The following is a 144,179-nucleotide window of genomic DNA, read 5'->3' as shown; positions in this document are numbered from 1 at the left end:
ACGTTTCAGACTAACACTCAGAAGGTCAAGGACACATCGCCTCGTACAGTGACATCCAATCCGATTAAGAAACGATCACTTACAGCTGTTTACTAGAACACCTGACGGGGAAATTCAACCAGATTATATTACCCAATGTGCAACTGTATTTCCATCAAGGTGTCTCTGATCTTGTATGTAATCACTGTGTCAAGGACACCATTTACTCACATAACGAACAACCCCAATATATCTACTTTCAATCACTGACCGCGCATACCAATGATAATAGTGAGTGCGTGTACTCAATGCAAAGTGCCTGTTATATGCAAGTCTTCATTGCGCTAATGTGGCCCCACAAGGAATAATTATAAGATGACGTACTACTATTAATCAGGGGCGATATTCATAAAACTACTTAAGTCAGAAAAAAACTTAAGTTTTTGAAAAAACTACTTTCTTCACTCTTTCTGACTTAAGTTTTGTGATTTTACTTAAGTCATATTCATAAAGCAGCTAAAGCTTAAGTTTTGGCGATTTCTGACTCAAATCTTAAGATTGGGCAGAGGTAGGTCAGTAAACAACATGGCTGCCGTAGCGTCGTTCGTTTCACCAAAGAAGGCAATCTCGTTGAATACAGTAATGAAGAACTAATTCGGCGATACCCTCTTGAGTACTAGTAATTCTTCTTTTCTTTGCATATTCTTCCACTTTTTTCGATTTCTTCTTTGGTCCTTTTCCCTGAGACCGCAGCATTTAGGCTGTCAGTTCTACTCTGAAAATGATTTGTTCTACTAAACTCACATTCATTTTACAACCCCATATTATAATATTTATGACATTTCATAACAGTGAATCATCAACAAAAACAATTAAATAAGTTTTTGAAAATCACTGAACCAAGACCGACAGAAATTAAAGGTAACAAGTGATAAAGCAATTCAGTTTAATCATCGTTCATTTAATAGGTTACTGTTAGGTTACTTTTACAGCAGCAAGTAATAAATGACTCGGGTGAAGTGTAAATGACTATAGTTTTTACAAATGACTTAGCATGGTCACATGGTCAGGGATCTGTGAACACATTTATCTTTACGTTCTCAACATAATTTTAAAAAGAAAGGATATATTTTGTTAGGAAGACTTTAGAGACTTAACAAAAACCCTCTATCCTCTTCATCACAATCTTTACACAAAGAGAGTCTGATATATTAATGGAACAACAACATCTTACATGGAATGATATTGTTCATTATTTTAAACTGAAAAAGACATTATAAATTAGTGCTGCCAGGATGATGGGGTTTGTCTATATCACAGTATGATATTTTCACTTGTATTAAGTCTGTGCAGTGGTAATGTTTATCATGTCAACACGTTAATGCATTTTTTTAACCAAAACAAAAAATCCGAAGAGACATAACATTAACATATCATATAGATCTATACTTCAATATTCATAAAAAATATATTTTTACTAACACTTCTCAAATGCATTTAATTGGTGCCCGTGAAGTGCTATACAAAGGAGTGATATTGAAGGTTTGTACAACGTTCGGTACATATTAACACAAACAATTAATAATTAAGTAAATAATTGTTCTCCGGCCAACACTAATTCAAAGTTCTTATTCACATTGAATGCACTCACCTGCCACGCCTCCCGAGTCCATGTTTGTTTGCCGAGGTCAAACCTGGCCCGAATTTTCCCGCTATCACAATCTTCCTTTGCTTCACAAATTCTGATAACTGCAAACAATCGTTAGGTTTTCTTTTCTTTGCACTGTGCGTGTCAGTTTCTGCCATTTTGGCGACAGTATTGTTGTCTGCAATACGATGACAGAGGGGAATCCCCGCTTGACGTCACTTTATATTTTCTTGCATTAAAGAGTTCCACCCGAAGTTTTCCTTCGCTGGTATTTCCCATTAGCAACGATGCGTACGCACATCTGTCAAGAACTTACGTTTATGACCGACCTAACCTCCGACTAAGCTAAGTGTTTGACTAAGTCACTTTATGAATACGAACTTAAGTTTCTGACTTAGCTAAATCAATTTTTTTTTTAAAAATTAAAAAAAACAAAACAAAAAAACTTAAGACAAAACTTAAGAAAAATCCTAAACTTACTCCGATTACTCCGATAATGATTACTATGCACTTCCATGATGACTATAATATGGAAGGTGGTTTGTATGTATGTAGGTAGGTGTGTATTCGATACAAACTGCCTGTTACATGTAAGTGTGCCTAGACCTACCGCGGTCCCACATGGAATAGTTACATGATGATATACTACTAATAATCACATATTGACGATGATGACGGCGACTTGGCAGCTGGTGTGTATGTATGCATGTATGTATTCTATAAGTGCCTACTGTATGTAATATTTATCTCTTGGAAATAAAAACTTCAAGGAAAATAAATAGTGAGTGCGTGAGTATCAGCTTTCCAGCAATGTCCCGGCGGGGAAACCAGAAATAGGCATCACACATTGTACTGAGGTGGGGTATCGAACCCAAGTTTTAGGCGTGACGAGCCAACGGTTCTTCCAGAAGGCTTGCCCAGCGCCCACCGCCCACCGCCCACCGCCCGCAATGTGTATGCACATTACATGATCCATCATTGTACATGCGCCAGTGCTCTCACGAATGTCGGTCACGGTCGGACTGAGGATACAGCTGAACGATGGACGTGCTCTTGCCCTGAATGCGGGGCACATTCCTGAAAGTAGTCTGTCATACAGACCCTGAAGTATATATATCCAAGAAAGCCCATGCAAGTCTAGAAAATGTGGCAAGTCTAGATTTCCAGAGTTTCAGAGTCTCTGAAAATGAAACAAAAGGTTTCGGGGCTCCTTTTCAAAATATTAGATTCTCTCTTTGTTTTTGTTTTTTAATTATGGACTTTTTTTCAGTAAAATATGTTCAGTTCAGAAACTAGTTGTTAGCCTATACTGGAAGCAGGAGGAAAGTTAGTCTGTTTCACGATCTATGGACCACATTATTTTCCCTTCTGCCGAGTTTTCCCGGCAATGCTGAAGCTCTAAATGAAGTAAGTCTGGATCTCTCCAAGTTCAGGAATCTCCCACCTCGCTCGGCACTTTCTCCAATTTAAATGGGTGTATTTGTTACTATAAATTTTTTTCATATTATCAGGGAGTAAGCGTTAGTCTTGGGGAAAGTCGGCGATTTCAGACAGAAAATGCTGACGTCACAACTGACAGCATGTCCCCAACAGGGGACTTTCTACACAGCTAACCTAATGAAGCTGTCACTAGTTTGGATGAAAAACAGGGTCACGGTCACTGCCAAATTAATATTGTATGAACAGCTCACCGAATTAGCTGTCACTTACAATAAAACATGAAACAATATTGACCTTGACCGTGTGTCATCAACGGGTAACATGGCGACAAATGTCGACGAACACGCCAGTGGGATGAATATTTCCTGGCATGCATACCTTGAAGTCTCATAATTTCTCACACAGTGATTTGACAAAGTTGCACCCATAAGGCCACATCAAAAGAAAATTCTTGTTTCTTATCACTTTTTCACCCAAAAATGTAATTTTTTACACTTTAGCTTGTTTCGTTTTATTATCCCAAGCTGGCCCCCACAGTAGATATCATGTACAGATATTTATGTGAGATCAAGCGGTATATCTACAGACCAGTGAAGGTCCCGTGGTAGAATAGGCCTTCAGCAACCCATGCTTGCCATAAAAGGCGACTATGCTGTTGATCACTGGATTGTCTGGTTCAGACTCGATTATTTACATACCGCCGCCATATAGTTGGAATATTGCTGAGTGCGGCGTAAAACTAAACTAACTCACTCACTCACGGTATATCTACCACAACTGAACTGTCATAATGCCATTACTTACATCATCTGTTAATGTCAATGCTTTGACGTCACTCAGAACACAGCTGACAATGCTGAGACGTCACAACGTTGATGATCTCAGAATGCTATGATGTCACTAAGCCGATGACGTCACAATGCTATGGCCCCACTGAGATCACTGATTAAGAAGCCTAATGGAAGTTTTGCGTTCAGATAAATTGGTACTTTTACTAATAACTGATGAATGATTTTGTGTCATAAATAAAATTTCACACTTGAGTCTTCTGATATCAAACAGCAACATTTGTTGATTAAAGTTTAAAATATCCCCGGCAAGCCGCATATATTTGTCATTGTAATCAACTCATGTTGATACATACATATACATGCATATTAACATTTGTATAGCGCCGATATCCAGTTGAGCTGCTCAAGGAGCTCTGTTGTTCCCCAATCATTGGATGTCCACCACAAGTGCACATCATATTTTCAAACTCAACTCCCTGGGGATCATACAACTCTTGCAGCCTACTAGGCACACCTAGCTAATGTGGCTTTCCCATCATAACGAGGTACCCATTCACAGCTGGGTGGACTGGGCCACACAGTCACAGTACTTCGTTCGAGGTTACTGCACGCTGCTGTACCCCCAACTAGGTGCTGGCATGTATTCACGTCGCCACTATCATATACCAGCGGATTCGTGGGTTCTTGTAAATGCACAAGGTTGTGTACTGTGTACTAGGGGTTGAGACAACACTGAAAGAGTCTGAACACAAAGTTGACACCAAGGTTTCTACACCCGGCCGCAGGTGGGCTCCATCTCTGCATCTCCTAGCTTACTGGAAACTAGCCTGGCGCTTTAGACAGCTTGTCCAATGCGAAATACTGGATATCAGAATCAGTAAGTGAATTTTGTTTTACGTCGCTTTTAGCAATATTCCAGCAATATCATGCGAGGCTACCCCACTGCCCACACTTGGCCGAGATTCTCTATTTATATCCCAAACCACCTGATTTCTGTGAAAATTTACATCTTTTCTCCAACTGAACATCAAAACTTAGAAGTGTGTACAATTCATGCACACTTTGTGAGTCAAAGCTAGATCTCTAGTGTAAACAATCTTAGGGTCGGGCGGTGATGAGTGAGTGAGTTTAGTTTTCCGCCGCACTCAGCAATATTCCAGCTATATGGTGGCGGTCTGTAAATAATCGAGTTTGGACCAGACGATCCAGTGATCAACAACATGAGCATCGATCTGCACAAATGGAAACCGATGACATGTGTCAAAACAAGTCAGTGAGCCTGAGCACCCGATCCCGTCAGTTGCCTCTTACGACAAGCATAGTCGCCTTTTATGGCAAGCATGGGTTTCTGAAGGCCTCTTCTACCCTGAATCATCACGTGTAGCGGTAATGAGAAACAAGAATACTTGTATATATAGTCTAACGTATACTTGTATTTTTAAAAAATGCAGTTTTGAGATCGAAAGCTTTAAAAAAACACTTCCGTTAACATTGAAATACGTAATGAACATAAGGGGCAGATACGGCTTTATGAAAAAGGGGGTGGAAGGGTGCACACAACTGAAAAAGGGGGACTATATATGCTTTGAGAGGCATTGAGAAGTTGTGGCAGTAAGGAAGGATAACAATGTATGGATGCACGGGGTCTTCCCACTTACCCAACTCCTATTTTGTCAGTACAAGAAATCACTGGAGTGTGATTATCACCTTTAATCCCTTATTTTGGTCCTTTTGGAATAGTATCCGTTGGCAAATTTGATAAAATTTCAGCTTCTTTTGACTCAGTGTTTATCTATATTTATTAATTATATAAATACAAATTATCAAGTTATACAGTTATACAAGTTATCACGTTTTCCAACTCAAAACAGCATCAACATCATATGAAGTCATATAACATGGTCTTCAATATTTCACAGCAATAACACTAATATCCAGTTACATTTGATACTCAGTCAATGTACGACATTCGACTTCAGTCAACAGGCACTTCAGGCACTTCTTGTACCTTTCCATGGCATGTTTGAGTTCAGCATATCTTCTCTTCCTTGGTGGAGGTCCGGCACCCTGGCGTGTTCCTTCTTTCAAAGTCCATGGCCTTATAAACGTCGGGGTGGCGTTCTGCAAACACATCACTCACTTTGCGATGCCACCCCTCTACGTTATTTGAATGTTGTCCTTGTACGTTCGGGTCTGAAATGGTTAATATACATTAACACGGCTGTGATGCTGGGTTGATAACGGAACCTTCACCGAAACGTCGCTCTCACAGCAAGAGTGGCAATCAAAGAAATAAAGAAGTTGTTCATCCACATGTTGTTATCCTTCCAGGAATTGATCTGGCAATGTAGAACATTCTACAGTATAGTCAGTTTGTGGTTTTGCCGTGATGGCTGGATCACGGAAGAGTGTGATAGTGTCTGAAGAACCACCTTCTCCTTCCGGTCCGCATATAGATCTTACCCTATCTCAGTGACGTGTTTCTAAACGCAATTCTTGACCCTTCTTAACCCCCTTTAACAAAATATTGAAATATGGGAAATATCACAAACTTCTATGGGATTATAGCATGTATTGGGGAACCGTTATCCTGAGCTAAAGTTCAGGTGTTGCAAGTCGCCCAGCAGATATATAGTGGACGTACCAGATAGATAGAAGGTTCGAATCCCGTCTCGATCTGATTATGCTTGTAGGTTTGCCAGCACCATGCCTGAGTTTCGCCAAGGTAGTAAATCTGTATCACTTCGGTCCATCAAATACGTTTCTTCACAATCCTTTATGATTTGTTATATCAATAGCATGAGAGACATCTCAATTTGGTAGCCCAAACTCAGAACGAGACTAAATTTAAGATGGCGCCAAAAATCCCCAAAGTTTGAAAAATGTCAATTCCAAGCTTTTATCATACCACAAAGTAGTTGGACATGACAACAAGGGAGGTAAAATATTTAATTAATGTCAAGTGGCGTGTTTTGATAACTTTAAATAATATTTTCCTGATTTTGTCAAAACTGTAAGTTTACATGAAGAATACTTAGAATACAGTATAGGCTACAATGCGATCATTGTCCTTGTATAATCGCCTGTGTGTGACACAAGTTTGGTGGAACACATCTCTGTAATTACATAATCACTATTTCGTTATCATGGTATATCATTGCATACATTTGCGCTTTCGTGCAACAAATGCCAGACTGAAAGAGAAGTGTAAATAATGGAAAGATAAATGGCGATACTTTTTCAAAATCCAAACCAATATTTTAATAAAGCATCTGCCCATCCACCCCATCCCCCATCCCAACCCCGCCTACCATTCACTAGGTTTTCAGCACGATGGAAAAAATCCTTCGACTCATCATAAAAGGACCTCTTAAAAGGACCAAAACAGAACAAAAATCACCAAAATAGGAAAATAAACTTCCTAAACTGCATCCATATCCTCTAAAACCGAAATAAACGCTCTGTAACGGAAAGCTAATCGTTTGAAATGGAAACAAAACTCGCTTATCAGCTAAAACAGCGCCCGAGAACGGTCGCTGAACGCACTAAACGGCAGTCATAGCATCAAAAAAACCGGCATAAATATCGTCGAAGATGGCGGCGAGGAGAGACGAACAGGCCTTGGTCAAAGATGTTTGTCGTCACCATGAGTCTAATCTTGAAAATTAGTGGACTGAGTTTGCACTCGTTCACTGTATGGTTAAAGTCCAAATGACAGTTCGATATGCAATGCACAGATAGCGATCGACGTTGTAAACCGCCAAAGTAGATTAACGTTGAATGTGACGCTATGAATACTGTATTTACTTTTGTTTACAAAACTGAAGAGAAACAGTAGCACAACAACAAAGTACGAAACCTATTCGGTCGAACGAGGGACCAAATTGTGCAGAATCGCAAGGTACTGAGAGGTATGAACATAGGTTTGAAGCTTAATACAATAACAGGTTGGTTACATCCTGATATCATTTTTTCAAGATTAGACTCATGGTGGCGGAAAACATTATTGACCAAAGCCTGTTTTCATTTCAAACAATTGATTTTCCGTTGTAGAGCGTTTGTTTCGGTTTTAGAGGATACTGTTGCAATTTTGGAGTTTGGTAGTTTGGTAGGCCTGAATTTCAATACCGAGAGTTTGGCCGCCACCACCATCTTCATTCCCCTTGTCCGCCTCCAAAACCTCTGAAGGGATAGACTACTCCTTTCCTCCACGTGGGCCTGGTTCTGTAAAGGAGGGTTCCTTTGTTGCACACGACGATGAATGATGGCTCAGATATGCTCCAAAGGGTTAAGATCGGGACATATGTCAGGGGTTGCGTTCGTGCGTTCGTGTGTGTGTGTGTGTGTGTGTGTGTGTGTGTGTGTGTGTGTGCGTGCGTGTGCGTGTGTGTGTGTGTTCGGGATAAAACCAGAATATAGAGCACAGTTGTCCTCCCACGCACGGCAAAATCACCAGTTTTACTAAGTCAAATAACAACATTATAACTCAGTCTGAACAAAATCTCCCATCTACTGTACGTATGAAAAAACTTAAGAAAATATCAATTCATGAATACTATGAGTAGTTTACTAGTCACATTTCGTTTCCAATAAAACAACCTTGTGCCTCTTGATGAATTATTTCTTCAGTAATGTATTCAGCGTTCTAAGATTTCAGTTTTTGCAAATTCTTTACGATTCATTGCCAGCGATGATGTAATGATTGGGACTAACTATATTTCTTGTTTTGTAAGAACACGTTGCTCATGAACATTACTCGGTGGTAAATCTCTCTCTGACGGAATCTAGCGGTCACCCTTAGCTGACCTGGTTGACACATGTCATCGTATCACAATTGCGTAGATCGATGTTCATGATGTTGATCACTGGATCGTTTGGTACAGACTCGATTGGTTACAGATCGGAGTCATATACCTGAAATATTACTGAAAGAGGCGTAAAACGTAATTCCTTCACTCACGAGTAATGTGTACTATGTAATATCTTCAACTGTTTATTAGCCAGTCAGGGATAAGTAGTGATGTATCTTTGATCTTATGTTAACTTGTCGAAATTACCTATCTTTAATTGTAATTGAAGGCCTTAACAGTCGTTCCAAGTTCAGGGTATCCGAGTTAGCGAGACTTGAGTGCGAGGTGTAACTGTCTTTACTTCACTGACTGACTGACTGACTGACTCATTCACTCACTCACTCATTCATTATTCTGAGGAAATGTGATAGAATCCCGCTCACAAGGACTATGGCAATTCTGGCAACGGGCCAGGTATGATGGCGCTCAGCTGGGAGTGATATATCCCACAGCTGTTGACAACAGGTAGACAGAGCGCTACGTACCTCCTTCACAGACAATGCTAGGGGTAATTAGACACCACATGCACTGCCAGACAGCGCCTGAGGAGGCCGGACTACAATACTTTGAAGATATATATGAGATCATATTACACCTTTGTCAACGTGAGGAGATATTGTCGTCCCGGGAATGCTAAATGTATGAAATGTTACCCAGTCTGATTGTGCAGGCCTATACATGCATGTCGAGTGCTTGATTGACGTCACGTGAGGCCGAGAGACAATCCACCGTTCTCTTGGTTGTTTACCTGTCTGGTGTAAACGTACCAGAGACTGCAGTAGGAGTGGTTCGAGCCTACCAAGATCGTCAAGGGACATAACTTTTTCCGGGAAGTTTGCATTGTAGAAAGACAAGGCACCCAGGAACGTTCCAACATATGATCAGGGCCCCCGATAGCCCAGCGGGGCAGGGGGCAGCTACCCCCTAGAATTCTTTTACAGATTATTTTTGTGCATCAAAGTATTGTTTATAACGCTCGTTTAAGTGTTATATACCATCACTACAGTCCACCTCAATGTTAATGCCATCTGACATGATTGCGGACATCTGACAGATGGTCAGTACCAGAATGATACACTTGTTGTACATATAGTTGCACATCCACTGGTAAATAAAATAAGGAACCCAGGGCAATGACATAGACAATCAGGGACCCTATAAACCGAAGGGATATTGCGCAATACCTAATGATAATTAACTAACAAAAGACTTAGGTAAGGATTGCATTCACTCCGCGTGACTCCAAAATACTGAACAAAAAACAAAAAAAAAACCCTGAAGATATCCAGTCTAAGTAAACTTATCCTCAGTACTTTTCGTTACACTCCACTACTGAGTCTAACAAAACCTTATGGGAGGTCGCGTCAGGTAACCTTTGAGATTGACCAATCAGAACACAGCTTACCAAATCGCGAAAGTGCACATTCGCACATACCTTTTGAACTTTTTATCTCGAAAAGGTTCGTACCCGAACGAATGCTGTTTAACGTACGAACGCTTCCGGGTGATGCACACGGCGTACGTACAACCATTACAACGGTGAGTAAACAGTCGCTGAAAATAGTGTTTTTGGCAATATTCAAGGATGTCATCTTAGGATGAAATATTAGCTAATGGTAACCATGTCAACAGAAACCCCAAAGCGTATATACTGCAGGTCAAATAACTGTGTTATATGCGGATTTCTGTTTGTGGAGAGATCTGTTTCAGTGACCTGAATATTTTGAAAGTTCCCCCCGATCTCTAGTAGCCGTTGTCTGATTGGACGGCCATTGGTCTCTCAACGGTTACCTGACGCGACCTTCTACTAGGTTTTGTTAGATAAGAGACCACATAATCTGTTATATGGTCTCTGGGTAGACTCAGTGGTGGAGTGTAACGAAATACACTGAGACTAAGTTTACTTTGACTGGGAGATATCATTCATATGATATAAATTTTTAAGGTTCTGGACTGTCTGCTGACTTTAATAATACAGCTAGCGTATACATGTATACTTAAACTGAACAAAGTAGCTGTTTTGCGTATATACACTTATGTCTATACGTAGTTAAAAAGTTCAGTTCTGAATATTGTGCACAGATGCAATTATTTTTACCGGAAGAAACGTTTTTAAGAAACGTGAAAAGAAATTGGTCAACCGTAGCAGGACAAAAATACTATTTCATACAACACTGGACATTACATAAATGTGGAAAATTTTATCTTCAGAAAACAGGAAATTGCTTCTAAGAAGCAATTCACGGGGAGCATGCCCCCGGACCTCCCGAGATCCCCGGCCTCGAACGTCAATAGTGCCCTATCTATGGCATTTACTTAAAAGACAAATTAATTACACTAGCAAAGAAAACTCCCTTACATATTAGGACAGAACATGGAGATTTAGAACTGAAAAACATCGGCTTTACTTGTTCTACTTCCTGCTTATGTTATCCGTTTTACCACGTGTCTCGGTTATCCGTTTTACCACGTGTCTCGGTTATCCGTTTTACCATGTGCATGTGCTACCCGTGTCATCATGTGCGTGTGATAACTGTCATGTTCTGGTATTTCGCGAGGTGCTTGTGGTATCAGTTTTACCATGTGCTTGTGTTACCCGTGTCACCATGTGCTTGTGACATTCTGTTCTGCCCTGCGTTTCGCGAGGTGCTTGTGTTACTGCACATACCACTGAAATGTTTGCATTTTCCATACGAAATGAGAAGGAGCACCAGTGACTTGGGCGATTCAGAGCCTGCGAGAAATCTACATTTGCTTCATTTAGGACTTTAACATTGCAAAAGGGTTTGGCGGTAGGTTCAAAATAAATTATCTCTGAATATACTTAATTTTGATTGTAACAAATAAACCCACTTTAACTGAAAAGGAGCCCCAGGGCAATGAGAGATTCTAGACTTGCTTCATTCCGGGCTTAACACTGCTGCGAGGGCTTGGCAGTAGGGAATATAAAATGGTTTGGGGTGTGTGAGACAGACACGGGTCATTAATGTGTTTCACGGACTGTGATACAGACGAGGGACGCTGTCGTGGTTCAGGGACTGTGAGATATATACACTTACATAATGATACAGTTAGTGTATATCAGAGTCACGTGATCTCACGTGAGAGATCATGTCGTTCAATAATAACATATAGACATTACTGACACCGGGGTCTAATGTCATAAGATCTTCCGTGCTGATATTACAATACCAACTTGAGATACTGTTACAGTAATTAGCATCATAATAGGCTAAAGGTGGCGTAAACTCACAATTACTGTTATAAACTCGCCAGTGTTATATGTACTGGTGAGCCTGGTCACGTCTGTTACCAGGTCGTCGTCTTATAGGAGGGACATTGTCAACGGTGGCGTTAAATACTCGCCTACTCACTCACTCACTCACTCACTCACTCGCTCGCTCACTTGCTCACTCGCTCACTTCTAACAAATAAAACCACACACTCAAGGCGGTTATAGTACATGCAGCCAGTCACTGTCTTAAAGAAAGTCACACCTTAAATGTCCTTCAGCGCCTGTCGTGCAGAAGGGGAATGGAAATGACCTGATGAATCACGAAGAGCAGTAAAAGAACAGAAAAAAAACAACAAAAGAGGAATTAAGATTCGACATTTTTTATTTTAAATTTCAAAGTGAGGTTTGCCACGACAGCCTAATTAAACACCAGCTCACTTCAAATATTCAAGGAAAAAGAGCTACGCGAATCACAAAGCGAGGAAAGAACAACAGTCAGTTTTGAGGGGTTTTTTGTCTGTTTTTTACTCTTGAGCATAGGTTCCCCGGGGAACTAATCAACGTACATTGATGCTGATTTCAACAGCTGTTGACGTAGTGCCCGGATGTACTTTGTGTGGACGACCTCTACAGCAGTACATGGGAGACTGTGCTCAGTACTGCCATCAACACGGGTCCTCTGCAGCAGTACATGGGAGTCTGTGCTCAATGCTGCCATCAACACGGGTCCTCTGCAGTAGTACATGGGAGACTGTGCTCAATACTGCCATCAACACGTGCATACTGCAGCAGTATACCCGTGCTGAGACTGTGCTCAATATTGCAATCAGTACGGGTATACTACAGCAGTACATGGGCGTCTTTGCTCAATACTGCCATCAACACGGGTCCTCTGCAGCAGTACATGGGAGACTGTGCTCAGTGCTGCCATCAACACGGTTTCTCTGCAGCAGTACATGGGAGACTGTGCTTAGTTCACCGAGTGTTCACTGTTTACAGGTGGGATTAAATAGGGTTTAATCTCTGCTCTACTTCTATCTCGTGCAAACTCGTAGATGTTCATGCATGCCGTCTCTAGACAGGAGCAAAATAAGCCCTTGGGTGTTGATGTACTAAGGGCTGAAAGTTGGAAGTCCAGCAAGTTCAGCGTCTTTCAGTTTCTCCTGGGTTGTAAATAGTAGACGTTGGCCATGTAGATCGCCATGGATGTGCTAAATCTGATGATTAGGATGAGGAAATGTGCCGCAAAACACTGTACAATCGATGCTCAAGATTTCCGTTGGTGGTGAATATCAGTTGTTTGTATATATTTTATTCAATGCTAAAAAGGATTGGGCACAAATTACGTAGCCTATCACCGCCCACTTCCATCATAAACATGGACAATAATGAATGGACGTAATTAGTGGACATAATAATATTACATCATTCACTAATCGAAGCGCTTACTTCGCACAATGTGTTTATATACACATAAGTAAAGATATATGTATTTTCATTAACAGTGTTTGCGAGCAGGGTTGCCTTAAAGATATATATCAATGTCCAAGTGAACATTTGATAGGTCAAAGTCTTGCTCCAGATCAAACAACAGCTGACAAATGTTGCAGATTTTAAAAAGAAATGGCTTGCATCTTCCACTAGAGCACCACAAGTGCGTGCTTTACTCTGAAAAATTGACACCGGCGAAAGAATTACATGAATGTCTGAACTTTTTGTGTTAGTATATTTGTCTTTCTTTCACCAAGTAGAAAATATTTAGGAACTTTGTCTTTTTTCAGATTGTTTTGATTTAAACTGTGGTGATGAATTAGTACATTTTGTTGTGGATGAGAGAGAGCATGAACTTGCAGAATCATAAAGACATAAATTCGTGAATGTCAGTAATTCTGTCCCACAGTCCCTGAACCATATTAATTTCCCTGCAACCTAGACTCCTGACTCCTTTGTGTTGTGTGTGTGTGTGTGTGCGTGACCAGATTTTGGATCAGACTCAGACACTTATGCTAATGGACACTTATGCTAATGGACTCGTGTAGAATAGTGCTAGAACTTATTTTCAGTAACCCATGTTTGTCGCAAGAGGCGACTAGCGGGATCGGGTGGTCAGACTCGTTGACTTGCTTCACTGCTTCACACATGTCATCGGTTCCCAATTGTGCGTAGATCGATGCTCATGATGTTCATCACTAGATTGTCTGGTCCAGGCTCGATTAATTAAAGACAGCCGCCATATAACTGGTGTATTGCAGAGGGTGGTGTAAAACTAAATTCACTCACTCAAACCAGAGACCATATAATAGATCTTTAATTATAGGGTCTCAGCTCACATATATTTACATACACATCGAGATGTGACCTTACCCGCCATCACTACTTCCCAAGTGACTCAGAGGTAAAAGCAAGAGCCACACAAAAAATGACAACCATAAAACGAATTAAATCAACAGCTTGCAAATACAGGCAGACAGCAGGGATTAATTGCAACAATTCCTGTTCTCATATTGCTTTGTTTCGTTGAAATTCATTAACTACCGTCTGCATCTCACTCCTGTCCCGACATGTTGGATTTCGGCAGACGACAGCAAAGATGTAATCTATTCAGAGTCGCCCATCTCGGAAACTTCTGACTGCGCGGGACAATAATCGATGCCTATACTACATGGAAACTGCCTGTTGGATCCAGGTGAAGTGCACTGCGAGGAGCGAGAACAGGCCCGGAGAGCGCGCGCGCGCTCACGTCTGCCGAGGGTAGGGTTCCGTTTCATATAGGCGTCTCGGTTACTGCCCAGCTTTTTCACAGAGGTACCTTTGAGCATAGAAATATCAGTAATTATTTAACTGATGGAAATGTTTTGTCAGGGTCACTTGGAAGGCCGGATTCAGGTCTGTGTTTAATCTTTATTTCAGCAATTTATTATCCCGCCTTTCGCCAAAGACATAATCTCCCGCGATTTGTTTTGCTTTTAGCTAATGTGCACAGTAGGTTTTACATCTAGATTATCATAAACTGAAGTGAAGTCCCATTACGGAGCGACATCCAGTCGACGTTGTGCGATGCCTATCCATGAAAGTCCAGCGCCAGAGCCGAGATATAGCAAAACAAGATGGCCGCCCACGTGCACAGGTCGACCACATGGCATCTCTCGCTATCCGACACTGTCCTTTTCGTCACTCCAATTAAGATATCTCCATCACGACTGTGTATCAGTTTTCAGAATGACAGCTATGCGGAGGCTCACTGCCACTCAAGCCAAGTCAGTACGACTTCATAGGGGTAGACAGTCTACCAGTCCTTGAACCACATTATTTTCCCTTCTGCCAAGCCCTTCCTACAATGCTTATGTCCTAAATGAAGCAAGTCTAGATTTCACCAGGTTCTGTAACTTTGGTCTCCGTGGGGCTCCATTTTTATATTATCTAGGGTATACCAGGGGCGGCTGTCGGTTCCTTTTCCAGAACGAGGCAGCACATTACTAAGTACATGTGGGGCAGTACACGCGTGTAAAGTTCTTTGAGAGTCAAATAGAAGTACACGGAACCGCAAAAACTCGTCACTCCCATTGTGAAATTGGTAATCAGATCACATATAAATAACATCTATAATAATTGTCGGAAAGATTTCAAAATTGACATGTTTGATCATCAATACTTAAAGACGAGTTTCAGACGATTACAAGTCAAAATGACGACAGGTGTCGCGACAGTGCGACCCGTAAGTCAATATAACGTGTATGGCCTCCTTGTGCGTTGACAACAGCGTTGCATCGTCTGTACATGGAGTGGATGAGACGGCTGATGAATGCCATAGGAACTTGTACCCTGACCAGCGTTCGAAATAACAGCCGGTCCGGAGGCCCAGCGCTGGTTGTTAATGTATCGGTCCGGCAGTTTCAAATATGTGCAGGTCCTTATGGCCTTCAATAAATTATCTGTCAATTATTTTTTCACCATTTTTTTTTTATTAACTTCCGGGAATCATCCACGATCCATCATGTTACGATAACTTACAATTCAATTCCTGGTATTTCTGCGGTTTTGCGTAGGATTGTCGACACCAGTTTAACAAATAAAAAATGTCTGTCATAGGTTTCGCTTGATTTTGTAGAGTGACACTGTGTACAATGTAGTCTATTTTGTTGGCCTACAGATTTCATTCAGGGCCCGCGGGTAGCAGCAGGTCCTGATGACCAACTGGTAAATTATAGTGTTGCAAACACTGGCCAAGACTCGGTGGCACACCTGAGAGAGGTCAGCTGCAGTTGTCCATCTTGGTCGCACATCATTGAGCCTCCACCGAATCTCATCGCACAAGTGTTCTATCGGGTTTAAGTCTGGACTGAGGACAGACCATTAATTGAAGAGTTTGTATGCAGTGTTGACGGAGAAAGTCTCTAGCTGCTCTGGCAGTGTGGGCACCCTCGTCCTGGTGGGAGACCGGGTTTCCATGACGACCAAAATGTGGCTCGACGAAGGGTCTCAGCGCTTGATCAATGTAGCGGGTAGAAATTACACCATTTTCTCTACCAGAATCAATATTCTTGGACACCATATGATGTAGTTTGTGACTGAGAGCAATGGCACACCACACCTTTATGCTCGGACCTCTCCACGAGTATCTTTCCAGGACACAAGCATCTGCAAAACGCTCCCCGCCACACTCTCACTCTCCAATCAGCTGTTGGGACGCAATATCGGCCTTCGTCGGAGAAGACCACAGTTCTCTACTCCCGGTGACGCCAATTCCGATGTGTGATCCACTGGAGACGATGATTGCCAATAGTTGTCTGTGCAGTTACCGTAGCCCTAGCAAAACGATATTGCAGGTGATGAAGGACAATCTTCCGATTTTGCCTCAACGTTGTCACAGGCGTTCTTAGACTGCGAGGACGGTCGACTGTGTCTCCAGTGGCTTGGACTCATTGCTGCAGGCGGTATATTGTTCGAACATGAACAGAAAAATGATTTGCAACATGAGTTCCAGTTTGGCCCGCATTCAGTCCTCCTGAAGTATTGTTGGAACATGAGCAGGAAACTGATTTGCAACATGGCTTTCAGTCTGGCCAGCATTCAGTCCTCCTGAAGTATTGTTTGAACATGAGCAGGAAAATGATTTGCAACATGTCTTCCAGTTTGGCCCGCATTCAGTCCTCCTGAAGTATTGTTGGAACATGAGCAGGAAAATGATTTGCAGCATGTCTTTCAGTCTGGCCCGCATTCAGTCCTCCTGAAGTATTGTTGGAACATGAGCAGGAAACTGATTTGCAGCATGTCTTTCAGTCTGACCCGCATTCAGTCCTCCTGAAGTATTGTTGGAACATGAGCAGGAAAATGATTTGCAACATGTCTTCCAGTTTGGCCCGCATTCAGTCCTCCTGAAGTATTGTTGGAACATGAGCAGGAAACTGATTTGCAGCATGTCTTTCAGTCTGGCCCGCATTCAGTCCTCCTGAAGTATTGTTGGAACATGAGCAGGAAACTGATTTGCAACATGGCTTTCAGTCTGGCCAGCATTCAGTCCTCCTGAAGTATTGTTGGAACATGAGCAGGAAACTGATTTGCAGCATGTCTTTCAGTCTGACCCGCATTCAGGCCTCCTGAAGTATTGTTGGAACATGAGCAGGAAACTGATTTGCAGCATGTCTTTCAGTCTGGCCAGCATTCAGTCCTCCTGAAGTATTGTTTGAACGTGAGCAGGAAAATGATTTGCAGCACGTCCTTCATTCTGGCCAGCATTCAGTTTTCCTACAGCTTGGTCCCCCTGTTCTCATGATAATCGTTGCATGTCGCGTAATGAATGAATCGGTGCATGTTCGGTGGCTTTTCTTGTAGGTATGACACGTCGGGACACGCACGTGTATTGTCATTTTCACTAAAACACTCGTCCCGTCATTACTTTAGTAACTGCGTTTTGACGACTTCAAAAACAGAATCTGAGACCAAATTTTCTTGAACATTGGCTGCGAACCAGGTCTAGCTAACATATACAAAGTTAAAAAAGTCATTAGAATTAAAATGAAACATACTAGTATCTGGCAAAATGTTTGGTAGAGCGTCGTTTCTTTTGCGGTTCAGTATATTAGGACTAATTGCGGCTATGATATATGGACGGACAACTTAACTTTTGTAAATACAGAAGTAAGCATGTAATATATGGGTGAAAAAGGTCTGTAAACACAGAGGTAAGGATAAGATACATCTGTGAACAACTTCAGTAAATACAGAAGTAAGGATTATAAGATAAATGGGTGAAGAAAGATCTGTAAGTACAGAAGCAGAGATAAGGTATACGCATGAACAACATCCGTACACAGAAGTAAAGATCAACATCTGTGTTTACAGAAGCTGTTCATCCATATATACTTTCCTTACTAAGCAAACGAACGCAGGAAACTTCTGAATTTGAAGCGATTTTGTGATTCTACTTTCAGATAGATGCTGCCAGATAGATACTGTCAGGTAGATACTGTCAGGTAGATACTGCCAGATCCTGTTTCGGTGTGAGGAATATGGACGTTTTGAGTTTCTGATACTGTATTCTGATTTTGTTTTGGATACTAAAAAATCCTGACATCCTCGAACACATTTATGGTTACCATGCCAACAACCAACTCTCCAGCTTCATTAGCATGGTGAGGCACTAGTCCAGACTTAAAGTGGTTTTATAGTGCTTGCTCACGTGGATCCATGCCGCAGTAAAGCAGGAATACCCACTCAGACACATTATAATGACTCCGAGCCGACCAGATCTTGTTGTACCGTCGCGCTCCAGGCAGGGCTCAACAAGTACCATATTTTAAGGTCTTTTTGTATGACCCGGCTGGGGATGGAACCGAGGACCTTCCGCTCTAACCGCTACATCACGGAAGCGGCCTCACTACCATGGAATTGAACAGGTCTGTACACTGACCTGGGACAGGGATATATCAGACGCCTAAAGTGCCCAAATTTGCTGGGCAGTGTAACAGAAACGTAGATCGAACCCCAGAATTAATCGCATTGTGTTTACAACTTCAAGGTCAAGGACAAATATGTTAATCCAATCAGACGATCCTGACTCGAAAAGGAACATAACTCTAGGCGCCGTAGATCACTTTTACATATGTTTTGTCTGGTTGTTGTGTAACGCCACACTGAACAATATTCCAGCTACATGGCAACGGTCGGTGAATAATCGGAACTGGACCACAGAAGCCAGTGATCAACAGTATGAGCATCGATCCACGTAACTGAGATACGATGACATGTATGAACCTAGTCCACGAGTCTGACCACCCATCCAATCTTGTTAGCCGTTTTATTAAGACAAGCATGGGTTATTGAAGACCTATGCTAACCCGGGATCTTCACGGGTCTCTTTTAAATATGTAATTTTGCTACTGGAGTTGCTTGTACGTCTTGTTATGAGTCTAGGGCCTCCGTCGGGAAGTATACATGCCACCGGACACCCAGACATCACATGCTAGCAGCTGTAACTACTCCGAGGACCGTGTTTTGGTCTATTTTAATCTTTAAGGAGAATGTTAATACAAGGTCGACTATGCCCTCGAGTAGACAGCTGAGAGTGACACCTTAACCTGCTGGATGGGACGAGGTCGATTGTTGACAGGATGAATGGCAAGGCCAGCAGATCTCTAGACCTCATATTTTACTATAAGTATGCATTTGTGCTGTAATGGACATGCTATTTGCAATGTGATACGACGAAGAGCATCAGAATTAAGTCGCAAAATGAGCACGAATATTTTTCAGACAGTTGTGGTGGGTTGGCTTGTTGTAAAATGCTGCACTCAGAATTATTCCAGCTATACGGAAATTCGAAAGAAATTCCACTCTGGACTAGACAATCCAGTGTCGATCTACGCAACTGGGATACGATGGCGTGTGCCAAACAATCAACCCAGTTTGTTATTTGTCCAAGACATAACCGGATCTTCACTGGGTTTCTGAAGACCAGTTCTAACCCCATCTTCATGGTTACCGATAACTGTGCATGGCATCAATGAAACATGCGGATTATTTCCGCTTTGAAATGCTTGCCATCATCTTACTGCGGAAGGAAGGTGATGTTTGACGTGGTGGATCATGGACCGCCCAAGGGAAGTAACTCTGTATCTCGAAATGCGGCGCCATGATGCCCCATGTCCCCTGGCGGTTTGCACTGAGAGCGAGTTTCTGAATGTCCCGTAGCAACAGGAATGAACCCCTATATATTTCAGTTCAAATACATTCTGAAATGGTCGTAGTTAGTTGACTGACGCGGAGTTTAGTTTTTCGCACTCAGCAATATGGCGGGAATTCCTCAATAATCCAATAATCGGCAATCTGAACATATCGATATCCATGTCAAAGCAAGCATCCTGTTAGGTCACAGTTAGTTATTAGTCTTATTATTAGTCTTATTATTAGTCTTATTCCAACGCTCGGTGAACAGAGGCAATTTTGAACTCACTAGGGTGAGATCACATGGGGCAGGACTGAAGTCAAGCTGCCAGTCACCCATCCGAGCACTGTCCGCGCCATCGTTGCTTAACTGATTGTGACCTGGGCTTTATGCACTGGACACACCCCGATACGATGGCCCGTGTTAAGCCAACGAGCTTGACTACCCAACCCTGTTAGTTAGTCGTCTCTTACGAGAGAGCTATCAGAACACTGTCCGCGCCACCGTCACCTGATTGTGACCTGATGTTTATGCACAGGACCACACGCCACCACGATACGATGTCTCGTGTTAACCAAGTCAGCGAGCTTGACCACCCGACACTGTTAATCGCCTCTTACGATAGGAAAGGTCACCCATCCGAGCACTGTCCGCGCCCAACGTTGCTTAATTTCACCAGATTGTGAGCAGAGCTTCATGCACAGTACCACACGGCCACCACGAGAGCAGCTTGACCACCCGACGCTGTTAGTCGTCTCTTACGACAGGAAAGGTCACCCGCTTGACCACCCGACGCTGTTAGTCGTCTCTTACGACAGGAAAGGTCACCCATCCGAGCACTGTCCGCGCCCAACGTTGCTTAACTTCACCAGATTGTGACCAGAGCTTTATGCACAGGACCACACGCCACCACGAGAGCAGCTTGACCACCCGACGCTGATAGTCGTCTCTTACGACAGGAAAGGTCACCCATCCGAGCACTGTCCGCGCCCAACGTTGCTTAACTTCACCAGATTGTGACCAGAGCTTTATGCACAGGACCACACGCCACCACGAGAGCAGCTTGACCACCCGACGCTGATAGTCGTCTCTTACGACAGGAAAGGTCACCCATCCGAGCACTGTCCGCGCCCAACGTTGCTTAACTTCACCAGATTGTGACCAGAGCTTTATGCACAGGACCACACGCCACCACGAGAGCAGCTTGACCACCCGACGCTGTTAGTCGTCTCTTACGATAGGAAGGCTCAGTAGCTTTGTGGTTAAAGCGTGGTGAAACTCATTTCCGGTGTCCGTCGCCTTGATCTGAAGCGCGCAACCAGCCAGGTCTTTCGTGTATGCCCGATGGGCTCCAAAGCTTTATATTTAGGAAGTACTGACACCTCGTCCAACCTTTCAGAAACAATCATGTGTAAGCCCGGGCTTTTATGCATAATAGTAGCTACGCTCCTGGATATTGCTGGAGTGCATATTGCTAAAAGCGGCGTAAAAACATACTGATTCAATTACAAGCATGGGTAGCTGAAGACCAGTTCTAACCCCAATCTTCACTGAGTACGACAAGCTGATAAAGATTTTTGTGTTTGGGGTTTTTTGGCCTTGATTCCGCAGTGTATCGGCGACAGTTTGAGATATGTTTTTTTTTATCACGTTGGTCTCACTTTCAGTTTAAAATGAGCGAGTTATAGTTTTACGCCGCCCTCAGCAATATCCCAGCAATATAACGGCGGGCACAGCTACGTTTTGGTGTAAAGTTTTGTTCAGAATTCGTCAGTTTTCACTGAATTTCTTCATTTATTGAACTCAGGATAATAATCTTTTCAACGTAACGAATTTGTTTTACAATACACCAGTTCATGTGTAAACAGTAGCTTTACATAGTGTGGGTTATCTTGAAAGAAAGTCTAAACTTTTGTTAGGTGGTATATGATACACGGGACAATGGTGAAGGATCTCCTTCCGGCTCACGTGCCATATAGAATGACGGTATATATCACGCTAAAGATGAGGCTCGTACAACGTGTGGCCTTCCATTACTGACAGTTGTAATGGCAAGTCTTATCAGTCACCATCTGATATGAAATTAAATGGCTGCTATTTGTCCAGATGAGGGAATAAAAACCAAGCTGCCGACCCCCGCACCCGGCGACCCTCGTCGCCTCTAGTGTTGATGAATCAGCTGTCGCCATGCTGTAGACGTTCTGTCTCTCGGCGTGTCATAACGACCATCTCCGGGACCTTGTTGTTTTTACCCTAGTCTTAATAACCCCACCTAAGCCTTTTTATCCACAATATCGCCTCGTTGGCGTTGCTCTATAATGACTACAACCGTTACCCAGGGGAGGTAATTAATCCCAAGGGAGACAATCAACTGGTGATTAATTTATAGCCCACGAGATAGTGTCATTGTAACGCACATACAGCCTACAAGCAAAATTGGTTTCGAAACTGATGAATAAAAGAAATTAAAGGGTGTTGGATAAAAGATATTAAAGGCGCCCCTCCCTCCCCCACTCTCTCTCTCACTTTGCGTCTTCTGTCTGTCTGTGCATCTTTGCCTGTCTCTGTGTCACTTTCTTTCTCTTTCTGTCTTTTTCTCTCTGTGTACATCTGTACCTCTCCCCCTCCCTGCGTCCCGTCTGTATCTCCCTTCCGAGTCCCTGCGTCTCATTCTTTTTTCTCTCTTTCTCTGCGGCTCTCTGTCTGTACCTGTCTTTCTCTCTCTCTTCCTCCCTCCGTGCTTCTCTTTCTCTCTCTTTCTCTCTCTGCGTCTCTTTCTCTGTCTGCGGTTCTCTCTGTCACTACCTGTCTTTCTGTCTCTCTTCCCCCGTGTCTTTTCTCTCTCTTTCCCTCTCTCTCTGCGTCCTTTCTCTCACACCCTCTCTGTATGTGTGTCACTCTCTGTCTCTATCTCTGAGCGCCTCTCTATCTGTAACCACCCCCCACCCCACCCCCTCTTTGAATAGTATACAGAAAAGTGTAATTCTTTGAAAACCATCGTAAACAAATAACTCATGCTGGCGCCTGTCACTGCCTATGATCATATCTTCTTCTCTAACAAACAACTGAAAGTAATTGAAAATATTTCAAATGACAATTTAAGTTGTTTATTTTAAAAATAAGAAAAACAAAACAAAATAAAAAACAACGAAAAAACCAACAACAACATTGTCACAGTGTCTCTTATTTCCATTCCTGCTATAGTATTAAGAGAAAGATAGTTGTATTTGGGGGCTGAGAACGAAAACACCATGAGACAGTTTCACAAACTATAATTCGAGCTGTCGAGACAGCACTGGAATAAGATCACATTGCAAATGTTTAATTAATATGAGTAATTATTTAAATCTTGTTAACAAACGTTGCCTGGACGGTGGTAAGTTGAGAACGTAGTCACCGCTCGAGCTGGATAAGCTGCAGTCCCCTTAGACCGTATAATCTAGTCAGCTGCATTAACAGGTTCTTGAGTCGCCGGTCTATGTTGACTGGCGCCCCGTCCCGCTTGCGTATTCTCTTTGATCTACAATTAACATTATGTTATCTGTAGAGCTGTGAAATTGGGCCCCAACCACAAATTTTGCAGACGTAGCGGCATTGCAGGATCATTTGACGTTCTTTGATGAATATTTGATGACCGGCGCGAAGTGGCTGATGTGCAGTGACGTTGTGGAGGAACATGCTTCAAGCGGGAATTCAACTTCTGGCTGTTTCTGTTGCTAACTGAAGACTGAAATTTGCTTTTAAAAAATAATTACACGCTACTTGATATATCAACGATTTATTTTCGTAAGTGGACTTTTCTATAGAGTTTACAGTAGGGAGTGTGATGGGCGTTCTATAATTGGTTGAAATATCGCTTTCTATGTACTAAACATACTACGATTACCCAATGGAAATAACAATCCAAGACAAGGTACTTTTATAACAAGGTCACACTAACATGCCCACACATTTGGGTACAGAACACAGGGTGCCGTTGTACTCCCTTGCCTAAAAGACTGAAGGTAGTCTAGCTTAGCGCAAAGGTGACAGTAACTCCCAAACCGCAACATAGACTGAAGGTAGTCTAGCTCAGTGCAAAGGTGACCGTAACTCCCATGGCTTACCAAAGATAGTCTAAGCGCTATAATGTGACCGTAACTTCCATACCTTAACACTGACTGAAAGTTGTCTAAGCGCTATAAGGTGACCGTAACCCCCATACCTTAACACTGACTGAAGGTAGTCTAAGCGCTATAAGGTGACCGTAACTCCCATACCTTAACACTGACTGAAGGTAGTCTAAGCGCTATAAGGTGACCGTAACCCACATACCTTAACATTGGCTGAAGGTAGTCTAAGCGCTATAAGGTGACCGTAACCCACATACCTTAACACTGACTGAAGGTAGTCTAAGCGCTATAAGGTGACCGTAACCCACATCCCTTAACACTGACTGAAAGTTGTCTAAGCGCTATAAGGTGACCGTAACCCCCATACCTTAACACTGACTGAAGGTAGTCTAAGCGCTATAAGGTGACTGTAACCCCCATACCTTAACATTGACTGAAGGTAGTCTAAGCGCTATAAGGTGACCGTAACCCACATACCTTAACACTGACTGAAAGTTGTCTAAGCGCTATAAGGTGACCGTAACCCACATACCTTAACATTGACTGAAGGTAGTCTAAGCGCTATAAGGTGACCGCAACCCACATACCTTAACATTGACTGAAGGTAGTCTAAGCGCTATAAGGTGACCGTAACCCACATACCTTAACATTGACTGAAGGTAGTCTAAGCTCTATAAGGTGACCGTAACCCCCATACCTTAACATTGACTGAAGGTAGTCTAAGCGCTATAAGGTGACCGCAACCCCCATACATTAACATTGACTGAAGGTAGTCTAAGCTCTATAAGGTGACCGTAACCCCCATACCTTAACACTGACTGAAGGTAGTCTAAGCGCTATAAGGTGACCGTAACTTCCATACCTTAACATTGACTGAAGGTAGTCTAAGCGCTATAAGGTGACCGTAGCCCACATACCTTAACATTGACTGAAGGTAGTCTAAGCGCTATAAGGTGACAGTAACCCACATACCTTACCATTGACTGAAGGTAGTCTAAGCGCTATAATGTGACAGTAACCCACATACCTTAACATTGACTGAAGGTAGTCTAAGCGCTGTAAGGTGACCGTAACCCCCATACCTTAACATTGACTGAAGGTAGTCTAAGCGCTATAAGGTGACCGTAACTTCCATACCTTAACATTGACTGAAGGTAGTTTAAGCGCTATAATGTGACCGTAACCCACATACCTTACCATTGACTGAAGGTAGTCTAAGCGCTATAAGGTGACCGTAACCCACATACCTTAACATTGACTGAAGGTAGTCTAAGCGCTATAAGGTGACCGTAACCCCCATACCTTAACATTGACTGAAGGTAGTCTAAGCGCTATAAGGTGACCGTAACTCACATACCTTAACATTGACTGAAGGTAGTCTAAGCGCTATAAGGTGACCGTAACTCACATACCTTAACATTGACTGAAGGTAGTCTAAGCGCTATAAGGTGACCGTAGCCCACATACCTTAACACTGACTGAAAGTAGTCTAAGCGCTATAAGGTGACCGTAACCCCCATACCTTAACATTGACTGAAGGTAGTCTAAGCGCTATAAGGTGACCGTAACCCCCATACCTTAACATTGACTGAAGGTAGTCTAAGCGCTATAAGGTGACCGTAACCCACATACCTTAACATTGACTGAAGGTAGTCTAAGCTCTATAAGGTGACCGTAACCCCCATACCTTAACATTGACTGAAGGTAGTCTAAGCGCTATAAGGTGACCGTAACCCCCATACATTAACATTGACTGAAGGTAGTCTAAGCGCTATAAGGTGACCGTAACTTCCATACCTTAACATTGACTGAAGGTAGTCTAAGCGCTATAAGGTGACCGTAGCCCACATACCTTAACATTGACTGAAGGTAGTCTAAGCGCTATAAGGTGACAGTAACCCACATACCTTAACATTGACTGAAGGTAGTCTAAGCGCTATAAGGTGACAGTAACCCACATACCTTAACATTGACTGAAGGTAGTCTAAGCGCTGTAAGGTGACCGTAACCCCCATACCTTAACATTGACTGAAGGTAGTCTAAGCGCTATAAGGTGACAGTAACTTCCATACCTTAACATTGACTGAAGGTAGTTTAAGCGCTATAATGTGACCGTAACCCACATACCTTACCATTGACTGAAGGTAGTCTAAGCGCTATAAGGTGACCGTAACCCACATACCTTAACATTGACTGAAGGTAGTCTAAGCGCTATAAGGTGACCGTAACCCCCATACCTTAACATTGACTGAAGGTAGTCTAAGCGCTATAAGGTGACCGTAACTCACATACCTTAACATTGACTGAAGGTAGTCTAAGCGCTATAAGGTGACCGTAACTCACATACCTTAACATTGACTGAAGGTAGTCTAAGCGCTATAAGGTGACCGTAGCCCACATACCTTAACACTGACTGAAAGTAGTCTAAGCGCTATAAGGTGACCGTAACCCCCATACCTTAACATTGACTGAAGGTAGTCTAAGCGCTATAAGGTGACCGTAACCCCCATACCTTAACATTGACTGAAGGTAGTCTAAGCGCTATAAGGTGACCGTAACTCCCATACCTTAACATTGACTGAAGGTAGTCTAAGCGCTATAAGGTGACCGTAGCTCACATACCTTAACATTGACTGAAAGTTGTGTAAGCGCGTTAAGGTGACCGTAACTCCTGCCTTAACCTGAGACCTAAGAAGGTGACCGTAACTCCAATGCTTTGAAATACACTGAAGTCAGTCTTGCTTTAACATACACTGGAGGCAGTCTTGCTTTAACATACACTGGAGGCAGTCTTGCTTTAACATGCACTGAAGGCAGTCTTGCTTTAACATACACTGGAGGCAGTCTTAACGCTAAGGTTGTTTGTACAACGGGTTACAGGTGACTCGTCAGGTGAAGCGACGCTGGCGGTGACGAGCAGATGGATGGGGACCGTCGTCGACGACGTCACTTCTAATTGTTTCTTGTACTACACAAGTGATGTCTTTTCAGGCAAGTGACATCGAAATATGACTGTGAGCTACTTCTGTTCGCTTTCATTAACAGTACCTAAGTTGACGTACAAAAGAAACTACACACCTGTTTTTCACCACATCTTCCCAAAATAACGGCTTTGTAAGATACAGGTCACACATCGTGTTCGTGTTGACTAAATGCCACAGACATCAAACATCATCATAAAAAAAAATTACATGCGAATTGTTAAGAGAGTACACTGTAGTTGCCTCAGAACCTTTTAACCGTCTGAATACACATCATATCTTTCATATTCGTTTGGTTGGTCTGCTGTTTAAGTCGAACTCAGCAATGTTACAGTTATGTGGCTGTGGCCTGTAAATATTTAAGTTTGACAAATCCAATGTTCTACGTAACAGGGATACGATGACGTGTGTCAACCAAGTCAGAGAGCCTAACTAGAGACTGGTGCCAGTCTTAGTAAAGTCGGGACTGTTTACCGACACTTCTAGAAACATTACTGAGAATAGAAAACGCATTGATAAATGTATGTTCAAAGGCTGCGGGCGAACCCCCAGCACGTTGTTGATGAGAATGGCGACACAGTACGTGTGGGTCTGAGACGTCCCGACCCGGGCAGACTCGAAACACATGCAGAAACCATCGGACAATTGACCTTGGAAATACGTCTCGCAAGAGATAAACTGCATATGATCTTTTTTGTGTGAATTACATACATACTAATGTTTGTTCCATAGAAGTATTGTCATATGTTTCAGGTATTGTATTTACAGGACTTTAGAATTCTTCTCTGTAATTAGAAAGACTGGCTTTGGATTGTGTATCTGATACTGAACTTGAACACAACTATAGATGGGGCAAGAAATGGGCCAACGTCGGTCTTGGTGTTGGTGAACTTTAGGAGAGTTTAAATTTTGAAAATCCGTTAATTTCAACTTGGGCGAGTGTGAATTCTGGCACAGGTAAGACATAACTATACAAAAGTTCTATTTGAACAACCACGCATTAAACTTTCCCTGAAGTATACCTCTAAACTACGTTCAAGTCTAGAGCATACAATTTATTGTCCAGCACTCTCTTTGAAAACCCTTTTCTTTACCTGCCATGTATCGAAGGCATTTTGGGACATGGTTTACAGGAATATTCATATATACCCTGAGTTACGTGAATTACATATATCTCTAATTACATGTAATGACATTGCCAAAAGAAATGAAATCAAAGCAGCTTGACCATTGTCATCATGGTTGCGAACACATGAGTCATTGGCTGCCTGTAATCAAAGTTAGACAAAGGCCGGTTGTCCTGTGGAGCATGGCATTGTGGATGAGGTGCGGGGTACTGCAGGCTGACCAGACACTTATCGCAAACTCGACACGTGACAGTCTGATAAAGGATTCGACCATGGACCGTCTTATCCCAGAATACATCCTAGTACTAGTTGTAACATCATGTAGTTATGTATGCTGAAGCATGAATAAGGTGTTGCGGACACATGCACTGATGGACTACTGTGTGGGACGAAGCAGTTATCCTTTCTACACAGCCCTGGACACACGGAATCTGTAGTTAAAATTGATCTCGATATCGAACTCGCTGACTACGGAAGCCAAACAATGGATCTTTCTCTCATCAAACTCAAAATGTTGCGTTCCGGGTATAACACCCAGAGTTACCAGTTCCTCTGTCTCTGATCCAAGACTAGCTTCTCCAGAATTGCATTTTCACTGCTGAGACCATTTGGTCAACATACATGGTCTTGCCTTCAGGAATTTGGTCACTTCGATTCACCCCGTTACCCTGGACATTTTAGAACTCTGCAACGATCTGTCCACTGACCAATATGAAATGACATCGCCCTCTGCTGGCTACCGGGTCACGTAGGCATTACAGCTAATACAAAAGCGAATGCTGAATCGAAATCAGCTCTTGACAAACCGTCATCTACACTACTGATCCTTACAGTGATTTCAAACCCATTAACGAAACTTACACTCAGGACGTCATAAACTTCACGAACTGAAACCAGCAATCTGTTATACCTACTTTGGTTGTGAGTCAAGACATGATGGGGTCTTTGTACATCGATGCACATGTATCTCATGGCTATACGGACGGAGATGGACACCCTAAGTGTGTCTCTTACGATTTACGATGAAGTGTAGACCATCAGGCACATTTTGCTTGACTGTGTTGAATTTTCAGCTACGAGCTCACGTTATGAAGCATTTAATTTGAAAGATATGTTTTCCCGCGTCAACGTCATCTCATTGTAAACTATTTGAGGGAGACTGACATGCTTGGTTGTTGTTATTTGGTTATAAGACATTTTCTGTTTTTTTTATAATAATGTAATGAATAATGTATTTTAAAACACAAAAGTTTGTACTTAAAATGAGTGCGCTTTATGGCAGAAATAATGTCGACAGCTCAACTAAACTCTTGAAAACCTGAAGAAATTCAAGAACCCAGTCTCCAACAAAACCAGTTTAGTAGTTATCAACCCTTGTTTAATTTTCCCTTATGCTTTATTTTTGTGCTTTCGTGGGTTTAACGCTTGTCATGTGAATGCTGAAGGATGGGGTTAAGAACTTAGTGTATCAGCATGGCGTTGTGGAGAAACCGGTCGTCAGATCCAGACTTCTGTGTGAGGGCTATCTCTGTATACGGCCTGTAATCCACCAGGACCCAGAACCCCGTCTCGTCACATCCCTGGCTCCAGGTTTAACCAGCTCCTATCGTATGGCAATCAACATACATAACTTAATAAGTTCTGTCCAGTTTCAAGTCTCTCCCTCAACCAGAATGAACAGCTTTAAGCAAAATCGTCCCATCTGAATCTAACAGGCGCCATTTTCAATGGAAACAGGCGATTGGAAATGAAAGGGCTTCGGTTCTCGCTATGAATGAATAATACAACTATTATTAGCATTACTCGGTGCATAATGAACCTTTGTGACTCGGCAAGATCTAATTAACCAAGAGTATTAGTGGTCTTTAAAGCACGTGGGGGACTGACCACTTGTAGTCGCCCCTCCATCGTCCTGTCGCCCGGGCCCGTGCCAGGCCTGTCTAACAAATCCTTCATTATAAATGGCGTGTTAGACCGCCTACCGCGGGAGGAGGTCGATTGTTTATGTGCGGGTTTTGGCACTGGTTGCGTTGTGGAGCTCCATTTTTTTCAGGAATAATAAGTTTGTTTCTATTTCAAAGAACGCAGTAAGGAGTTGTAGGTATTCCATTTCACTGGTGATTTTAGAAGGGGAAGGTCATCATTTCGCCGTGGGTTCTGAAACAAAAAGGGCTGCAGTTTGATTATTAGCAATTTGATACACTACGAGGCAATGGCTAGCGTAACTGGTAAACAATTGCTTATTTGTTAGTGTTACTACTACTACTACTACTGCTGCTGCTGCTGCTACTGCTACTTGCTCTAAACTGTGGGTGAGTGAGTGAGTTTAGTTTTTCACCGCGTTTATCAATATTCCAGCAACATCGCGACGGGAACAGAAATTGACTTCACATGTTGTATCCATGTGGGGAATCGAACCCGATGCCAACAATGGGTTGGGTGTCTTAGTTTCAGGGTCTATATTACAGATTGCCAAGGGGTGGTGACGTTGAGCTACGGGATTCTGAAACCGTGCAACTGGATAACATCACACTCAAGCAGGGCGATCCACAAAGTTAAAGCGGTATCTCAATTCATCAATAAAACGTACTGGGGGCCAGTCCTGGTCAGTTTATTTGACGTGCTTTCCAGCCAAATCCAAATCCTGCCTGTGATGTTTGGTCTGTGTGGGTGTAATTGTATGCCCTCCGTGACTGCACGGGAGTCAGCCTTACGGAGCCGACTGTGCGCTATTGCATGCCCTCTGTGACTGCATGGGGGTCAGCCTTACGGAGCCGACTGTGCGCTATTGCATGCCCTCTGTGATTGCATGAGCGTCAGCCTTACGGAGCCGACTGTGCGCTATTGCATGCCCTCTGTGACTGCACGGGGACCAACCTTACGGAGCCGACTGAGCGCTGTGTGAGTAGAATCGTAACCACCAGTGGCGTTCCCAAAGCCATTTCTGGTTGTGGTAAGCGCTGGTTACATGACGTTTTGCTCGATTCAGGCGAAATCTGTCTTCCCGATGTATAGGGCAGTGGGGATGCCCGGTGGTTAAAGCGTCATCAAGACTCGGGTTCGATCCCCCACATGTGTACAATGTCAGAAGCACATTTCTAGTGTCCATTTGATATTGTTGAAATTTTGCTTAAAGAGGCGTTAAAACAAACTTCACGATGTGATGACCGCTGTCCAAGAAGAAGAAGAAGAAGAAGAAGAAGAAGAAGAAGAAGAAGAAGAAGAAGAAGAAGTTTATGCTCATAAACTACATGAAGTGTCACAGAGAACGTACAGATTGTTTATAGTGTGAACGGTATAAATTTATACATGGGGACAATTAAAGTGAGTGAAGTTAGTTTTACGCCGCACTGAGCAATATTCCAGTCATCTGGCGGCGGTCTGTAAATAATCGAACCGATGACATGTGTCTACCAAGTCAGCTAGTCTGACCACCCGATCCCGTTAGTCGCCTCTTACGACATGCATAGTCGCCTGTTATGCCAAGCGTGGGTTGCCGAAGGCCTATTCTACCCCGGGACCTTCACGAGTCCTTGGTCACTGAGTATATAAAATTTGGATAGTAACAAATAAACCCATTTCAATAGAAAGGAGCCCCAGTGAGTTGGGGGATTCATGGGGAAATCTAGGCTTGCATCATTTAGGGCTTTAGGACTGCAGCGAGAGCTAGGCAGTGGAGAAACAATTTGGTTCAAGGACCGTGAGACAAACTAGGAGAGCGGTTCAGGGACTGTGAGACCGTATAATCACGTGGCTACAAACTGGCAGCGGATCATCTGTCAGTTTGCTATGAGTTGCTACAGGTCACAAATACTTTACATAGGACACATCTACACGTCTTTTTCCCTTTCAGTTCGTTTCATATTCAAACAGCGTTGCATGTGGACATGTTGTCTGTGTGTCTATGTCACTCCATAGAACCACGATACACTTCATTATGATTTCCTCGCAGCAGGCGTGAAAACCATTAGCAGAAAGAAATCAAGAAAGTTTCCTCTGAATTTAATCCTAACCAAAAGCCTGTTGTCGCTTCATTGAACGGAGCAACTCCAACGGCAGCGGGCAGCAGCATCTCGTCTGCGGACCAAACAAGGTCGGGTTATGGGTTAATGCGGGCAACAATAAATACGTGTGTTAAAACGTGACTAACACAGAACGGCTCGTTCAAACGGAACAATGTTCTGACCGCTCGTGTTTAGTGGCGCGGGAAAACAAAAAGGGCGCCCCCTTTCGGCTACATGGCGACGGACTTACGTTGAGCACGTGCAGTGTACAATTACGAGGCTCCAGATCGCATTAAGTTTGACTGAAATATTTTGTGTTTATCCAGAAATGAGCAATAAGCCATACTTCATATGATGCTATTACCAGTACGTCTGCGGTCGGAGACTTGGATGTTGAGGGCAATAATTTAGTCTTCGCGGAGCTGATGTGCGCGGTGTTGAGCTGGCTTGTCATTCGGGCGAGAGATCGCGGCAACATCTCACGGTAACGGACGAGAAATTAGCAATTTAAAGAAATGTGTCTACACTAAGTACACAAATGGCTTCCTCGATTGCCCCCTCTTTCACAGGCCGTGTGGTTTGGGGGAATACATGAATAGACCAACGACACACATCGAGACTTGGGGTCGGCACAAAACGAGAGTTTGTTAAATCATAGCTTGCAGATTATACTCAAGATGGTGATATTTAACACTGTGTTTCAGATTAAACGCCATCAAAGGAAGTCTCACTAATGAATGATCGCAAGCCATTGAGCTCTCTGCTGGCTATTCGAGGACAGAGTTACAGCATCTGGTTGCTATACAGGCGAGCGACGCCACGGGGACGATTTGGCGTCGCTCTGTTGGGTCGTTTGTCTGATTGGTAACGTAACCCAATAATTTGTACGGAGTAAGAGCTCGAGGTTAAGAAGTGACCATTGCCCAGTAATGACCCTCTGCTGCACCTCTGTCTGCCTGTTTTCAAGGTCACAGAGAGTATAGACCCGATACTTCCTGTACATCTTCAAAGTAAAAGGTGGCCACTAGTATTTAGGTGCTGGGGCTATGGTAATTCACATTCTTTAGTGCAGTGTTGAGGTCGACTTTACGAGTCCCCGATAAAAAATCTTTATGTCCGCTTTTTGAAATAGATTGTGGTAGGATCAGTTTCGATCGTAAGACATTGGTGACTTTATATTTTGTAAACGGGAGCCTGTGGCCCATTCATTTTAGCAGCCACAGATCGCTGTGAAGAGTTGCGTCCTTTGGGCATGACAAATCTACAGATGTGGATTCCAGTTCGACTCTGTTCCCAGGTTTGTAAGCACAAGAAATATTTTCGCGCTTTGGAATAATGTTGTAAATGTTTAAGGCCTGCATTACTTTGGGGCGTTTCTAACACATCAGAGCGGTGAGGTAGCTTAGTGTTTAAAGCGTTCACACGTGTCACTGAAGACCCGGGTTCGATTCCCCACATTTGGTTCAATGTTTGATATTGCTGCAATGTTTGCTAATAGCTACGTAAAACTAAACTCACTCACTCCTAACACGTCAAGTGAACACGCTGTGATGTAACTGAAGTATGTTCCAACGTGACTTTAACTCAGAGTTACTATTCCGTAAAGTAAGGATTAGTTCCAATGTCCTAGGCTTGATCGACGTATGTGGTGACGATTGAGTGTGTGCGTGAGTGTGTGGGGGTGGGGGTGGTGGTGGGGTGGGGTGGGGTGGGGTGGGGGGATGAGGTATAGGAGGCCTGAATTATCCATCATGTTCAGATACCAGGTACTTATGGTGGACACATTGGAATATTCCACGTGTGGGGCGAATGGTTCGAAGACCCAGGTTCCATTCCGATACAGCGTATTGAACCCATTCCTGGTATCCTATGCCGTGATGTTGCAGGAATATGGCTTAATGTGGCGTAAATCATACTCTCTCACTCCAGCGTGTGACCTGAAGGATAAGGTACCATCGTACACTAACGGCGTGGGCCCTTCTTTCATCATATAACCTCAGTTCCTCACTGGGTACTTTAAGACTGTTGTGGCGTAAAACAACATACGTTTACACTCTGAAACCACACGTGACATTGGGATTCTCTTTGAAATGACGTGATGCCTGTTCTTAAGGATTTTTACTAGCTTCCTGTTGAAGCGAGAGTTAACTTTACAGTTCTATATATGCTGTACAAATGTCGAAATGACATTGAACCATCGTATATCTGTAATATGCTGGTAGACTACATCCATATATGGACTTTTCGATGTCAGTATCTGAATCATCTGAATATATGAAATCAATAAACTGTGGCCAGAAGTCATTACGTCACGCAGCTCAACTATGGAAAAAACTTCCTCTGGACATCAAACTTTCATCTTCATTAACTGCATTCAAATCAAAACTCAAAACTCAGCTATTTTCAGACTATTATTCATAGACGTTAATTACTGCTGTTATTCGTAGTGTCTATTTCACTATTTGATTACGTTTACATTCTCTCTCATTCTTCCCTCGGTGCTTTGTAAATTCTTCTCATTATCATTATTGACCCGTGAAGGTCTGGGTTAGAATAGGCCTTCAGCAACCCACGCTTGGCATAAAAGGCGGCTATGCTTGTCGTCAGAGGCAACTAACGGGATCGGGTGGTCAGGCTGGCTGACTTAGTTGACACATGTCGTCGTTTCCCAGTTGCGCAGATCGATGTTCATGCTTTTGATCACTGGATTGTCTGGTCCAGACTAGATTATTCACAGACCGCCGCCATATAGCTGGAAGATTGCTGAGTGCGGCGTAAAACTGAACTCACTCACTGATATCATTATTATTAAATGATGGTTGAATTTCCAACTTGATACACAGATGATGCTGAATTATTTAAGACCATAGTGCTAAGACTAGTTCCACCAAACTGACGAACTCGTTCAAGCGGTTTTTGTGTTTCGGACGGACCAGATGAACTTCTTCCAAATGTTCATATGCTTCGATGACCTGAAGAAGAACCTGTTTTAACGGTGTAGTTGGCTTGCTGTATGTCCATTTATGGTCATGTGTAAAGATTCAGTGTGATCTCAGATCAAATTAAGTTTCTCCCGAGGCCCATTCACCCCGGCCGATGATGACATGTCTGTGGGTGCACATTCATGGCTGGTGTTCCATCTAACCCGAACACCATGAGTGATATTGTATTGAACATAACCATAGATCACTGCTGAAGTCTTCGTCGGAGTAACATATGGCCGGGGAGGTGTAGACAAATAATCGTCTGCTCTCGAGTCAACGGCGTCAGCGAATGTAGTTCCCGGTCACTGAGGTGTGATTAGGCCTCGTTAAAACGTCATCGTTGGAGAGTTATTTGCCCATCAATGCGAACAACGGTGCGTATTGATCTCACTCATCTGCAGCGCCATCTACAATCGATAGCCACTTCTAAAGGTAAACTATCGTCGAGGGTAACTATGTTTTGTCGCGTATGTATTTCCGACCCGACACAGTGTCTGGCCCGGCACGTGCTGTTGACGCCGACTGATTATCCCCCGACATAGCGTTAATCTGGGGTCAATTATTGCAATGTTATACATCCAATTGTCTTCTTGAAGAATGGAACAGCCGGCAATTTGGCTTTATTATCAAAATGTTCTTGCATGTCGAGAACAATGAAGAAACAAATCCCCCTGGAGACAGGACGGGGGAACTAAATAGCGTCTACGGCGGGGACAGCGACGTCAAACCACTCAGCAACATGGGCGGCACATCACTCAATCCCTGAACCCGCACAAACACTCTCTGTTTCTCGAATAGATCTCGTTCTTTCACGTTCATACGTGACACGCAATCTCGTCGGTCAGAATTCATAAAGGATTGTTCTCCCATTTAATATGGCCTATTTCACAGTCCGACATCAGGCAATAAAACCTGGAGTCAGATAGGAACTGGTGATTGCCGACTCCTGAGGAATGTTTTTTATTGGTTAACACGCGTGAATCGAACCTGCTTTATCAAACTATGTTCAGTAATTCCTGGCTCCACTGAAGAGGGGGCTGGAGGAGATGGTTGCAGCAAAACTAGTCTGTCTCACGGTCCCTGAACCATATCATTTTCCCTACCGCCTAGCCCTCCCCGCGGTGCTAAAGCTCTAAATGATGCAAGCCTAGATTTCCCCAGGTTCTGAATCTCTGGTATACCTTGGGCTCCTTTTCAATTTAAATGGGTTTGTTTTTACAATCAAAATTCTATATTCAGAGACAAAGCGTATGTCTATAGTAAAACGTGTACGGAGTGAAAGGTACATATCAGGGAATATAACCCATGCCAATAAGTAACACACGGTGTGTGAGAGCGTGTACGTAGATTATTGACAGAATATAAAACCCTAGAGATTATCGACTACATATCCTGAGGATGGAAAGTTAAGCACCGTCAGAAGTTTATAACCTCCCACGCCAATAACACTGAATTAATGCACTGGAATGTCTGCCTGAAGAAGGTCTATCTTCACCTCACATCAGATATGATCAATTACTGTCAAACCTGATTGTTGATCGGAGTCACACTGCCCCCGATGATGAATAACTAACGTTCTTCAAAATGCGAATGCAAGTACAATGTGGTCCGGTTTAGAACGTTAGTCGGTTTAAAAGAGGCACCCAACACATCTGAATTGGATCGTGTCGCCAGGTTTGAAGATTTGCGAGGCATCGTACCCAAAGAGAGTGAGATGATCACATTATCATCGCTTTGACTGCTGCAGGCCGTTGGATACTCGACAACACTTGACTGTGTTGTTAAATATAAATACACTATTCATGACAGCTACATATTAGTCAGTGTCTAAGTTCAGTCAATTTCTGAAATAACTGACACAGACAATACTACACGAGGTATGTTTACATGCGTATTGTAAGAAAAGAATAGAACATTGTTTTGCATTACGTCACACTGTATTGGCGTCACTTCGCCATTTTAGTCTGTCATCTTGGTAATGCACGTCAGTAGTCATCACTTCGTACAGCCTTCTACAGAAACGGGTTGTAGCACCCCGTTTCCTGGTTTGCAGCTAGTTGCTTCACTCGGCTAACATCACTGGTGGAAATATTACGTTTATTTTTTTCAACAGATATAATGTCTCAGTTCGACTCACAATTAAACAACGACAAGACTTCGTTCGAAATCTTTACATTTTCACAATGAATATAAGTTGTAGAATGGTATGTTATGAATGAAAAAGTGACGTAATTGAAGGGTCCTCAGTTATCCAGTCAAATAGTTAGAATGTCATGTCAGGCCGTTACACACACAGGACATAGGTCAACGAGATACGACAACCGTGTGGCGTACGAGATTAGTATGCATCAGCTACACATAAGTTGACCACGTGGTAAACAAATATCTATATTACTCGCCCGCGGAAGATACTGCAGTGTAATATTTGTACAGCAGTATTACACTGCTAGATGCATGACGTCATAACGCTTCACAGTTATGAAGTCACAATGCTACTGCCGCTGTAAGAATGGTACAAGACCTTGCTGGACTCGAGAAAAGCAGAGTCATCACACTGTAGGCAATTTCGCAGCAGTTTCAATCAATTTATGATGGGGAGTAATAAACAGAATACAGTAACTGAACTCGCTTCCGTGAAATGCCACTTTTATTTAGGATCAAACTCGCTTTCGCTCGTTTGATACCAAATCATTAACTCGTTTAATAAAAATGGTATTACAAGGAAGGTCGTTGAGAATCCTCTGTTTATTACTTGCCCGTGGAAGATACTGCAGTGTAATACTTAACGGCAATATTACAGTTGTGTAATACCACTAGTCATAGAACGTCATAATGGATCACAACTATGACGTCACAATGCTATTACAGTTGTTGCAGTAGTGTCAGACCTTGCTTGATTCACGGAGTCATCACACTGCAGGCAATACTGCCGCCGTCTCTGTCAATGCATGTTGGAGAGTAATAAACAGAATACTAAACTCGCTTCTGTGAAATACCATTATTTTATTAAACTCGTGAAATATTTAGTATTTAGTACCGAATCATTAACTCGTTCTACAAAAATGGTATTGATCGTATAGTATCCAACACCCCCCACCCCCACCCCACTCCTCTCTTGATGTGTAATGTCAGTCATATCTAGCTTTCAACAACGATGGCACATATGGTAGCAGAACTACTGGAAAGACGGGAACCAGGATCCGAGGTTCCTGGGTCCGAACTTGTGTGCCTGCGAGTGCATATGTTAAAACACCGGAAATTATTGAATGAGAGAGTGAGTTCAGTTTTTCATGTGCGACGTAAAACTAAACGCACTCACTCACCAAACTGCAGATCCTGGCTCCCTCTTTTCTTACTACGTCTGCTACCTTATGCGTCATCATTCGGACGACCATCATGCTAATCAATAACAAAGTATGTTTCCGTAAGTCGTAAAATACTTTCAAAATCAAGCATTATGAACTAAAATGTTATGAACTTAAAAAAACATCGCCTTCTACGAATTGATTACCCACTGCATATGACAATATCGATCACCACGTTGAAGAACAAACTGCCAAAAACAATAATTGGTGATTAATCATTTCCGCCTTGGCACTTTCCAATGCCTCTACTGAATTAAAGTTATCAATCTTTAATTTCTGTCAAGCTTAAACATATGTTTGATACTATAAAGAATGGGCTAATGTACGCGATCCTTTAATATATTTTTCCTTAATAACATATTAATGAATATTTAAGAAGATCGCCATCGAAGAGTCGCCACCATATTGTTCTCTTATTCCAAGAAAAGTCATCTCTCGTCGACCTGGTGACTGCAGGTATAACTATTGCTGTTTGATCTCTAGTCGTGGTAGCGTCATTAATTGACTGCCGTATCTCTCCTTACTGCGATGCCCATCTGTGGCCCGATCATAATAGGTTTCATTCCTCTCAGCTTTCCACAACTAATCAACATTTTCAATAACTCGGCGACAGGAATCTTCCTACCTGTTAACGGCTACGACGGAGCAGACGACATCAAACAAACACGCGCCCTCCCGCGGATTAATAGCATTTGCACATGGCACGTGCACACCTGACGTCACGGCATGTCTACACTTCCTGTCGACTTGTCGTCTGCTTGGCGCGACAAAATCTCCTGCCGTCGTTCTGTTGACAGTTGGGGGCCTATCATCAATAATCATAGATATAACGATGTATATCCAGGTTACCTTCAAAGAGAAATTTATGTCCGCCCTTAATATGTATGTTATCACGACATGGCTTAGCTAATCGACATGAAATATGTATTGCAGTTCCCTGGCGCACGGTTTTTACTTTTGGCCCAGACCATGGGTTTTTATGTCAGCTTCTATGTAAAGTTAGAAGCGATACTGACCACCAATTAGTCCTCAGGTGTAGAGCTGACATTGCCCGGGGGATTAATCACGGGATCGGATAGTAATTAGTGAGACTGATATCCTCAAATTAAAATAGATTCAATCAGCCATGTCTACAAGAACGCGCCATACTCCAGGGCATTGTTTGTTATATGGCTCCACGATCTGTCCTCCACGTAATCAGCCCGAGAATTAACTTGATATGGCGAGCTTATTACGAGCGGGGCTCATTGAGCCAACAAGACGGTAGCTTCTCAAATATTGACGGTTACAGATATTTGTTCTGCTTGAGAAGTATCAAGATGCTGCTATAACAGTTTAGTGTGTTGATGTGAGGGGAGAGGCGATAGAACATTAAACGAAATTTCAATTAAAAATGCACCAAAGACAGACTTTAGTAGCTATGACTCTCCTCGCAGCGAAAGACGGTTCACACGCTATTAGGAATGTTTCGTTTTACAACTATAAGGACCCCAGACTCTTACTTTAAAGAGATAGCAGATGACCTTTGCATTCGACAGAAAAAAGTTGTAAGAAATCGCGGTGGTTTAGAAACATCAATAATCTAATAGTGTAGTGTGACGGGGTTTACCTCGCCACGACGGGAGGCACCAAAGGGAGTGAGTGAGTGAGTTAGTATGGTTTACACAGCCTTCAGCAATATTCCAGCAACATCACGGTAGGGGGCACCAGAAATGGGCTCGACACATTGTACTCATGTGGGGAATCGAACCTGGGTGTTCGGTAAGAGAAGTCAAGGCATTAACCACTTGAAACTAATCTGGCATCAATCCACAATGTAGGGCATTCTAACACATCTATTACATTTCACAATCATATGAAGGAGAGTACACATTGACGTCTACCACACTTAACCGTCGTATCAAGGAGAGTACACCTTGACGTCTACCACACTTAACCATCGTATCAAGGAGTGTACACCTTGATTTCTACCACCCATAATCATCGTATCAAGGAGAGTACACATTGACGTCTACCACACTTAACCATCGTATCAAGGAGTGTACACCTTGATTTCTACCACACTTAACCATCGTATCAAAGAATCGAGGAGAGTACACCTTGACGTCTACCACACTTAACCGTCGTATCAAGGAGAGTACACCTTGACGTCTACCACACTTAACCATCGTATCAAGGAGAGTACACCTTGACGTCTACCACACTTAACCATCGTATCAAGGAGAGTACACCTTGACGTCTACCACTCTTAACCATCGCATCAAGAGGAGTAATCCTTGACATTGACCACATTTAACCATGGTATCAAGGAAAGTACACCTTGACGTCTACCATACTTAACCATCGCATCAAGCTATCAAGGAGAGTACACCTTGACGTCTACCACATTTAACCATCGCATCAAGCTATCAAGGAGAGTACACCTTGACGTCTACCACACTTAACCATCGCATCAAGCTATCAAGGAGAGTACACCTTGACGTCTACCACATTTAACCATCGCATCAAGCTATCAAGGAGAGTACACCTTGACGTCTACCACACTTAACCATCGCATCAAGCTATCAAGGAGAGTACACCTTGACGTCTACCACACTTAACCGTCGTATCAAGGAGAGTACACCTTGACGTCTACCACACTTAACCATCGTATCAAGGAGAGTACACCTTGACGTCTACCACTCTTAACCATCGCATCAAGAGGAGTAATCCTTGACATTGACCACATTTAACCATGGTATCAAGGAAAGTACACCTTGACGTCTACCATACTTAACCATCGCATCAAGCTATCAAGGAGAGTACACCTTGACGTCTACCACATTTAACCATCGCATCAAGCTATCAAGGAGAGTACACCTTGACGTCTACCATACTTAACCATCGCATCAAGCTATCAAGGAGAGTACACCTTGACGTCTACCACACTTAACCATCGCATCAAGCTATCAAGGAGAGTACACCTTGACGTCTACCACACTTAACCGTCGTATCAAGGAGAGTACACCTTGACGTCTACCACACTTAACCATCGTATCAAGGAGAGTACACCTTGACGTCTACCACTCTTAACCATCGCATCAAGAGGAGTAATCCTTGACATTGACCACATTTAACCATGGTATCAAGGAAAGTACACCTTGACGTCTACCACTCTTAACCATCGCATCAAGAGGAGTAATCCTTGACATTGACCACATTTAACCATCGTATCAAGGAGAGTACACCTTGACGTCTACCACTCTTAACCATCGCATCAAGAGGAGTAATCCTTGACATTGACCACATTTAACCATGGTATCAAGGAGAGTACACCTTGACGTCTACCATACTTAACCATCGCATCAAGCTATCAAGGAGAGTACACCTTGACGTCTGCCACACTTAACCATCGCATCAAGCTATCAAGGAGAGTACACCTTGACGTCTACCACATTTAACCATCGCATCAAGCTATCAAGGAGAGTACATCTTGACGTCTACCACATTTAACCATCGTATCAAAGAAATCAAGGAGAGTACACCTTGACGTCTACCACACTTAACCAACGCATCAAGCTATCAAGGAGAGTACACCTTGACGTCTACCACACTTAATCATCGTATCGAAAGTACACCTTGACATCGACCACATCAAGGAGAGTACACCCTCACATCTACCACACTAAACCACCATATCAACGAGAGAACATCTTGACATTCATCACAACGTCAAGAGAATACACTTGAGCACTAGATACAGCGCCATTTGGAAATGTGTAAGCAGGTAACCAAACGTAAGCTTCCATCACGGAGAAGCGCACCTTGGTCTTGGACTCGACGCGCCAGCGCTTCGACCACTAAGCTACCCTGTTTTCTTATAGTAAGTACAGGAATCCTGAACGTGTAAACATAAAGGCCGAACAACGTCCGCAACTAAAACAACTTTTGGACATGTTTCCTCGTATAGTAGATTTACTTAAACTTGTGAAGTGCGACTGAAAAAAGTGAAGAAAAAAACAATAAAAACCCCACAAACACTCATAGTTGTGTTTGACCCATGAAAATCTGTGTTAGAACTGATCCTCAGTAGTCCATACTTGTTTTAAGAGGCGAAAAACTGGATTTTGCAGACCTCCGCCATATAAATGTAGTTCTAATATTGCTGAGAACGTCTTATGACTATATTCGCCATTCTCATTTGTGTTCGTAAACAACATAATCATGCAGTTAGGAACGGAATATTGTACTGGTTTCGTTCGCTCTACAGAAACTATTGCTCATGTCACTCTCAGTGCATTCACAATGAGAAAACCACTGCATGAACACCAAGACGTTATCAACCATTGTTTTCGGCTTGACGAATCAAAAGGGAGGTAACTCCAGCCGGCTACGGGTAACGATCTGACCGTCAATCAGCCGACAGGGGATTATCGTGTCAGTTTTGCTGTCGTCTGCTCGTCCTGCTTGGTTCTCACTTCACACCCTCTGTATGAGATTGTCGAGTTATCTCTAGGCATCGGACTGGCGTTAGACGTCCTCAGGTCGAGCCCTGTATCTCAACAGTCACTCAAGTAGCCATATCAGCAAGGAGGGCAGGTGACAGGATCGGGCAGATGAATATTCACGAGGTCACATTATATCTGATGAAAGGTCAATCGGTAAGGTGTTGCGAGTTTGTGATGATGTTGATATCTGTCATTTCCTTTGAAATATGATCACGATTAAATCGGACCTGCTGTTGATGTTATGAAAATAGGCGTTTTGTGCGTAGACGACCGACCTCTGAAGTCCATTTGAGTCAAAACTCCACAATGATTTGCACCCAAAACCCAAAAACAAATAATCGCAAATGACTCAAACTAACGCCAAAATAAACAGGAAAAAACAAACCAACTGTGCAGAATTTTGTTATAATTTTTGTCAACAAAATATAAAAGTTCTGTAACAAACCATCATTATTTTCATTCGATATCAGCTACTACTGTCGTCTGTTATACAGACGATGATACCACTATATCTAAGAAAGCCATGCAAGATCATGTGGCAAGTCTAGATTTCCACAGTTTCTAAAATGAAGAAAGTCTCAAGGCTTCTTTTCATGACATTTAATTATTTTTATTATGAACCATTGCTTTTTGTTTGTTTGTTTGTTTGTTTTGTTTTGTTTGTTTTTTGTGAAATGTCTTCATTTCAGAGACAAGTTGTTAGTCTTCTATTGCTGATCATGCGTGATGATATGTTTGCACCGCACTCAGGCACGTGACAGGTACACAAAGAATTGTGCATAAAGAATTGCGAGAGTGACACCCATGAGTCCAAAAAAACGTCTGGACAAATATTTTCTCGTAAATAACTAACATAGATCACTACTTGTGATGGTTGATGAGCGGGATAAAACGAGTGTGAGTGAAAGAGGTGCCACTGGTTCTTGGTCAGGAACCCGGCAATATTCCAGCTATATGACGGCGGCCTGTAAATAATCCAGTCTGGGTCAGACAATCCACTGTTCAACGGCATGAGCATCAACCCTGATCAGGAACCCGGCAATATTCCAGCTATATATGACGGCGGCCTGTAAATAATAGAGTCTGGGTCAGACAATCCACTGTTCAACGGCGTGAGCATCAATTGTGGTCAGGAACCCGGCAATATTCCAGCTATATGACGGCGGTCTGTAAATAATCCAGTCTGGATCAGACAATCCACTGATCAACGGCGTGAGCATCAATTGTGGTCAGGAACTCGATATTCCAATATTCCAGCTATATGGTGGCGATCTGTAAACAAACCAGTCTGGACCAGTCAATCCATTGATCAACAGCATGAGCATCAATCTACGCAAGCGGAATGCGATGATATCACTGTGTCAACCAGCCAGGATTCCCACCTGATTACGACAAGCATGGAATACTGCCGAGTACTGCGATAAACAACACGCCAACAAAGCAATCCTCTGGCAAGGAAATAACAATCCCATGGCCTATGCCGCAGAACTAGGTACTAGTTCCTTGCATTAAGGTGTGTAAGGCCGACTTCCACCAGTGCGGTACGAAAGAGGACACGGGCTGCTTGTCTGCCCTCCAATCAGAAACGTCTGGTGTGGTGCAGGCTCAGGGAATTTGAGCACATGGCGTAGGGTCTGATCGGTATCGTCTATGTTCCCGACGTTATACGACCCTGTCACGTACGGAGACATCGTAACCAGCAGATGACCCATGAAGATGAAATATGTTTTGGTGGCTACGAAATGCTGTGGTGTCTGTATGACAGCATTAATGATCTAACCTTACTACTCGGGACACTCGGAAATTACTGTATACCGCCGTCGTGCCACATTTTCATAACCACCCCATTGAATGTGGTCCCATATTCATGAAAGACAACGTCTGACCTCACCGTCGTCAAGCCGTCACCGCCCATTTACAGAACTATCGAAGTATTACTCTGACCCGCAACGCGCCCAGATATAAGCCCCATAGAACATGTTTGGGACATCCTGGGCAAGCTAGTCATCCTCACCCTGTTCAAAATTTGAAGGGACTGACACAGCCGCTCCACGGGTAATGGCAGAGTGAGTGAGTGAGTGAGTGAATGAGCTGGGGTTTACACCACATTTAGCAATGTTCCAGCAATATCACGGCGGGGGACACCAGAAATGGTGTTCACACTTTGCACCCATGTACTCGAACCCGGGTCTTCGGCGTGACGATCGAACGTTTTAACCTCTAGACTGCCCCACCGCTCCATTGATGTCAGAGGATTTTGATGCTGTAAATTCGAGGCTTTATTGCCAATATGAGGAGGAAACTGGCAGGTGGTATCCATGCGTGGGCTGGCTTTACCAGGTACTGATGTAATCGCCTGTAGTGGTTTATACAGTTACAACTGTCACTGTTTGAGCACTGCGTCGCAGTTAGATTGGTGGAGTCATGGTGACCCTACTTTACGGTCACCATACGGTTTTTATGAATTCCTCCCAGAATGCAAGTAAACAGTAATCAAATTTCCATTTCCGTTGTATTTAGTTGAATCGAGTAAAATATGCTACAGTTACCGAAGCATTCACAACAACATGAAGATTTTCTTACCTATCATATAAATAAACCATCGCAATATTACGCAAACATCTGTCACCGCAAACAATGTAATGTTAGCAAAGGGTGTCAGCAATACACTTACCTGATATATACCTCTTGCAGCAAAGCTAAAGTAGTGACGGTCTAACAAGAGTCATTAGAGTCGACTTTGTGTGCAGACTCCTTCAGTATTGTCATAACCCTTAGTGTACAATACACAACCCATAGTGTACAGTACACAATCCTGTGCACTTTGAAGAACCCACGAATCCGTTGGTAGATGACCAGATGGTGGCCACATAAATACATGCTATCGCCTGGCTGCAGGTATAGAAACGTGCTGTAAACTTGGATAAAGTACTGTGACTGTCTGTCCCAGTCCACCCAGTAGGCAATGGGTACCTCGTATGGAAGAGTTGTATGGGGAGTTGATATTGACATCCAGGCACGGAGCATGTGCTAGTTGCGTGGATATGTGCACTATATAAATACCCTAGAATAATCAAAGACACATTGCCTTATGACGTATTAAATATTCTGTTATCTATTGTAAGCTTCCAGCCAATGAATGGTAAACTGATAAAATGCCATCATTTCTCTCATACAAACATATAAATTGAATAATTACTATACCTTAACATTGAAGAGCGATTCATTATAAGTGATCTAAAGCTGATTAAATGATAAAACAATCCATTTAATATCTTTATTATACTTTCAGAAGAAAACTGTATCTCAGTATGTACGTGTGAATACATCGATTGTTAACCCACATCCTTAATCCATATAAGAATGTTATCGGATGGATTTTTCACATACTGGTAGGATCACGGATAATCTACAACAGGGATAGGTCACTCCCTTGCTTTCTTTACCATTTGTACTAATTAACGTGTGCCTCATCATGCTCCAACGCACATGGTGACTTGGCTTGTTCCCCAGCGCAACTTGCGCAAAGTTGCGTTTAACAGAACTTTAGCCAGTTTATTGTATCAGTCGGAATTTTACAATGAATGATTGAATGAATTATAGTAAGAATTAAGAGCAAGAATAAATTGTGAATGAATTAAAGAATAAGAATAAAAGAAAGAAGTACATATGTGAATGAGTGAAAGAATAAATGATACACCACGGCCTTCCCTCCCAAAATATGTTAAAGAATGCAGAAGTATCGCGAGAACACATATGTTAACACCAGCTGTCCTTTTTTAAGAATCTACTTTGAGACATTTTGTTTACATTAATGATTACTTCAGACATACTTATATATATACTGCATGTGTTGAATGGCATAGGCATTAACTAAATGTTAAATGTGTAAAACTGTCACAAAGCATTGTAAACACATTTCCAGTTTTGTCAAATAATCAGATCAACAAGAGAGAAAGAACAAGCCTCAAGGCATATTTTTCACACACATCAAATACACCCTAACATTTTTGTAGATTATGAAACTATCACTATTGCTTGCAAACACGTGTCACCTGATAGTATATTCCCTCATAAGAATTTAAGGTGTATGAAAAAGATGTTTTTGAAGTAATAACTAGGAACACTAAAATAGTCGTGTAGTATTTATTTCAATGGCGGATCAGAACAGATCGGCGATATATCATATTTTTCACACTCCTCAAATACACCCTAACAATTTTTAAAGTCTTAAAACTGTCACTATTACTTGCAAATACATTTCAAGTAAAGGCATATCTCCGTTCTGAAAATTAAACGAATGTGTGAAAGAAGTTTTTATCGGCACAAATAGTCTATCTTCGCGGTGAATCGAGAATGGAAGCCAGTGAGCTATAACGTACTGACTTGAAACTTAACAACAAATTTGCTGTCCCAATACTGACACTAATAACAATTATTTGACTTAAACTGAAGTGACAAAATAGTTAACGTATCTTCTAGGTATAGGTTTTCAGTTGTTACAACACTCAGCGAATGTAATCAGCTGTTGAAAATACACCGCGCTCAATCTTAAAAACTAAGCTGCCGCCATATTGGATACACTGGTTACGTGACGACCCGCGACATACTTTAAGGGGTTTTTCGAGGAGTTTCATCCAACCTCTATATAGTCTCCCTGGTAGGCTGCACTCAAATGCAAGCCGAGTGTCATTTAAAGAAAATAACACTTATGACTAATGAGTATTCTTTAAAAATCAATCACTCTGCATTTTGGCATTTCAAAAGGGATTAAAAGAAACAGCCTTATATTTACCTTTACTCCTGAAACAGATTGTATAAAGTATATTAACGTTTGTGTCTGAATTATGGAAGACAGTCGTACTTGAGAAAGGTTGACTGTAGCCCATCTTGTAAACCGTCACCTCGAAAGTATTTTACGTGCTCTTCTTTCCTTCGGATTTTCTGAGGCTGTCGTGTCTTCTTTCTAAGCCCGTTAGGAGAGGTAATATTGCAACGGGTATCGTTTGAACAGCTTATACCGTTAATTAATACAGTGTAGTCCTCGCGACGACCCTCGAAAACAAACATCGTAATTTATCATGGACACCCTACCACCCTATCATACCGTGATACCGAAGGTTAGGCAGTGTAACAAACATTAGTGGCACTGTGTAATACCATCATGGTTTAACGTCGTTTGGTATAATGTTTGGGAGGATGCAGTGATGAACCTCCCGTTTCCAGGACAACATTCTATCCACTAAACCAGATAGGCTCAAACGTGGACTGTGTGAGTTTCAGCGCTATGCGAAACAACTCAGACACGTATTGTGACAGAAATAGTTACGCTTTTTGGTGCCATATTTACATTTAACAAAAGGTGTGAGGTTTACCACGGACTACAATTAGGGGATTTAAAGTAATAGACTCGATGTGTCAAAATCCACTACATCTGTGCTGTAGAGAGTGAGTATAGTTTAACGCCGCTAAAAAGCGACATTCCAGCAATATTATGGCCGGGGACACCAAAAATGAACTTCACACATCTGTGCTGTAGTGAGTGAATATGGTTTTACTCCGCTTTTATCAATATTCCAGCAATATCACAACGGGGACACCAGAAATGGACTTCAAACATCTGCAGGAAAGGATGGAGATGGTGAAGTTTCTTCAGAAACAATCCTCTGGCAGTGAAAGCATCCATGGTATATTTCATATATTTCATACTGGAAAATAATACATTCATAGCGTGGATAGACAGAGCATCGTAATTTATATTTTCCATCACATCTGAAAACCAACTGTGCTCATTTGCTTGATATGTGCAACAATGACACCATCAGGTGTGAGAAAGAGAGGGTTAAGGGTTGGTTACAGGGCATTCATCCAGTCTGGTACAGCCACAGCAGATGCTGTATAGAATTAAATAGCGTAAGGTATTAAAGCCACCCTGTTCTAATGTAAATGACCACGGGTAGGTTCCTTTGACTGAACCTGTGGGTAAAATGGAAAATGGAATGCACAAGTGGTTTAATGGGAAGGTTAGAGCCAAGACCAGCCAAAAAACTCTCTGACTCTATATGGTCACATTTCAATGTTGAATATTTTCAATGTCTTCCACTGTATTTATCATTCCTTGTTGATTATTACTACCTGAGGAAACTATTTCCAGTAATCACAAGACAAGAACTTTCATGGGAGTGTACTGTTTATTACCAAGTAGATGCATACTGTCTGTTGAAGGTACTTCACAATCAGCACAACCATTGGCAGGAAAACAAAAAGACTTCCAGCAAATATAGACTTGAGAGGCATTGGGCACGACACGGAGAGTGTGCAGCTGAGAGATAGCTGGCCATTTTCACATGTCATTTAAATATCATCCATATACTAGTACCTTTCATGCAGATCATGTTTCCACGGGAGTTACATGAGAAGGGTAAGTAATTCCATAGTCTTTCAAATAACTTTTTCATACACCCAACTGCAGAATGTTCTTTTGTGCCAATATTCATACTTTGATTATCATACCACTGATTTAAACCAAGAAACAAAACAAAGAAGCCAGTCAGCAGGGGGAGATAATTCACACTCAATGAGGATCAGCAGTGTCACACATTGCCTGCTTCAGCTCTCTTCAGCTGACACCCAGAAATAATCACAGTAAGCCTCAAAGTCTCTTGTTTCCCACAAATTCTACTTCTAAAGATAAGAGATTCCAATAAAAGAAAGCAAATCCGTAATAGGTAAGGAAACATGAGTTTAAAATAAAGCAATCAATATTCTTGATCTGGGCCCATAAATGTAAGTGAAGGCCCTGAGTATGGATATTAAACAGTTTAATGACAAGTTGATGATGGTGAAACTACAAGACTAGTAAGGCGAGGTGTGATCTAATACTAAATTGCCATTGACAATACTGGAGATCTACGCAAGGTAAGCTCTTGCTATAGCTCTGGGCCAACCTGCATCATACGTGAACTCAACCACCACAAATTCTTCAGCAACCACTGGAGGTGTTACTTAATTGATAACACTCTGTGAATAAAGGAAAAAAAACCAACAGTATGTTTCCAGTCAGTTTGCCTGTTAGTGAGTGATTTTGATTTTACACCACGTTTAGAAATGTTCCAGCAACATCATGGTGAGGAACACCAGGAATGGGCTTCACGTTGTATCCATGTGGGAATCAAATCCAGCTGGTCAGCGTGATGAGCCAATGCTTTAACCACTAGAATACCACACTGCCCAGTTTCCCTCATAGACAAAATAGAGAAATATCAGTTTCCAAAGACAACTTCATAGTGAAGAATCATTATGAAGTTTGTTCATTTGTTTCTATGTGTATATGGTTTTCAGCTTGGTGATTGCACTATCCATTTCACTGAGCACCCTGAAGCGGAACAAATGTAGGCAGTCCCATTCTCTGACTACAAACACTGCTGTGTCCGTGTACAGGCACTTCATCAGGAATACTTCACATTCTGCTGTGTCAGACTCACACATTTTTACTCTCACTGTGAATAACCTGCTTACTTTAGACTTACTCAAAACTGAACTCTGACAAAAGAAAAAGTGTGCGAGTTCAGTTTTATGCTGCACTCAGCAATGTTTCAACTACATGGAAGCAGTCTGTAAATAAGTCTGGACAAGACAATCCAGTGATCAACAGCATGAGTATCGATCTATGCAACTGGGATATGATGACGTGTCAATCAATTCAGCGAGCCTGACAAAAAGAAGGGTTCATGGTTTGTGTCATGGTTGGATTCTGATGGAAGTTACTTATAAAATGTATAAACGTTGAGGAACTACATCAATTATGCCTGTTTGTTGACTGTCCTCAAACATTGCACTGAGCTGTGCTACTTGGTCTATCTGGACACACTTCAGAGGGCAGCCCAACACTTAAGACATACTTTCAACACATCAGTGACATTGGCTGTGAGAAGTAGTATACACATAAACACCAGGTGTTCAGTCACGCAATACGCATGCATCATATAAAACATATGACCTGGAAACATCTGGGTCTTCCCTTTGTTGGGTGTCAACATACACAATTCCGTGTACAAAATGTATTCATTTGTTGACTTCACTTTAATCACATATGTAGGATTTTAAAAATAGTTACACATTTCTTTTACCTGTGTACATGCACTATGATAAATCAATCCTAGAAATTTGTCAAATAACATTAAAACTGTAAAATATAAAACACTCTGAACCTCAGATACTTCAAAATTAATGGTGTGATTTTACAACATATTAACAAACAAACAAAATTTAAAATTTAAAAAAAAAAACCCATTTGGGTTGAAATGACATCCTATGTAACAAATGTAAAAGCTTAATACATGTATATTTACTACTTATGTACAGACACTACTGAAGCGCTGCTTCTATAGCAGAGTCAGGATTATGTGAAACATGGTATAAGATTTTTTGTCAAAAGGTCATTGCTGGCAAATACTAACAACAGTCTGAGCTATGTATAGTTCAGACAAAACAAAGGCCCCCGATTAACAGTTTTATCAATTACATTGCAATGTAACAGTGAGACTAAAAAAACGTTCATTTATAGTTCATATATTTCTAGCTTAACAAGATGTAGTTCAAAGTAAGAACATACCATCATGGCAATGCACATCAATGGCCAAGCATTCTAGTATATGAATGGAAGATGTTATCTACAAATCTATGCCCTATACAAAAACTAATGAAGCAAATAAATAATGTAGGCAGCAGGTAATGTGAGTGAAGAAATCCTGAACAGAATCATCTTCAACAATGTTCAATGGGAGGTAACTCCAGAAAATCGTCCAAGGGAGGCTACTCTGCACAATGCAAGCATGGTTGCCCACAATCTACGAAGCACTACATAAAGTCTGAACATTCCTGTAATACTGTGGTCAGGAACTGTTGTGAAGAAGGTTGACCTTGTAATCCTTTCTTTCATCTGTATAGTCACTTTGTTTTTAGTTCTGGTCAATGACACACAAACCCTGGTTGGTCACACAGCTGAGAGCTTCAGTCTTTTCCCGTGCGTTTCTTTCGTACTGCAAAAGTAAGTGGAAAAAGGTCAAGAAGGAGTATTTGATAGCAGATGTACAGGTGACAAAATTCAAGACAAACATATATCCACATGTTGCACATTTACTGCAGTCATGAGAATCAACCTCATACGTTTCTTTGGGTGTGGGCATTGACTGGGATTACTTGCACCCTGCAAATAATGGGATTGGGTGGAGCATTATGATGATATCACTGAATAACTGTTGATATCACACATAAACTGAGTGAGTGAGTTTAGCTTTACGCTGCACTCAGCAATATGCCAGCTACATGGCGACGGTCTGTAAATAATCAATCTGCGCAATGGGGAACCGATGACAAGTCAGCGAGTCTGACCACCCGATCCCGTTAGTTGCCACTTACGACAAGCACAGATGCCTTTTATGGCAAGCATGGGTTGCTGAAGGCCTATTCTACCCCGGGACCTTCACGAGTCAACATCAGAGGCACAAGTAAATAACTGATGATATCAAGCAATAATCACATCTCTGAATCACACAGAATGTTCATTTGTTGATTTTACACAATTGCAACATCAAGGAATATTTTGAAAATGCCATACCAGGATTCGAATTAGTGCACTGAAGCAGTGCTATTTATGGACGTTTCGACTATCACAGCTCTTGTAAACACGGATCTGCTGCATCTCTGTGTTGGTTTCATGGGCACATGAATGGAATTGACTGGGTGCAACTTTGTTTTTATCTTAGGCTGCACCTGGTGCAAGTTGATTAACATCTCTTAAATTGAGCCCTGCATATGTATTTGTCATGCTCGTTTTTGATACGGTAAACAACAAGGTGATGCTACTCACAGGCATCGTAGTTGGCCTTCAACTTGTTAATGACTCGAATCCTGGGGTCTGGGAACTCGAAGGTCAGACCAAACCTAAGCAGCGTGTTGTTCTCCAGGATTAACTTCAGCAAGTTCATCTCCACCTGGTTGCCAAGTAACTCGGGTTTCTGGGGGAAACAGGATAGCAGATTAAGCAAGGATCAAGTCACTCACGGGACACAGTGTTCATACAGAATATCAGCATTCACAAGGAACAATCAACAATTTCAGAAACTATAGAAACAAATAAAACACAAGTAGGTGAATAAACACAAGGTAAATGTGCGACATTCTCAACGCACCCTGACCCACTGTCCTGAACCAGTACCTCAACCCACATCCTGACCCTATGTCTTGAAACCTACACCTGATTGCACTGCCCTGAAACCCACTGTCAAGAAACCTACACCTCGACCCACTGTCCTGAAACCTACACCTCAAACCACTGTCTTGAAACCCACTGCACTGAAACCCACACCTCAATCCTCACCCATGAGTTGTCCACTGAAGACAGTACCTCACGCCACACCCTGACCCTATGTCTTGAAACCAACACCTCAACCCCCCACTCCCTGACCCATTGTCCTCAAACCCACACCTCAACCTCCACCCCCTGTCCTGAAACCCACACTTTGACCCACTGTCCTGGAACCCACACCTCAACCCTTTGCTCTTAAGCCCACACCTCGACCCATTGTCCTGAAATCCACACCATAACAGATGACCCACTGTCCAGAAACCCACATCTGACCCAATGGGCTGAAACCTACACCTCAACACACAGACCTGAGACCCACACCTGCCCTGAAACCCACACCTCGACCCACTGCTCTGAACCACACCTCGACCCACTGTCCTGAAACCCACACCTCAATCCTCACCCATGAGTTGTTCAGTGTCCCTATGCCTTGCCCTCTTTCCCTACTCCTCACATTCCTTCCGTTTGCCTCAACTCACCTGGTTGGCGACTCTCAACTCTGTGACGACCTGATTGGTGTTGATGGCCCGCATCAGCGACACCAAACACTCTCCGCTGATATAGTTGGACTCCACGTTCACTGTACGCAGTGTCTTATTCTCCTCCAGTGCTTCTGCTAATTTCTGTGGATCAATTGCAGAAATTTATGACTCATTTTAATTACAATAGACCGGAAGAACATTAAGTAATCCTGCACAATGACTTATCAACATCTTCCAGTTGGACAGTATGATGTTGTGAATGGTGACCGGGCAATAACTGATGTTGTATAGTGCCATTACCTTGGCTACCTTGTCGGTGGCTGCCACGCCGGCCATCTCAAACACTTTCACTGTGGTGTTTGTTTTTAAGGCCTCACATACATTCAGTAACTGCTCAACAGAGAGATTCTGAAACAAAGTAACACACAGAGGAAATAAATATGGTTATATCACTGGCTGAAACATTCAGAACATGTGTACAAGAGCTGTTATCTCAGTTACACAAAGTTTTTCAGTGTAAGATAATATCACTTCTTTAAGAGATTATACAATTCTTTCTTGAAAGTTTTCTTCTTAAAGGGGATGTGGGTTAGCCTATACGTTAAAGCGTTCATCTGTCACCGAAGGTTCGATTCCCTTATGGGCACACTATAAGAAGACCATTCCTGTTGTCCTCCACCATGACATTGTTTAAAGTGTTGTATAACCCAACTCACTAACTCTTTCTGTTAAGCATAGCAGTACCAGGATCGATTCACTCCAACATCGACCTTGCATGTGTTTATAACGTAAGCTTCAATATAAATACAACCTGGGCTCCCTAGCTATCTTACCTTGATATTATTGAGGTTTAGGTGTATAAGCTTGGCATCATTGCTCTTTATCTGCTCTATGCTCTTCTCAACGTCAGTGTCATTCATGGGCTCGTCTGGGACAGCCTTGAACTGCTGGGCTCGTGCATGACCTGCATCCAACACAATCATGTTAAGCATAGCGACACCCAACACAGTATTGTCAAACATAGCGACACCCAGCTCAGTATTGTTAAACACAGCGACACCCAACGCAGTAATGTTAAACATAGGGACACCCAACACAGTATTGTTAAACATAGCGATACCCAACTCAATATTGTTACACATAGCAATACCCAACTCAGTATTGTTAAACACAGTTCAAGTAAACAAACAGGAAGCACAGTCTGTCACAGTGGCCTCAGTGTCATTCTGCAAGCTGGTGGTATAGAAACACACAGTGGCCTCAGTGGCATTCTGCAAGCTGGTGGTACAGAAACAAAGATGTTGATTGTCCATAAAGTTTTGTCATCTCTGTCACAGGAGCCTAAGGAACATGTACTCACTCACTGTCACAGGAATACTCCCCACTTGCGATGTACAATACTGATAAACTTGTGGGAAGTGACTTAATGTATGTACGTACCTGTGAACCCGCCTTCACTGATCTTCTCGTCCTGCAAGGAGGCGTAGTACTGAGTTTGGGTCAGCATACTGTGGAAGCCCAGAACAGCTGTAACAGACGCAAGACATGTGTAGGAGGGGAGATAACTTTGGTCAACATATATACTGATCTGCAGTCTGGATGTGGACACTATCAACATATGGACACGTATGTGAAAGGGAGAAAATTCTGTACAGTGACACTTACTCAAGGATGCGTAGTGAGGGAAATAACTCTGAGCACTGATCTCTGGTGAAGTGATTTACACAACACTTGAACGGATGTTCTAACCATTACATCAGAGGCAGTTGTGTGTAGAAGGCGTAGGAGTGGTGGTGATGAGGTAGTGGTAATGGTGGGTGTACTGTGGATGGGGTATGGCTGTGTGGTGAGTGGTGATGGGGTGTCACTACATTGGTGTGAATGGGGTAGGGGAGGTGTGGCGGTGTGGTGGTGTGGCGGTGGTGGTGTGGCGGTGAGGTGGTGGGGTTGGTGTGGCGCTGAGGATAGGGGGTAGGAGTGTTATGGAAATGGTGATGGGGTATGGCTACGAATGAGGGTAGGGATGGTGTGGACAGGGGAGGGGTGGTGTGTGGATGAGGTAGGTGTGGTGTGGTGTGGTGTGGTGTGGTGTGGTGTGGTGTGGTGTGGTGTGGTGTGGTGTGGTGTGGTGTGGTGTGGTGTGGTGTGGTGTGGGAGTTTGGTTGATGGAGCAGGGAGGTCCAAGAAGAAGAAAAAGAAGGAGCAGGAGAGCTTGCTGCAGGGAACTTGGGGGTGGGTTAGTACCTGCCAGGTCTACCAGCTCCTCTTCTGAAGCTTCTTTAAGTATGTCGTCCCACTCTGTGTCGATATTGATGTCGCCATCATTGGTCTGTTTCTTTGGCTTTTCCTCTTCCTTCTTCTTGAACACCTTGCCTGTACAACAATCAGACACATTATCATAGAGAGCAACAAACATACACAATTCTCCCATTGTTTCAGTATTGTCACCAGTGTATGCCATGGAAGTCAGTATGTTACTTCCATTGTTCATTGTACATTGTCATCTTATTGGAACAAAGAATGCATTACTTCTGTGAAGTTTAATGTCTTGACTCATCCGTGACATCTCTCTATCGCCCCGAGGAACACTTTTTCTCATAATATCCCTCAAATCTGATTCAGTCTCGCTTCCTCTGGCAATTATCGAAACAATGCCCCTCTGCCCTGGGCATTATCTTATTAATGTCCCTCTGCCCCGTGCATTAACTTTATAATGTCTCTCTGCACAGGGATTTTCTGAGGAATAGCCCTTCTACTTGAATCATTACTTGTTTAGAAGATTGATACGACTTTGTCTTGCCATCTCTGAATGCGATCTCATAATGTGACATTATTGACAATTTCCAAAACATACTGCTGACACCCGGTTTCGAAATTACTATAGTCCATTTGGCTCAAAAGCGGACTCATGAAGCGCAATGTAAATTACTAAATTTAAAAAAATAAGCATGACATACTCAATAAAACACTGATAATAATCGAAACATCATACCAACTGTGTGAGGTTTTTGCAGAATTTTTGTCCTAATAAAAAAGTTCATTAACAAACTATCATTAAAATACTGACACAGTTCACTGTATATTACGAGGAGGCGCGCGAGAAAGGCATTACGCCAATACATGTCACTTCCTCATTTCATTTCTCTCAGGTCACATATAATTATCAGTGGTTAAGATTACTAGTCATTGTTTAAGGGCACTCAAGCCAGACCAGACATTCTCAGGATGATTTTGTGGTCTTTGCTCACCTTTGAAGCATTTCAAGTTGGATTACATCTAAAAATGTTCTCATAAGTTGTAGAAAGCAAATCACATGATCAAAACATGGCAGCCTAATGAAAACATCGTCAGCTCATTTCTATTCCTTGCTTAACAAGGGCAATTCAGGTTATTTGGTAAATATTAAGCATAAAAATGAACATCAAAGATTGAAGGTGTCACTTATTATCATCAACACAAGTTCCAGAGCTCACATTAATATCGTGATACACTTTAGACTAGACCCTTGCACTTGCATTAATTTCATGACTTATAATATTGAATAGTAAGCCCCCCTGTTCCGGCGGGAATCTGGCTTACTTCTCAGTAATGCCTGCGGGTCATGTTATAACCTACACAAAAACCCAGGCAGATATGTGTATTGTTGAAGGTTACCTCTTGTTTCCTTGACGTAAGCCTTGTTCTGCTCCCAGTCCTTCTCCTGTTTGGCTTGGTTCTCGATGAACTTAAGCAGCTTCTGGCGGTTGAACGGTCCAGTTGGGGCCTTGGTGGTCTGGTCCCTGCATCTCAGGTGGGGTGGCAGCAGGGAGTTCTGACAACAGAAAGACATTGTAATAGTGTCAACTGACAACAGAGGGACATTGTAATAGTGTCAACTGACAACAGAGGGACATTGAAATAGTGTCAACTGACAACAGTAGGACACAGGAGTGGTATCAGTTGACACAAGAGTTAGACTGTAGTAGTGTCAGTAGAGTCAGATGACAAGAGAGAGGCAATGTGTTAACGTTAGATGACTACAGGGCTGATTTAGTGACAAGACAACAAACTGTCATAAAAAGCTTTATTCCACATACAAACAAAACTTGTTTTTAACTGACAAACTCAAGGAAATTCTTGTTTTGAGACAGTGGCAACACTTCTGAAATGGAACTATCACTGTGAGGACAAGACACAAATATAATACATAACAAGCCTAAATGCCAGGACACTTACATCAGGGTCAAAATCTCCATTGAGTTCCTCCAACTCCTCTGCTGTGAGCTGAGTCAGCAGATCGTCAAGATCCTCCAACTCAATGTCTGGGACATCCTTGTCCTTGTCCTTGTGTAGAATAGCCGACATTGCAGAGGTGAGATCTGAAACATGGTAGTACACACAGTGTTCACAGTGAAACCTCCACAGAAAGCATGCCAAAAGCACATACAAAAAGGTACCATTATGACACAATGTAACTGCTGTGTTACTCAGTTTCAGTAACATCACAACTGTTCAACATGTTTACCATGCACCATCAGGTTGGCCTAGGTTGAGAAAGTTACCATCATTGATTGATTGATTGCTTGACTGATTGCTTGCTTGCTTGCTTGATTGTTTAAGTGTGCTTTCTCGCTGCTTTTAGAAATATTAAAACAATACTGAGGTACGTGACACCAGAAATTCGCTTTACATGTCGCACCAATGTGGGGAACTGAACCTGATCTACGGTGTGGCGAGTGAACGCTTTAACCACCAGGCTACCACACCATCTCCATATAGAGTGGCTGTGCCAGGGCCATCTGCCATTTAAAGACCATCCAATTTTCCGGTCTGATTATATATTTCCCCATCATCACGTACAACTGACAGCTGAGTGGGGGATTGACACAGTACCATGGTGACTGGTAGTGGGATTGTTCTTCATACCAATCATTACATACCTCATTGTCACAAGTTTACTACCTGAATCATGTGTCATGGAATAGTTATGAAAGACAGGGTATGAATGAGTGTTTTCAAAACACCGCATGTCAAAGAAGGGGTGGGATCAGTATAAATGGATTTGACATTCTCGTCAAACATATTTCAAGAGAGTATTTTGTCTTGAGCCTTGCAATATTGGAACTATTGGATTGAACCATGGAGAGAGTTTCTACTTTTCTTCAGTTTTGGCAACAAGAATTAGAGGGTATAACTTTATAATTTCATGCTAAAATAAATGACGTGAAAATGAACACATTCCTGAAAAACAGTGAATGAGCCCTGTAAATCACTGTTTGGTGAAGAGTAGACAGGCTGGCACTGTACCTGAAAACATTCATTCGTTGACGATACACAAGTATCTACTACTGAAGACAGAAGTAAGTTCATGTGTCCAACCATGCTAATCTCTGAGACAGTACTAAAGGACACTGTTGTCAGAACAAGAACACCAACCTCTACCCATCCCTAGTGCTTCTGTCAGCTGTAATTCAATCCCTAATAGTAATGCAATCCAAACAACATCAAGGACAAACGCCATTTCTACCCATCAGGACCTGTCACAGGAAAATGCCCAAACTCACCAGCCATTTTGAAAGTTTGCTTGTTTAAGTGTGTTGATGGATAGTTCTATAAGTCAGGAGAGAGGTAATCCCACCACAGTAAAGGAAACACGTCAGACTTAGGTGTTCTACCTATGATGCAAAGAACAAGCCACGCACTGCCAGTGCAGTTGGGCATACTACTGGGGCTCCCCATCCATGGGCAGCACAGTGCTACTCAAACAATTATATCATATAGAATTACAAATCAATTTCCAGTTCTGTAGAGTGAGTGACAAGACACTCCAGTGACCAACAGCATTTGGGATACGATGTGTAAACCTAGTCAACTAGTCTGAGCACCCAATTCCATCAATTGCCTGTGACATGCATGGGTTACTGAAGATCAGTAATGAATCTGATCTTCACAGGGTCCAGAATTGCTGAGCTATCAAGTTACATATGTTTTTCTGAAAGACAAATTCTAACACAATCATGTTTTTTAAACATTTTAGATGGCAAAAATCAATATTATTAAAATTAACTCTCATTCTTAACTATTTTGGAAAAAGCCTTTTAATTGCCACATCAATTCTGAGTTAATCCTGAAAAGATTGCTGAAATAAATGACACTATTTCTGCTTAAATATGTCAAAAACAACCATAAAGGTGCTGTTACGGGAGTTGTCAGTCCTTTTATCTCTTCCATCCAGCCCTTTATGTTGAGCAAAGGCAAATAACAATTTTACATTTCTCTATTGTTCAGATTCTCAAGCTTGGACTCCTTTTCATTTTAAATGGAGTTACGTTGTTGTCAAAATTAAATTTACAGAAATGAAGCACTAGTCAGAGTTGCCATCAACAGAGATTGGGAAAGACAGGGGCCATGGGCCATTTTTCACATTAGAATCAAAAAGGCCTATTAAAATTTTGAAGTTTACTATTGATACATGGGCAGTGGGCCATTTTAAATTCAGAAAATAGTCAATAATCCTGAAAATGGCCCATTGTCAAAGTTTTCTATCCCAATCCTTGCACGAATCCTTGTACGAAACAAGAACATGATGCTAGGTCTAGATTTTCAAAGTTCTCTTAGCGCTAAGTCGCAGTGTCGTAAGTTAATGTTAATGTATGGCACTTAAGACTGTATTAGCACTAAGAAATGTGAATTGAGCTGCTTTTAGCAATATTCTAGCAATATCATGGTTGGGGACACCAGAAATGGGATTCACACATTGTACTTATATGACGAATTCAACCTGGCCTTAGGCATGACCAGTGAAGGCTTTTACTACACTCCACCACCTGCTGACTTATGACATATCATTTCAAATTTGTTCATCTACTTACGTTTTCCTCCCCCCTTGGAAGCCTCATTTCTTCCAAACCATCTATATTTACCAAGGAATCAGTGATATGTACTCATTACTCATTAACCTCATTATAAGGCCACAATTAAAATCAAACCATGTCAACCCATTAACCCCCTCACTAAGTATTCAGCCAGAAGCTTTCCATATAGCATTGTCAGTGCTTAATCCATCAGTAATAAACATGAACATTACATTGTTAGTTTAGTTGCCATGTTCCCTCTATAGTGAGGAGGACCAGAATACATCTGTGTGTGGATGTCTCAAAACCATATGTTTAGGTTTAATGTCATAAACAAAGTACTCCCTCTCATCAGTAGTGATGGTTGGGGGGCTCCACAGGGGGGAGGGATTACTGATGAGTTCCATCGCCATGGTATCTTGTTTTGCATTAATAACATGATGGTAATCAGAATTAGGAGTTAATCATGGTATAACACTAATTTAAAAGGCTAAAAATTCAGGCAATTCCTAGATTTAAATACTATGGAAAAAACAATTTTGAACATAAATGTGTAGGAGACAAATGATAAGTCGTGATAAAGGCTGTTAAACCTGTGATATTAGTTGTTATTGCGTTAAAATTCATATCTAATGTCACTGATAATTATTAAATTAAAAAGTAAAATAATTACCATTCTGCCATTTTTCCTTGACACAATAAACAACATGGCATGGTGAGATAACATGAGAATTTAGTTTATTTAGGATGTGTGCAGAACAAACGCCATTGACCAATGCATTGCATGAGCATGATAAAAACATATTCCTCTTAGGAACAGCATTAAGTTTCGGTAAATATTATAAGGCTACATAAACATCTGACCGTTGATCAAATTAAGACATTTCACATTCCACCATAACACTGTTATTGTACCTAAATATGAATGCAGTATACTTTGCAACTGTTTTACTGTTAAAAAAGTCATGCTGTGATAGTTTAAAGAAATCAAGAAATTAAAATCAAATTTGAAGTGATTGCAGATGGAGCAGTACATCTGTACAAGGCCTCAGATTATTTTTGGCAGGTCTTGGCAACACAGGATCATCGAAGAAGTTGGTGGGTAACCTGAGCTGCTGCACTGAACACTTGGAGAGTCTGGTAATAGTGCTTCATCTCACCTCAGCTGCACTTCCTTCAAAACCAAGGACAGGTATAGTTTGGAGTTTTGAAGATTTAAATGTATTGACGGAAGAGATTCATTCTTGGATATATCAACATGCAGATGGAGCTGAGATTCCAAGGGAAGCTTTTCAGGTTGGTCAGTGTTTGTAATGAATAGAGCTAAAAGCTTTGTGTTAAAAGCATCTCATACAGTAGACTCCGCAGTGGACTGGGTGTATAATGAATAGAACTAGAAGCTTTGTGTTAAAAGCATGTCATACAGTAGACTCCTCCCTGGGCTGGGTGTAAAACTGTTGCAGCCATCAGTTAAGGAAATTTGTTTTCTTTAACTGTTAAGTCCAGCATGAAGGACTGATGGGGCAGCAGGTACAAGATTACTGCAGTCATATCACTGCAGGATCAATCCTGGCACAAGTAAACCATACTAAATGGTGTTACAGACTGAGCACAGTACACTCAATGAGTGTCTTCTGTGGGAGTTACACAAGGAATGTCAATTTTACATGGGAACAAATATGTATTAAATATTTACTCCTAGTTTCTTGTGATAAGAGGGGACTAATAGGAATCAGGATCGGGTGGTCGGGCTTGCTGGCTTCACTAAATAGTCACTGTCTTCCATCTGTGAAGATTGATGCTCATGGTGTTGATCACTGGATAATTTACAGACTGCAGTCATATAGCTGGAATATTGGTAAGGCTGCATTAGACAACAAGCAAACAAATAAAAACTAAGTTCTTTTAAACATATTTCTTCATGCATGACAGCTAACAGGATTAAAATTACAACCTGGTGCCCCCAGCCACGATAATCCTGGAACTTTGCTAAAAGCAGCATAAAACTAAACCCACTGAGACAAACCACAACTCATTCACAGGTTTAATGACTGTCAGTATGGTCACACCCTGTAAATACTGGATTTGTATTTCAGTTTAGTTCAACAAGCAAGAGGCACTGAAGCTTACACCACAATAGGCCATAAACTGAATGTTGGGATTTATCAAGTCCATGATTAAATGAAGCATGACAGTCAAACACAACAGTTATATCCCTATGTCAAGTTATTAATCAGTTTCTATCAAAATAGGGTGACTATTTCTTCATAACAGGTTAAGTATTATATAAATGTGATGCACTTGATAAAGCATCCCATTATACACCACTCTAATACTAAAGCTATCTGGTGCTTAATGTTTAGATGTACATGATACATGAAAAACAATTTAAGATTGAATTAAAATTTTAAAAAGATTTAAAATAGGACCGTTTCATAGTTATATTTATTATAAACATGATGCACTTGAAAAGGTGTTCTATACACTACTGTTGACACTACTGGGGGACATTCAGATATACATCATACATAAGCATGTGATACGACACAAGGAAATAGGGAGCTGACTGAATACAGTCAAGGTTTGAATCAGAACAAGGATTTTAGATACAATTAGGACTGTACGCTTGATTTGGATGTACAAATTTAGATTTTAATGTTGTAATATGGCTAACACAGAAAAACACAGAATAACGTATTACAAGTATTAAACAGGGCATTTGTCCCATGATTAGTGTCTAAAGGCACAGATCCTCATTTCATGCAGCTCAAGAATATCAATGAATTACTATTGTTTGTACAGCTTTGAACAGAAAGACCTCTATGAAAATGGTGACTATTATTTTACCATAGGCTGGCAGATATCACAAAAATAGAAAGATCATTATCTTCGGTTGTTGAACATGATTTTCTCGTGTCTGACAACTTTCCTAATGCTACGTAACTATGCTACGTTAGCAGTAATATCAGTTTTAACATCATTTGAATTCTTACACAAGGATAACATGTGATGAAAACACACTCGTAATCCAAACACGACAACTTCACAAAGAAGCTCTACTCTTGTGCTTATTTCAGACAAAACACAACCCACAATCATCAATATAGTAAACAAGGACCTCAACACTCTAACAACTAAACATGGTTTCGCTTTTGGAACTCCATCAAGGCAATCAAGCCTGGAAACACCATCTTTGGTTTTAATTTCTATCACAGTTTTTAGAGGAAATCTGTCCCCATCTTTTGCAATGTAGTTCTGTGCATCCTTCGGACCAGAATAAGTCCACAGTCATACATTCGATAACATAACAAACAAGGGCAATAACTCTGTAACAAATGGGTTTAAGATCGTAACAAATTTTAAAACAGTTTCCACTTTTGACTCCATCAAGGCATTCATGTCCTGAAACACATTCCAAATTTGCTTTCCACATCTAAAAGGGTTTTTGACAAAATCTGTCCCCATCAAATCGGATGGAAGGAGCTCAAACCTATTCCCCCCCCCCACTTCATGGCGAGGGATAATAAAAAAAACCTCAGTCAACATATACCATCAATGCCCCAAAACTGGTCGCAATTTCTAAGGACAAGATAACTGACCTTCCTTGAACTGCTCCATGGTGTGGAGTACTGCAGGGCTAGAGTCTTGTCCACCAACGTCAGTACAGGTGGACTCTCCCAGGAATGTCCCCTAATGTTTACTCCTAATTACAAAGGCCATTGATGATGGCACTGTTTGACCCTTTCACACTCAGCCATACACACAGGCAGGTTGAAACATCAGGCAATGAACCTATTCTCACACGTAATCCGGAGATTGTGTAATGTCATTTGTGCTAATGAAGTTATTTTGTCACTAGTAGCTAGCTTGTGGAACAGGGAAATGTATTCTAATCAATGTAGATTTATTGCAGCGTCCACATAATGTCACATTTGCTTAAGTAAATGGACATCATATTATCCTGATTAACACAGGAATCTCATGGTTGTCATGGCAATATGGATTGTAAACAGATAAATAAATACAGGAATGATAACAGTAGTATATTCAAGATTACAAATGTAATGTGAAATAATCATCAGCTGAAAAATACTCTATACTATATTACCAAAGGCAAAAGACTTCTTTGTACATGTTACAGATTTAGGTTATCAAACCAGTAGTAACCCTGAATGCTATGAACTCAACTTATCTGGACAAGTCCAAAACAGGAGGCCAACAAGCACTGAGTAATAAATATGAAAACTGAATAAATACAAGGATCTGACACAGTAGTGAGGAGGTGAATATTTTTTTAAAGTTTAGATTTGATATGCACTTTCAATTTTGTCAAGAATATGATACAATAAACATTATCATGATTTATAGTGTGTTCATGTCATGCAACATTACCCCCTTTTTTGTTCTATGGACATCGGAAATATAGAAATAATTATGTTTCTGAGAGATACAACATTTGTTGAAGTGGACAATACAAGTAAGAACCATTATCTAGCCTCATGTAAGAATGTTGAGTTTTGATTGGTCCACGCGACTCTGATAAAATATTATGTACATCCATCACGATCCGCCAGCGGGAGTATAAAAGTCATAAACTCCCGCTGCGAAAGTCATATCATCCCGTTACGCCTCGGTCACGACATGAAGTGAGAAAAGCGTGCATCGACAAGCCTTTAGTAACGTGCTGTGCATTGAGGTCAAACGATCAGCTGGTGTCAACATGGCAGCAAGTCGATTCGATGTGTGTTGCTTTGTTTTGATTTAGTGAAAATATTCAGCTAGATAAATGCGTTATCACATCGTGTCTCAGGAAATACGGGGTTTTCTCAGTCCCGAGTAAGGTTGTAATACAACCTTACAACCTTATAAGTTATCACATCGTGTCTCATCTGTTTACAACTTACGAGGGACTGATAAAACCCTGTATTTCCCAATACATGATATGATAACTTATAAGGTCCCTTTTGTGAACAGACAATTGTGACCATGAAAAGTCCAATATCTGGAACCTACCGCAACCAGGCAGCAATGTTCTGTATATGTCTTCTTTTGCAGACACAAACCCTATGTTGCATATATTTAATTAGACAATCCTTCCTTCCTCCATGAAAAATCACAACCCTTCTCTATACAAGCAGCATATAGTCATCCAGTTGTTAGTTCTTCAATTATCAATCAATCAGAATTATCAATCAGACACAAGGCTTCCACAGTTCTTGCCGATTGTGTTAATGGAACTACATGTATATATGATTTACTTTGCCTCTGCATTCACCTTCATATTTCACATAGTTCATATTTGATAAACATAGTGTTATTTCTCACACAGAAATGTGATTTAAACTTAATTATCTTCTGTAACTGGTGTTATCTAACATGCATCTTTTAAATATTAATAATGCCTAAAGCTACAAATTTCATAGTATACTTTTAATACAGACTCCATCAAGTACACAAGATCACTAGATAAGAGCAATGATTACATGGACCCTTAAATAAGCAACCGTGTAGATCCTTACCCCAAGCAATCCCAATGTGAACTGGCCACGTCTACCCCTATACTGAACCACCAACCCAGGATTTGCCTCCCTCCCCACTTCAGTGTAAGTAATGTAATATGTGCAACCCTCGTCTCCCCCAGATGACATACTATTACATAAAGCCAAGCTGTGTGTACAGACTCCCACCAGCAGAGGTGGGCCACAAGGGGACTTCCTCACTGGACTCTCATTAAGCCTTAACTCTATACATTGTATACATAGTGTATAACACTCTGCACCAAGTTTTATTAAGATATGGAAGCCTTATCCTTGAAATAAGATTGTATTAAGATCACTATCATGTAATTTCAGCTTAATGTCTTGAAATTTCAGTTTAGTATTTCACTCAGTATGAAATTTCAATGGAAACAAAACATAAAAACAAATGACCCTGAAAGGTTGAACATCCTCACTGTATGTATCTATTTGCTGTGTAATAAACGTGCCTCTCTTCCATTTCATGGATTTTATTGACTTTTATTTCATGTCCTGCAGATATTATTGGTTGAAAGTAGTCTGTAGGGAGAAAGTTAAAAAAGACATTTCAGTATTTCACTTGAGTTTTTTGAGGAGTAGGATATGGGAGACATGTTGACATGGGAGGCCGGTCTGTCATAGTTTCTACAAAAGCTCATGATTTTGATCACTGTATTGTCACACTGAGTGAGTGCTGCATGAAACTAAACTAAACTCACACACTAACTTAACCAAAGCACAATATTATCATAAGCAGTCTTTATGTTTATTTTACTCCCATCTTCATTAATTTAGGGATAAGAAAACCAAGTTCCTATGTCATCTATTAATGAGGTGGAAGTAAATTAGGTTTAACAATCGTGCACTTTAAGCTAATCCTGCACTTCACTGATGCAGAAAAGCTTCTACTGGAGGTTACGGGGTTAATAAGCTGAACACACCAGGCTGAATCTCCTGTGTGTGGTGAGACAACAGACTGGCCGATGTCCACTAAGCCCCTCCCGAATGATTGTTTGCTGGCACCACAACACAGCACCTACTTTCAACACAACCCCTCCCTGACCTACTGGTATCTGCATACACCCGTCTTCATCATGTCATTACTGTAGTGTGCACTCTTACCAGACAAACAGATGTGTTTTGTAGCAGAGATGGAAACTCCACCTTTCTATTACAGGGTCTTTCCTAGCTGCGTATAGACACACATTCTTACCGATATCTTGCCTTCCTTGAATAGCAAACACGCTTTCAAACTGGGATATTTGGGCCTTTCTCCTAATTAAAACAAATCTAGTGGTTCTGAATGTCATGTACACTGGAGCTTCAATTTCAAAGGAATAATTGGTCTCTATCAAAACTACATAGAAACAGAGACAAAGTGTTAGTTTAGCTCAGTGCCATGCCAGTAGAATACCCTACTAACAACATGGTGTGCCTTTGAGAATGACATCCAATGAGATGGATAGAATCCCAGCGCCTTAAGCAAAACACTAGTTGTGTGGATATGTGCATTATATAAATGTCCTAAAATAACAAATAATAATAGAAACCTGATTTCAGTTCAGCTCAAATCGCCAAAGCGCAAAAATTTTAACATGAGTACATGAATCTTCTTCCTATGTTCCTGCCATGATGCTGCTGAATTTTTGCTGAAAAGTGGCATTAGTGTAAAACTGAAACTCACAGACTCAGTCACCAAACACTGACCCTAAATGGAAGATTTAGACAAATAAAATTAGACAGGGACATATGTCATACTAAACATGGCAAATGGCCATATCATCACAAAACGCTTCTTCATTCTGAAGACAGTGAAAAATATTCACCCACTTATTCTGTTGAGTATATGGAAGGTGAGCAGATGATGAGTCCTTGAACCTAATCATTCTATTAATCCTGCCAATCAATACAATATTCTGTAGCATAACAATGTAGATACGATCCTTTAACAGGAAGAATGTACAACAGATGTTTGGAAGACAGGGCAGATACAAATTACACATCCAGAAACCATGTGCTCAAGACATCCTTAATTGTATCCACATGATAGTAATAATGTTGCAATAACCAAAAGTATTTACTGTAACAGGTGTGTTATTGCTCAAGACATACGAGACACATCTTTGATATGTAAGGTTGCCATGGTAACTGTTATCATACACCTCTGACAATCCCTCAGGAATAATTGGTTCCATGCTGAAGGACCACAACAGCAATCTCCATGATAATGTATGGAATGCACATGCATCTGAACATTTTACATTAGGCAAGACAATTTTATTTCTTGTTTTATGGATTTTTGTCAGGAGGAAAAAGAACTTCTTAAATTTCTGGTAATACTGATCCAGAAATATATATTCAATACAGCCAAGGCAAGGTTATATCAGACGGCAGGTTTAGATCACTGTAACTCAGTTTCTGGGGTCAGTTCTATAAAATTAGTCAACACTGTTAATTTTTCACTAGTTCTGTAACAAAGGACAGAACTATCAATGGATTGCAATTGTTTAATGTCTCATGGCAATTATTCAATAGTAGAAATGAAAACCTATGGATGAATCTATGGTATCTATGAATATTGACAGTTTAATAGCAGTGTTTGCCATGACGCAGTAAATCTGAGTATTTGAAGCACTAGCTATCTCATATGCAGTGAATTTTGAAGCTTGAGAAGCTTACATCATTGTTGACGTAATGCTACTGGGCCCATAGCTCAGACAATCTAAACTTCTAAAACTAAAGGTTTGCGAGTTAACTGCTCAGTGCTGATGAAATACCTGATCTACCTTACCTTTTTTTTGTCATTATTAAACATGTTGATGTCATGATGAAAGTTACAAACTGTAGCTGACTTCCCAAAACATGTCCATGACTCTCAAAACACTTTCATGCTTTGGCCAAACACTGGAGTAATTGACTTCAAGCGATAAGCTATTAATGTTGAGTGCAAAAGACAGGAAGTATGAGATTCCTTCACTTGATTTAGAGTTATTTGTCCCTGATAACTGTTTACTTGATGTGGGTTTCAAGTTTCTTGTCAGTTATTAAAAGAAAAAAAACAATTTCAACTTGCTTCTATTTTACATAAATTTATACATTCATTTGGGAATAGATGTCAGATGAGACAATCAAGGAGAGAAAAACAATAGACTATTGCTATCACAAAGGTTGTTTCCCCCTCAATACAATCACCGTTCTTTTTCACTATTCCTGGTCCAAATCACAAATCAGACTTACTGAAGACAAGCCAAGCTGTACGAGGTACAAGATCTAGAAAGCCAGTTGTCACACTTCCATTTTGTTAACCTGAAGTCACAGAGGCTGAGTAGCTTAGATGGTCGACTTTATGTGTCATCATTTTGATTTTCAATACATTCTCTCCATAATACTCCATAAGTTAGCATCTTACCAAATTTGCCAGCTGTGGGCACTTTGTTCAGAGTGCAATAAAACTTCCCATACTACTTTACTGCCATGAACAATGTTAGTGATACGAACCAATGTAGATTCATAAAGTTTTATGCCCGTATATCTCATGTCATAATCATGTCATGCTATAAAGTATAATAAAGTTTGATGTCGTAAACATGTGATTGTGTTCCTTCAGATTGATATACAACTACATCACCAACATGCTGGCAAACTGGGGACAGCACTAGCGTTCCACTACTGGAATAGTATGCTGTGGCTTTACAGCTGTATCAGTTGGTTAAGAAGATGAAATGACACACAAAAAAATTACAAAAGAAAATATAAAGAACTATACACATAAAATACTGTGATGACTTTAAACAGGAGATAAAAATAAAGATTTCCATCACCACTGTTTGTAAATAACTGTGATAAATCATACACAATCTTTCTTCTATCAAAAATATAAATGTCCTTTAACTTTTTCACTATCTTACCATAGTAAAACCCGTTTGTCTTGCACATTCTAAAATTATTTATATTTTTGTATCTGAACCACACATACTGAAACTTCATGCCAAGTATTCAGCAAACTACTATAAACAGAATAAATACAATAACCAAATAGTCATCATGGCATGAGAATAATGATCAGCTGTTAGTGGTTTGTCAAAAACATCAGGCATAATACTGTGACAATGAAACAGTAAAATTCTGATAACTTGATCGTGGCATAGCTAATCTAGATCCAGTCTGAGATCACTGTCTACCTGTATTCATATTACCTGTCCAGCTACTTCCAACAGCTAACTCACAGTTCACCAGTAGTCACAAACCAATGAACTAAGTTCACCTTCTGTCCAGAAATAGACAAAATGAAGCTGAACCTACAGGTCCAGCATGGCCTGTGTAATCTGCAGTAAACGTAAATTAGGATTCGTATCAGCTTTATCCAAATTCCAATGTGTGTTTTCGACTGTACAATGAACAGGGCACTGGGCAACAAATCAAGCCCTACCTGTGTTTGTTTTACAACCTGTACGGCATGGGTTACTGTCGTCACCTGCCTGTGGTACAGTAAACAGAGCACGGAATGTCAAACAGTCTCACCATTTACAAAAACAATTAATATGGAATTCTGCTAATTGATGTTGTATTCAGTGGCTTTAACTTAGATCCTGCATATCTGGATTCAAACTTTCAGTATATGATCAGTATAATATGTAGAGTGGCAAAATCTAACAACTCTTATTTCTGTGTTGTATCTAGCCATGTTCCTACATAACTATATTGGTTCATGAGGCTACTTACCCTATTTATGGGTCCGCTATGAGTTTGGTTAGACTAACAGCTAGTCTCTGAAATGAACATATTTTACTGAAAAAAAATGTTCATAGTGAAAGAAAAATTAATATAATGAAATGGAGCCCTGAGACTTTCTTCATTTTCAGGCCTGAAGCTATGGAAATCTAGACTTGCCACATTTTCTAGACTTGCGTGGGCTTTCTTGGATATATACCGGTATATACTTCAGGGTCTGTACGACAGACTAGAGTTTGGTCTGCTATGGAGTCCATTCATCCTTACATATCAAGTCACGGCTGATTTGCGACTTAGCTCATGAATATGAGGCAATATTTGTAATCTTTGCAGATAAAACAATGCCAGAAAAGAAGACATAGTTTATATCTTGTGATGCTTAGTTTAAATTCTTACTGACCAAGATTGTTAATACATGTTCGGCGATACCAAATTGAAGAAGGGATACAGAATTGTTTATATTATTATAACCTCAGAATATTCCAATCCAAATTACTGAATCCCTTACAGAGAATTGTACTTGGGTGCATAAGATACTTAAGAAAATATGGCACATCCATATCTGATCTGATCATTATTGTGTTTATGCTATCAAGGAACAGAACTGACGTTCTTGAAAAGCAAGTTGTCTTTAACATGTTTAAGTCCCATATCCAATGTCCATTTGCTTCTAGGCCCATGCATTTTCCATGAAAACAAGAGCAGTCAATGAAAGGCCAGTTTGTCACATGCTCCTAGACTAAGGTGTAGTCTCTAAATACATATAACTTTGATACTACTGATAGAAACAAACAAACCCATTTTCATTGAAAAGGAGCCCCAGGGAGACCAGAGATTCAGACACCTACTGAAACATTGACTTGCTTTATTTAGAGTCTTAGCACTGCAGGGAGGGCTAGACTGTAGGGAAAATAATGTGGTTTAGGGACTGTGAGACAGACTGTCACACTCCCTGAACCATATTATTTTCCCTTCAGCCAAGCCATTTCTTTTAGCATGACAGATAGGGCTGCACAGACAGGGAAATGATGTCTAAGTTTGCGGGTGCACTGAGTGCCCAGCAGCTGGACATCTGATCTGTCTGCAGCTGTGATACTGAGCCATGTCAGGCCAAGTGAGGGTGAATACACTCTGGACCCTGACTTATGTTGGACAGGCAACTACTTACTATCATGTTCATCTAGTTTCATTCCATTCTTCAAACAAATGTTGAGATAGAGACTAGACTCAGCTTGAGGAACTGGACAAGCAAGTCCTGGCTTCAGTATGATCCAATAGTCCATGGTGACCCACTTTCTCAGGAAAACTCAAGGAATCAAAGATAACCATATGTAAATTTTAGGACAAGATATCTAATTATCTATTAAGGATTTTTTCTATGGACTTTCCGATATAAACATGAGCAAAAACAGAGGTCAAACAATCAAGATGTGACATCTGAGACAGCCCTGTCAAATATTCACGGTAATATAACAAACTCTGCCGTCTGTTCAGCTTAAATGAAATGAAGACTTCACATTCAGAAGCTGGAGAGACAGATAAGGTCAAACTTTATGGATGAACAACTTCTTTATTCAGGTGATGCCTTTAGTGCTGAAAGAACTGATGGAATAATTGATCAAACTTGCTTGCATCAGCGATCATCAACAAGCTCATTAGCTCATTAAAAACTGAAACTTTAAGAAGTATGTATCTTATTGTTATGTTTGTTAACGCATGACATAAACAACTGAGGCATTGTCCTGACTCACAGAACTGCAACGTAAACAACATACTCTTGTGCATGTCTCAACAGGAAGTACCCTAGATAGTGGTAATCGATGCTGGTTTTGTTTGCATTATGATTGTCTCTTGTTATTACTCACATGAGATTTGTGATTACAATCAATTACTGATTGATTATCCATCTACATATTGTGACAACCATCACTACCGCCTGCATAAATTTTATTTGTGGCATCAAGTCCACCTCATGTTAGACAACTTTTCCAAAGCTCCTAACATTATTCAACAACATCGTGATGTAGCGGTGGTGGGTGCCAATGTAACACTACTTACCTTACTGTCACTTCAACCACAACCTCGCTTCCAAGGAAGAAATTGTTGTTACAAGTTGTGTCATGCAAAATCCTTCTGGTCATCAATCATTTATTACAACTAGTAAGTGGTCCGTTTGCAGTGCTCTGGCGACAGAGTTACATAACCTGTCTGTGGTTTCACTTGTCGGCAAGAGTGAAGCAGGCAACTTTTTGGCAATTTTTAGTTGCTCAGTATTAATTAATCACCAGTTTTTAAAGAATGAATTTGATGTTCCGTTTATAACTAACCACAACTCTTTCAGAAGTAATGATTGAAAACTTTGAGAAAACAAAAGTGTATTTGTTCTATAAAAATATGGGCATGATAAAATGATACAGGCTGAAAACCAAACTTTAATGTGACTAGCATACACTGAAACTACAAGGCTACCACACAGCTCTATTAGCACTGAAACTGAAACACATTTTACCTTATTTTGGTCTTCATTATATGTTAAGATATGGTGATGGAATGAATCATACAAAAGAACTGAGCTTTCCATAATCCCAGAGATGTCTTATTAAAATTAACAAACTTTACGGATAACAAATTCTTCGATGCAAGAATGTGATGGTTTGATACAGATTCTTGTACCATTGGCAGTTTTTTACTTCCCAGCTTCAACAATGCCATTCAAAAAAGTGAGATCATATTGGGATAAATGTACAAACAGACTAATATTCTTTCTATAATGGCATGTCTAACAGTGCACAAGATATGATGTGAGTGCAGACCTTTATCTGTGTTGGTGATTCCATTTCACAGCCAGCTCTCTGCCATTGCTACTGCTAGTACTGGCCAGGAGCCAAAGTAAGCAGTCAACATTATCACTAACCCAGTGATATGTTCTGTTAGACTGGGTAACAGATATATCTAGTCACTCATTCCAATTTCTATACAGCAATGCATGACGATTCCTAGAGTAGAAACTTGTACCAAACCACAGGGTAGACCTACCACCTCTACTGAAAACCATCCAGTAATATCAACATAATCAACATTGTCTAAAAGTGTTCCTTAACTGCATATAATCAAAAAAATGGTATGTGCGATGAGTGGTATTTACTCGAACAACTTCCACAAACTAATAAGTTCTGAAATAATGGACTAACATCAACTTCACAGATAAATTCTTTAATTATATACAATGGAGGTAAAGGTATGTGTGATGAAATGTGAACAGCTTCCACAAGCTATCTTTTGACATAATGGACCCACATCAAGTTCTCAAACTCATCCTAGTGTCACTGTCACTAAAGCATCACATTAACGTTCAAATATTTATCTGTCCATCGGTCAGGAAACTGAGGCAGCGGTAAGTCTATGATATAGCATATAAATATGGGGAATGATTTAATGCTAGGATCACTGAAATGACCTCCATTTCACAAAGCTTTCTTACCACTGTGGTGATCTGAACTCTCATACTCAACAACCAGTTTACTATCACCATAGATCTGATTGCTTTGTGATACAGGAACATTTGTGAATGATCCAACTTCCAAGTATGCTGTCACAAGAAAATGCCCAATGTAAGTTACCATAATAAGAGATTTCTGAAATGTTTCTAAAGTTGAAATATGTTACCATGCTGTCTGTCAAAAAGTGATTCAAGTTTGAATCATTCCCGAATGGTGTACAGAAACATTTCTTGGATGGCCTATTAATCCACAACATCAAACCGAGAAGTGAACATCACAAGTTTGCTTATTCTCATTTAAAAATCTGGGGGTTTTGTTAGTTTTGTGAAAGTCACAATTGCCATGACCAATGGAAGAGCGATCATTCCTTCCCTAATCCATTATGTATACTAAAGTTTAATTTTCAACTACTTTCAAGTTTCATGTCTCATTTGTCTATGGTGAGTTACTCACAAACCTGAACTATCACATCAACAACCTATATGATACACACTAATCTAGAGATCAGACAGATAAAAGAATCAGGAACACTGTCATATAAAAGCTGAACATCTACAACAAAACTATTAACAGCAGACAATGGCTAATGGTATGTACTTGGGCACCAATAATTTTGACATTTTAACATTTTGCTTAATGCATGGGTTTCTATGTGAGACTGTATCCTACATCATCTATATGCAGGCTAGTACACTTCTCAAGTACAAATGCATTAAAAAATCAACATCTCTCTTGTCATTGTTTACCCGAAGAATTGGCTGAAGTGGCCTCTAATGAGTAAATGTGTGCAATAAACCTTACAGTACTTATCAATGGGCACAGTGTTCGGTAGAATGATGACACAATTCCATCTGACACAGTTCAGCCATGAGCTGAAGCGCAGCTTCTATTGAAACCAATAATCAGAGCAGAGGATTCATGTGTGTAGTGTCATTGTGCACTGAGGCGGAGCTGGAACCACAATATTGACTGGCAGCAGTGAAAGACATGTTGCTGAAAATAAACTGAATTCATGTCCTCATAATCACACACATGAATTAGCATATGCTTATTTTTGATGACACAACAACAGCGTCAATTACCTAGAAATCCAGCCTGTATCTTCGATCATATATATTTATTATATATTCACAGAGACCAGTAGTGAGGGACTACATCTCACAGACAGGGGGCAATTTACAATTTCAGTCATATGTTTTCATTTGTGCATTGAATGAAACTTGTCTTTTCAGTGTCATTACTACCAATATCATATGCATTAACACATCTACAACATGCACAAGACTCAGCAGACAAAAGGCATTGGAAGAAAGAATGAAACTGGCTAGAACTAAGTGTCGTCTTTGACAACAGCATGTACATTAAGATCAACAGGGATAAAATTCCTCCACTTTTCCATTCTCCACATTGCAGGGAAAGCTCTTCTTACAACTTGTTCCATTTAATCCAAATTATCACCAGAAAGTTATATTTCAACTTGAACAAAATCAATTCAACAATATTCAGTCCCTTATTAGACCTGTGACCTGATTCAGATCTCGTTTTTCCTACATCAGAACAAGATAACCAAGTTTTATCCATCACATATTTATCTGGTCACAATCTGTTGTGGCACTTTATCATGTTTATTGTGGTGATTTCCAATAATATTTATATGAGATAGGATGTAACTAAGAAGCACACTGAGATCAATCTCTTACCACATGCTGAAGTGATGGTCTAACACCCTGAAGTTCACTCAAAAGAGTTGCAACCTTTTGTATATTTTGTCATACCAGAATCTATCCAGTTACGATTGGTCTGATCTTGAATTTTGGCTAATGAGTGCCATACACTTGTCTGTGGGTTAGTTCATCCAGTATATTGCCAAAGGTTAACAAATCATGCTATATACTCATAAATACTAAATACTGAGTTAGTTCCTCCTACCATTTGTTCGTTTCACGTTAATGTTAAGACTCACTATGCACGTGCACTGTGTGTGTAACAATATCTACTGGCAAACTTCCGCTTTGGTTGTATGTTTACAGATAGTGTAAAGACACTCAAAATAAAATAAGTAAATAAATAATTATTTATGTGTGACAACTGTTCATAGATGACTAAATATATCAATTTGCAATTGCTTTTCGATTATTGACTTCCTAATTTGGTTGCAGCTGCATCAGAAATGGGTTTTTGTTAGTTTTGAGAAGGGAATCTGCAGGAAGGACGGTGGTGGTGAAAGGTGCTTATACAAGAACTTATGGACATAAATTAAGCTATTTATTTCACCACTCCTAGTCTTTGTTTCATAAAAGAATTAAGACAAGTTGCAGTTGACATAAAACAACATGTTTGTTTTGCTTTTAGTTTTCTTTAGAATGTGTTTACACCGCATGTGCACAGTGAGTCGAAACTGAATGTGAAACCAACAAAGACCACAGATATGTAGAAAACACATAGAATTTACTAATTAAACAAATACAAGATCATGATCAGTGGTAGAACTAATGTAACTCACGGTTTTAATTTGTGTGTGTACAGGTGTGACTAAGCTACACTTGTTTTTCTTGTTAACATGGTTAAGCTGCGCTTACTTTAAGCTGGCCTACCTTTAGAACAGAGCACCACAAACTTCAAAAACAGGTCATAATTTTCCTGTACTTAATGAATCCTGATTATGGATAGGTTAGGATTAAGATAACCTAACATGCTCATGAGATGTGATGCTGTAGTCAAACATTCCTTTACCTGATAAAGTGTATCAGGTATAAATATTAAGTTTATCCTCAAACACATTGTGCTCCTCAAGTCAAAACGATGACATCCATGAATTTCTCTGTGTTATGTGTGTATCTTCTACATGCCACTCAGATATTTGAAGAGGACTTTTGCAAAGATGAAATAAAAATTATCCGTGTAGCTACAGTTGTATCGAGACATTACTGTTCAAGGTCAAATCTATGGCATGAAAATATGCGCAAGGATACTAAAGAAGATACTGGTAAGATGCGATATTGAACAAAATATGCTTAGTATGCTATTGTTATTGACAGAGAAGCCATACCGAGTTCTTTTAATAAAATCTGAACAACAGTTTTAAAGGGACACAGACACATACGTATGCATTAGCTGGGAGTAAAGGTGCACAACATATCAACGCAATGTTATATACAAAACTGAGATGCGGTGGGACATTATGATTAAGGCTGCACTGTAATATGTGTAGGCTCGAAAGATGACAGTTCTGAAATGAACAGGTGCCCCTTGAAGTTGAATCCCTGCCCATTTATGGAAAATAATGAGAAACGGTAAACACATCTGATAATGAGAATGCATCTACCGACACAGGCGTAGGAGGTGAATTTCTGAGTTAACTGTCAACAACGTAAATGTTTTTAATTAGAAAAAGGTACTAACCGGTCTAAATACCAAATCTTTTCTTGTCTGCTTCCTTTTATCAAGTCTCGCCAACTATCGTAAGCGGAAGTGTTCTACGCGTGATTTGGCGATTTTTTGTTATTAACTAAATTTATCGTATGGTAGAGATATCCCTTTTACATGTATTTCATTTACATTTAAGATTACTCCGAAAGTTGATTTTTGGAAATTGCTGAAATTGCAATGTTGTTACGTATTCCGGTGAGATTCGGTCATGTCCGACTCGTTGCCATGCGATATCTATCAACCAACATGGCGGACTAGGTTGCGTGAAAACATTGGGCAGAGTAATGAATATTTTATCATAGTGTGTAGCGTACAGATTCCCAAGGCATCAGTTTAGATAAACACTATCAAGAAAAGGTGAGGTAAGATAATTGCTCATAACTGTCAATTTACAGTTTTGAATATAATTGCCGACATAATATCGCAAATGTAAACATTTTGACTAATATTCTTATAAAGTTTACAAAATGTTCACAATCTGTATTTTCTCTCTGAAAACGACGAAATGAAAAAAGGCTATGGTATAATTGTTTTCCACACCTATCTAGCAGTGAGGATTTTTTAATAAATTAAATGTTCTGAAATTAGCTTAGACATCGTTTGTGTAACTATGCTACGCAGGATTGAAAGGCTGCTGGGAGTACCAGTGGTCCTTACTTTTTAACCTTTAGGTCCAGAGGTATTGTGACCATAGACTGTATGAACCAGCTGAGGAAGAAAACAAAAGCTGTTTTCGTTTTGACCTTTATTTGCATTAAATGTCATTTAAGGTTGCATTCATATAATGAAGTAGTAATGAATGATGATAATATCTAGTACGTTTTAGGCTTATTATTATGTGGGCATTTATAAAGGTGTACTTTTCTTAAGGTCTGATAACGTTTGTATTTGTTCAGTATCAAAGCTATCGCTGTGCATATTTTTACGATATCTTCTTCTTCTCCTTCTTCATGAATTGCTGACTCACTGTTCTCTATTTTAGTAGATGTTTGACAATGTTGTCATTTGGAATAACTTTGTTTATAGCAAAATCTTAACTAGATGTAGTTTGCCTGGTAATCAAAGGCAGACCCACAATAAGTATGCTTAACATTAATGTTACACACATGATCATTGCAAAGTAATTTAGATACATGTTCAAACTCAATGGTTTTGTGTTACAGCACAACAGTCAGAATACATACCACTGAGATAAAAAAATAAGATAACTAACATACAAACTAAGATAACACAAATTCACAAAATTTCACAAATTATTTTCTTACTGTCAGTCTGTGTGAATGATATCATAATCAGCATCATTCTGTGTTAAATCAAGATAGCATGATTTGGTTTTAGGTAAAGATCACATAATTCATTACCTTGTTATATTTGTACTATGCATGTTCTAATACCTTCCTGGGGAAATAGAGTTAACAGATTCTATAAGTCCAGTTTCCACCCATACCAAACTAGGAATTTCTTAAAGGTCACATGCAACCAAAAAATCAAACATAATTAAAACACATTTATCACTTATTCATGACATATAATATACATTGCTGCTTTTAAAAAAACAAATAAACAAAATTATAAGCGTACAATCGCGATTCAAAAGTGCAATATTTTGTACTTGGGCTTACTTCCCCCGAAACGAAGCCCTCGGGAGACCGAACCCAGTCATAGCGGGTGGATATGCACTCAAGTGTAACGACGGATTCTGATTGGCTGTTCCATTTGCTGACATGCTGAGGGTTCATTGTGTCAGGGATACTCTCTATATAGGCTCCCTGATTGTGTGTACAGAAAGATGATCTGTTTCATGGGCATTTTAGAAGTATAGCCAGTCACAAGAAAGTAAGATTCTTTATGGATAACAACTTCTTTTTGTGTACTTGATGCGTCGTTTCAGTATGGATTCATATTCTGTTGTCAGGCAAAATCATATACACCAAAAGAAGTCGATATCCATCACGAATGTATATAGAGATGTTAGGTTTTGAAAATACATGTTCTCTGAATTTGCGCTCGATCCAATAAAAAATCATGTCAGTAGAGATGGTAAACTACTGCGTGGCTCCAGCCATCTGTCATTCGTCCAAGTACAAAACAGGACTGGAATCTGGAGTTTGGACAAGTTTCCGTCACATCCAGTCATCCGAATAAAATGAATGTAGTTTGTTTGCAACCCACAGACATAAAAACATGTCATGTGTATCACACATGCCTAATTACATAATGTGGCAGACACGGGACTCGGGTGCACGAGTCATAAATCAACTTATTTTCTTTATGTCGTATAGTCTGATAGGTGTTAAGTTCAAATTGCACGTTGTCAATGATTGAAGCTGTGTATTGCATGTTGTCTTTAGCAGACAGGCAGACAGACATATAGGTGTGAATAAACGAGACACTGAGTTTTCTCTGTGACAGAGACTGCTTGCCACAGTCAACAAGTTGTTTTACGTAACGAGTAGATTATGTACTTGTTTGTGTACACAACCGAGATTAGACTATTGCTCACGACCTCAGACGCTGGGCATGCATACTGTTTCAAGCTCCGCGAACCTATTCACTGCGCATGCGTTATGGACGCAGCGCAGCACAGCTGTTGAAACCAGTTTTCCCCCCAGCGCTGGGGGGAATTTAGTGAAACGTTTGAACTCCGATTTCGCGGGCTTTTTTTCATCGCGTTTTTTTTCAACTTTACAGGTTGAATTGGCATTTTTTATGATTTGTTTCGGTAAGTGCACACCGAAAGGTACCAGAATCTGCAAAGTTGTATTTTACGTTGCATGTGACCTTTAAGTATATTTTGGACCTTCTAAGAAGCTGATGCATGGTACACTGAAAAATTCGAATTGACATGTGATTCATTATCCACAGTGTCACTTTCACAGATTTTGTTTAAACTGAGCTTTAAGAAGGCATGCATTTTGTCAACTTAGCTTTGACATTATTTTCAAATCTGTTCATTGATTTAATCAACATACTCAAGTGATTTGATGCAGTGTGTGAGGTAAGACCTGTATTATTAAATATTTCTTCTTGAACATTGATCGGATTGTCCTGACTGCAAGCTTCCATTTTGCATGAAGCAAATGCACTTTGTATTCAGTGTGCATATTGGAATTGGCAGAATATAAGGGACATGACTCATAGCTGCCCTAGTGTTGCTATGATTGAGCCATACAAGATTAACTTTGCTCGGTAGGAGTGGAACTTTGACTTACATAGTCTGTTGACTTCCTTGCCTGTGGGATGATGGATCTTACAGACATATATTTACCAAAAGAATTTTACAATTTGGTTTGAAGAAATGTCACAGCTGTGAATAAAAATGGCCATAACAAAAGTAGCATCTGCATTTTCATGTTACATATTGTTCAGATTTGGTCATGGCGTCTGGCCAGAATGGATTCACTGGGAGCATGGGATTCCCTCCTGGCATGGAGGGAATCAACCCAGAGAAGTTGAAGGCCAGACTCTACTCCTATGCACCACAACAAGCTCCTGTCAACCCCAGGGCCCTCCACTTCAAGGGAGTGACTCAAGCCCAGGCTAACAGAGTTAAGACTCCCCTTGGACCAAGAGTTGAACCATTGGTTAGTGCTGTTTTCAGTGAATTTCAATGATGATTTTAACAGACAAGTGTGTACAATGTGAATGACCCCTACAAAAACAATGAAACCCCCTCCCCCATACTGTTAACTTTAAAGCTTACTTTTTAAATATTCTATGTACAAATTTATTAACCCCCATCCTGCCTGACCGCTTCAAATTTAGACATGCATGTAAACAAGATATTTTGTAGGGGGTAAATTTTGGTCAGGGCTGGCAAGATTTACGTGTAACCAGCCCTGAGGTCTGGCTGAAATGTTTTGGAATCTCTTACCCCAGTACATATGTTCGAAATTGATGACCCCCTACATCCCCAGAACAAAATGGGTGACCCCTCTTAAAATCATCATCACCCCACTAGCAATAAATTATGAATGGTCTCTAATATCTATCCTTGATATAATCCTCATGCTAATTTTGTTTTGCATCCAATACGATTGCTATAATGCTGAAAAGTGCCGTTAGAATGGTTTTCATTGGTTTTTCATTGAAAAGAGAAGTGATGCCAGCTCCCATTGTGTGTGTGTCCTCTCAAACTGATGAATCTTCAGATCTAGAAGTTCATTCAAAACTGTCTTCTGATGAAAAGATACTTAATGAAGGCAACTTTTATGAAGACCAAATTCGCAATTAAATGAATTTTGAATGTTTATATATTTTGAGCTCATGAGTTAGTTTTAAGGGAATTGAAATGTACATGTCTCTGTGGAAACAGCTGTGATGTTGAATGTGTATGGCATGGATCATAACAGAATGGAGACATAATTCTCTTTATAAGGGACCATTCATAATTTATGGCTAGGGGGGGGGGGTGATGATTATTTTTATGGAGAAGCATGTACAATGTGATTGACCCCTTAAATGTATGTACAAAGTGAGTGGCCTCTTCCTGTGCACATCATGTGCAAAATTGCTAATATCCTTCTAGTGTATGTGTACAAAATCGATTACCCCCTACCTTGGAACAAAATGGGTGTCCCGATGACCCCCGCTGAAATCATCATCACCCCCTAGCCAAAAATTATGAATGTTCCCTAATCACAATTGGCTAGTGTTCCCTGTATTCTTCAAAACTAAGCACACTAGGGGCAGTGGGGTAGCCCAGTGGTACTAGTGTTTGCTCATCGTGCTGAATACCCAGTTTTGATTCCCCATATGAGTACAATGTGTGAAGCCTATTCCTTGTGTCCCTCAGCGTGATATTGCTGGAATATTGCTAAGAGTGGCATAAACCTCACTCACTCACTCACTCACTATCTCCACACTGTTGCAAGGTAATTCTTTGTTTTAATCTGAAACATGACTTTCAGACATGTCTTCAAAAGCATCAGATGCGGAACCAGCCCCACTACATCCACAAAGTCAACAAGGAACGCATCCTGGCAGAACGCCGAAACAAGAAAGATGAACCGTCCAGCAAGAAACTACGACGGGCAGGGTCAGTGGAACCAATGGAGGTCACAAGTGGGTCACAATCACCCTTGCCAGACCTTCCAGAAGATCTCAAGCTCAAACAGGTTAGCATTAAATATTATCTTACCTCACACATGAATATCGTTTCTGATTGGCTGAGAGCTCTTTTGTTATAATTTTCAAAGTACCCCACTTACATGCAAGGTACTTTTCCATGTACTCTGCTGCCAATGGCAACTCGTTTAGTACTTTTTGGTGGTACTTCTCCAATAACATTGAATCACGCACGGGAATTACCAGTTTACAATTGCAAATCTATGGAGGGGAAATAGCTCTAAATCTGTCTTTCTTGCATTGCCTGAAAAATCTAGCTATGGGTTCGTAACAATTTGTCTTGCATTCTAATGTATAAATTATTACAAAACATTCAAATGTAAATGTCCCTGTGAATGTCAAGAAGGGGAATTACCCTGTGATGACTTTGCTGAGACAATACCTGTAGGAAAAACATCAAGATGCAAGATACGATTCGTTCAATTCATACAGGTTGGCTGAAGTGTACGATTTGATACTCATGCTTCAAACAGTTCAAAATTAACATTGAGGTGTTCTGTAAGATAAATATGTTGATCACTGGTCCTTCGGGGGCCCATGGGTTGATGTACCCTTGGAGTTTGTTTATGTGTTTGTTATTGTGTCAAGTCCATTTCTGGTGTTCCCCTCCGTCATATTGCTGGACTATAGCTAAAAGTGATGTAAAACCAAACTCAAGCACTCATCTGTATGGTATGTGGACACTGGATTTACCAGAAAAGATAATACTGTCTCCCTCTTCATGTGTCGACGAGATAAATTGTTTGTCCAAGCCTGTGCCTCACCTTGCGTTCTGTCCCAGGATGCTATGGTCCATCTGACAACCCCACGGCTACCCACACCACCACAAGAACCCAAACCAGAGTCCCCACGGGGACGAACTCACATACAGGCTGCTTCAATACCACAGTCAACAAGACCAAAGTGTAAGTTGAGGTTTTTTTATAAAAACTAGTGCTATCTGAAGTAAAGGTTTCAAACGTGAACACCTCAAACATGTTTCAAACACAAAGCACTCCCAGCTGAAGTTTCATAGATGAACACCACACCAACCCTCATTTTAGTAAATACTTCAGATATTAAGACCATGCCATCAGTTAATGAAATTAAGAAATCACACTTTGACACACTCCCTTTTCAACAAATTATTGACCGGCCTTTCTCCATACTTACCTTGACCTTTCAGTTGGTGAGACATATGAAGGGGTCAAGGATGCCCACCAGATCATCAACGTGATCCGAGAGAACTCACGTGTTGGTTTCCTGTACCTGAGTCCAGCTGTACCCAAATCATCAGTAGATTATCACTACTACAACCTCAGGTGAGGTCATTTCACATTGACCCAGAAGTAATGCTCACAGATTTGTCAGTAGGGCAGTAACTTTTTGATTTTCAGGGGCAGGGTTTGTTTTATTTGATTTCTGTTTAACACAGCACTCAGTAAGATCTCTTCCATATGACAGCTGTCTGTAAATGATTGACCAGACAATCCAGTGATCAATGGCATGAACATTGACCTATGCAATTGGGATCCAGTGATATGTGTCAACGAAGTCAGTGAACATTTCTCATTCACTAAACTGGCAATGACAAGTGTTGTATTGTATTAAAGCATCAGAAGTTTAATGTGAAATTAAAATTTTCAAAGAGATACAAGAGTCATGAAGTGTTAATAGAGTAAGCTTGAATCTGTTATGCATATGATCAAAATTAACATTGAGTTTGTCACAGATATTTGTTTGAGGTGAGTACACATGCTGAAATATCTTTTGACTTTACAGGGTAGTAAAACATGAACATGTTCACAAGAATGACCACTGCACCATCAGCCGGAAGGGAGTGACGAGGATGCGCAGTGATGATGAGACAGAGTTTATCACACTGGACAGATGGGAGCAAGAAGTCAACTACTTCAACAAACTCATCAAGGTAGGTTCAGTCCTCCTACATAAAGTACACATTTCATACTTTACACACATTACACACATTTGCAAACATTGCACAAATTACAAATTACCCATTTACAAATATTGCACACCACACACATTTGCAATCTTTTCACATCATACACATTTGCAAACATTGCAAACATTGCACACATTGCACAGCACCCACATTTGTGACCATTGCACATATTACAAACTTGACACATTTGCAAGCATTACACAAACGTTTTACATGTTAACCACTAAGCAGTGTTCTAAGTAAATAATAATATGTTAAACAACAAAACATGACCATTTATTCAGATAAAATATTGACTTAAAGACGCCCAATTAATAACAGTTCGTGCTTGTTTTTCACGCTTACCAAACAGGATTTCCATGGAAAATTCTGTGAATAATATCATTTGTAAAAGAAAGATTCAATGGAGTATCTTCCCTGAAATGATATCGTGCCTAATGATATGTGCATCACTTTCATGTATATTTTACAGTACTGGTCTGGTTACATTGGTTTAACTTGACACTATGTAATGGTTTTGGACAAAAGTAGATGGAGGTTGTAAACATATTAAACTGAGTAGCTATCAAGGGGAGGTAACTCATGACTGCACATTATTATGCCCCCTTGATGGTGTGATTAATATATTCTTGTGTCCTGGTGGGTAGAATAACATTTGTGCACAGAAGAAATGTTTCTTATATTAGTATTGACTAGTTCTTATTGGAATTGTTCCCTGTTTCCAGATACCTGCATTCGCTCTCTTCCGGAAATGGAAGGCTTTCAGCGTTTGGAGGAAGAATGTCCGCACAAAGAAAATACAGGGCTGTAAGAAACAGCTAAATGAAAATCTGTTCATCGTCAACCCGGTAAGCTTCATGTTTGTAGTGGACATGTGTCTGGTGCTGGTAGGGTAACGATTTTCTGAATATTCAGTGTGTTTATTTGGTCAAAGTCATGTTATGATCGCTGTTCTATATTTTAGAAGCAGTTTTTCATTTAAATTGACCGGATATGATTTATTCATAATTGTATTTGTTTCCCCAGTCTCTGCGACCAGCTCTGTTGAATGTCCGTGAGATGTGCCACCGTATCAGTGAGATGGGTTTGTGTCAGATTGACAAAGATCACACGTACACACTTACTGACTTCCGAGAGGCACAGTTCAACCAGCTCAATGATGTAAGTGGCTGATATTTATTATGACCGTTTACATATAACTTAAATGTAGATAAACAGTCTTTAATCATCTGTTGTATTATTTTCATGTCTTCAAGCACAAATAGTATGTTGATGCAGCTATTGTTACTCTATTCCTTTAAAATCTGCAATTTTATAAAAAAAACAAGAAAATATAAACAAAATGAGAACAAATAATACTAGTAATAAACTTCTGGAGCTCTACGGACCACACTGATGCATTTTCAAAACAAATCACATGTTTTAAAATGAATCTTTGCATTCAAATTTCTATTGTCAACTCTGTGGTTTAGTATACATGGTCTGTACAGGAAACATTTGGTTGGACAGGCCCCAAACTTTGGGATGCTCTTCATTGGTCATGATATGTCATTAGCTTTTCGAAAGCTTCATTTCATCATTGAAGAAACTGGACCTTAAATTTTCCCATTCACAAGCCTGGAGGTTTTGATGAGTTGTTCTGTTCCAGGTGGCAGGGCGGCTTCAAGACTTCCGAGAGCTGGTGAAAGAGGTAGTGCGTAGTGCCTGTCGGACTGCGCTTCTGGAAGCCGGATTCACCCCAGATGATTACTTCTATGATGGTCAGGACAGCCCTGGGTTGTATGGTGAGTGCTAGTCACCTTCATCACACTTGGCTGATACAGTGATTCGAAGAAGACAGAGAGAAGACTCCTTCATCTGTCCTTCATTCGATATGGGAAAGGATGGTTTTGTCCAACACAGAAAATTATTATGCTTTCATTTTATCCCCATATTTATCTGCTATGGCAGATTGAGACTTTATCCATGACCAAAAAAGAATAAGACTACTCAGATGTGGAGGATAACTTTGTGTCCATATGTTTATTGTTTCATGACTTTCACTTGAGATCCCCAAATAAATCCATCCTACACTATTCCCAGTCTGATTTATGTCAACCATTGTGATATGTTCAGGTGATGGCAATATGGCTCCTGGGACAGCCTCCAGCTACCTGATGCAGAGCAACTATGACATGGACATATATGGAGAGGCTCCAGACAAGATGACCTACACTGAGCAGGCCAACAAGAGGACACACTGCAAGAGACTTACTTGGTCAGTACACTGTAGCAGCTGTTGCTGGCAAGTCCTCAACATCTTGGCCCTGTTTCACAATATAACATTTTAAGACTGTCTTAACTGATTATTTTTGTGAAAATTGTGAGTCATTGACTTGGGTTTAACAATCACTTTAACCAGTGTTCTAGTTCTGTGAGTGGTAACTCATCGCAGGTCTCAGATGTTTACCACTTTTGCAAAATCCATGAATGTGGGTGGGTATGGTGCTCACTCATCTGACAAGCATTACTCAGAGGTGATAGATTTGTACATGACATGCAGGGGGGTCACTTACCTTGTACAAAAAATTGGGGATGGGTTGGGGTGGATGACGTCACTCACATTGTACATGCTTCACCATGAAAAAAACATCATCGCCCTCCCTTGCCATAAATCATGAACGGTTCCTTTGGCACTTATGCTGTCCCAGTCTGAGGGTAGGTGGGAGTCCACCTATAATTAGTAGAGCTAAAGGGTTTAAGGACATGAAACTGCAAATGGCTACATGGACACATCTAGGAAGTGTTTGTGTTGCCTCTTCAGCTTCATCCGACTGGCAGATTATCTGATAGTGAACACAATGCATGTGCTGGCGGTGAACTCGGTGTCCACTTTGCTCAACTACCTGTCTGAGCAGCTGCAGAACACACCCACACTTGCCCAGATACAGGGTCTGGAGGAGGAGGGGGAGAAGAAGACAGAGGAGGAGAAGAAGCCAACAGAGGACAAGAGTGGAGAGGTTAGCTTGGGGAGAAGTTGGGGAGGTGTTAGTGGAGATCAAAGTAAAATGCTTCAGATGACGGGGTTCTCTTTAAGATGTATTGGTGCCCAGGAAGGTGTAATTAAGTCAAAATACTCTACAGCTCTTTAGAAAGAAGAGGTACTTTCAGTAAACACAAGTTAAATAGAGGTTTGGGGGTAGCCTACTTCACCGAAGACTGGTGTTTGATTCTCTACATGGGTACAATCTGTGAAGCCCATTTCTGTTTACCCCTGCAATATTCATTCACTCACTCTCAAAAGTGAAATATAGACACTAGATGTAGACAAATAATCTTAGAAGCTACTTATTGTTGACAGCTGTGTTATTTTGATTGAAACTATATGAGTGAATTGTGATTCAATAAATTTTAATGTCCCTTGTACCAATTTCAAAGAATACATTTTATGTATGTTTAAACAAATTAGTTAAAATGAGGTTCAGCTGCATTTTTTACTTTACATCATGTGTAAAAATTTGACCTCATTCTATGTCAATATAATGTTATACTCATGTATACTCATACTTAAACTCACACAGACACAGGACGAGGAGGAGGAGATTCCCAAGTTACCTCCCCTGTTCATCAGTGAGTTTATTCTGGAGCCGATGCAGCTGTTGTTCTCTCCGGATGTTGATGACTTCCAGGACGGCCTGGCGGAGGTCATCAAGAGATTCCAGGATTCTGTCCTCAGTGTCATGAATCTAGTGCCAGATCCCTACTTTGATGCTTTTACCAGGTCAGTCTTCCTTGAGTGAGTGAGTGAGTGAGTGAGTGAGTGAGTGAGTGAGTGAGTGAGTGAGTGAGTGAGTGAGTGAGTGAGTGAGTGAGTTTTAGTGTTACGTTGCACTCATCAATATTCCACCTGTATGGTGCACTGTGTAAATAATCGGGTCAGGACCAGAAAATCCAGTGATCAACAGCATGAACTTTGATCTACGCATTTGGGATCTGATGACGTGACTCAACTGAGTCAGCAAACCTGACCATCTGATCTTGTTAGTCGCCTCTTACGACAAGCATGGGTTACTGAAGACCGTCTTCATGGGCATAAGGGAAAGTTATGTATGAGTGAATGTGTGGCTTTTAGCAATGTTCCAGCAATATGTCGGGGACACCAGAAAAGTATTTCACACATTGTACCCATCGTGGGGAATCGAACCTGGGTCTTCGGCATGCCGACCAAATACTTTAACCACTTTGCTACCCCACCGCCCCCAGGTATGAAGTATATATGGAGGGAATTATTGCTTTAATATTCATAAATGTCGACAATGGTCTGATATGTGAGTTAAAGTTTCTAGTCACCTCGCCAGATTTTCAGCCATGACATGGCTACAGTGTGTGAGAAGTTATTAAAGTGTCAGTGATGAATTTGACCAGCCACACACAATGAAATGATTCATGATTGTAAACAATCTGATATGAGGAGCTGGAGGCATTCTGATTTTTATTCAGAAATATTTTGTGTCTCTGAACATTAACAATTTATGATTAGAAATGCTATACATAAAGTATGAATGTTCGTAAGGCAAATGAAACACACATGACTTCAGCAATATATTTGCAACTAAGGAGAGCAGAATGAAAATCTTGTTATATAATGTATTCTGCCTACTGCCAGACCTATCATCAACAACAAGTTTGAGGAGAAGACCTGTGGTGATGGCCCCAGTCTAGCCACCATGTTTGAGGATGACAAACATCTCCAGACAATCATCTACAGCATCAGGGTGAGGTTATACACATCTAGGTAGGGGTGAATTCGTACACTCTTACCATAGTGCTACATGTATTGGTTCTGTCCAGTTTGGTTTGGTATATGAGATCTTATTCTGGATAAATAGCTAAGAAATACATAGATTTTGACAAACTGATTCAATTACTAGTAATTTTAGAAAATGTTTTGAAAAGGTTAATAAAGTGATGGTAGGAAACTGAAAAAAAACGAATGTTTGGATTGCATTATGGTATGGTCCAGCTGCTCTACATCTAGGTCACCCTCCTCATACTTTAACTGATAAGTTGTGTTTCTTAACTGCTCCAAGATCTGCTGTCCTTGTTTGAAATTTTTGGATTAGCACTGATTTTAAGAAAACTTTACTGTATGAAGATTCTGAATCAGAATAGGTTTATAGGCTGGTAATGCCAAAAGTGGATAGACTTTTGCAACAATTTTGTAGCAAACCTGATGCTCAAGCCATCAATCACTGGTTGATTTCCACTTTGTCACCTACTGGGATGGTACAACTGGAATATTGCTGACTATACACAACATTACCCTATTTAGTTACATTTACAATGTCTTCCACATGTAAAGGATCTGTATGAGCCTGATTGTTTATGCAGGATGCCATCTCAGCAGCCTTCAATGCTGCCAGCCAGTACGCCGACACGTTTGAGCCGTACCGAGAGTTCTACAAGGAGAATGAGAGCATGGACTTGGAGAGTGTACGAGCTGAGGAACATGGTGAGTCTCGGTTCATTGGAAGGATTTTTTGTAAGTGGATGCTGTCTTGGGTCCTTGGTTCTCAAACCCATATATCCCCAACAATAGCACACTTGATTACTTGTAATTGAATCAGTTCATATATGAGACACCATCGTGATGAAGGAGCAAGTATACACCCCGAAATGTCTGTTATTCACAAATAAAGATGTTGATATCCATAAATCTTGCTTTTCTTATGTATTTCACTGCTAAATGCCCTTCAAAGATCTGGTCAGGTAACAAGTTCAGGGGTTAAAGCGTTGGCTTGTAATGCAGAAGATCGGGTTCAGTTACCGACATGGGTACAATGTGTGCAGCCCATTTCTGGTATTCCCTGCTATGATTTTGCTAGAATATTGCTAAAAACACTGTAAAACCATACTCACTCATACCATGTATTACCTGATTGTCCTGTGGATTAGTACTGACTTTAATGTTTCTCCATGTTTCATCACACAGTATTAGTTGATGGATGTTTTTCTTCCTCAGATGTGGCTTTCTTCTCTGAACACCTTGAAAAGTATCACAGTCAACACAAGATGGCTGAGAGTATTGTTGCTAAGCGACCAATTGGAATGCTGTTGGTGGATGCCCTGAAGATGAAGAATCAGTTGATACCGTCACCCCTCCGTTGTCTGGATGTAAGTCACTACATGGTTCCTTCAATGTTAAAGTTTAGTGAAGGGTTTTTGTTCATGTATTTCACTGGTGCTATTTAGTAGGCCTGGGACAGGTGGATAATGAGTTGAACCCGGGTATCTGTCTCAATACCCGGACATGCTATGATCATTTGACTAACAGATTAAATGATAGAATATGCTATTCTTTCATGATTAAAAGGCTGTATTGTCTTTGAACATTTAGACATAATTGTGCAGTAGTCACCTGTTTTGAATATAATATGTGGTTCAGATACTGAAAAATTGAAAAAAGCCCTCAAAATTGTAGCCTCCAACCTTAAGAATATATTAGTATAGAAGAATATATACATATTAGTATAGTTTTTCTTACTCTTTGTGAAAGTATTTTCTCTTTCATAACTAAATTGTAATATGTTATTAAGATCCTTTGGGACAAAAAGGGTAAATTTTGTATGTTATTTTTATCTGGCAGTGTTTAGGGTATAAATACTTCATTAAAACTGTCAAGCCAAACAATAACTCAAACAAAACACTGTTAAGTATAATAGTAACTGGTATCAACAGTTGAAATATGTACAATCTACTCGTAAGAATGAGCGCACTTTTTTGCATGTTACCACAAGATAATGGTGAGCTACAGTACCTATTTGGTGAATGAAAACAAATGTTACTGCGAATGGTTGTATGAATAATAGATGTCTTGGTGAGAGTGTGTTGATTGTGGCTGTGATCGCACTTGGAGAGGGACAGCGAATCATGGCATGCTTTCTTGCTGTGCTTGTAGCTATGTATAATTAATGACAGGTTTAGACACGCAAATTGGCACCGATAACGATCAGTCATTGATTGTCTGGCATTGTCTACAAGTGAAGAGGGTGGCTGAAAAGTGAAATGATTTAACATGGGTGCTGAGAGATTGTCGTTTGATTAAAGTTTCAGCTGACTGCTATTTGACATGAAATAATGAATCAGGACCTGCAGAAGGGGAGATAACTCTTTTAATATTCTTATAGGGGCAGACGTTCTGACTTCACTTGAATAGAGTTATTTCACTTGTGGGTTGTTTGTTTTGCATTACATTTTGTGAACACAGTCAAATACACTGAGATTGAAAATATTTTGAAAATTAGACACTTTTGTCAGTTGTCAGTTGTCACTACATGAATAATTCTACAATTATGACAACAGCTGGAGTTTCCTCAAAGGAAAGTTTGCCCTACGCCAGAGTTTCCCCAGGGAAGGTTTCACCAGGGGGGAACGTGTGGCCTGTTGCACCGGGTTCAGTTCCCCACATGGGTACAATGTGTGAAGCCCATTTATGGTGTCCCCTGCCATGATATTGCTTGAATATTGCAGAGAGCTGTGTAATTATTAACTCACTCACTTACTCAAAAGTCTGGGCATGTTTGTCAGTGATTTCTGTGTTCAGCACATTAACTTATATGTGATAGTGTTGTGTGTTTCTAATGATTGATGACATGTAAATTTCAGGTGATCAACGACATGCTGCCTATACTGGCTAAGAGCGAAGTTGACCGGCTGATTGCTGAACTACAGGATGCACAGTTCAAGCTGGAGACCACCCCCACCACCACTCTGGAGTTTGTCCACTGTCTCACATTCCTGGACGACATACAAGTCAGGGTAGGGTCATATTAAACACTCATAGAGAGCTTGTGGAGATTACTCAAATGCGAAAACATTATCCTGTGAACAATGTCTCCATTAAACATATGATGTACCCTTTCACTACCAAAGTGGCAGTGGGCAGGGGGCATTGGGAAGGGGGCAGGGGGCACGGGGATAGCCTTGTGGTAAAAGTGTTCCCTTGTCACACTCAAGAAATTGGTTTGATTCCACACATGGGTACAATGTGTGAAGATCTTTTCTGGTGTCTGTGATATTGCTGGATTATTGCTAAAAAAGGCAAAAAAATATACTCCCTCACCCAGTCACCTCAGTGGCAAACACGGTGACCCTAAGTGGAAAATTTAGACAATTAAAATGTGAAAGGGATATATTATCTCATCCTGAAAGCTTCACAATGTTCATTTCACAACAAAACCTTATTTCATTCTGAAGTTACCAGTGTTAATTGTCTGTGTATTTCAGATTGAACCACTGGAGAAAGAGGCAATGGTCGTCAAGGATATGTACGACCTTATTGACGAGTACAAAGTACCAACACCTCCAGAGGACTTTGCTGTCTATCAGGCAAGATATCATGTTCAAATACCTATTAACTTTTTCCATTAGTTAGACAACAGATTTCAGTGACTACAATGTTGGTGTTTATTGTAGTTATTTTTCACAGATTTATTTGTTTTGGGTTTGATGTTGAAACTGGAAAGTGTGCAAATGTTTTCTGTAATTTTGTATTTTCGTGCAGTCGGTGTGATTTTCTCATCAAATGTTTTGTTTATATTGTTCATTAGACACATATTTGAAATATATGGCACCTCAAATGGACCTCATGATACATATTTTATGAATTTTATTACTTTACATATCATAGGGGCAGTGAGGTAGCCTAGTGGTTAAAGCATTCACTCATCACTGATGAAACAGGGTTCAATTCTCCACTTGGATACAAAGTGTGACGCCAATTTCTGGTGTCCCCACTGTGATACTGCTGGATTAATGCTGAAAGCAGCTTAAAACCATACTCACTCACTGTCATATCATATCATGCTTTATATTTTTATGTAGACTCTGGGCCCATCAATCACCAATGTACGTAATGCAATAGACAAGTGTCTTACTGAAAGAGATGCCAATATCGACAAGTTCTGTACCCACCTGGACAAGGACATTGCTGAACTGGCGAAGGAGGTGAAGGAAATCAAGCAGGAGGCTCAGGTAACTAACACTGTCAAACCTTCATTATCCAGACAGTGTGGTGGGGTAGCTTAGTGCTTAAAGTGTCCGCCCGCCGTGCTGAAGACCTGGGTTGATTCCCCACATAGGTACAGTGTGTGAAGCCCATTTCTTGTGTTTCTAAATATTTCTAGAAGAGCTTAAAACCCAACTGATACAGTTACTCATTATCCAGACACGCCCACAGACTGATGGAACTACTGCACCTTTAGATAATGGAAAGGAGACACACTAATAAATATTTGGTTAACTTACTCCAGAGGTTTAAGTGATGTGTATACAAACACTGACTCAGATGTGTAATGTAATTAGTTGACATATCTTGAGAGGACCACTCTCTCTCTGTTGTTTGATTGGCTTCTTTGTGCTGTGGGGCTGTGGAGTGTACCCTGGTGGTTAAGGTATTTGCTCATTACCCTGAAGAAATGGGTTCATTTCTCAACAATATGTGAAGTCCATTTCTAATGTCCCCTGTCATGATATTGCTGGAATATTGCTATAAGCTGCATGAAACTAACATCACCCACTCACTCCATTTGTTGTAGAACCCCATCATCCTAGACGTGAACTCAGACACAGACAAGGTGAAGCAGGTGCTCACCAAGCTTCTCAACCAGATGGAGGATCTACAGAAGCGAGCCTACACATACAAGTCCTACCAGAAGAACTTCAAGGTATTCACACTGTCTCACTGCATCTGTCTACACTGTCTACGAGGCTTCAGCAACATTATCTTAATTTACATGTTACCATGGAAATATAAAGTTACTGACTGTGATAATGAGGTCCTTACCACTTACCTCCAATGTGAGATACTGTCCCTTCTGTGAACTCTCCCTCCCTCCCTTACTCCCTCCTTCCCTCCATCCTTCCATCCCTCACTAACTCCCTCTTTCACTCCCTCCCACTCTCCATCCTTCCCTACATCCTTCCATCCCTCCCTCACTCCACCCTTCTATCCCTCACTCACTCACTCACTCCCTCCTTCACTCCCTTCCTCACTCCATCCTTTCCTCCATCCTTCCATCACTCATTCACTCCCTTCTTCACTCTCTCCCTCACTCCATCCCTCACTCCCTCCTTCACTCATTCACTCACTGACGACTGTTTTAGGTTGAGGTTACCAAGTTTGATGCTCTGGAGGAGGCATATGCTGAGCTGAAGCTGAAGGAGTTGCTATGGACGGCCATTGACGAGTGGGACGTCTTGCTGGAGGAATGGACGACTGTAAGTCTCAGCAATTGAAACAGTATACATTTCACTCTCAGTTAGGTTGACATGATTTTGATTACTTTATATTTGAGACAAATTATGGTTATGCTGGAATTTTATTCGTCATTTTCCAGATTTCAGTAGGTTGCCATGTCCCATGCTTAGTGTGAAAACAAGATTTTAGAGGCCAGTCACATGACTCATTGAGGTCATTGCACCAAAAGGTGTTTAGCTTTGTTTATTCTTTCAGTCATTAATTTGTTTATTGATTATTCATCTACCTCCATCTTTTACCGTGTATACTGACTAGCATGTTAAACAACAAACGCCAGTGTTCAATATTCACATTACTCTTTAGCAAAAGGCAAATGGGTTCCTGACTTATTCTTGTCTTGTGGATTTTTGCTGTCACACAGATGTCAGCTCTGCAGCAGATCAAGGTGCCATAGTACAAAGTGATCTTAACTCCCATAGCATAGACTAAGAACTGGTGTAGCACTAAGGTTGCTTCTTAGTTGCTTCTTAACGGCACCCTGATCATTTTTTCAGACAACTTCAAAATATTATTGTAAGCATGTTCACTGATATTATGGAAGCTTTGTTTTCCCAAACAAGTGCATGTGTGTTTCAGTCGTCGTTCGAGGCCTTGGATCCTGAGATGATGACTAATACGACTCTCAGGTATTCAAAGTCTGTCCTGCAGCTGGAGAAGGGCCTGCCGCCAAATGCTGTCGTCCCCAAACTAAAGGAGAGAGTGGAACTTATGAGGGAAAGGGTGAGTGACTCACCAGGCTGTGATAGAGCCTTCTTTTGTAAGTTTAGTTTTACGCTGCACTCAGCAATATTCCAGCTATATGGTGGTGGTCTGTAAATAATTGAGTCTGGTCCAGACAATCCTGTAATGAACCGTGTACCTACTCATGAATGTCCCGGATAGAATCGTTCTTGAGTAACTTTTGCTTGTCATAAGAGGTGACTAACAGGATCACGTGATCAAACTTGTGGACGTGGCTGGCACATGTCATCATATCCCACTTTCGTAGATCAATGCTCATGCTGTTGATCACTGGATTGTCTGATTGACACACGATTATTTACAGACCACTGCCACATGCCTGGAGTATTGCTGAGTGCAGCATAAAACCAAACTCACCAACTCTTTTGTAAGGGACCATTCACAATTTATGGCTGGGGGATATATAGAAGCATGTACACTTTGAATGACCAGACCTATAATTTAGGTACAAAGTAAGTGACCTGATCTGAGATGTCATGTTCAAAATCTGTGACCCTCCTCCCTAGTATATGTATACAAAATTGATGACTAATAATAACAACTGAGGTATAAGTCTATCTAGTTAAAGTCATGTGGTTTGTGCAGTTGCCAGTGATCACAGATCTACGCAATCCAACACTGAAGCCAAGACACTGGGACCAGATCCAGGAGGTCCTTGATGTTCAGTTTACACCTGAGGATCCCCTCACCCTCGGCAAACTGTCCGACATCAATGCCTTCAAACATGGCGAAGCTTTGCAGGAGATCTCTGGACAAGCATCATCAGAGGCCAGCCTGGAGGCCATTTTGAAAAAGGTTTGTAGTCATTTTAAGAATTGCTGTGTAAAGGTTTAGATATAAGTTGAAAAGAACTATTTGTAGAGACTTTGTGTGAAGTTGGTGTGTAATCTGACCTCCTCATTCTCTTGTTTTTTCTACAAGGCTGTCATCTCCAGAAATACTTACTTTGTCCATGTTTCTATACTAAATGTGTAAAACATTCCTAATATGAGGCTTACATGATATATTACCTCATGATATCGTATGATAACAGTCTGTTTACATTTGATATCATTTTGAAAATGTAAGTTAAAACTTCAGTATCAAATTAGAATTATTGAATGTGAAAATCTCTTCTCATTAAATCTGTATTGCAGATGACATCCATGTAAAACTCTCTTTTCTCATGGTTACTTAGCTGCAAATTGTTTCAAAGTGGTAATTTTGTACTTCCTTTTATTGCATTTAACACACATCAGGAGAGATTTGGACATGTCTATTTCTAATAACCTGTCAAATTCAGCTGTATATTGTAGATTGTCTATGTCTTTGACTGTCATGCTGTCTATGTTGAAGACTGATGCAATCTGTGTTGTAGGTGGAGGATTCATGGAAATCCACAGAGTTTGTTGTGCTGCCACACAAGGACTCAAAAGATGTGTATATCCTGGGTGGGACAGATGACATCCAGCAACTACTTGATGACAGCAACATCAATGTTGCTACCATTGCCAGCTCTCGTAACGTTGGTCCCATCAAACCTCGTGTTGACGAGTGGGGAAAGCAGCTGGATCTGTTCAACAAAACACTGGTTAGTGCAGACATGGATAAAATTGTCACTCTTCCACTGATTAATCTTCCTGGTACTAGTTTTCAGTTGTTTTTTTTCTCATGTGCCTGGTCACATACTGTTGGGCTTATCTACAGTAGTTGTGTTTGTCATCTTCAAAACCAGGCTGGGATGTGGATAGGTGTGAGCATTCATCCATGTTATAATGGACAACTACAACGTGGCATCGATGATCATGATGGTCATAATGACCTAGCTGTTAGTGTTCCTGTGCTCATAGTGTCAACCAGTTGTATGCCTAGAGGAAACATTGACAGGCTTGTTCAAGTTCTTTTCAAAGGAAAATACTAAAATCAGCTTCAGTGTCAAAAGATGACAGATTATGTTTCAATTCTAATTCTTCAAGCAATATTAAAAACAAACAATGAAAATCTGAAATGTTGAGCAAGTCTTTGTTGAAAGGTGACTCCTCATTCAGTTGTTGTATAATGATTGTTATTTCCAATCCTATAATGACAGGAAGAATGGCTAAACTGTCAACGAAGCTGGCTGTACCTGGAGAGCATCTTCTCGGCTCCAGACATCCAACGTCAGCTGCCAGCCGAGGCCAAAATGTTCATGCAAGTGGACAAGTCGTACAAGGACATCATGAGAAAGGTCAACAAAGTGCCCCTGGCCATTCGTGCCGGCACCCAACCAGGTATGTTCAACCACTGTCTAGAGTTTGTCAGCAAGTGCGGTGGGAATGGAGGGATTTCAGTGATGTTTTTACAAAATTATACTGATTACCAGTATTTGTAGCAGTTGTATCTTACATTTCTAGCCCCTAGTTCAGCTAGTATTTGTATCTTACCTTTTTAGCCCCATACCCAGCCTCCTTAAAAATACCATGGTTAATTATCAAAACTGAAAAGAGACAAAGATATAAAAATGTATCAAACTGAATGAAGCAATGTGTGTATTCCATCTTTGTTGTGATCATGTCTAGCTGTTAAGATGGTGTGGGGATTTTGGCATTTGGTGGCATTCTGGTGTTTCACTTGCAGCAATGTTGCTGTTGAAGGGTTAGAGACTTCTAAAAATTATTCCATTTACACAAGACTAAATATACAATGTGATAATGTGTATTGTGAGACAAGGTGATAGTGTGATCGTGTGTTTCAGGTCTGCTGGAGACATTCCAGAACAACAATGCCCTGCTGGACCAGATCATGAAGTGCCTGGAGGCCTACCTTGAGTCAAAGAGAGTCATCTTCCCGCGGTAATTATGTGTTTCCTATTTCACGACATATTATTTTCTCCTTTTGCAACAGGCATTTCTCAGCTATTTTGAGTAAACTTAGTGGTACAGAGAAGGTCTTTGTGACTATTGACAGGTATTTTGTGTTTGTTTACAAATGTTTCCATTAAAAGTTCATTTCTCAGCTATTTTGAGTAAACTTAGTGGTACAGAGAAGGTCTTTGTGACTATTGACAGGTATTTCGTGTTTGTTTACAAATGTTTCCATTAAAAGTTCACCCTGCAATAAATCTAAAATATATCTGATCTATAACTTCTGGCAAACAGGGATAAGTTGAGCACTGACCTGACAGTTGATCCATATTAGCATGTATGAGTGCCGTCCACTGGTGCCTGCCATTGTCAGCGAAGGGGCCCCAGGGAGTCTGCTATCAAGTGTTATGCAATGAGTGAAGTGCTGATTGAATCTAGCCTACATTTGCACTCTGTTTCACAATCAAATGGGTTTTCTCATGGCTGTGCACTGCCTACTTCTAGTAAATGCTTACTCTCTGCTGGTCCATCTTATCCTTGTCAGCCATTAATATTTGATTTAATTCTCTTGCAATAGTTTTTCACTTTATTGTATTTTGTAGATTCTACTTCTTGTCTAATGATGAGCTGCTGGAGATCTTAGCTCAGACAAGGAACCCCCTGGCTGTACAACCACATCTCAGGAAATGTTTTGATGCCATTGCGAAGCTGGAGTTTGGGATACAAGCTGCATCAGAAGGCAAGGCATCACCTGAAGGTAGGTTGTCATGATGATATTATGGCAAGGGCCATTTGGTAATTTGATCCAGACAATGAGAGATATACCTTGGTCAAGATTATATAAACAATGGTAACCTTGATCGAGACAATATGAACAATGGTACCTTGGTTCGGACAATATGAACAATAGTAACCTTGGTTGAGACAAGATGAACAATGGTAACCTTGGTTCAGACAATATGAGCAATGCTAACCTTGGTCAAGACAATATGAACAATGGTAACCTTGGTCAAAACTATATGGACAATGGTAACCTCGGCCCAGACAGTGTGAACAATGGTAACCTTGTTGAGACAATGTGAAGAATGGTAACCTTTTGTCTGATGAGTTTGAATTGTAACCATGGCCCAGACAATATAACAATGGCAACATTGTTTATACAATATGAGCAACAGTAACCTTTTTAAGACAATATAAACATTGGTAGCCTTGGTTCAGACAATATCAATAATAGTAACCTTAGTCCAGACAATATGAAAAGTGGGAACAATCCTGAAACTTTTAACAATGTTTAAACGCAGAGCACAGATGTAGTAAGTTATCATTACAATGCTGATGATTATGTTAATGTAAACAGTTATTATTCCGAGACTGACAATAGTCAAGGCAGTGAGTTTGTTGCAGTGATATATAGAAAAGATGACGCTTGTGTTGTAGATGGAGAGAAGGCTGAGATTCAGTACACCAATGACATCATAGCCATGTTGTCCCCTGAAGGAGAGAAAGTGTCTCTCGGCAAGGTAGGATTTAACACATGATCTATGTAAACATTACCTTAAATGGAATAAACTCCATTCAATTCTCCACCAAGCATCACTCAAAGCAGAACATTCCTAACCAAGGGGCAGATAACTCAGGAATCGAGATTTTCTTTGTGTCTGATATGGTACAAGGTTACTCCTTTTATTGAGACAACAGGATCAAGAATATGTTTGAAATTTGTGACGTCATTCACAAAGCATGATCATTTTATTGAGTCCCATCAGAACCAACAGTTTCTCATTAAAAGACTGAATCATGGTCCATCTTGGTTTTCTTAACTTAGTTTTAAAAGTCCCCAGTCCTCAGCTTATTATATAGTTCTAATTAAGTGAATGGTAGATATTTCCTCACAGCAAGTGACAGTAATACTGTGTGTGTGTGCTGTAGGGCCTGAAGGCTCGTGGCAATGTGGAGGACTGGCTGGGCAAGGTGGAAGAAGGAATGTTCTCCAATCTCAGGAAACTCACAAAGGCTGCCATCACAGACTTTGAACGCAGGACTAGGGAAGAATGGGTTGTCTGCCATGCTTCTCAGGTATATCGTCAATTTGTTTTACAGTGTTAAGTATCAAAATATTTTAGATAAAAGTATCAAGTGGAAGCTTCTTTTTTATTCTTGTAGGGATGTAAAAGAAACATCACTGTCTAAAGAGAAAATGTTTTGGATGATGATATTGATGGTTTACACAATGATGCAGAATTGGACAATTGTAACACCTGCTAAATGATGTTTTGTAGATTGTGCTGACAGTGTCCCAGCTGATGTGGTGTCGGGATGTCTCTGAGATCCTAGAGGGAGATTTTGACAGACTTGCAGCCATGAAAGACTTTGAGCAAAAGAATTACAGAGTAAACACATTACTTTCAATTCATTCTTATCAGATATGTTTTCAACCTTAACATTTACACACAGATTTAAAGCAATGAAATAATCTGTGTTGATAAGCTGTAGGATATGAGGTATGAGAAATTTGAGGAAATCAGTTTTCTTTCATTCCAGGATTTGAACAAGCTGGCTGCCATCGTACGTGGTGAACTGCCCAAGTTGGCTCGTGCTGTGTTGTGTGCTCTCATCACTATTGACGTCCATGCCAGGGACATGATCACAGAGATTGTGCAGATGGAGGTAGGGGAGAACATTGACACATATCCATCAAGTTGTTACTGTCAACCATCTTCAACCAACATCACAATGAGCATTTCTCCCACACTAACATGTTCATTCATGAGTAGCTTCTGTGACCTGCATGCCAGTGTGACCTGATACAGGCTTATACATGTATAGGTTGATATCTTGACAAAATGACCTGAACATGTCTGGTGTGTATGTTCATAGTTTTACAATGTGACCTGAACTGAGTGTTGGTTCACAACATCATTTATGTCACCTGACCATGCCCTGTATCTAGTTTGACATCACTTATGTAACTTGACCATGCCCTGTGTGTAGGTTGACAGCATCAACAGCTTCCAGTGGCAGAAGCAGCTGCGGTACTACTGGGATATGGACTTGGACAACTGTGTAGTGAGGATGTCCAACTCCCTTTATGAGTATGGCTATGAGTACCTCGGGGCATCCCCACGACTCGTCATCACACCACTGACCGTGAGTTCATCTTTCTTCTTGTATTTTATTTTCATGATTGCATTTTGCTATGCTGAACAAGTACCAGGTATCACATGGCTAACAACCTCTTTATGTGACATCATCCCATTTTTGAAATAGCTTTTAACTTGCTTCTTTTAATGACCTTCAGTATTTTAACTGATTCACATTGCAGATGTGTTCATTTTCTTTTTGCATGGTTTTGAATGTTGCAGTATGTCATAATGTACCATGATTATTATGATACGTACATATGATCTGATGATAAGTATTTATAAACTGATTATTAAAAATGCAACTCTTTTTTGTTAAGTTTTTAAACAGAAGGCATAAACATAAATTCTTACTTTTATGAGGTTTCATTTTTTGAAAAATTGCATTTCCTTTGCTGTTCAGTACAGTATCCAAGTGTTTGAGATAAGAATTAAAATTTGCAAAATATTTTTTTCTCTGTTATTTACTCAATGCAGAATTGTTTTGCTGCATATTTCTTGCTTGACTTGTTTCTTGCAAAAATTAAGATGTTCATTTACTGTAAATCAGTGTGTGGAAGTTGAGATGAAGCTGGTTGTTTTTTTCCAGGATCGCTGTTACCTGTGTTTAATGGGAGCATTACAGCTTGACCTTGGGGGTGCTCCGGCTGGTCCTGCAGGAACTGGGAAGACTGAGACCACTAAAGATCTGGCCAAGGCTCTGGCCAAACAGTGTGTGGTCTTCAACTGCTCCGACGGTCTTGACTACAAGGTAAACACTAACATTTTAGGTGAACCAACATGAAAGCTTTGTGGTTGATAGTCCAGTGGCTTTAGCAAGGCGTGTCTTTCATTCCCGAACTGATACAGTGAGTGAAACCTGTAAAGAGCTGGATTAGAATTAGGCTTCAGTAAGCCATGCCTGTCAAAAGAGGTGACTAACGGGATTGAGTAGTCGGGCACACTGACTCGGTCGACACATGTCATCATATCCTGCCTGTGTAGATTGATGCTCATGCTGTTGATCATTGGATTGTCTGGTCCAGACTTGCTTATTTACAGACCGCTGCCGTATAGATGAGTGCTTCATAAAACTCACTCACTACAATGAGTGAAGTCCATATGTGTGTGTTGCCTCATCAGCTGACAGACAGTCAGCATTTAAACTGTTGTTCATGAGTTCTATTCTTTTGTCATATCAATCTTGCAGATGATGGTTTAGGGAACAGGTAGTATATGGTGTGCGTGTTTCAGATGATGGGACGTTTCTTCTCTGGTCTGGCCCAGTCCGGGGCTTGGTGCTGCTTTGATGAGTTCAACAGAATTGACATCGAAGTGTTGTCTGTTATAGCACAACAGCTTATTACCATCAGGAACGCCAAGGCACAGAAGGTGGGAGAACGCAGCTAGGCTCCATCATTATTGTTATACACCATTTAACATTTCTAGTCTCGAATCCCGTATCAAAACTGATTCAGGAAATTCAGTGTTTTGTGTGTTTTATTCTGCTTTGTATATTCCAAAAGGAGTAAAAAGATGTGAAAAGGAATTCATTCTCAAATTATTGATAGTCCTTTGGGGCACAGGTTGTTCAGTCAGCTAAGACAATTTAATTCAGTGTTCTGAGTTATGTACCTTGGGTGATTAAGGATTTGATGAGTTTTAATCCCAGAATAACCCTGATTAGTTCTCCTCCCTTGTCAAGCTGGCATACAGTATATATAGAACTGATATAATTTAATACTTTTCAAGCATGTTAAACCATCTCACATCTTCCAAATGCCACAAGGTCAGTAAAATGAAATTTGTGATCCATCTCCTCTTTTTGCAGTTGTCCAGATTCATGTTTGAAGGGCGTGAGATCAAGCTACTGCCGACATGTGCAGCCTTCATCACCATGAACCCGGGGTATGCTGGGAGGACTGAGTTGCCAGACAACCTCAAGGCTCTCTTCAGACCCATTGCTATGATGGTCCCTGACTATCGTAAGTCCCACACTAAAGTTGTCTTTTCTGTCAGTGTTAGTTACAATGTTATGTTATGTCGGAATACACAACAGATAGTTTTGTCCAAGTAATTGACAGCATGATTTGTTTGTTTGTTGTTTAAAGCTACACAGAACAATATTCCATCTTTATGTTGGCAGTCTGTAAATAATCTTGACCAGACAATCCAGTGATCAACATCTGGACCAGGCAATCCAGTCATCAATATCATGAGCACTGATCTATGCTGGGATACTATGACATGTGTCAACCCAGTCAGTGGGCTTGACCACCTGTTAGTAGGCTCCTATGACAGGCATGAGTTGCTGAAGAATTTTCCTCATTTTGACACAACAACAGCAAACTAGACATTTTTAATGATGTCTTATGTTCACAAAAACATGCTGATCCCTCTGATGGAGGGATTGGTAGGAGATCTAGGGAAAGTTGTGGGATAAGAACCTAATATGATTTATCATCCCCATGTCGTTTGGAGCTTCTGAAAGTATTAATGAACATACTGGTACATTCTAAAATGTTGCTATTGATGATAACAGTGCTGATAGTGATGATGACTGCTTTTCAGGTCTCATTGCTGAAGTGATTCTGTACTCTGAGGGCTTCGAGTCATCCAAGAATCTGGCGCAGAAGATGGTGCAGATGTACAAGCTTTGCAGCGAGCAACTCTCACAGCAGGATCACTATGACTTCGGTATGCGTGCCGTCAAGTCCGTGCTGGTCATGGCTGGCTCGCTCAAACGTCAGAACCCAGACAAACACGAAGATGTGGTGCTCATCCGAGCTCTCCGAGACAGCAACCTGCCCAAGTTCTTAAAGCAGGATGCTGTCCTGTTCCGAGCCATCCTGTCTGACTTGTTCCCTGGTGTGGAGATCCCAGACCACGATTATGGCCGCCTCCAGACAGAGATCGAAAGCGTTCAGGCCAGCATGAAACTTCAGCATGTGGAGGCGCAAGTGAAGAAAGTCATCCAGTTCTATGAGACTATGCTGGTCCGACATGGAGTTATGTTGGTTGGGCCGACAGGAGGTGGAAAAACAACCATCTACAAGGTAGGCTAGAGTTAGTGGTTCCTAAATATATTTTGCAAAGAACACTATCAGAACCAACATTTTCATGAACTCTGATAGTCTATGTAGTCTATATCTGTCCTTTCTTGTCGCAGATGGAACTTGTCCCCTGTCAAGTTTCACCTTGATTTATAAAAAGTAACTCAGCAATAAAATCCCAGGCTCCATACATGGAATAATAAGGTCTTGTAAAATATGAAATGTTTTATGTCCGGGACCATTATAATTGATAATTGCTTATGTTCCAGGGTACTGTTTCACACAAGGATTTCAGCATTGCGACTGTCGTTAAACTATTTGTTAACATGTTGTAGATACTAGAGTCGTATTGTTATGATTGTTTTGTGAAACGAGGCCAAGCACCTTTATATTTCTTGTCAGGAAGTTGCTACAGTATGCTGCTTCTCTCAAGATGCAATATGTTGGGGTTTTTTTCTGTGTCCATTCTCAACATTTATTCATACTGGAATACATTTCTATGTCCAGTAAAATCTGGCAAAGTTTCAAGTGCTTCAAGTCCTCCAATGACATAGATTGTAGTTTCTGTCTTCATCTCGTCCAGACTTAGCTGGAATATTGCTAACCCTAACCCTAACTTTTGCATGAAACAACATTCAGTTTCTCACCCAGAGGGTAGTCCAGTGATCAAAACTTTGTCTTATCTGGGCCTTCATTCCCTATATCGGAGCAATGTGTCTATCTCCCGCTTGATATTTGCTTAAAGAAATGTGAAACTACTCAGTCCATAACTGATTTTCTTTTCTATAACTATAGATATTATACATGCTGGTATATGATTTGGTTTGGTCAGATATTGGCAACCACTCTGACGAACCTCCATGCTGAAGGGCTGTCTACTGAGAATGCATTCTATCAGCCTGTCTACTGCCACCTGATGAATCCGAAGGCCATTTCCATGGAGGAGCTATATGGTGGCATCGACAAGCTGACGCTGGAGTGGCACGATGGGCTCATGGGTCTGACAGTCAGGAAGACAGTGCAGGTACACTCACACAACTTGTTACCATGGTTACATAGGGGGCAGGGTGTCAGAAGGGTGACTAAAATAGCACACTGCAGCTGTATGTTCAGATTCAAATTGTCCAATAAGGGTGGGGTAGCCTAGTGGATAAGGTGTTTGCTTACTGGACTGAAAGAAGGTTCAGTTACTGACAAGGGTACAAAGTGTGAAGTCCATTTCTGCTGTCCTTCAGATATTGCTGGAATATTGCTACAAGCAGCATAAAATCGTACTCTCGTTTGTTTTATGTGAAAGGCTGTGCAATTCACTCTGCAGAGTTGTGTCCCTTGGTTGTGCCAGCATTCTGGACATATCTAGGTTTGGCAGCACCATGGGGCATGGAGCACGTTAGTGTAGAGGTGAGGCATCTGCCTAACATGTTGAAGACCTGGGTTCAGTTCCCGGTTGAGGAACCTAGGTTCGGGTCCCGAGGTGGGCACATTTGCATAGTATCCTTAAACAATATACTTTGATCCACATTGTCACAGTTCACCCAACTGTTAAATGACTACATGTGAGGATGTGTTGGCAGTGTGAATGCTTATTTCAATGCCCCTAACAGGCAGCATGGAGTTAAAAAAGTATGTGAAAGTATGATAGTGTCCTATTACTGGGGATAGAAATGCGTGTAGCGCTGTGAGCAGGCAGTGTGTCTGGATATGCGTGCTATATTTAAGTGGACCATGATTTACACCATATCTGCCTCATGGATTTATGAACTGGTTCATTCCATGGGGATCACTAACTATGGTGGGTTCTTGGAATGTGTAAGGTTCAGTGGTTTCTATGTTTCCGCCTCAGGACACTTCTGAAGACCATCAGTGGATCGTGTGTGACGGCCCTGTAGATGCTCTGTGGATTGAGAACATGAACACTGTGTTGGATGACAACAAGATGCTGTGTCTGGCCAACAGTGAGAGAATCAAGTTCACACCCTATATACACATGTTGTTTGAAGTGCAGGATCTCGCAGTTGCCTCCCCTGCCACAGTCAGTCGGTCAGTCACAGCTCAGCTTTTCTGTATCAACACAATAACTCACTAAAAACACATGAAGTTGAAATGGATATTTTAAGCATATGGGCAGTTTAGGGATATGTGCGCATACATTATGTTTTATGGTGTATAAATCTCCTGTCAGATTTCCACAGGGATTTCCTATGATTTCTGTGCATCCAGATATTTTGGTAACATGTAATAAGCTTGTTAAAATAATATTCTCAAAATGAATGAATATTTTTGACAAATTATGAAATGGATGGCAAGAGGTATCTGTGCAATATCAAGCTTTTCCCCTGATTAAATCGCCTGACCTGTTATCAGTGCATGAAGTAAACCTCACTTGAGACAATTGCTACATATCTGACAGGTGGTCTCAACCCGATGTCTGGTTTCAGATGTTCCATACATCTGAGTAAATTCACCATATCTTTGTGTCTGCTCTGGGTAAATCCATTTTGGTCTGGTAACATTTTGAAGTTACCAGTCCTGATATCTGGTTGGGTTTTTGTCTTATTTCATACGCTGCTGTTTTTCGAATTTTCAAATTACTCCTGGCCCCTTCTTACTCTGTTCTTGATGTCTGTTATGGTGTACCATGTTCCCAGGTGTGGTATGGTGTTTGTGGACCCAGAGGAGCTTCAGTGGCTGCCGTTTGTGAAGACATGGATGGAGAGCTGGTCACACAAGCTGAAGGAGGAGACAAGAGACTTCCTTTTAGAGCTCTTCACCAAATATGTCGCTGATGGGCTCAAGTTTGTCAATAAGAAATGTGTGCAGACCATTAATCAGGTAAGTGCAGTGTCCTACATGAGGGCCCCGTTTCACAAAGTTATGACTTGTAAATGTGTGTTAGAGTATAGGAGGTATGATAGTTGGAGCACTATGACCTTTGTGAAACAGGGCCCAGGATTGTGAACTGTGGATCTGATGCAGGGTTAACTGATCCTCAGATATTCACAAAATGTTAATGTGATCCCTCCCATTGGATAATTAATTATTTGAAATTATTGATGTCCAGGAGGTCCAGCTCTAGTTGTTATTGTATTGGGCTGGCAGTTTCAAATATTTGCAGGTCCTTTTGGCATTCAGTAAATTTTGCTTATCAAGTGGAATCTGTCCTATGATTTCTTTCTTTCTCAATTTTCGGAAATCTTCCATGATAACTTACAGTTTCACTTCCTGGTATTTCAGTGTCTCGCATAGGAATGTCAGTGCGTCTTTACCAAATAGAAGTGAAGTGATTCTGATGATCAGGAGCTGTTTGACCTGGCATACTCACTAGAGACTTAAATTTGATGTACTTCCACATTTCCTGTCTTTGCACTAGTTATAATGACAGAAGCAAACAGTGTGTGTTCCATGTTGTTTGTTTTCATTGTTTTGACTTTAACAAAATGGGCCAGCAGACTTCATTAAGGGCGTGTAGATTTTACAGCCTGTAGGTGTTTGCAGATCCTGATGGCCAACTCGCAGATATCAAAGTATTGCAAACACATCCTGACTCTTATGTCCTCAGGTTGACATAAGCAAGGTGACCACTCTGTGTAAGCTACTGGAGGCCCTTCTCTTCCCTGCAAAGGGGGGACCAGACTTGGGCCAGGACACCAATAAGCTCCACCCCATCATTTGCACCACCTTCGTCTTCTCCTACATCTGGGCCATTGGCGGCAACATTGTGGAGACGTTCTGGGATGCCTTTGATACGTTTGCCAGGGGACAGTTTGATGATAATGGCGATGCCAAGGTATGTACCTGACTTTTTAACGATGAGAAGGATTGATTTGGGCCAGATTTTTGTCCATGATTCTTTAGAGCAAAACTTAAGGTTGTAGTTCAAGTTCAAGCTAAAATCAGACAACGATTTTTATTTGGCTGCTTTACAAATGTTGTGACATGAAAAAATGGAAATATAAATGACTATAACTATACCATAACCTCTGTTTGTGAAACTCTATGTCCCTTTGATATGGCATCTGATTATGGAGTAATTTAAGTTTGAAAATGGAATTTCAGACTCATCCCAGTATCATGTCTCTGTACCCTTTCCACCTGACTTCCCTTGACCTGACCTGGCCTCATTTGACCTCTCACTTGACCTGACCTGACCTCACTTGACCTGACCTTACTTCACTTGACCCCACCTCTCTGCTTTTGTCTACAGCTGCCATCTGGAGGTGATCTGTGGGGCTGCTACATGGACTTTGAGACCCGCCGCATGGACTCCTGGGAGAAAATTGTACCTCAATTCAAGTACAACAAGGAGATGTCCTTCTTTGAAATGCTGGTCCCCACTGTGGACACTGTCCGTTTCGGCTACCTACTGGAAAAGCTGTTGTCAGTCAAGCGGTCAGTCCTCTACACAGGAGGGACTGGTGTTGGAAAGGTATGTTTAGGGGATGCCTCACATCCTATTTGCACTAGGAAAGAAGGAAATTCTGTCTTTGTTGAATATGACAGGTTGTGTGATATTGCTGTAAGTTTATATATCTTTGAGGTCTTATTTTGGATGCTTATGACCTCAATTCCTGTTTTTGTCAGGTACACACAGTTTCACACACAACTGCTATAATGCTGAAATATTGCTGAGAGTGGCGTTAAACAACAAACCCCAAAATCAAAACCATCTTAACTCTTTGTAAACAGGGGTACAGGATAATAGCATTGGCCACCAGTCTCAGACAGGTGAAAATTTGTTAGTTTTTTCAGATTGGAGTCATGTTACACATACTACAAATCTGAACTGAACTGAACTGTTGCTTCTTGAACATACTTCATGCCTACCACTGCATGTCTACCATCTAAATACCTGCAGTTGGTTTGGTCATGTAACTAGAAATTTCAAGTACTCAAAGTTGTGTGTTCACAACAGCTAGTGCTTTCATTTGATATCTGAAGGAAAACAATAGATAACTGGAAGGTATTGTCTACCCTAAAGTTTGAATATATTATAAGGTCTATGTGTCTTGTTACATAAAAGTTTTACTAAGATTGGAAAAGTAAGGAGATTTAATGTAATACCTGCTATATCTTGTTTAGTCTGTGATTGCCCGGGGCCTCTTGAACAACATCTCAGAACGCCAGAACTATGTTCCGGTGTTCATCAACTTCTCTGCCCAGACCAGCAGTGCCAGAACACAGGAGATGATTGAAGGGAAGCTGGAGAAGAGGAGGAAGACGGTTCTGGGTCAGTGTATATCCTGGGCTCAATCCTGTTTCATTGTCATAGAACACAACACATCCATTCTGATGCAGAAACTATCTTTTAGGTGAAGGTGAAGTTGAAATTGGATTCAATGTCATACTTTAGATTATTCAAGCATATGACAATGTGCACTTGGTGTATGCATGACTGCTTGTACTAGCTCAGACTTAAGCTGGTTTCATAGTGCTAGCTCACTGAGATACCATGCCACAGTTAAGCAGTTAATACCCCACTCAGACACATTATTTTGACTACGAGCCAACCAGTCATGCCCATTCATGCCAAGCGCCGGACAGGGACCAACAAGAACCATCTTTTGAGGTCTTTTGGTGTGATGTGTCTAGGGATTGAACCTGACCTTCAGCTGTCTGTGGGGACGTGCTAACCACTACACCATGGGGGCAGTTATCTTCAAATAGAACCACTTCAAGATCAGTTATATGTGAAGATGATATAAACTGCTTTATCCTGCTCAGGTATAAATGTTGTTGAAAACAACAAAGTACCTGGATCATTTTGTATACATCAGCAGTATTTCCAAAACTTACATCTGCCATTATAGATGTCTACAACTGATGGTGAGATTGTAGAGGAAGGAGTTAGCTCCCTTTGCATGTTAGCCCTGCATTACTCTGTACAAGTATGGTATATCCTCTAATAAGCCCCCATGTGCTTATTTTTTCAACAGACTCGGTGCTTTTGCACTTACTGGCTATAATTACTGTAGTTATTAATGAGTTGCTTTATCCGGTGTTTATTAGAGGTCCGGCTCTTATTAGAGACATAGCACTTATTAGAGGAAATACGGTAATCTGGATGTACAGTAGAAAGAATTCATAGAACACTGTCTTCATTGTATTTCCAGGTGCCCCTATTGGCAAGCGTGTTGTCTTCTTCATTGATGACTTGAACATGCCCAAGTTGGACACATATGGATCTCAGCCTCCTATTGAATTGCTCCGGCAATACCAAGACTTTGGGGGATTCTATGACAGAGAAAAACTCTTCTGGAAAGATATACAAGTATGATCTAATTACATTCTTTCATATTTTGCCAGGTGTGTCTTTCTGTTGAAAAGGTCAAGGTCATTGTGGCCCAAGATTTTCTCAAGTACCCTACATTAATGTATGAAGCAATGTGTTTTCACAAATGTGACAAATGGGTTTTGGTGATATGGTTTTAACAATTCCCATGATCCTCTCTTACAGGATGTGACCTTGTCTGCTGCATGCGCACCCCCTGGTGGTGGCCGTAACCCAGTGACCCCACGTCTAGTCCGCCACTTCAGTATGCTGACCATTCCCCCACCTACTGAACACAGTCTCAAACACATGTTCATGGTCAGTAGCAGACATTAGTGGAGTTCCAATAAGTAATAATTAAAGTGTATTTACAACACAGATGTTGGCACCCTGTTGAGTATCATGACACAACAAAAGCTTATCCCAGTCAATGGATCAGTTGATGCTCAGATGACATTTTCAGCTCCCTAAGACTTATACAACCCAAGGCATTTGACATAACTCTTGTTGACTGGTGACCCAGAGTTAGGGATACCAGTTCACATGTGTAGGTCAAAACCGGGTTCTCAGATTATGTTTGAGAGTTTAAAACCCAGTCTGACAGAGGTACTGGAAGTTACTCCTGTATGCAACGTATGCACACCATGGATATTTTTTGTTTCACATTTATGATGACGAGTGATTCAATCTTGACATCCGAAGAGTGGTGGGGTAGCCTAGCTGTTAAAGTGTTTGCTCATCACTCTAAATGCCTAGGTTCAATTCCCTAAATGTTTAAAGCCCATTTCTGCTGTTCACCGCCATAATACTGATGGCATGTTGCTAAAAGCAGTATAGAACCCAACTCACTCACTCACTCACACTTGACATAGGGAAGATATCATCATATCTATCATTACTAGTTATCAGGTTTATAAATGAGATATGATTGCAAGAGTGTAAGATATGGTTTGTTTGTCGTCAAGGCCATTTTGACTGGGTTCTTCATGGACTTCCCCCATGCTGTGAGACAAGCCACTGAGTCAATTGTATCTGCTGCTGTTGAGATCTACGGCAGAATGAGCACAGATCTGCTGCCCACCCCAGCCAAGTCTCATTATGTCTTCAACCTCAGAGATCTGTCCAAATGCGTACAAGGTATGTCTCCTCTACATTTCTGTAGTGTTCTTTTAACTGAAGGGGACAGGTGGATTGATCATATATTGTACTGCAATGCATTTTGCAGAGTTGTCTCCCTTTGATGTCTCAGGAACTGAAGTTCTAGATTTGTCCTGATTATGTTTCTAGGTAATTTCAGCAATATACCCATGCATGTGGGTTTCCACATAGAGGTAATCATAAATGACTTGTGTCACTAAAGGCTTTCCTCCTACACCAGACCAACAGACATTTATGTAACTGAAACATTGTTGAAAATGGTTTGTAAAACTCCACCGCTTTTCATGGTCCATTCTTTGGAACGAATATGTTTGCATAATATATCCTTGACATAGATGTTTACCATATTTCAGGTTATTATTTCTGAGTGTAAACTTCATACCTGATCATGGATTTCTTGTTAAGGGAAGTCAGGGATGATTTATTTTCTTTCATGTTACTTTCCTTGAATGAGACAAAAAGTGCCTTGAAAAATCCTTGGAAAGGCCTTGAATTTGTTGACGGCATGTCTTTATCTTTCCTGTTGGTTGTGTTGTAGGTATCTTACAAGCAGACCCGGGAGTTATCCGTGACAACAAGCAGGTTTTCCGTCTGTTCTGTCACGAGTGTCAACGTGTCTTCCATGATCGGCTCATCAACAATGAGGACAAGCTGTACTTTCACCAGATCATGTCAGAGATGGCCAGCAAGCACTTTGGAGAGGTAACTCGCACTTTTGTGGGTGTAAAATCTTAACCTTCCTAACATTTGTTCAACAGATATATTCTTCACCATTTTACTTCATAATTGACAACATTTATTGTTTTCTTGACAGAGAGATATTGATATCTCAAGCAAGTGGATCCTAGTGATTTTAATGTTTCATATATTTCTGTATAATGAATATATCTTTGGAAACATTCCATGCAGATGTGGATTAGTTATATTATTACTGACCCTCTTCCACAGTCTATTGTCGTGTCAGACAATTGTGACAACCATACTTTGAACAGTAACATCTCTTTGTAGAACAGTTACTGTTCTTGATAAGAAAATCCTTGAAATGTGAAACTATTTTCTTTAGGAACTGGCACTATCTTTTATTTTTGCCTGTTTGGTTTAATTCGTAAAATAAAGGTGTATATGCGTATTGTTGAAATATTTCTGTGGATTGAATATCTTTGCCTTTGACAATTTCAGTAGTTTGGGGATAATTATCTTGGCACAGTCGCATGGTTTGAGAAGAGCACCTAGGCTGAGGTGTTAAAAACACATTTCTGAATATGTTATTGTATATGATGATTTGATGATATTTCATGTTATGTTTCTTTCCTCAGAATATGGAGCCAAATTCGTTTATCACCAATCCTATAATATTTGGTAATTTCCTGAAAATGGGCGCCAACCCTGAAGATAAGATGTATGAAGAGCTGAGCGACTTCACCAAACTAAAGAGTGTGTTGCAAGATGTAAGTCATGTTATGACAGAACTAATACAGTTGAATACTATTATATATAACTCTAATGTGCTGGCTTCTCTGTTAATTGTTTGTCTTGTATTGTAAGATAGTGATTCAATGATGAAGCATCCGACTGTATGGAGTCAGCGTCTTGTTTATTGTATAGAGAAACATTTTGGTGTAGATTCTACAGCACAGATTTTTATCCATAAAGTTCTATTATATCATTGATTTCTCTGCTGAGTCATTCATATGACACAGTTCTGCGTAATGTAGACTGCAGTCATATTACACAGTTCTGCGTAATGTAGACTGCAGTCATATTACACAGTTCTGTGTAATGTAGACTGCAGTCATTTTACACTGTTCTGCGTAATGTAGACTGCAGTCATTTTACACTGTTCTGCGTAATGTAGACTGCAGTCATATTACACAGTTCTGCGTAATGTAGACTGCAGTCATATTACACAGTTCTGCGTAATGTAGACTGCAGTCATATTACACAGTTCTACGTAATGTAGACTGCAGTCATATTACACAGTTCTGCGTAATGTAGACTGCAGTCATATTACACAGTTCTGTATAATACAGACTATTCTTATTTTATACAGTTCTATAATATGTTGAATCGTCAGTTTACACAGTTCTGTATAATGCCAACTTGTCATTCCACACATTTCTGTTAAATGCAGACTGTTGTCATATGAAACATTTCTGTTGAATGCAGACTTGTCATTTTACACAGTCCTGTACAATGCTGACTGTTGGTGTAATACTAGGCACTGACAAAAGCCACCCTAAATCTTAGTGTAAGTCCAGCACATTGTCTCTCTTCAGTACCTGGATGACTTCAATATGCAGTCTGCTAAGGAAATGAAGCTAGTGTTTTTCCTGGATGCTATCGAGCATGTGTCTCGTATTGTGAGGATGCTGCAGCAGGAGAGAGGCAATGCCTTGCTTGTTGGCGTTGGCGGCACAGGGAAACAGTCACTGACCAGGTATCTTAGTTCACTTGAAAACACAATTCAGCAGACATACACTCCTTTGATTGTCATTCTAGAAGTTGGATTCATGAAGAAAGAGGACTATTTTCATGGATATACAACTTCTTTATTCTGTAGAGGCAACGTTTCAACATAGATACCAATGTTGTAAATGTCAACTATGATGAAATGTCACTGTACAGAATAAAGATGTTGTATATCCATGAAAATAGTCCTCATTCTTTAGACATCAACTCTTTAAACATTGATACAGAAACAATCAATAATTGCCTCACTATTCCTATAATTAACAAACTGATAACATTTCTAGTGAGTAAATGTGTGTGAATTTTAGTTTTAGCATTATCACGGCAGGGGACAAGAAATTGGCTTCTCACATTGTCACCATGTCTGGAATCACACCTAGGTCTTTGGCAAGATGATCAAACACTTCAATCACTAAACTACCCCTCCACCCCGTTGTTTGCGCATTTTTTTCAGTTGACTGTTTTCTCATTTCAGACTAGCGTCTCACATCTGTGGTTACAAGTGTTTCCAGATTGAGCTGAGTCGCGGCTACGATTACACGGCATTCCATGATGACATCAAGAAGCTATACGACATGGCTGGTGTTCAAAATCTCAACACAGTTTTCCTTTTCACGGACACACAGGTGTGAGACCAGGATGGTTACAGAGTGATGACTTAGCACTAATTACTGATTGATAACAAGTTTGTTTCTACTCATGTCATGTTGTGTCTTCAGTATAGGGGATAAGGAAATAACTCGAACAACATTTCAAATGGAAGTTGACATAACTGTCCATACTTCGAAGTCATGAGATGTTTTTTCTCTTGTGAATAAGTAGAACATAACACCTTGCTCCAAAGACAAAATTTTCATGACGTCACTCAAATCTTTGAAGAGCATTTAGAAGTGGAATGCAGTTAAAAAGCAAGATTTATGGATGTCAACATCTATATTATGACTAACAAAACAGTTCAGAGCATATGCTTGCTCCTTCATCAACTGACCATGCTCTGTCACCTCCATGCTCTGTCACCTCCATGCTCTGTCATCCCCATGCTCTGTCATCCCCATGCTCTGTCATCTCCATGCTCTGTCATCCCCATGCTCTGTCATCTCCATGCTCTGTCATCTCCATGCTCTGTCATCTCCATGCTCTGTCATCCCCATGCTCTGTCACCTTCATGCTCTGTCACCTTCATGCTCTGTCATCCCCATGCTCTGTCATCCCCATGCTCTGTCTATATGCAGATTGTTGTGGAGGAGTTCCTGGAAGACATCAACAATATTCTCAACTCAGGGGAGGTCCCTAACCTCTTTGAACCAGATGAATACGAGAAGCTGATCATTGGATGTCGACCTGGAGCCAAAGAGGCTGGCATCCCCGAGGGCAACAGGGATGCCATCTATGAGTTCTGTATCAACAGAGTCAGGTAAGTTATCTCTTTAAGTGGGACACAGTTTAAACTGCATGCTACGCAAGTCTGGAGTGGACTGCTGTGGCAGGATTCCACAGCTGTAAAAGACCGCAAAGTGCCTTTTGTTTTTTCTCAACCAGCTGTTCTCATTATTTTCAGGATTTGTTTATTTCCACCTTTGTTTTGGCACTATATTGGTTGTGTGCATATTTTCTGGAGTATTATTGTTTATTGTAGATGAATTAGTTATCTTCATAATACATCACACTCATATTGACATTTTGTCAAGTAACAGAAAACAGTGACTTGGTTTGGCTGGAAGAGGAAACACATTATGATAAACCTTTCATAGAGCCGATTTGTACATTACTTAGACAGTTTAAGAATTTATTAAGGAAAATGTTAAATGTTTATGAATGGCAACATTTTGTGCCATTGTTCCACATTCATTCTGACACATAATCCCACAAGTGGAGGGGTGGTGAGGTAGCCTGGTGGTTAAGGCATTTGCTGGTCATGCCAAAGTCCTAGATTTGATTCCCCATATGGATACAATGAGTGAAGTCCATTTCTGATGCCATGATATTGCTGCAATACTTATAAAAGTGGCATAAAATTAAACTCACTCTCTCATTATTTGTGGAGTATTGTTCCAGATAGAGTCATCACATCTCGCGCACTCACACAGGATTCTCCTACACTTTCAGAAATAATCTGCATGTTGTTTTGTGCATGAGCCCTGTTGGGTCAGCGTTCAGATCACGGTGTCGCATGTTCCCATCGCTCGTCAACTGTTGCACTATTGACTGGTTTGTGGAGTGGCCTAGGGAGGCCCTTCTTGGGGTGTCCACTTCCTTCTTTGAGAATGTGGAACTTGGAGCAGAGGAACTCAAGGTCAGTGTCTTCATTACCAGCATGAGTGTTAAATACTTTATCATCAATAGTTCATGCTTAGTATTGCTGCAAACACCTTTAATGTGGAAATGAGAAATAGAATTGAATCTCAGTAGAAGATTAATTATACTGATGTATGGATGGAATTAGAAGAAGAAATACTATTTGATGCACAATTTCAGTCGTAACATTTTTTATTGATTTTTTGTGCGGCATAATGTCTCAATGACCAGTTTGTGATCAGGCCCTGACAGGTGGTTGATTGTTTGTCTATGTACCTCAGCAGTGTAGAATGATGCTTATAATATCAATCACTGGCTTGTGTCTGGCCTATAGATCTGTGAAGATCCGGGTTAGAATTGTGACTAACTTGATCAGGTGGTCAGACCCGCTGACTTGGTTGATACATGTCATCATATCCCAGTTGTGTAGCACAATGCTCATGCTGTTGAGCAGTGGATTCTCTGGTCCAGACTTCATTATTAACAGACAGCCACTATATAGCTTGAATTATGCTGAGTGTGGCGTGACACAGAAAACAAAATGAAGCGAAACCTGGTTAATTACGTGATACAGCTGTTGTATTGAGGTTTTGATGCAAAACCACACCCACTCACTTAAGGAGAACACACTGAAGAGTGTTTGGTCAATTGACAACCCCTGACAGCAGCTGTAATGGTTTTGCAATCTATTTGTTTTATACAGAGTAAAATCTCGGAGCTTTGTGTGGACATCCACATGAGCGTCTCAGACATGTCGGAGCGCTTCTACCAGGAACTGAAGCGCCGCTTCTACACCACACCAACCAGCTACCTGGAACTCATCAACCTCTACCTCTCCATGCTGTCAGAGAAGACAAAGTAAGCTGGCAACCAGTCATTGTGTTCAGCTATTCTATCAATTGTATATTTTACATCAAAATTTGTTATTCATTGTGTGTCATTACAGTTAGACTGTCATTACAGTTAGACTGTAATGATACCACATTTGATCACATCCTCAGCAAACTACACAGGTCATGAGAAGCGGCCTCAAGGATTGGGTGGTCGGCTTGGGGACTTGATTGACTTCATGTCAATGTACAGACATTTTTTCATAATCTCAATACCTTAATTGTCTGGTCCCAAATTAATTATTTACATTCTATGATGATGTAACTTGAATATTGTTGAGTGCTGCAAAAATAAAATGCATGCCTGTTGTTTGGATCATTGCTCAACTTACTTTGTAGTGGTTGGCCTGGCGCATGGTCCACAATATTGCTGGAATACAGCTGCATGTGTAGAACAAAAATTCACTGCCTCACTGATTATTAGGACTGTAATGATGCTTCGAACTATCGACGTATTGCAGTTGATGACTCTCTGATAGCAATTGTGGTAGAAACAAAAAACTATCAGTGCATCAATATTATATGTGAGTATCGATAGTTTAGTAATTAACATCCAGTGATAAATGCACAGTGCAAAATACAGGAAGTACCAGATTTGTTCACTTTGACTGATATAGAGTTTTACCATACATTCATTTGGGAAATGACTTCAAATGAGACAATTCAATGATTAAAAAAATATTGCCATAGAATTGCAACATTTGGCTGCAATAGACTATCGCTATCACAATAGTATGCTGCAGTGGACTGTCGCTATCACAATAGTATGCTGCAGCAGACTATCCCTATCACAATAGCCGTTTCCCCCTTAACATTCACCCCTGCTAGTTAAAGTACTGTACAGGAACCTCATCCTTCCTTACATGTGGAGGTAGATTGGGCTGCAGCTGTTAGATTGAGGGATCAGTTTAGTGCTTGGTACAGTACTGTTAGGGAGTTGGGTAAGGTTGTTATTGTCAAGTTCCACATACTTCTGGTTGTCCACTGTTCAAGTTTGTGACTTGTGACTTTGATGATGATGACACTGTCAACAGAGGAGTGAGGAAATTGGATTTAGTCATTATGTTCCAAACTGTTATGAATCCATGATGCTCAAAGCAATGTGAATTCCCAGTGTTAAGTTGTTTTTTGAGTTTGCATGCATCTGTTATACAATCTTTCTTACGTTCCTTTAGGATTCTGAAGAATGCCAGAGACCGTGTGAAGAATGGCTTAGCCAAGCTTCTGGAGACTAATGAGCTGGTTGACAATATGAAGATAGAGCTGGTAGCTCTGGAACCTGAGTTGAAGAAGAAGTCCGAGGACACCAATGCCCTGATGGAGAGACTGGTAGTTGACCAGGAGAAGGCTGATGCTGTGAGTATCAGTCGTCCTTATGATGTCTTGTCCTCCAGTCCACCACTCATATTACATGTCCACAAATCCTCATGTCCCATGTCCTCCACTATTACACATCTCACTCCTACACTTACATTACATGTTCTCAAATAACTATATCCATTTAGCTCCACTTACATTACATGTCTGCTCCTATCCAATGTCCTCATAGCTCTAGTCCTCAAGTTACATCCCACTGCCTGAATTTTCAGTGTGAGCCAGAAGCTTGGGAGATGTGAGGCGTCTTGATATTAGCTGTTGCCCATAGCAGTGCATACCAGGAAATTTCTTTGTTAGTTCATGGTTGGTAGATGGGAAAAGTTGATATATATCATCTTGTTCTTGAAAGTATGTTCTCAATGCTTGCCTTTCTTTGTGATTTCAGGTGCGGAAGGTGGTGATGGAGGATGAGGCTGTAGCCAAGGTGAAGGCAGAGGAGACCCAGGCTATTGCTGATGATGCCCAACGAGACCTGGATGAAGCCCTCCCTGCCCTGGAAGCAGCTGTCAAGGTCAGGGTCATGTTGTCTAAAAACAGAATTCCGAGACCGAAATGTTGATATTGTTATCATTATGATTGAAATGAGACAAAACATCTGAAAGGGTAGTAACCACATTTTATGTGTACACTAAAATCTTTGAAATATTGTACAGGCGCTGGATGCTCTGGACAAGAGTGACATTGCTGAGATCCGAGTTTTCACCAAGCCCCCAGAGTTGGTGCAGACGGTCATGGAGGCTGTGTGCATCCTGCTGGGGCAGAAGTGAGTATCTCAAGGTCACTCCCTCTCACTTGAAATACATCCATGTGTAACCTATGAGGACGCTTGGTTACATTGTTCTGGACAATCTATGCTTTGCATAAGAGATGACATGGTGGATAGATGGACAGGATTAATGAGAGTACCACTACGATTTTATCGTGGTTGCTACAAATGTTAGCCTCTAACTGCAATTGTAGTTTATGTATTTGTTGTTGCAATTCAAAGTTGTCAGGTGTATTTTAATGGGCATCATTCTCTATTCCACAACATTCATCAAATGACCTTCGTCATCCAACAATCAAGAGGCAGTGGGGTAGCCTAGTGGTTAAAGCATCCCCTCATCATGCTGAACACCAGGGTTTCAGAAAGCCCATTTCTGGTTTCCCCTGCCATGATTTGCTAAAACTGGTGTAAAACCATACTCACTAACTGACTCCAGGAATCAATAGTTTTCTTCTGATGTACATATATCAGTAACTGACTCTTATTGACATCATTGCTGAACAAATTACGACCAACATTTAGCAAATCGCTAAATCAACAGACATGTTTTTGCAACCATTATTCAACTTTCCACAAGTAACCTCACACAATAAACCCATCTCCTTCCAGAATTGACTGGGCTTCAGCTAAGACTGTACTTGGAGATTCCAACTTCCTGAAGAAACTGGCAGAGTACGATAAGGACAACATCCCAGAAACGATGCTGAAGAAACTTAAGAAGTATATTGAAAACCCAAAGTTTGTTCCTGAAGCTGTTGAAAAGGTGTCCAAGGTACGTTGGTGCAGAAATCTAATGTAATTCTGTTTGAGTTTGACTTGTTCCAGTGATGTTGGTCATTGTGAAGAGAATATATTTGTGAGATTCAAAGGACGGAATCAAAGGGGCGTTTGTTGGGGGATTGTCTAGGTGGAATCTGGTGGTAAGGGTGTAATTTCACTGTTTTCAACCTGCACTACTAGCTGGTGCAGGTTACCTTCATTAACAAATTTCAGCCGCTTAAAAGTTACCTCACTGCCTCTCACAGGCAGCTTGGTTTGTCTGGGGTAATAATGATCAGATCTTGCAGCAGGATGTAAACCTGGAAGGGGCATGTTATAAATACTCTTGTTATTATTATCATAACTATTCTTACTTTGTGTGACAGGCCTGCAAGTCCATGGTGATGTGGGTGAGAGCGATGGACCTGTATGCTCATGTCTTCCGAACTGTCGAACCCAAGAAACAGAGGTAAGAGATTTCCTGTGCTTTCCAAGCAAGTACAGCTAATACACGAAGTGTAGGTATGGAATCCAGGGCTGTAGGTAGCCCAGGGGAGGCAGGAATCAAGAGTTCAGATGCCCTCTTAGAATTTCTTTATTGATTACTTTTTGTATTTCAAAGTTTTGATATTACACTCTTTTGAGCCGTGAAATCCACACCTCAATAAATGGAGTTCACCTACTTTTGATTAAGGGTATGATATAGAAAGCATATTAGTCCTTTAATACTCACATGTTATCTTCCAGACTGGCGTCTGCCCAAGCAGAGCTTGACGTGGTGATGAAGCTGTTGAAGGAGAAGCAGGACAAGTTGGCTGATGTTGAGGCAAAGATTGCACAGCTGCAGAAGTCATATGATGACAGTGTTGCATCGAAACAGAAACTTGAGCGCAACATTGCAACGACAGGTGCACGACTCAAGCGTGCATCTAAACTAACATCAGCTCTTGCAGATGAACAGGTTAGGTGGGAAGAGAGTGTCAAGGTAAGAACTATTTCAACTGCTTTCTGTTGCTTGGTTAGGCGTGTAGGTCCAGTGGGGATTGGGTGGCACAGTGACTGCATGTTGTGGATAGAACTTGGGTTTAGTTTGGAATTGATTAAAGCCTCATGATCTCATGATTGGTCCATAAATCATTGAAAATACTTGTTTTTTATCATTTATCAAATGTACCTGTCATCTTTGTTCATGTACATAAACCTAAAGAAAAAACTTGTAGTTCTTTGTTTGTTTGATTTTGGCAAATTGCACAGAATTCATTTGTGAATTTTTACAGCATTAAAGGTTGACTAGTATGTCAGGAACATAAATTTCCGGGAGTCTTTAAGATAAATTCAATCATGACATGGAATGAGCTTGTAGTGAAAAATATTGTTAATGCAAAGAAGTGTTCCAAAATTGTTTCTGTTTGCTTAAAAGAAAACATGATCCTTTGCTTGATTGTTTAGTTACTGTGACCAATCTTCAATTATTCAAGTCAATCAAACCACCGCTACTTGGCTCACTACCTCCGATATCATATATTGCCAATATCTTCTTGTGATATAGTTAAGAACTAGTTGGGTTTGTATACAAAAGCAATATTTCAGTTCAGTCAGTGTGTTGTTTGAAGTAGTGACTGATATCGTCTATGATGAGGGGATAATGGAGGATGCCATTGTTGACTATCTATGGCAAATCTCTGTGACATGTCATGCATTTCACAAACGACGAAGTGAGAGTTACCAAAATTGTTTCACAGATATCCATTCTCCTGGTACGTTTTAATTGAATATGACTCTGAAGTCTGTGGTGGGCTTAGATCTAGATTGGACTATTCGCTTGAACTGACGAAGTTTTCTGGATGTGTTGTTGTTAGTTGAAGCCCAAGTCAGAGTATCCCAGTCTCATCAATAGGTGCCAGCTTACAAGGGACTTGTGAACTCTCAGAAGTGATTAATTAAAGATTGTAACAACATGAAATAATTTCAATTGGCCTCCCATTTATTAATGCATTTCAATCAAGAGGCTTCTTTCAGGAAGACCCAAACTGCTCAAAAGGTTAAGAGTTATATGACTTGTACCACCAGATACACATTTTTCGCTGGGGAAACAGAGGCTATTTAGAATAAGTTCACTTGCCTAAGGTGAGACCTCACAGGTGCTTTGTCATAGGGCAGGACCGAAATTCTAGGAACTCTCAAGAGTCAAGCTGCCAAACACGGTCACCCATCCAAAGACTCTGTGACCAAGATTGCTTAACATCAGCTGTTGTGTGACCTGAGCTCTATGCACCATCAGATGATGATGATAATACATTTATGATGAATTTTGTTGTTTTTATAGCAATTCAACATTGAAATCGGCAATGTGACTGGTGACGTGTTTATCTCTGCTGCCTGTGTGGCATACTATGGAGCTTTCACCAGTGTGTACCGCCAGGAGCTAGTCAGCCACTGGATTGACAAGTGCAAGGAGCTTGAGATACCAGTAACTGATGGCATGACACTGGAGAAGGTCCTTGCTGACCCCTTTGAGATTAGGCAGTGGAATTCTGATGGCCTACCTCGAGATCAGGTGTCCACGGAGAACGCTATCTTGGTGACACGAGGTCGACGGTGGCCCCTCATGATTGATCCACAAGAACAGGTGATTGACACATTCAAGAATTTAGAAAGCAGACTTAGTTATGTCACAGTTAATATGTATGCTACATCAAAGTTATTTTAAAGAGATTCTTTGACAGGAAAGTGCCATGAACTAATTGGTTCATATCTTTATACTTAAGGTATATATCAATATATGATGATGTCATTAACTGTACTAAAGGCGTATTCATAGATGCAGGCGGTAGGTAGCAGAGTGTTGATAGCATTCGCTCGTCACATCAAAGATCTGGGCTTGATTTATTTTTGTAGTCAGTGTGCAAAATAGCAAATAGCTCGCTAGCCTGTGGCTAGTAAAAATCTAGCGGGGCCAGTAAATCTCCACATCACTGGCCCTACTGTTAAATATTTATGTGGTTGTTTTGTAATATATCACTCTCTCTGGCTTGTTAAGTTATCATGCCCTTTTAAATCAATATGCAAGATTATGGTATTGTCAAAATGTTCATCATAACAGCAGCTTAATGATGAAAACCTTATGCCGACAATATCTTATTCTCATCTATGTTTGTAATGTTTTCCTTAGTTTTTACCTTCTAATTTTGGGTTATTTAATTATTTTGTGACTTGTGACTTTCAGGCCTAGCTAGCCCGTCTGGCTAGTAAATGCTAAAAATTATTTCACACACAGGATCAAGTTCTGTTCTTCTCCCTTTATTTTGGGTTAGATTGTTATATGAACATACTGCCTTGGTGCTAAGTCTACAATCATTTCTTTGTGTTCTGATTGTTATTTATCTTTATCAAAAGATACATGTCTAAACTTGTATATAGAGTAATAAAGAAACTATCTTTGCATTTCCAGGCCAATCGATGGGTGAGGAACCGTGAGGCTAAGAATGGCTTGAAGGTTATTAAGCTGACTGATGGTCAGTTCCTGCGGACCCTGGAGAACTGTATCCGTATCGGAATGCCTGTCCTTCTGGAAGATATTGGAGAGAGTCTGGATCCCGCCCTGGAACCCGTGCTGCTCAAACAGACATTCATGTCGGTAAGTGATTGTCTTCCACTCCGTGGACTGTAGTTGTTGGCAGATAACATCATACAAGACAGTTAATGTTTTTAGGACTCTATGATTTCATATATAAAAACAGGACATTTTTATGGGGAAGTGTGCTGAGCTGAGCTATGATTACTCTTTTACAAAAACTGATCCCATGTTAAACAGTGGAATGATTTTGATGAAAGCAGAAATGTTTTATGTACAACTGAAAGTGTGATGTTTTGTTATTTAGGGAGGGCGTCTTCTGATTCGATTGGGTGACAGTGACATAGACTATGATCGTAACTTCCGCTTCTACATGACAACGAAGCTGGCAAACCCCCACTATCTGCCCGAGGTTTGCATCAAAGTAACCATCATCAACTTCACTGTCACTAAGTCTGGCTTAGAGGACCAGCTTCTCAGGTAGGTCAAGGTCATCATGACATTCAGATCTAGGTTGTTATTGCATACAGGTCAAGGTTATGACCTATATACCAAGATGACATTTTTCATTTGATAGTAAATACTGTAAACGTACTTATATTCGCTGGGTGCAAATTTTGTGGAGTAATTTTTAAGAACGTATGAAGTGACACATTGTGATGGTATACTACATAAAGTGCTGAAAAACACATCAGTGTTATGTTCCGAATTCTGACGATTTGATGATGGCATTGCGAATGTGGCTAAAGAAAGCACTTACCCCTAAGACATCCGGGTTGTTGAGAATGTGCTGATGTGTTAATTGAGTATCAATTACGAGTACTAATGAACTTCTATAGAATTTTAATGAAGAAATAAAATGTTGCTGTATTGTTTCTTTCTGAGTTGTTTCATGGTAATCCGTTTTGTATCAAACCATCTCTCTCTATGATTGGTCGAATAGAACACGGGACCAATTTCAATAGCAACCTCAACACACATTACCGGTATTGCTATAATTCATAATTCTGCTATAGAAATGGGCTCATTAATTATTTTCGGTGCACGATATGGGAAATCCATTATAGTGACGGAAAGGATCTTGAGATTAATAGACATTATCCACACACAGACACGTTAATTACTTAATAAACATAGTGTGATATTTTTGTACACTTTAGTGATGTTGTCCGCCTGGAGAGGCCAGATTTGGAGGAACAGCGTAACCAGCTGATTGTTCGGATCAACGCTGACAAGAACCAGTTGAAGGCCATTGAAGACAGGATCCTCAAGCTGCTGTTTGAGTCTGAGGGCAACATTCTTGATAATGAAGAACTCATCAACACTCTCAATGAGTCCAAGGTAAGGCATACATGTAACAGTCATTCCTATGATCACTAAATTCATGGTTTGCAGTTGTTTCAACTTAAACCAACACCACCACTGTGGTATGGATTCCAAACTACATTGATTAGATAACACCTGCTGCCAGGTTGCCAAATGGGACTGAATGTCTCTAGGGGCACTTAAGTTGTGAAGAAAAATGTGAACGTTTGTCGCCAGTCAAAAATATTCTAGAATAATTCACAGAAGTCAAATCAATTTTATCATTAAAAATTACATTATCATTTCTAAAATGATTTTATCACTTATCAGTTGCATATATAAATTGTGAATACCTTGCATATTGGAAACTGTGAGTTGTTGACACTATTACTAGACAATGTAGTAAGCCTGCATATGATTGACTTAGATGTTGCACAGTAGCCAGTGAGAAAGTGTCTTGTTTATACAACCCACACGGTCCTCAGTAACAAAGACTGAATGGTCAAGTGACCAGCCTTGCTTACTTGATTATGTGTCATTTTATGTTGATGATTAGGGCCATTACTTATAATGTCAGTAAGTTGTCTGGTCCAGACTCTTTTAGGAAGTGGTGGTGTAGCCTATTGGTTATGCTGGAATATAACTAAAAGTGATGTGGAATTAAACTCACTCACTCACTCACTCACTCACTCACTCACTCACTCACTCTTTTAGGTGTAGGGACCTATGATCCTGATAGTGTGTATATTTGTCGATTCAGGTGACTTCGGGGGTGATCACACAACGACTTCGGGAAGCTGAGAAGACGGAGGAGATGATCACGACTGCTCGTGAGAAGTACAGGACTGTAGCAGAACGAGGTTCTGTCATGTATTTTGTTGTGGCCGACATGGGCAACGTAGATCCTATGTACCAGTTCTCACTGAAATATTTCAAACAGGTAATCACATGCATTCTACCAGCACACGGTGCTCATTACACTCTGAAATTATGTGTAATAGCAAGCCACCCTCACTTGTCCTGAGAGTTTAGTAAATGATCATTGAAAAACTCTTGCAAAAATAGATGAAAACAAACACCCACCAAGTAGGCAGCTTCACTTCATAGAACATCACACGCTCACAGAAGATTCAAAATACTACTGCCAAAATTGTAGTTCGAGCACAGAGGGACTCCCACACATCATCAATACTCAGACAGCTCCCTGTCAAACAGCGGATTGAGTTTAAAGTGCTAGTATTGGCCCACCAGTGTGTGTACAGTAAAGCTCAGAAGTTTCTTGCTTGATCATGTCTGTGTGTGTATCCTGCAAGGTTGTTGCAGTCTAACACCCAGCTTCAACTTCAGGTGTCTTCATATAAACTGAAAACTTCTGAACGTAGATCAGCTGCTCATCTTTGGAACTCTCTCCCCACAGAACTCAAAACCATTTCTTCATGAAAACTTATAAAATGCAAACTCGAAAGCCAACTTTTCCCTGATACCCTATAGCACTTTGATCATGCAATGCATGTAGTTAAAGTGGAATACAAACAGACAATATTATTGTTGTTGTTGATATTGCTTATTAACATCCAGCAGTTCGGGGAAATAACTAGTGATATGCGTGTTCCAGCTGTTCAATGCTACAATTGAAACCAGTGAGAAGAGCGACAACCTGGACACCCGTCTCAAAATCTGCCTGGACCAGACCACGATGTGCATCTACAAGAACGTCGCCAGGTATGCTCAGTCCTTCATGCCAATCTCAAACATCTCTGCAGTTACATCAGCTCTGGCCAATGTTTGGTGGAGTCTTGATGGACATGAATGGCCATGTTATCGCTTTAAGGAACATTATCATAAGCTTTGTATAGTCTAAGGCTACTGCACATCAGTTCACCCATCCATCCATCCGTCCAAACATCCAAACATCCGTTCTTGTTCTTTTGTGTTTCTATAGAGCTCTGTTTGAGAAGGATAAGCTGGTGTTCTCCTTCATGTTGTGTGGTGAGATCCTCAAGACCGCAAAGATCATCACTGTGGCTGGTTGGAACTTCTTCCTGCGTGGTGCTGCTGGCATGGACAGGGTGAGTTTACGCAGCTCTCTTTATGTACAGCTTCAGTATTCTGTTCATATGCAGGGTGAGTTTACACAGCTGTCTCTACCTACAGCTGCAGTGTTCTGTTCATGGAAAGAACCAGAGACCTACCACTGTACCACAATTCACTGTCCAGTGTTGTGTCTCTCAGTCTGTGATTTCATAGGCCAAATTTAGCCTGTTTGATGTATCTATGCTTTTTTGTATATCCATTACTTTTCCTCATGTTATACGGTTTTAACAGTATTAATGAAATCTTTCACTTGAACTCACTGACAGGTATACACACTCGACTACACTGTGGATGTGTTCTGGGACCTGGAAGCCAATGATTTATAGATTTACGATAGGTCTTAATGTTACAAAGACTATGTGAGTCAGAAACCTTTTCTTTATCCAATACAAGCAGTACATGCACAATGTTGATGAAAGTGTTGATGTTATAGCAACGCCCTCCAAAGCCAGACAAGCCGTGGTTGAGTCAGACTCTATGGAACACAGCCTATGACCTCAGTGAGACTGTGCCAGCATTCCGAGGTCTGCACACTGACCTCATCAAGACACCCGTGTGGGTCAAACTTGGCAGCATTGAGGTAGGTGTGACAGAATTGGAGTGTGGACAGTGATCAAGACTAATGACCTCACCCACAATATGTATTACTGACCAACTTTGGACTTGGTATTAACATTCTGTTGACTTGTGATTCAGCTGGTCTGATAAGATTGATTTTGTTAGCATAATATCAGTAGGGAATGCTCCTAATATCAACCATTGGTTTACTGTTTCATTTGTACCACACTTGATTATTTACATCCTTCCTCTTTCAGGCAGTTTGTTGAAAAGAAAAAACAAAAACAAAAAAAACAACTTAGTATTACTGTGTACGGTGTTAAATGACACACAAATCATAAATGGAAAATATAATATTTAATACTGTGATTTCTTGTGTATAGTGCAAACGTTTTTTACCCCCCCTCCAAATCTGTGTAGTGTGGGTGCACATCATGCATGCAATGAGTTTGTATTTTTCCACAACGCAGACATTGGTGTGAGCATCATCAGTACAATGCCTCACATTTCATAATGATAGTGAATCTGTATAGTGCCTGCTTCCCGATCGCATTTGCTCAATGGTACTGAAGAAGAGATTAAGAAATGCCTATGAGAGGGATATTGTGAACATAGAAGTTTTTAGATTATTTTTGAAAGAGTCTTTATAACTGATATCTCTGACAGCGAAAGGACGGCCCAATCTCTAAGTGCCATGTCTTAATTCCCTCATCCTTTCTGCAGATACATCTTAACCCAGAAACAGATGAAGACTATGAGCCCCTCCCTGATGAACCAGCTCCCCCTCCCCTCATCCAGGAGACTGAAGGGCAGGAAGAAGCTCAAGCGGATGATGGCAAGGTCAAAGGTCACTGGAACATCAGGCTCACCAGCTTCCAGAAGCTCACCTTCATCAAGGCATTCCGAGAAGAAAAGGTAAGTGTTTTGTTGGCCTTCTTCGATTAGGTTCCGAGAAGAAAAGGTAAGTGTTTTGTTGGTCTTCTTCGATTATACATTTATGGCTTGATTTACACTTGATACTGGGGAGCGTTGATGATTTTATATTCTTATGTACAAAGTTGCTGACCTCTGCAGTACATAAATGCAAAACTGCTACCTCGCCAGAACAAAATGGATGACTGCCCCCTTAAAATCATCATCAGCTCCCATAGCAATAATTATGAATGTTCCCTCATGATAGGGACTGTGTAGAGAGACTGAAATTTACATCAGTTAACAGAGAGCATCTGCAACTATATCGCTTACACTGTCCAATGAAACGCTAATAAATTTACGAACACACTGTTGAAGACATAGTTTTCATGTTCACAGACAGTGTTTGCAATCACCGATTTTGTCCGAGAGAATCTGGGTCAGCAGTTTGTGGAGAGTCCGCCAGTGGGTCTGCCGGAACTCTACGATGACATGAACAAAGTTACCCCCCTTGTGTTTGTCCTCAGCACTGGCTCAGATCCCATGGGAGCCTTCCTCCGATTTGCCAAGGACAGGGGATACACAGACAAGTGAGTGTGGGGAAAGGATGGCCAGCATGTGTCAGAAATACCAGAGAACTGGTTGATCTGTATGATTTAAGCAGGCAATGGGAAGTGTTTGTTGGTTTGGTTTTTAATACCACACTCAGCAATATTCCTTCTATGTGAATTTGGTCTGTAAATAATTGAATCTGGATTGTGCAATCCAGTGATCAACAACATGAGCATCGTTCTATGCAATTGGGATACAGTCAGCCAAGTCAGTGAGCCTGACTTCCTGATCCTGTTAGTCACCTCCTATGACAAGCATTGGTTACTGAAGATGAAGTCTAGCATGATCTTCTCTGATTAGTGATGAAGATGTATGAACCGCATTCTACATTCTGTTCAATGATGAAGATTTGGTTCATAGATAATAGGTGTTGATAAGAACTACACGTGCACCATGTCATTTGACTTTTTCAGTTTATGCAACCAATAAACACATTATTTGACACGTCTTCTTAAATAATCAGACATAAACCCTCACAACCTTTGTAAGACTTGAGCAATTTCTCTTTTCCTTGTTGCAGGATCCAGTCAATTTCTCTAGGTCAAGGTCAGGGCCCGGTGGCTGAAAAATTGATTGCAAATGCAGTGAAGAGTGGAGAATGGGTCTTCCTTCAGGTAACAATCTCTCATTTACTATTATCATTGTTGATGTCATCTACCTGGAAGAGGTAGGATTCAATCTGAATCCTGTAGCTTGTAGGTTCAGGGCTGAATCTAGTGCCAGTGCCGTGGCTTATTGTATGAACTTTCTTTTTACTTGACTTTGAATTATTACTTGTTTTGAAGATTGATATAACTTGCCATCAGTGAATGTAAAATAATCACATTATTGAAAACTTCAAATATATAGTGCTGATACCTGGTTTTGAACCAGCAACCCTTTGCATACTGGCTTGACAGTTTTATACACTAGGCTACAAATGATCTTTGTGAGGAATGAGATTGTTTGTCAGCATGAACCATGTGTTCCACGTAAGACAGGTTGTGCAGGCAGTGCAAAAGTAACATGTGCTGAGCCTCATAACAGATGATTTTAACATTAACACCAAATATTGAAATTATATCTAAAGTATATGTTTGATCAGTTACAATAAATCATGGCCGTCGGCATTATCAAGAGGCAAGGAAGTTTTCCTCCGTGGAATGTCGGCACACCTATTGCCCTTAGGCATTCCCTTGGGAAAACATCCTTGCATCTTCATAATGCGCACGGAACATGTTTTATCCTATGCATAATATCGATGCATGACAGGGCTGAATAATCTTATGCCAAGCAGCATGGAAGTCATGGCGTGTCATTCATGTCATGGCATGTCATTCTATGAACCATTAACTTGCCTGAAATGATTTCATGTTTTGCTGGCCATCAGACAGCTCTGACCCACTGATTGTATGTCTACATGTGAATATTTGGATGAAAATGTTTTTAAAGGTGATACCTCTCCTGTTATCATGTCTCCAAGGGATCTGTTGCTAGCTGAGACTGTTTCATTTTTTGTGTGTCCTTGTATCCAGAACTGTCACTTGGCTGCATCATGGATGTTGAGGATGGAGTCAACGGTGAAGGACCTGACTGAGAAACCCAATGACATCCATGAAGACTATCGCCTGTTCCTCAGCTCCATGCCGGCCAAACACTTCCCTGTGTCTGTGCTGCAGAACAGTGTCAAGGTCACTAATGAGCCCCCAAAAGGTCTAAGGGCAAATGTCAGAAGGGCATTCACTGACATCACAACCAACTTCTTTGAGGAGAACAGTAAGTTCATTGGGAGCAAGTTATTTCACAGCAGGGAAAATGATGAGAATAAACCAGCCTAATTGTACCAATGTCTGCAATAAAACCTAGATCTTTGTCATGAGGCATAATGACATGGAAAAAAATGCCAAGTAAGACAATAAGTTATTATATTCTCGTAACTAATTTTGTTAGCCATAGGACTTAGCTCGTAGATGACCTTATCAGAAAAGTAGCCAGCAGGTATTCATTCAACAGAATCATCTGGATGATTCAGTTTGATGGGCAATATCCTTTGAGTTTCTGGATGATTCAGTTGATAGTATGTTCCTTCCGAATGTAGGGGTTAGACGCAAGGGATGGAGTCATGTTTAAAATCACAGTCTGCTTTTTGTATAGGATTCCAGGGTCAAGAATTGGGAGTCAAAGGTCAGGGGTCAAGAGTTAACAGTGATCCATGGCTGCATGTTTCTCCATATTTCAGTTCTGGGCACAGATTGGAGGAGGATGATATTTGGCTTGTGCTTCTTCCATGCTATCATCCAGGAGAGGAAGAAGTTTGGTCCACTTGGCTGGAACATCAAGGTCAGTCATCTTCTGGAGACTCTGCAGCAAAATTTCATCCATTTATGTTCCTTTCAAGTTCATTTGGCTCTTAATTTACATTAGTACCAAACTGAATGGCAATGATGAAACTTGATAAAGAACCTGTCAACTAAAATCTTTCTTACAGTGAGTGAGTGAGTGTTTTATGCCAATTTTAGCAATATTCCAGCAATACCGATTGCTCCTGTAATGAGTCAGCAGCTGTGATCCTTATGGACTTTCCTCAGATGTTTGAACTGTGTATACACTGATCATGGAAGCTACAGAGCTAGTGTTGACCCATCAACTAACATAGATACTTTAGTTGTTGTGCGGAATGTCTAATACAGACATCAGTGATCAGTTTTAGTAATCAGTCTTTTCTAATTTTTGTAAACTTAGCTTGTTTTTGTGTATTTCAGTACGAGTTTAATGACAGCGACAGGGAATGTGCACTGCTCAACCTGCAGATGTTCTGTTCTGATGGTGCCATTCCTTGGGACACTCTCATGTACATTACAGGGGAGGTAAGTCATGTTCAGTTGAGTACATTTTCTGTTGGCCGGTGATAGATTTCAGAAAACTGAAAAGTTTAGGCTTGGTTCACTCTCTCTGTAGTAATGGTTACAGCATCTGCCCGAAGAGCAGAAGCTTGCAGGTTCAATCCCCAGCCATGTCATATTAAAAGATGTATAAATATGGTACTTGTTGGTCCCTCACTGTCATTCAGAATTAATGGGTACAAAAAGGGCTGGTTGGCTCATAGTCAGTATAAAGTGTCTGAGTGGAGTATTCATGCTTAACTGCGTTATGGTATCTCAGTGAGCTAGCACTATAAAACCATCTAAGTCTGGCTAGTACAAGCAGCCACACATACACATGTATTCTTTGTCACATGATCAAAATATTAATCCCCTTTTCACCTGACCTCACCTCTGACCTGTGACACCAACTATCTGTGTGTGATTTCAGATCACATATGGAGGGCGTGTGACAGATTTCTTAGATCAGCGGTGTCTGCGAACAATCCTGCAGATGTTCTTCCGACCAGAAAGCATTCAACCAGACTACAAATATTCAGAATCAGGTGAGTTAGACATGACAGTCCAGTGTACAGTTTAACTTGGCAAGACTTGCTCAGGTATCTGTTAAGGTGTCTGCTTCGTGTTATAGAAACTCGTGCAGGTCCGCATTAGAACTGATCACCTGCAACTCTTGCGTAAGAGGCGACTAATGGGTTCAGGTGGTCAGACTTGCTGACTTGGTGAACATATGTCATCACATCCAAATTGTGTAGATTGAAGCCCATCATGTTGATCACTGGACTGTCTGGTTCAGACTTGATTATTTACAGACCACCTCCATATAGCTGGAATATTGCTGAGCATGGCATAAAAGTAAACTTACTCACTCGTGTTTGTGAACAAAGTTGCTTTGGCTCTTTTTTCTCAGCACCTGTCATATGCTTGAGTGAAATATTGTGGTGTGAAGACACTGCTGGAGCAGATACACCGTCATGCTTTAAAAGTGTTGCGGAAGCTGTGATGGGCTAGATGGCTGACTTTGTGTGCCGGTGATTCTGTGCTGAGGATTCTCGTCCTCTGACTGTGAGGGTGGGGTTTCAAATCCTGGATGGGATTCAACCCAACAAAAGTACTGGAATCTGTAGTCTAATGAGAAAATGTAGTCCCAAATATAACTTGCATTTCACCACTTTATAACAGACATTATGTATTCAAAACTGTTGTTGGTGATTTTGTATTGCAGACTGACAAGCAGATCTAAACACTTCCACTTGTGCCTGATTGCAATCTACTTGATAACACTAAATGATTTGCTTAAATGTAGTTTTAGTAGATTTGAGGTAATTAAATTGCAATTTGAATGTAGAGCTACTTTCCAGTGGATGTAATTGTGCATATATAACATTTGAAGCCTCACACTGTGTATAGCATTGCAGATGAATTTAACATGGTTAACTCTTCAGGGTACCAAACTCATGTACAGCATCACAGTCTATATTTTGTCTGAATATATTACCAGGAATCTACTACGCTCCAAGCTATGAGACTCTGGAGGAATACAGGCAGTACATCGAGGGGCTGCCTCTGATTGATGAACCAGAGATATTTGGGATGCACGAGAATGCCAACATCGCGTTCCAGACTCAGGAAACACAGACACTCATCACCACCATCTTGGACGTCCAACCCAGGATGTCATCTGGAGGCAGTGGCAAGTCCAATGACGATATTGTGTATGAGTTGGCAGAAAACATCCTGGGCAAACTAATGGACAAGCTGGACATTGAGAAGGCCAACCAGGAGATGTTTGAGGTGAGAGGACTTGTCTTATAGACCAAGGTGACCGTAACTCCCATACTTTAACATAGACTTAAGGCAGTCTTAGTGCTAAGGTTGCTTTGTACTACTGCACCAAGGGCCTCCTTTCACAAAGCAGAAAGGTCATCATAAAGTGCCAGGCGAGTGATCCAGTGAGCTTTAGGTGCTGGGATCAAGTCCATGTGTGCCCGGGTGTGAAAAACCTTGGAGTCATTTTTTTGTGCGATCTTTTAGTGTCACAGCCCTTAGTGTACCTTTGACATCCAATGATCGAGGGAAAAACAAAGCAATTTGAGCAGCTGAGCTGAGCTGCATATTGTTGCTAAACAAATTACACATAATAATTGCTGGATGTGTTATGATGTTGTATGTATGTGACTGTATGATTTATTTCAGCTGGATGAAAAGGGGCGGATGAACTCACTGACAACAGTGCTGGAACAAGAGGTGGACAGGTTCAACAAACTGTTGCGGGTCATCAAGGTACTGTCTACTAGTGGTCACCAGTCATGCTATTTGTAAGTCCAGGAGTGAGGGGTTGGACAACTGTCCAAATCATATTCACCCATGAAGATCTTGGTTAAAACTGGTCTTCAGTAACCCATACTTGTCGTGAAGGGCAACTAACAGGATCAGGTGATCAGACTTGCTTACTTGTTTGATAAGTATCATCGAATCCCATTTGTGAAGGTTGATACTTGTGATGTCAATCACTGGATTGTGTGGCCCTGATTGGAGTATACACACACTGCAATCATTTAGCTTGAAAATTGCTGAAAAATTGGGTGGAAAATTACTTTTACAGACATGCATACACTTCAGTATGGAAGTACAACAACACCGAGTGTGACATAAACCTCACTTCATTTCTCTCTCTCCATTCAGGTTCAGTGTGGTTAAAGCGGTCGCATCTCACACCAAAGACCCGTATTCAATTCCCCACACAGTGTGTGAAGCCCATCCCTGGTGTCCCCCACCAATATGCTGAAATATTGCTAAAGGTGGTGTAAAACAAAACTCACTCACACACTCTCTGTCTCTCTCTGTAGAACTCCCTGAAGCAGCTACAGAAGGCCATCAAAGGCTTTGTCGTGATGAGTGAAGAACTGGAGAGGGTGTACAACTCCTTCCTCAACAACCAAGTGCCCCAACTGTGGGCCAACGCTGCCTACCCCTCCCTCAAGCCCCTAGCCAGCTGGGTGGCCGATCTTGTCCTGCGCTGTGCCTTCATCGACAACTGGATTGTGCATGGAATCCCAAAGTCCTACTGGCTGTCTGGGTTCTATTTCCCTCAAGGTAATGCCCCACAACCGGATATTAACTACTTGTTTCTTTTAAAAAATGTTAAAATATTTGGGCCTTTTGTTTTAGTTTTGTATGAATTCCTACCTTGTTTTTATGTTATCAGTTGTGTTCTGAATCAAGTAAGTGTACAAATTTGAACAAATCAGAACACAGAAACGCAATGGCTTGTTATGAGTGAATGAGTGGATATTTATTGTCACATTGGCCATTTTATGACGAGAACAATTAATTGTTTTTCATGCTAATTAGTGGTAAATTATGAAAAAAAACTGTCAGTTAAGGACAGTAAAATACCTAGAATATCACAGATATAAATTTCAAACAAGTAATTAATTCTAACACATTTTAATTAATGATGACAATACGATATAAAAACAGGCCACAGATTGATAAACAACTGAGGGTAGATCACCATACTAGGGACCATTGGGACTTATAATACATTTGCTTCCTGCATGGACCCTAGCTGGATTTACACCATTCCTTCAGCTGTTAGCGATTTAGACGTATCTAGCCATACATTAAAAATACACATATTCTATGATTTAACATTGTGGAGGGTTTTCATTTACTTTAAATGTTTTGGGACTTACATAGCCTGGCTTGTTATGAAACCTCAGCCATAAACCCAGATTTGTATTCTTTACATGACCATGGTTTTTGTATATTCTAGGCTTCTTGACGGGCACGCTACAGAACTACGCCCGCAAGTATGACTACCCCATTGACCACCTCAGCTTCAGCTACAAGGTGCTGCCACACTACCGCCATCAGGCAGATGTCTTCAAGCAAATGCAGGAACTCAAGTTTGGCGAGGAGATGGAAATGGACAAAGAGGTGAGCAGTCATGAAGGTCAAGGTCGTAGAAATCATTGTGCCAAAGAGTGTTTGAAATGTATTTTTTCCTTATCATACATCCTTGAAGCTTTGAGATTGGCAAGTTCTTTGTAGACAAATGTTTAAAGATGAACTAAGCTGAACAAGATGAGATCATTTGACATTTTATTCACTAACATTTTGTAAAAATAGCTTCATCTCTGACGTTTCTTTGTAAAATTGTTTATTGAGAATCCATAGTTGCACAGGTGACGTCAATCAGCATAATTATAGAATGATACAAACATTCTTCCATTCAGCAGGCATTCTCCTTTCATGTATATTTATCCTGTGAAGAGCAAGGTTAAAATTAATCTTCAGTAACCCATGCTTGCCTCAAAAGGTGACTATGCTTGTCGTAAGAGGTGACAAATGGGATCAGTTAGTCAGGCTCACTGAATTGGTTAACACGTGTCATCGGTTCCCAATTGCACAGATTGGTGCTCACTGGATTGTCTGGTCCAGATTTAATTTTTAACAGACTGCTGCCATCTAGCTGGAAATTGCTGAGTGTGGCATAAAACTAACCTCACTCATTCACTCATGCCTCCGTTCACTCATAATCATGTGTAAAAGGTCCACCTAGTTCCAGTTGACCAATCCCAGCTTCTTGGCTTCTGACTCATACACTAATAATCTCCGTATGTCAACCACAAACACTTCTGTTTCCTCACAGTTTTGGCTTCCTGCTGTAAAGTAAATGAAGTAGATAAATGATGGCCTCAGTTTCACATTCAGTCTCACAACCGCCGGTGAAGATCCAGGGTAGAACAGGTCTTCAGCAGCCCATGCATGCCACAAACACGACCATGCTTGTCGTAAAAGGCAATTAATGGAATTGGATGGACAGCTTCACTAACGTGGTTGACACATGTCATCAGTTCCTCATTGCGTAGATCAATGCTCATGCTGTTGATCACTGGATTATCTAGTCAAAACTTGATTATTTATGTACCACTGCCTTATGGCTGGAATATTGCTGAGTATGGCGTAAAACTAAACTCGCTCACTCGGTTTCACAACATACTTTACAAAGGTAGACCAGGCATTGTAAGCTTTGATTGAACAGGATAATAGTTTATTATATCCTGCTCAGATCGAGAGGCCAGAGGATGGTGTATTGGTGCATGGCCTGTTCATGGATGGCTTCAAGTGGAACGATGACACCATGCATGTTGAAGACTCCATCAAAGGGGAGATGAATGGTGTCATGCCCATGTTGCACATGCAGCCCAAGATGGACTATGTCGCTGACGACAAGGACTACCAGGCACCTCTCTACAAGACAGCAGCCAGGGCAGGAGTCCTCTCTACTACAGGTTGGTTTGTTTATTCTGCTTTGGCTGCTTCTAGTTTGATGTGCACGAAAGACTGAGGTGAAGAAATTGTCGCAATACTTTTTTGTCACAAATAGTTTTTCTTTCTTCTTAGCATTAGAACTGTCCCAGCAAACTATGCTTGTTTTCTGAGTCAACCCAAATGAGTTGGTCCTGATTGTTGGCCTTCTTAATTGTGTGTAATAGAAGCTGAAAAAGAGACCTATTGCTCTCACTATCAATCACTTGTTTGTCTTATTCCAACAAATATATACAGATTGTCACCATGTGATTTAAATATTGTTGAGACACAAACCAATATGTACAAGAATCTTATCATGTATAATCAATAAATAATCAACAAATTGTTATTGTTTGTTTCTTTTCAGGCATGTCCACAAACTATGTGGTAGCTATCTATTTGCCATCATCACAGCCCCAGGATTACTGGATCGCCAAAGGAGCTGCTCTCTTGTGTCAGCTCAGTGACTAACATGCATTACTTGGAAAAGTTAACTGAAATATCATCTGTCTGTTGAGTTTTTTTAACCTGTTTGTTGCCCCTGTTATATGCCCTTGCTGGTCACTAAATTTGAGCTGTCTTCCCTTGTACAAGTCTCTTGCATGATATATGCATGTCAACATCTGTATACAGTATTTATAATTTATCTGTCAAACTTATGAAGTCAAGATATGTGATTTGTTTGTGACAACTGCTGATTTGTGTGTACACTATATATTTTATGTAACAAAGTGTGCGTCTGTAGTGAAGTGATTAATGAAGTCTAAAAATAGGGAGAGTTTGTTTTCAATTATATTGATACTCCTGTTGATTAAATATTATGTATAATATTTCCCTGACGAACCATATTTATGAAAGTGTGTATCTGAAATTTGAAACTATAGGGACCATAAATGGTTTTGTATATATAATTATATGAACAGTGTGAACCATCCTGTTTTACTTTGTGATATGTATTTTTGACCGATGTCAACCTCTGTGATCTGTCTATCACTCCGTCCATGCTGAAATGTACATTTGTAAATATATTTGTCGTGATTGTATACATTAGTAAATATATTTGTCGTGATTGTATACATTTGTCACAGTATTACAAAGTAGATGTGTCTGAAGTTTTCGTATGTAACTGATTGGGCTAGTAACAAGACTTCCATGCACGAACTGAAATGCATTCCATGCAGATATGCAAAACTGCTGCAGGTTTCAGAAGTATGTTACTCAACTAGACAAATGTGCAGGAACCTTATGTATTGATTAAACCTGTATTGACATGATGGTACTAACACTATTATCTAATCTCTACAGCATTCGTTTCTGCAGCATTTTGGGGCGGTGGGGTAGTATCATGGCTGAAGCGTTTACTCGTCATGCCAAATACCTGGGTTTGATTTGGCATTTATGGTGTCACTTTCTATGATATTCCAGCATTGTACAAGCATACTTTAGTGTCCCACACAATGACATTCATTGAATATTGCTTCAACCATCCTAAAACTTGCTCTCTTTAGAGAAATTTATAGTTGAAATATGTGTTTAAGCAGGGAAGCTAGAAATAGGACACGGATGCCTTTATTTTGGTTACAGTGTCAAATCTAGGCCACAAAATCTGCAGCAGCAGTTTGTTCACACAGTGTTTCTGTCAGAGTTAGATATAGAAAATGCATATTCCCCAGTTCTCCTTGTTGAAAAAGTCTGTAGTTCATACGCTGACTGCTGTCCTGTGTGCATCTATGTAACAGTCAACTTTGTTGACAAAATCATGAAAGTCTGTGATAATGTTGTTGTTTTTGTTTATACTTGAGTTTATTGTACATAAGGTGCCTTTGAAAAAATAAATGTATATGTCATGAACATTGGTTTGTTGTACATATATTTTGAAAACATTTGAAACTGACAGAAACAAGCACTATTTTGTATTTTTCCTATGAACATCTTATCTGGACCAGACAATCCAGTGATCAACAACATGAGCATCGATCTGCACTTTTGGGAACCGATGACATGTGTCAACCAAGTCAGCGAGCCTGACTACCCGATCCCGTTAGTTGCCTCTTACGACAAGCTGAGTCACCTCTTATGGCAAACATGGGTTGCTGAAGGCCTATTCTACTCCGGGACCTTCACGAGTCGGTTTATCTCTGAGCAAACTGGCCATCTTATATTTCTTGTGAAAGGAAAGTGGCATTAATCTTTGTCTTGCATGTCTACAAGGTATCTTTATACCATACAAGTATTTTTGCATTCTGTCTGAATACAGGAGTGGTGGCGTAGCCTAGTGGTGGAAACGTTCGGCACCCAAAGACCCGGGTTTGATTCCCCATTTGGGTAGAATGTGTGAGGCCCATTTCCAGTGTCAGCCACTGTGATATTGCTGTAATATTGCTAAAAAGTGACATAAAATTGAACTCACTCACTCACTGAATACAAGGGCTACCACATGACATAGCACACTCATCATCAGTGATGGAGTCACATCTTCTCCAGCGTCACCATCATATGATTCTTCACACTATGAAAATGTCCTACTCATTTGTCTAGTAGCATATACATGAACATGTGATCCTTCATTCCATGTGAATACCAGACATCATCACTCATCATCAGACAGGTCTGAAGGTGCCAAAACATACAATGACAGTAACTTGACAGTTGCAAGGTCGTAATGAACTATAACAGCTGCTCTCCACATTTGTGGAGCACCTATGTTTCCACAATCACATCAAAACGAAAACCAAGTTCTGTGGATAGTCGCGCTGCGTTGGTGGTTTGCCAATATTTGCCACGTATCCTATCTTTTGCATTAGGAAGTGACATGAATGAACGTCACTATATCCACTAAGCTGTATACTATCATTATACTCTCATTGGGTCTTGGCTGTTTGTATCTTCTGTGTATAATTGTTTATCACACTATATTGACCAGAGTCCTGTGCCAGAAGGCAGTGGCCCGTTGGCCAATCTGGTGATATCAGACCGGTTTCAGCATCCAGGAGATCCGGTGCTTGTTGACACTGTCTTTGTTGACAGTCCATCGTGGGTGATGAACACGGGTGCTGAAAACTTTTCTTTTCACTTGGACATTACAGTTATCTGGTTCCAATCGAAATGAAAAGAAAAGACGAATAGACGAATCAGTGAGAACTATTTCACCTAAATGAGGATAATTGAGCTCGTTTCCTTGTGATAGAGGTTTGGGATTATCTTCCCATAAAATTCAACCCCTTTGCTGTTTCCACAGCTGTTTCTGGAATTTGGGGAAATGAAGAACGTCACCCGTAGTGACTCGCTTCTAGAGGAGTTTACACGGAGACAACAATCGCTCAATCTTCAATGTCAGTCCGAACATTTGCAGATAGTGATGTTTTAATGTCAAATCAGAACAGTGAAGGTCCTATACAGTCTCTTTCGGATATACCAACGGGCATTAGTATCAAGATCAACAGAGTATCCAAGATTTTAAATGATTCAATCGATGGATCATTTTTGTGGATGGTTTTAATATTTCTTGTCTCGGTAAAATATGTATACTATTAAACGGCATGCATGTAATTGTGTATAAATGAAATAAATAAATGGTGTCTTGTAAACAGCTTGAACGTTTTTAAGTGAGAAACGAACTGTCTACACTTTTGTGGAAAATACAAACCGCATAAGGACCCAGAACTATGTACCTTTTAATGGTACTTCCATCAAAGTTGTAAAGGACATGGGTCTTATTTTCGAATCCCATTTAACTTTTCTTCTGCATATTAAAAACCTTAAAAGTAAATGCCTGAAGGCACTCGATTTATTGAAAGCAGACCCTAATACATCTATATAAATCACTGGTCAGCTCAAAACGTGTTTATAGCTGCATCGCATTTGGTTAATCCTACAAAAGCAGCCTAAAACTATTAAGTTCAGTTCGCCACCATGTATACCATATGTATACATGTATGTTTCTACCTCACTGTTTACACATGTTGTACTGTTGACCTCATGGCCATCTATACGTAATAAATAATCTAGTTCACCACCATGGCCTCAAAAGTATCAAATTATCTTTACAATATATCAAAAAGCTTTATTCCAGTTAATCAAATCCTGCACACAATTGTGTTTTAATCCTCCTTATGAGGTCTGTATAACAAAAAAATCTTTACTCCTCTTGAGATAAGAATCCAACCATTCATTTCTGATGCTGGCTGTGAGCTGGAAATTATTAGCCCCTCCCCGTCTTCTTTCTTCTTCCACGGGCAGTTAGTGAGACCACAGGTTGATCTAACACTGACAACATTTTTTAAGAAAAAGAAACTAAAAACATACAATATAAACAAGAATTTAATCAATTAGAAAGCAGATAGGATACATACACATCCTTATATACAGATGAATCCCAAGATGGTGGTGCGGTGGTTTGTGGCACTACCACTGCATCCAGAACAATATCTTCTACATTACCGGGCATCAGTTCTACTTCTACAGCAGAAGCAGCACCTCTTAAATATATTTAAAAACACTGTAGATATTCACAATACATGTAATCTTTCTGATTCTGCTACTGGTCAATGCGACATCGACTTTTGTTGGTTACATAGCCACGTTGCCACATAAAAACCGATCTTGCTGCCAAGACAGCACTTAACAAATCTGTGACACCACGTCTTCTTTCAATACAATGATTTCAAATTTAGCATTAGAACATACATCAGTGATCAGATGCCGAAGAAATGGAAAACCCAGGTGGGCATCAATAAATTACATGCGTTTTGAGCATAATATCCAAGTATGGAAAAAACGCCACACAAATCCACTATTATTATAATAAAACGCTATATTGGTTACACCTACTTGGGCTCAGTCCAGATCTGAAGAGGTCATCACGCGACGATGTCGTATTGGCCACACAAGATATACCCATCAATACCTGTTGAATGGTGAGGATTCTCCGTTTTGCATCTCTTGTGATGAAAGCACCACGGTCACCATGTCCTGCTTGACCGAACTGATAACTTCATCACAAGGGTTAAGTTTTTAAAATCACGAACTGTGAAGGATCTTGTTAATAGTATCAGTTCTCATCTAATTATTGCATTTTAAAAGAAATTGATCTGTTGGATGATTTGTTAATACTGAAATATTTTATGATTGGAAGTTAGTAACTCAGATTGTATCCTCAAGGGGGTTTTAGTACCGTAAAATTATTGTCCTCCCGTGAGGGTATGCAAGTCACAAAACATTCAAAGTAAATGAAAACTCTCCGCTTTTGTAGAATATGTGTAATTGTAAAATATGGCTAGATTTGTCTCAACTGCTAACAGATGAAGACGTGATGTAAATCCAACTAGGGCCCGTGCAGCAAGCAAATGTAGTAAGTCCCCACGGTCCCTAGTATGGTGACCTACCTTCAGTTGCTGGCAATCTGTGGCCTGTTTTATATATACTACCGACAAGAAATAAGGGAACTAATGAAATAATAGCGAATTTGAAACTGCTTTAAATATCCACTAAATCAATTTTAGGCGTCAAGTCCAATATCTGGTGTGTCCACCATGTTGGGCAACACATTCACGGCACCTTGATGGCATGCTGTTAATCAATTTCCGGATGGTTGCCCGTGGTATTGCCCGCCATTCCTCTTGGAGAGCTGCACCAGCTACACAAGGCATCAGTGAAAATCTGGGCATGACGCTTGGCGGCACTGAGCTACAGAAGGCATCGGTGAAAATCTGGGCATGACGCTTGGCGTCACTGAGCTAAACACGACATCAGTGAAAATCTGGGCATGACGCTTGGCGTCACTGAGTTACACAAGACATCAGTGAAAATCTGGGGATGACGCCATGCGTCAC

General features: G+C 40.7%; 3 protein-coding genes and 1 long non-coding RNA gene across 5 annotated transcripts in view; 1 reads left to right on the top strand and 3 right to left on the bottom strand.

Moving 5' to 3' along the window:
• LOC137259520 (mucin-2-like) overlaps positions 1-1,785 on the bottom strand; it is a 10,094-nt gene extending 8,309 nt beyond the window's left edge. Inside the window, exon 1 of the mRNA XM_067797157.1 lies at positions 1,631-1,785. Within this exon, the coding sequence (XP_067653258.1) occupies positions 1,631-1,785 (155 nt within the window). The remainder of the gene's footprint in view (positions 1-1,630) is intronic.
• A 27,884-nt stretch (positions 1,786-29,669) lies between these two features.
• LOC137260221 (uncharacterized) lies at positions 29,670-46,147 on the bottom strand. Its single transcript, XR_010954741.1, has 2 exons — positions 45,842-46,147; positions 29,670-30,484 (listed from the first exon to the last, which is right to left on the bottom strand). It is a non-coding gene; the product is annotated as an uncharacterized lncRNA (long non-coding RNA).
• A 3,192-nt stretch (positions 46,148-49,339) lies between these two features.
• Positions 49,340-78,076, bottom strand: LOC137259713 (tropomodulin-like). 2 transcript variants are annotated; one of them, XM_067797303.1, is made up of 10 exons: positions 78,001-78,076; positions 58,234-58,376; positions 57,673-57,829; positions 56,263-56,391; positions 55,459-55,545; positions 54,852-54,982; positions 54,319-54,426; positions 54,016-54,159; positions 53,039-53,186; positions 49,340-52,208 (listed from the first exon to the last, which is right to left on the bottom strand). In XM_067797303.1, exons 2-10 carry the CDS (start codon positions 58,360-58,362, stop codon positions 52,180-52,182), a joined length of 1,062 nt encoding a protein of 353 aa, XP_067653404.1. In that variant the 5' UTR covers positions 58,363-58,376; positions 78,001-78,076; the 3' UTR covers positions 49,340-52,179. The 2 variants fall into 2 exon arrangements, with proteins under 2 accessions (XP_067653404.1, XP_067653403.1); XM_067797302.1 differs by lacking the exon at positions 78,001-78,076 and adding an exon at positions 59,562-59,703.
• Positions 78,077-78,256: 180 nt separating this feature from the next.
• Positions 78,257-140,193, top strand: LOC137260084 (dynein axonemal heavy chain 6-like). The gene is made up of 78 exons (XM_067797775.1): positions 78,257-78,389; positions 81,397-81,611; positions 82,938-83,144; positions 83,936-84,059; positions 84,320-84,455; positions 84,916-85,063; positions 85,825-85,947; positions 86,126-86,260; positions 86,748-86,883; positions 87,215-87,356; positions 87,903-88,098; positions 88,660-88,859; positions 89,745-89,853; positions 90,470-90,590; positions 91,101-91,252; positions 92,744-92,896; positions 93,365-93,466; positions 93,962-94,111; positions 94,675-94,803; positions 95,243-95,356; positions 95,973-96,116; positions 96,723-96,932; positions 97,495-97,707; positions 98,206-98,386; positions 98,851-98,947; positions 99,562-99,716; positions 100,397-100,479; positions 100,889-101,035; positions 101,239-101,349; positions 101,501-101,626; positions 101,951-102,106; positions 102,689-102,850; positions 103,333-103,470; positions 103,910-104,063; positions 104,650-105,134; positions 105,964-106,155; positions 106,975-107,171; positions 107,780-107,963; positions 108,691-108,918; positions 109,336-109,557; positions 110,211-110,358; positions 111,242-111,399; positions 111,586-111,717; positions 112,365-112,536; positions 113,096-113,259; positions 113,874-114,005; positions 114,834-114,994; positions 115,502-115,652; positions 116,259-116,440; positions 117,133-117,319; positions 118,025-118,179; positions 119,387-119,567; positions 119,974-120,099; positions 120,242-120,351; positions 120,964-121,126; positions 121,500-121,582; positions 121,861-122,098; positions 123,440-123,742; positions 124,565-124,750; positions 124,995-125,167; positions 125,848-126,028; positions 126,753-126,932; positions 127,608-127,714; positions 127,935-128,061; positions 128,520-128,666; positions 129,368-129,559; positions 129,956-130,146; positions 130,689-130,782; positions 131,683-131,923; positions 132,387-132,487; positions 132,910-133,014; positions 133,460-133,574; positions 134,531-134,823; positions 135,226-135,312; positions 135,879-136,125; positions 136,808-136,971; positions 138,107-138,329; positions 138,716-140,193. Exons 2-78 carry the CDS (start codon positions 81,405-81,407, stop codon positions 138,817-138,819), a joined length of 12,573 nt encoding a protein of 4,190 aa, XP_067653876.1. The 5' UTR covers positions 78,257-78,389; positions 81,397-81,404; the 3' UTR covers positions 138,820-140,193.
• The last annotated feature ends 3,986 nt before the right edge of the window (positions 140,194-144,179 follow it).

This window comes from Haliotis asinina, chromosome 13 (genome assembly GCF_037392515.1).
Source record: "Haliotis asinina isolate JCU_RB_2024 chromosome 13, JCU_Hal_asi_v2, whole genome shotgun sequence".
In the NCBI taxonomy this organism is placed as follows: domain Eukaryota; kingdom Metazoa; phylum Mollusca; class Gastropoda; order Lepetellida; family Haliotidae; genus Haliotis; species Haliotis asinina.
This window is presented reverse-complemented; position numbering and strand designations above follow the sequence as displayed.

What these genes read in the sequence shown, in the direction of transcription:
- LOC137259713 (XM_067797302.1), bottom strand. An exon ending in CAGTGAAGGCGGGTTCACAG is followed by an intron (nt 54,983 to 55,458) that starts GTACGTACATAC and finishes TGTTGGATGCAG; the next exon opens with GTCATGCACGAGCCCAGCAG. An exon ending in GAAGGCCAACTACGATGCCT is followed by an intron (nt 52,209 to 53,038) that starts GTGAGTAGCATC and finishes TTACTTTTGCAG; the next exon opens with TACGAAAGAAACGCACGGGA.
- LOC137260084 (XM_067797775.1), top strand. Translation starts at nt 81,405, where the DNA reads ATGGCGTCTGGCCAGAATGGATTCACTGGGAGCATGGGATTCCCTCCT. An exon ending in ATCTACAAGAACGTCGCCAG is followed by an intron (nt 127,715 to 127,934) that starts GTATGCTCAGTC and finishes GTGTTTCTATAG; the next exon opens with AGCTCTGTTTGAGAAGGATA. An exon ending in TGGGTTCTATTTCCCTCAAG is followed by an intron (nt 136,126 to 136,807) that starts GTAATGCCCCAC and finishes TGTATATTCTAG; the next exon opens with GCTTCTTGACGGGCACGCTA.